The sequence below is a fragment of the Polypterus senegalus genome, chromosome 14 (genome assembly GCF_016835505.1).
Source record: "Polypterus senegalus isolate Bchr_013 chromosome 14, ASM1683550v1, whole genome shotgun sequence".
NCBI classification, from domain to species: domain Eukaryota; kingdom Metazoa; phylum Chordata; class Cladistia; order Polypteriformes; family Polypteridae; genus Polypterus; species Polypterus senegalus.
In genome coordinates this window covers 133,325,938-133,470,116 of record NC_053167.1, presented here as the reverse complement: position 1 = coordinate 133,470,116, position 144,179 = coordinate 133,325,938, and the positions used below count along the sequence as shown (strand labels likewise).

General features: G+C 40.1%; 2 protein-coding genes across 4 annotated transcripts; one reads left to right on the top strand and one right to left on the bottom strand.

Moving 5' to 3' along the window:
• Positions 1 to 32,011: 32,011 nt before the first annotated feature.
• On the bottom strand, positions 32,012 to 48,492 carry LOC120514626 (doublesex- and mab-3-related transcription factor 2-like). Its single transcript, XM_039735121.1, has 3 exons — positions 47,883 to 48,492; positions 37,392 to 37,488; positions 32,012 to 32,998 (listed from the first exon to the last, which is right to left on the bottom strand). Exons 1-3 carry the CDS (start codon positions 48,234 to 48,236, stop codon positions 32,328 to 32,330), a joined length of 1,122 nt encoding a protein of 373 aa, XP_039591055.1. The 5' UTR covers positions 48,237 to 48,492; the 3' UTR covers positions 32,012 to 32,327.
• Positions 48,493 to 76,190: 27,698 nt separating this feature from the next.
• usp24 (ubiquitin specific peptidase 24) lies at positions 76,191 to 139,610 on the top strand. Of its 3 annotated transcripts, none has more exons than XM_039735105.1 (67): positions 76,191 to 76,609; positions 92,124 to 92,289; positions 92,373 to 92,440; positions 92,767 to 92,910; positions 93,198 to 93,320; positions 94,225 to 94,260; positions 94,370 to 94,435; positions 94,540 to 94,605; positions 94,767 to 94,841; positions 95,095 to 95,253; positions 95,480 to 95,594; positions 95,680 to 95,783; positions 95,898 to 96,005; positions 96,171 to 96,266; positions 104,693 to 104,854; positions 104,999 to 105,106; positions 105,885 to 106,034; positions 106,112 to 106,243; positions 106,324 to 106,435; positions 106,819 to 106,895; positions 107,269 to 107,409; positions 107,662 to 107,715; positions 107,867 to 107,982; positions 108,063 to 108,129; positions 108,210 to 108,320; positions 108,470 to 108,568; positions 108,689 to 108,871; positions 115,573 to 115,658; positions 115,752 to 115,860; positions 115,955 to 116,113; positions 116,450 to 116,547; positions 116,621 to 116,716; positions 116,936 to 117,164; positions 119,201 to 119,363; positions 119,490 to 119,645; positions 119,734 to 119,804; positions 119,879 to 120,039; positions 120,113 to 120,174; positions 120,256 to 120,447; positions 120,523 to 120,640; positions 121,502 to 121,646; positions 121,746 to 121,865; positions 121,957 to 122,082; positions 122,172 to 122,270; positions 122,637 to 122,719; positions 122,801 to 122,942; positions 123,023 to 123,142; positions 123,216 to 123,433; positions 127,612 to 127,736; positions 127,817 to 127,958; positions 128,062 to 128,212; positions 128,295 to 128,390; positions 128,819 to 128,922; positions 129,004 to 129,117; positions 129,360 to 129,456; positions 129,674 to 129,784; positions 134,844 to 134,933; positions 135,022 to 135,124; positions 135,227 to 135,348; positions 135,505 to 135,618; positions 135,725 to 135,790; positions 135,957 to 136,023; positions 136,106 to 136,184; positions 136,269 to 136,344; positions 136,437 to 136,523; positions 137,485 to 137,595; positions 137,704 to 139,610. In XM_039735105.1, the coding sequence occupies exons 1-67, from the start codon at positions 76,307 to 76,309 to the stop codon at positions 137,764 to 137,766; spliced, it is 7,812 nt and encodes a 2,603-aa protein (XP_039591039.1). In that variant the 5' UTR covers positions 76,191 to 76,306; the 3' UTR covers positions 137,767 to 139,610. The 3 variants fall into 3 exon arrangements, with proteins under 3 accessions (XP_039591039.1, XP_039591038.1, XP_039591040.1); XM_039735104.1 differs by having other exon boundaries at positions 92,121 to 92,289; XM_039735106.1 differs by lacking the exons at positions 76,191 to 76,609; positions 92,373 to 92,440 and having other exon boundaries at positions 92,194 to 92,289.
• The last annotated feature ends 4,569 nt before the right edge of the window (positions 139,611 to 144,179 follow it).

Below are 144,179 nucleotides of genomic sequence, written 5' to 3'. Positions count from 1 at the left end.
GTGCCAGGACTGTGTTATACTTGTTGGGAACAGGGAAGGTGTTTCCCACAAGGGAAAAAGAAAAATAAAACCTGTGTGGCGTGAACTTGTGTCCCACGTGTTCTGTGTCGGATTAAGCTGGTGGTGTCAGCCTGGTGGGCTACAACCTAATGAGGACAGACCAGTGACACTTACTTCTCACCTGGACTCACTGCAGTTTGCCTATTGGTCAAAGATTGGTGTGTAGGATTCAATTATCCATCTTCCTCACAAGGTTAGACAAAGCTGGCCATACTACGAGGTAATTTTTTGATTTCTCCAGCACTTTCAAAACCATCCAGTCATCCATGTTAAGATGTGTGAAGGTCGGCCGGCAGTTCAACCTGGCTGAAACCCCCAGGACGCTAGATGGCGACTGCCCTGCAGCTTAGCGTTGCCCTGGATTCCCCCAGGACACTATGGGAAATGGAGTTCGGCTTCACAGCCCTGCTGGGTACCGTGGGTGCCACCAGGAGACGCTGCAGGGAGACACGGACTCTTCTGTTTCCAATATAGCTCAGAAGTACTCATGGGGTCAGATGGACAGAATTACTTCCGGGCTGAAGAAAATGCAAGTCACCATCTGACCAGAAAGTGCTGGTGAATCACATGGACGGAAGAACAGAAGCACTTCCAGGTCAAGGACTATATAAAGGACTAAGTGGAGACCCAGCAGATAGCCAGAGTTGGGAGGAAGTGTGACGGAGCTGCTGGGAGGAAAGAAGGAGAGAATTGTATTGTTGTTATTGATTTATTGGTTATTGTGGTGGTTGTGGTGGCACAACATTGAGAAAAGAAGAAATTAAAACAACTTCTTGGTGATTTTACCCCGTGTTCTGCATACTGTCTGTTGGAGAAAAAGGTGGGCAACAGCGCCACCAAGCTTAGCCCTTAGTCCACTTTGTGACAGGGTTAAGCTCAAAAATATGCAAGTTGATAAGCTTGTGATGTCCTGTATGTTGGACTATCTGTCGGGCACACCACAGTTGGTGAAACTCAAGGACTATGTGTGCAACACTGGAGCACCACAAGGAACAGCCCTTTCTCCTCTTCTCTTCACTCCATACACCACAGAATATAAATATAACTACAGGCCATGTTACTTGCAGAAATTCTCAGATGATTCTGCACTTATGGGGTGTATTGATGAGGGGGATAAGACAGAGGAGAGAAGTCAGGGGAGAACTTTGAGAATTGTCTGCAACTTAACATCAGCAAAACCAAGAAACCATTAAAAACCTATTACTTTAACATGGCTTTCTCATAGCTTCGTTTAAGTGAAACCCTGATATTCTGTAAATTCTGTAAAAATTATCATTTTTTTCATGGCTCCAAAATCTGTACTAATCCTACTCTCTCTTCTGTTCTTTTTCTGGTTTTCTGTGGTGGCGATCTGCACTACCACCACCTGATCAAATCATCGTGCAATCCCGACATGAATTAAAGGCCAGAGGTCCACATGACCATCATCGTCTAATTCTTCCACGTGAAGCCTGAAAACCATGAGGACTGATTTAGACAATTTATGTTAGGTAGAATGCTCAGTGGGGGCTGGGTGGTCTCATGACCTTGGAACCCCTGCAGATTTTGTTTTTTTTTCTCCGGCCATCCAGCCATCAGACCTTACTTTATTCTTTGTTAATTAGTATTGCCTAATTTTTATATTTTTTCTTTTCCTTCCTTCATTTTGTAAAGCACTTTGAGCTACATCATTTGCATAAAAACTTGTTACAGAAATAAATGTTGTTGTTGTTGACTTTCACTGCACAAAAGAACCTCTATGTCCAATCACTATTCAAGTTGTGGATGTAGAGGAGGTCCACTCCTACACATACTTAGAGGAGTCCAAATTAATAGCAGGTTGGTCTGGTCTCAGAACATAGAGGATCTATAGAAGAAAGGGCAGAGCAGGCCGTTTTTCCTTTTCCTTTTTCCTTCATATCTTCTACATCTCTGTGATGGCCAGTGTGGTGTGCCGTGCTGGTAACATCACTTCAAGAGAGGCCCACCAAATCAACAATTAAAAGGGCAGGCTCAGTTATAGGACACACACAGGCACCCCTGGAGGTCATAGCAGAGGAATGAAAACAAAATCTTTACCCCAGCTCTGACCCATCTGTACGCAACATTTTGCAAAAACTGGGAAATGATGATACCCATAATCAAGTAGAGAAATGCAGTCAAACCAGCTAAATGACAACTCTCGCGTATAATAATTCATATCAGCAAGCCAGTATTATAATTGTTATGTTGGCATGACAAACATAATAAATCTCAGAAGTGATGAATATGATGCACAGACTCCATTTTTGTTCCCTTTTAAAAGGGCCATTGCTACATCTTTGCACTGAAGAGCTTTGTTGTTTCTTTGACAGTTTATATCGGCTATCTGTTGTCACGTCTAAGGATTAGAAACCAAAGAGCAGTAAAAGCACGGGCGTGATTCACTCACTGCATGCAGAAAGCTATAATTCTTATTCCATATACCTAATTCATATTCTAATGTTTTGACACAATATAATTTGAAGACTATGCATATGCATATATGAAGAGAACAAGCTTTTAGAGATCAGTCATTTTTGCCCATGGTGATGACAGGCTTATGAGACTTTTAAGAGTCATTCTGTTGGAATTATGTTCTAAGTTTACCTTGGCATTAGTAAGACAGACTCCCTGAAATTTAGCTTTACCTGTTCATTTCCAGGTTTTAGTAATGGTGGGCTTTCTGGAACAGGCACCTACCACAGAAAACTGGCCAGCAGGTTAAGAATATCTCAAACAAGCCTCAGTTCCATGATGCTGTCTGTGCTGGCAGCCATAAATGGATCACAAGGCACTACATTCATGTTTCCATATGTTTTTTTGTTTTTATGTGGCAGTATGAAAAACATATTTGCAGCAGTTTCCAGTTTTCCTAACGTAATTGTGGCAATTGACAGCACTCATTACAGTAGGAGAATTAGTGACAGTGTAGCTGCTTTTATTAAGCAGTTGCATTCCACTAACACAAAAGTCATCTGTGAGGTCAGGATTAGACTGACAAATGTCATGGCTCTGCGGCTGGAGTCAACCCGTGATTAATTTCCCTGACCCTGCATTTCAGTGACACGCATTATAAAACTCCTCAAATGCAATTGGCATTGGCTGGATATGTCAGGTGGGAGGCTGCTCTACCACCCAATAAAAGTCTGCAGAATCCTGATTGCTTATTTGCAAGGCTGATTAGCATAATCCATATATGGATGTTTCAAGGTGGGGCTTGAGATATGTTCTTGTATGCATATTTATAAGATGATTGTGATTAATTAAGGGTAAATTGTGTAGAAATGTGCCACATTTTATGAGTTGGATTTTTTTTGATGTATGCATATTTTCACACTTACAGTTAATCCACATAATGCTTTAGAAATAAGACCCCAGGTTACCTATTACTAAGGCAAATGCACACTAAATTAAGTAAGGATTAAACACCCGTGTTGCACATTATTTATGGGTGAGTACCAAGTATATTTCATCTATTATGTACACTGTATTTAAAAAAAAGAAAAAGAAAAAAGGATCACATCTCCCCCATTTTAGCCCCTATCCACTGGCTACCAGTGAGGTGACGCATTTATTTTAAAATCTTATTGTTTGTTTTTAAAGCTTTGCATGGTCTCACTCCAAAATATATCTATGACCTCCTTCACCCCTATGTGGCACCAAGAGCACTGAGGTCAATTGGACGACTTCTCCTTGTAGTCCCAAGATCTCGGCTGAAGTCGAGGGGAGACAGAGCTTTCTCAGTTGTTGCTTCTAGTCTTCGAAATAACTTGCCTTTTCACATCAGGTCTTCATCCTCTAACAAGGTTTTTAAAAGTTGACTTAAGACCTACTTGTTTACTTCCGCCATTCACTATGTATAATGAGACTGTGGTGGGTGTTATAATTGGTTGTCTTACTGATCTGCTTCTGCATGATTGGTTGCATTGTGTTTACTTTAATGCTTCTATGTACAACACTTTTGCGCAACTTCTGTTGTTTTAAATGTGTTTTTATAAATAAAATAATCTAATCTAATCTAAATATTGAATAGGTATTTACTGTTATTTGTTAATGTGTGCCAGTCTGGTGAAAGTGTTGGCTAGTTTACATTAAATATACTGTTAATAAAGAGTCATCACTGAATAAAAACTGATAAAACTGGGTCCTCAGGCCAAAAGGTTGAGAAGCACTTGTTAATGCTGTTATAATAATAATAATAATAATAATAATAATAATGCATTTTATTTATATAGCGCCTTTCCCATGCTCAAGGCGCTTCACAGAGTCTTAGAAAAAAAAACAGCAGGGTATATGTAACATTGGATATGTTTTCCTGAATAGAACATTGAAACAGATAAAAAAGCATTAAATAGAATAAAGAACAATAAACCAGAGTAAAACACTAAATTCAATGAACTATACATACAATAAAAAGAAAGTGAATAATTGCAAAAAGTTTAGGTTTAACGCGAATTTTGTTTTTTCTTATTAAACTTCAATTGTTTCTATACTTAAAGATGAATCATTTCGCTATGCTTTACTTCGCATTCAGTACATTCTAAACATACGGCTCTGCACATACAACTGAGCATGTTAAAGCATGATTTGACACCATGTGCCGTCCATGCCTTACCTACAGCAAGGTAGGTCACTAACTGAGACTAACCTATGGTCAGTGGGACAAGAAATAGTTAGAATATACCAATTCAACTTAGATTGTGGGGGTTATAAGAACCTCCCACAGACTATGCACTAATAAAAGGCAAAAGTCTACGTCTCATCATCATCATCAAGCCCTTCCGTGAGAACCCTAAATCCAAAGAGGACTGTTTCATTTATGTTAGGTAGAATGCCCAGAGGGGACTGGTCAGGTGGTCTCATGGTCTGGAATCCTACAGATTTTATTTTTCTCCAGCCGTCTGGAGTTTTTTTGTTTTTTCTGTCCCCCCTGGCCATTAAACCTTACTCTTATTCGATGTTAATGTTGATTTATTTTGTTTTATAATTGTGTCTTTCATTTTTCTATTCTTTAATATGTAAAGCACTTTGAGCTACTGTTTGTATGAAAATGTGCTATATAAATAAATGTTGTTGTTGTTATATAGGCAAACATTGAATATAACTTATAAAACTAGCAAATGCCTCTTACAGCTGTTACATGACAAAATGAGGCATACCCCCAGAATGTACAAAACTGCTTGTTCCTTTGAAATAAGTTTTTAAGAATGAAGACAATATCATTTTGTTGGTGCTTTTCTCCTCATTTTCCTTATTCAGCAGCATAGACACTGTAGTTTTAGAAATGCATGAGTGAGCCTTATCCTTGAATGTTATGGTTCCTATTCAAATAAAAAAAACAAAGCAGTTTATCTGCATTCCAAGATGTTCCAAGATGCCGGCACACAAAGGAGCAGCTTGTATACAATCAGCATTGTTGACGCCACACAAGAGCTCTAAAGACAATCTCATGGGCACATCACCTGAGCTGACAACTTGAGAAAAGCCCAGCATGTGATACGCATCGGCTGAGAGTTCAAACAAGCCACCGAGGCTCCAGAATGGGCCCCAAGACCACAAGTAAAGGTTACTAAAATGACGTGTTCTCTGTTATTTTACATTAGTTTAGGAGGGTATGAGAAGACTACTCTAAAGGAATGTGTTAGGTAAGGTGTGGTATAAAAATAATCTTAATTCTTTACATTATAATCGTGTACAGCTCCAGTTTAGGTAGCATTATTTTCTCTGAACTGTCAGACTGTAGCATCAGACGTGGAATTTCCAAATCAGAAACTTGTATTTCCCATCTGTCTGACAGCACGTGAAGGCAGCAAATGTATGCATCCAAAATTGATACCAACCTGATGTGAGGATAAAAATAAGTTAAAGAAAAAACTTGCTGAAAAGGATTCTAAAACATAAATAAAACTACAAACTTGTACCTGAATGTTAATAAAGAAACAAGGACATTCAGCATAAAGAAAGTGCAAAGTCCCTGTTAAGTCCAATGCTGTGCATTCTGGGGTTTGGAAGACCACCATAAAAGGCTTGTGTAGGTCTGAAGACATTAAGACCATGAATAAGTAGTATGCAAAAATAACATAAAACAATACAATTGGAAAATTTGGAGTTGGACAGTTGTATTGAGTACAAGTGTTCGTAAGTTAGTGTCTGTTATTCTTTTAATAAAGAACCGGCCCCAAATTTTGCCTCTCTTGTTGACCACCTTGTTTGTCTAAGGCTGCAGCTTTTCATCCCCACCTCAGGCTGCTCAACACATTTTCAAATCCCCCTTGTGGTAAATACCCAGATAAATGTGGTTTGAAATACTTGGGAGAGATTAAAACATTAAAACAATCTAGATGATTACCACCAGCTCATAAGTCCTATCCACTTAATTCTTCCATAATAACATCAACTTTAGTTTTGAACGGCCCTAAATTCTTACTGTCTACCACACTACGTGGTCACTTATTCCATGTGTATGAGGTTCTCTGTGTGAAGAAAACCCTTCTAATGTTTGTGCAAAATTTATTTTTAGCAAGTTTTCAACTGTGGCCCCTGTTCTTGATGAACTAATTTTTAAGTAACAGTCTTGTTCCACTAATTCCCTTCATAGTTTTAAACACATTTTAAACACTGCAATCATGTCTCCTCTTAATCTCCTTTTGCTTAAACTGAAGAGGCTAGTCACTGTTCTGTGAACTTTGTCTGTAGCCTGTTGACCAAAACTGCAAACAGAACTCCAGATGATGCCTCACCAGCATGTTATAAATATTGAGCAAAACCTCCTTGGACGTGTAGCCTACATATCATGATGCTATATAACCTGACATTTTGTTAGCCTTCTTTATAGCTTCTTAGGAAGTTGAGAGTATCAAGTCCACTATGACTCCTAAATCCTTCTCAGAAAGTTTTTTCGATTTTCAGACCTCTCATTGTGTATTCAAACCTAACAGTTTTATTCCTACATATTTTTCTTTACATTTACTGACATTAAATTTCGTCTGCCCTCAATCTACCCAAACTTGTCTGCTGTTGAAGTCCTTCTCTGATGAGTCAGTGGATTCAAGAATATCTGCTAAAACACCCAGCTTGGTATCATCTGCTAACTTAACCAGCTTATCTATACTAATAAAAGGCAAAGCCCTCACTGACTCACTGACTCACTGACTCACTGACTCACTCACTCACTCACTCACTCACTCACTCACTCACTCACTCACTCACTCACTCACTCACTCACTCACTCATCACTAATTCTCCAACTTCCCGTGTAGGTAGAAGGGTGAAACTTGGCAGGCTTATTGCTTACAGCTTACTTACAAAAGTTAAGCAGGTTTCATTTTGAAATTCTACACGTAACGGTCATAACAGTCGATAACGGTCAACAACGTCCGGCATGTTGAACTTTCTTATTTATGGCCCCATCTTCATGAAATTTGGTAGGCGGCTTCCCTGCTAACCGAAACCAATGTACATACTTATTTCAATGGTATGACGCCATTGTTGGCTGCCATATTGAACTTTCCAACGTCACTAATTTTCCAACTTCCCGTGTAGGTAGAAGGCTGACCCCATCTTCATGAAATTTGGTAGGTGGCTTCCCTGCGCTAACCAAAACCAATGTACGTACTTATTTCGGTGGTATGATGCCACTGTTGGCCGCCATATTGAACTTTCCAACGTCACTAATTCTCCAACTTCCCGTGTAGGTAGAAGGCTGGAATTTGGCAGGCTCATTCCTTACTGCTTACTTACAAAAGTTAAGCAGGTTTCATTTTGAAATTCTACACGTAACGGTCATAATGGTCAACAACGTTCGCCATGTTGAACTTTCTTATTCATGGCCCCATCTTCACGAAATTTGGTAGGCGGCTTCCCTGCGCTAACCGAAACCAATGTACGTACTTATTTTGGTGGTATGACGCCACTGTCAGCCGCCATATTGAACTTTCCAACGTCACTAATTCTCCAACTTCCCGTGTAGGTAGAAGGCTGAAATTTTTGGTATTTATTTTGGTGGTATGATGCCACTGTCGGCCGCCATATTAAACTTTTCAATGGTCTTTGTTACTTATGGGCCCATCTTCAAGAAATTTGGTACGCGGGTTCCCAACGCTAACTGAATCCTACTTACGTACATATATACGTCCATAGCTTGCAGCTCGGTCACCGTGTCAGGTGGCGTTGGGTCCCCCATCCCAACGCCTCCCACGTTGTTGGCTGCCTGCCTATATAAGGTCGTCCGTCGCCCGTCTCTACATTCCCTTCCTTGCTTCGCCACGGGATTCACATCTCCCTGCTGATAACTACAGCTTTTTTATTTAATCCACGGCTTCTCCGCTGTTTTATTGTTCATTTATTATGATTATAGTTATTGTGTAGGTATTTTAGACTTACTTTACATTGTTCAGGTACCCATTTCCTTTATCATTACAACCGTACCCCCATTAACATGTCTATCAAGGTGATCACCATCGATCAAAGAACTGTCACTTACCGAGTGGTTTCCATGCCCAGAGATGCCGCCTGCCTTTTCCATTCTCTTTGTTACATATTGCACGGCCATTTCAGGCTCACGCTTGATATCCGGAGGAATATTGTGTCTTATGTATTGAATGACTGGGACAGGTTCAAGGTGTGGACTGATGATGGTACAGGAGATAATTAGACTACACAGGAGCACTAGAAGAGTGAAATGCTTAAGCCCTTCACCTATGCATCTGCATGTGAGTTGATGGCTGCCGCTGAATTGTTCGGTTGTTGCTTTCAAAGGGGACCGAAATGGCCAAATATTTTACACCTTTCGACAACCGCCAATGCCTCTTAAACATCTTAGATTGACAGGTGACGATTTCAGTAGTGGACACTTTGATGTTTATGAATGTTTAAACTCTCAAAAGCTGGATGTGAAGTTATCGATGAAACCGGTTGTATACTTACAACACTTGACAGATGCCGAATGTCTCTTCAACACAAATCCTACAAATACTGTCGTCATTGAAACAAACCATGAAACTCAAACCGATTATGACAGCAGCAGTCCAAGCTGTGAGATTTGAGACAAGATTACTGTTCACATGGCCAACTGTACGTTACATGCTCAAGAGTAAGACCAGCGCACAGCTTGGTCATATTACAACCGGAGGGCCAAACTCACAATGTGTTATACAAAGAGATCCTTAACAGATACTTATTGGTATATTTTCCCTCAGTTTAAAAAGGTTTAATTTTCTTCTTAATATAAATTTTAAGGCAGTACTTCACTGCTGCGAAGCGCGGGTATTTTGCTATTATAATTACTTATATTTCTATCTACATCATTTATATATATACCAGTAACTGCATACTGCACGATAGCGTGCAGTGAATACACTTGTTTGAGCATTTATAGTTTTCATACTGTTTCTCTGTACGTTTAGCATTCGTTTGCTCAGAGGTTAATGTACTTGCTGCTTCCTGAGCAGCTCTTCTTATCTCCACCCTAGTGGGTGCTTCTTCTCTTCTCTCGTCAGCATCTTTTCGCATTAAAAATGATTAAGTCGTGTATGTATTGCAATTACTTAGTACGTTTTTCTTCATTTTTTACTTAATATTCACTTAAGTCTCCAATCTTCCTTAAGAATGATTTAAGATATGAAGAGGTAGGGGAAGTGACAACAAAGGTGGTAGGGATGAGAACAGCATCTGTACTCATGCGCCGAACAGCCGCCCTGCTACTTGCTGCCGAGAGCTGATTCTACAATAAAATAAAATAAAATAAAATAAAAATAAAAAGAGTAATAAAAATCATAATCCCGAAAGTTGACAGTAGAGGTCACATAGTATATGTGTACCAAATTTTAGGTCAATATGTGAAACGGTTTGCGAGCTACAAACAGCCACGGTAGCGTATTATGTAAGAAGAATATATATATGGGTATATAAATATAAATATGTATACAGTAAATATACATTAAAATTGCAGCGGCCCCAGCACAGACCCTTGGGGAACTCCAGACTTAACATCAGCCAATTCTGATAAGGTTCCTCATACCATTACCCACTGCTTCCTGTGTCCAAGCCAATTCTGCGCTCATTTCCACTCCACACACTGAACACCCACTTCTTTTATTTAGATACAAACCCATCATGTAGCACCTCATCAAATGCTTTCTTAAAGTCGAGATGAACAATATTATATGTTCCACTCTGATCATATCTTTTTGTTGCTTCCACTTAGATTTCCAGCATGTTAGTAAAACTTGACCTCCCTCATCTACAACCCCGATTCCAATGAAGTTGGGACGTTGTGTAAAACGTAAATAAAAATGGAATAGAATGATTTGCAAATTCTTTTCAACCTATATTCAATTAAATACACAATACAAGACAAGATATCTAATGTTCAAACTGATAAACTTTATTGTTGTTTTGCAAATCTTCACTCATTTTGAATGCCTGTAACACTTTCCAAAAAAGCTGGGACAGGGGCAGCAAAAAACTGGGAAAGTTGAGAAATGTTCAGAAAACACCTGTTTTGAACATTCCATAGGTGAACAGGTTAATTTGAAACAGGTGTTTGTCATGATTGGGTATAATAGTAGCATCCCCAAAAGGCTCAGTCGTTCACAAGCAAGGATGGGGCGAGGTTCACCACTTTGTGAATAATTGCGTAGGCAAATAGTCCAGCAATTTAAGAACAACGTTTCTCAATGTACAATTGCAAGGAATCTAGGGATTTCATCATCTACTGTCCATAATATCATCAAAAGATTCAGAGAATCTCTGCACGTAAGTGGCAAGGCTGAATACCAACACTGGATGCCCTTGACCTTCGATCCCTCAGGTGGCACTGCATTAAAAACCAAAATCATTCTGTAAAGGATACTACCACGTGGGCTCAGGAATACTTCAGAAAACCATTGTCAGTTAACACAGTTCGTCGCTACATCTACAAGTGCAAGTTAAAACTCAAAGCGAAAGCCATATATCAACAACACCCAGAAACGCCACTGGCTTCTCTGGGCCCGAGCTCTGGGCCCAAGATGGACTGACGCAGAGTGGAAAAGTTTTATGTGGTCTGACAAGTCCACATTTCAAATTGTATTTGTATATTATGGACGTTGTGTCCTCCGGGCCAAAGAAAAAAAGGACCATCTGGATTGTTATCAGCGCAAAGTTCAAAAGCCAGCATCAAAGATGGTATGGGGGTATGTTTGTAGCTTGCACATCTGTGAAGGCACTATTAATGCTGAAAGGTACATACAGGTTTTGGAGCATCCAAGCGACGTGTTTTTCAGGGACGTCCCTGCTTATTTCAGCAGGACAATGCAAAGCCACATTCTGCATGTGTTACAGCAGCGTGCCTTCGTAGTAAAAGAGTGTGTATACTAGACTGGCCTGCCTGAAGTCCAGACCTATCTCCCATTGAAATTGTGTGGTGCATTATGAAGCGCAAAATATGACAACGGAGACCCGGACTGTTGAGCAACTGAAGTTGTACATCAAGCAAGAATGGGAAAGAATTCCACCTACACACCATCAACAATTAGTGTCCTCAGTTCCCAAACGCTTATTGAGTGTTGTTAAAAGGAAGGTTGTGATATAACACAGTGGTAAACATGCCCCTGTCCCAGCTTTTTTGGAACATGTTGCAGGCATCAAATTCAAAATGAATGAAGATTTGCAAAACAACAATAAAGTTTATCAGTTTGAACATTCGATATCTTGTCTTTGTAGTGTATTCAATTGAATATAGGTTGAAAAGGATTTGCAAATCATTGTATTCTGCTTTTATTTACATTTTACACAACGTACCAACTTCATTGGAATTGGGGTTGTAAACCCATCTTGATGCGCCACCTCCACCTACTCAAAGCTTCATGATGCTCCAACAATGATGCATGGATTAAAAGGCAGAACTCTACGTGACCATCTTCATCAAGCTCTTCCGTGAGAACCCTAAATCCAAAGAGGACTGTTTCATTTATGTTAGGTAGAATGCCCAGAGCGGTCTGGGCGGTCTCATGGTCTGGAATCCCTACAGATTTTATTTTTTCTCCAGCCGCCTGGAGTTTTTTTGTTTTTCTGTCTCCCCTGGCCATTGAACCTTACTCTTATTCGATGTTAATTAATGTTGATTTATTTTGTTTTCTTATTGTGTCTTTTATTTTTCTATTTTTTATTATGTAAAGCACTTTGAGCTACTGTTTGTATGAAAATGTGCTATATAAATAAATGTTGTTGTTGTTGTTTAGTAAAACTTCTGATCCTGCCACATGTTGCTCAATCTTTTCCTAAATAATTACTCCACTTTCTAATCCACTTACAAAGTTAAGCTCATGTAATAAAAAAATCCTTTTTAAAAATACTTCATGAAAGGTACTATAGTAGTAGTAGTAGTAGTAGCAGTTTATTTATATAGCGCCCTTCACAGACAAAAGGTCACAGAGTGCTGAACAGCAAATACAGAACAAATGCAAACAGTTGAAACAAAAAAAATAACAAAACCAATAAAAACAATAAATAAACAAACTGGAACAATTCGGCACTGATTAAAAGCTTGCTTAAAAAGAAATGTTTTTAGTTGTTTTTTAAAAGAATCAACAGACTCGACTCCATGCAGACCACAAGGCAGGGTATTCCACAGTTTTGGTGCCACAGACTTAAAGGCACGATCCCCACGGGTTTTTAGCCGAGTGCATGGGAGAATGAGAAGACCCTGTTGCCCAGATCTTAGAGTCCGGCAAGCTGTATGGCATTGGAGCAGGCTGGTTAGGTACTCAGGAGCTTGTCCATGCAAAGCTCTGAAAGTAAGTACCAAAACTTTAAAATGAATTCTATAAAACACTGGGAGCCAGTGCAGTGTGTACAGAATGGGAGTGATATGATCATTCCGGCTAGCACGAGTTAGGAGCCTGGCAGCTGCATTTTGAACTAACTGAAAGTGTGAGAGAGAGGACTTGCTCAAACCTGTAAAGAGAGCATTACAGTAATCAAGCCGTGAGGAAATAACAGAATGAACAAGCATCTCCATTTCTGATTTTGAAACAACATTTCTTAGTTTTGAAAGATTTCTTAAATGAAAGAAACATGAGCGGCTGACTGACCTTACATATTCATCAAGTGTCAGGGACTGGTCAAAAATAACCCCAAGGTTACACAGACTCGACTTAATAACAGGAGAGACAGAAGATAATTTTAAACTGATCACAGAATGAAGAAAAGGAGGAGCAGCAATTAGTACCCCAGTTTTTTCTGAATTCAACTGCAGGTAATTACTACTGAGCCAGTCGTTAACCTGAGACAGACAATCAACTAAAGTGACTAAAGTATTAATTTGGTTAGGCTTAAATGAAAAATAAAGCTGTATATCATCTGCATATAGATGATATGAGATATCCTTGAAAGAGTTAAGAATCTGTGATAGGGGAAGAATATTTAAAGAGAAGAGTACAAGTCCAAGAACCGATCCCTGTGGCACTCCACATGTCAAAGGAGCAGAGTCAGATGAAAAGCCAGCCACACCGACTGAGAAGCTCCTATTTAGAGCACAATGTGAGCTACCACAGCTATGCTGATGACGCACAGCTGTACTTATCAATAGCACCTGATGACCCCGACTCTCTCGATTCACTAACACAATGTCTGACTTGTATCTAATAGAATAGTAACTTTCTCAAGTTAAATAAAGAGAAAACTGAAATCTTAGTGATTAGCAATAATGGATACAATGAGGCTATTAGAAATAAACTGGATACATTAGGATTAAAAGTCAAGACGGAGGTAAAAAGCTTAGGGGTAATTGTTGACTGTAATCTGAATTTTAAATCGCATATTAATTAGATCACTAGGACAGCATTTTTTCACCTAAGAAACATAGCTAAAGTTAGACCTCTTATATCACTGAAAGATGCTCAGAAATTAGTTCACGCGTTTGTTTTCAGTCGACTAGATTACTGTAACGCACTCCTCTCAGGACTACCCAAAAAAGACATCAATCGTTTGCAACTAGTGCAGAATGCAGCTGCTAGAATCCTAACTAGGAAAAGAAAATCCGAACACATTTCCCCAGTTTTAATGTCACTACACTGGTTACCTGTGTCATTCAGGATTGACATTAAAATTCTGCTTATGGTTTATAAAGCCTTAAATAATCTCGCCCCATCTTATATATCGGAATGTCTGACACCTTATATTCCAAATCGTAACCTCAGATCCTCAAATGAAGGTCTCCTTAGAATTCCAAGAACAAAGCTTAAAAGAAGTGGTGAGGCGGCCTTCTGCTGATACTCTGTATGTTCAATTTCCTTATAATAACTACTCATGGTGGCTCTAAAATCCGTACTGACCCCTACTCTCTCTTCTGTTTCTTTTTCCGGTTTCTTTGTGGTGGTGGCCTGCGCCACCTCCACCTACTCAAAGCTTCATGATGCTCCAACAATGATGGATGGATTTAAAGGCAGAAGTCTACGTGACCATCATCATCACCATCATCACCATCATCACCATCATCATCATCAAGTCCTTCCGTGAGAACCCTAAATCCAAAGAGGACTGTTTCATTTATGTTAGGTAGAATGCCCAGAGGGGACTGGGCGGTCTCATGGTCTGGAATCCCTACAGATTTTATTTTTCTCCAGCCGTCCTGGAGTTTTTTGTTTTTTCTGTCCCCCCTGGCCATTGAACCTTACTCTTATTCGATGTTAATTAATGTTGATTTATTTTGTTTTCTTATTGTGTCTTTTTTCTATTCTTTATTATGTAAAGCACTTTGAGCTACTGTTTGTATGAAAATGTGCTATATAAATAAATGTTGTTGTTATTTGACAAATAAGAGGAGAACCAGTCCAAAGCAGAGCCAGAGACACCTAACAGCTCTAATCTATTAATTAAGATCTGATGGTCCACCGTATCAAAAGCTGTGGTAAGATCTAACAGTACAAGCACAGAGCACCTGCCTGCATCAACAGCAATTAAAAGATCATTAAAAACTTTTAGAAGAGCTGTTTCTGTAAAATGTCGCCTCCGAAAACCAGATTGAAAAGAATCAAAGAACCCCTTCTTTTCTAAGAAGGCACAAAGTTGCTATTCAGCCACCTTTTCCAAAACTTTGGCAATAAAAGGCAGTTTTGAAATTGGCCTGTAATTACTCAAAATAGAGGGATCAGAATTAGAATTTTTCAACAATGGTTGAATTACAGCATGTTTAAAATATGATTGGACCACACCAGATCTCAAGGAGCAGTTTATGATATTCAAAAGGCACGGACCTATTAAACTCAAAGATTTTAACATTAATGATGTTGGCAACAGGTCAGTAGGACATGATGAAGGTTTCATCTTCCTGAGCAAGTCAGAAAGATCTGAAAGTGAAACTTCTGAGAACACAAAAGACTCAGAACATGAGTGAATGAGAGCACTAGGTAAGATAGCTGGAACAATATTAGCCCGAACAACATTAACCTTGTCAATAAAAAATCTAAGAAAATTATTACAATCACTATCAGAAAAAACCTGAATAACAGATTGAGATGGAGAAATAATATTGTGAATAGTATCAAATAGCACTTTGATATTACGCTTGTGAGTCGGAATAAATTTAGAAAAATAAGCTGTTCTAGCATCCCTAACCAAAGAATTAAAAGAAGCAAGTAAATCCTTTAAGTATGAATGATGAACTTCCAGATTAGTAGACTTTCATAGGCGTTTCCGCTTTTCGGCAGGAACGCCTAAGATTACGAATGGAGTCATTCATCCAAGGAACTGAGTGGGAAACAGAACGCTGCCTGATCTTAAGAGGAGCAATCTTATTCAAAATATCAGTACAATGGTCTTTAAAACATTGAACTGCTAACTCAACATTATCAATATTACTGCCGGCATCAGATGCCACAAATAAATCAACAAACTGTTGTACAAAATTAAAAGAGTCAGTGATACACAGAAATTCAGAAGCCACACTACATAAAGTATCATCCACATGGATGTTAAAGTCACCAAGCATTATTATTCTATCCAGCTTAATAATGGTGGATACAAAATCTTGAAAATCAGTAAGAAAAGGACTAATCGCACCAGGTGGATGATAAATTAAAATACAATATATTGGGGTTACACGCCCAACTTTAACAATCTGAAGTTCAAAAGTCTTATATGAAATGGTAGGAACAGAATGACATACAAATAACTTCTTAAAAACCATGGCGATCCCACCTCCATGGCCGGTGTGCCGCGGTATGCTAATGAAAGAGCAGTCCTCGGGACACAATTCTATCAGATTAGTAAAATCAGAATCACGCTGCCAGGTCTCTGTCAGGAACATGAAATCCAATTTATTACTAGTAAAAAAGTCATTCAAAATAATTGACTTGTTTGCGATAGAGCGTGCATTAATCGGTGCTACCTTAGCTGGTAGAGTCAAAATTAGCATTTAGAGTATTAGCATTTAGCATTAAGAGTCAAATTAGCATTTTCTGGAATACGAGGGATAGCACAGAGAAGTCCGGGATTACTCCCTCGGCGAACTCGGCGTCTCGGACGGGGAGCTGGAAGCAACACGTCAGGTAGGCCTAATCACGGCAGAACAGGTCTCAAGCACGTCAACCTTCTCAGATAATCCTTAGATAAAGATGGATGATCCAGATCAGAAACACAGCGCCATAGATGGCGAAACCTCGCATGCACACCTGCCCTTTTTCCATGTTTCCTCCGACGGGACCGCAGGTTGACTCGGGTGCCGTTAACCAACAGAGAGGAAAACCCGCTGAAAAACATAGTATTCACAAACGGCGGAGGAAAAAAGGTATAGTTGTAATGCTGAGAGAAATTTTCCATTGCTGATCTAATGTTGATCAATGAAATGTGATCGTACACTAACGCAGCTGGAAAACCGCGTATGACTAGTGTCACAAAATAAACAAAAAACACAAAAATATCCCACAATCTCAATGAGAAGGGCAAGACGAATGCAAAGGCATAGCCTAACAGAGGTGCCATTTTTTTCACTATAAATTTTATAACTAGTGTCATGCATGCACATGAAGGAGACATACTCAGGGCTTATGACAGGTAATCAATGCCACCGCTGTGACAAGAGGGGGTGCTTTTGATGATGCACCATCGTTTGTTTTTTTCATAGTCACTACTTGATCTGTGCTGTGTGCCTGATCTGCTTGGGGCAGTGACAGGGATGTCAGTCACACATCAAGTGACCTCACTTCCGGGCCCCTGTGAATATATGAGTATGTACCCACTCCTTTTAAAACTAAACAGAACCGAAAAAAGAGTCCATCATTCTTGGACTCAAATGCAACCGAGTCGGATTGCTCAAGATACTTTCTTTTTGCTTTTTCTGTGTTCTCTTTATTTTGAGATGGTTCCAGCTGCAGACCTCCGCAGGTCTGTGAGTCACTGGCTCCACTGGACAGCCAATTGGATTGCAGGTTTTTGTCACTTAGTTTACTTTACTTGAGTCAGATAAACTTCCCTCAACCCTAATCTTAACCATAGTGTAACCAGTGTCACAAGAATTACACAATGTCCCCTCAGGGGCTCCGTAAGAATCTGCTTCCTCATTTTAAATGCTTTTTCTAAGATGTTATTGATCAGATCCTGCCAGGTTTTGAAAAAGTTTCTTACAGATCCTCTAAGTGAGAATTGGATTTTTTCCACTTTCAAATAATATATAACATCAGTTACCCACTGTGGTATATGGCCGGCAGTTCAACCTGGCCAATACCCCCAAGCCTCCAGATGGAGCTCTCCCTGCGACATGGAGATGCCCCGAATTCCAGCAGGGCATCATGGCATCTGGTGTTTTAATGCACAGCCCTGCTTTATAATGTCGGGGCTGCCAGGGGACGCTGCAGGGAGGCCCAGAGACTTATATTTTCCATACAGCCCGGAAGTACGTCACAGTCACGAGGCTGGAAGAAATAAAGTACTTCCTTGCTGAAGAAAAAGAGGAGTTTTCACCTGATCCAGAAGTGCTGGGGAATCACATGGACTGAGGGATCAGAAGCACTTCAGGGTCAAGGACTATAAAGGATTATAGGAAACCCCAGCGTTCTGAGCTTAGTTGGGAGGACGGGTGACAACGCATCTGGGAGTGGAGGATTTGTTATTTTGGATTGGATTATTGTGATTATTTAGTATACTGTGGAGGTGGACGTGCTTTGTGCACATTATTATTGTAAAAATAAATTTATCTGGTGTCTGGCATCTGGTCTGAGGTTTCAAGGGGACGACAGCGCCCCCTATCTGTCACACCACTGACTTAGAATAGGTGAGTTAGGATTCTTCCAGTTTAGCAAGATAAGTCTACGTGCCAATAGTGTAGTAAAGGCAATCACAGTTTTATTTGTCCTTCTCCACTTTAAGCCCCTCTGTGAGCCCACCAAACACAGCTTTTAGTGGATTAGGAGGGACTGGGACACCAAGGCTGACTGAAAGGCATTTACAGATTTTCACCCAGAATGATGTTAATTTGGTGCAGGTTCAAAACATATGACCCAGAGAGGCTGGAGCTCGATTGCAGCGTTTGCAGGTTGGATCTTGCCCTGGAAACATTTTGGACAATTTTAAATGAAAGAGATGTGCTCGATATATAATTTTTAATTGAATAATTGTATGCTTTGCACATATAGAGCTCGAGTGAATTCTGTGCATTGCTACCTTTCATTCCTTTTCTGAGGTCTTGAGTGAGAGATCCTTTACTTGCTGTTCTCTATGATCTTTAAATAGAAGGGACAGTAAAATGTTTTTATATATTACAGAGATGCTGTCTGAGTCCTCAAGACTGAGCAATATTTTTTCTTGCATAGAGGTAGGTGGGAGGTGAGGAAAATTGGGCAAGTTTTGTTTAACAAAGTTTCTAATTTGAAGGTAGTGAAAGAAATGTGTTGCTGGAAAATTACATTTGGAGTGTAATTGTTCATAGAATGCAAAGATGTTGTCTATGTACAGATATCAGAGTGATTTAATCCCAAATGTTTTCCAGACATTAAAAACATTTGAGAGGGTGGAAAAAAGTGGTTCTCGTGCAGAGGTGCCACAGATAAAAGTTTCACTATCTTAAAATACCTCCTACATTGGTTCCAATTTCTGAGTGAGCGAAGCACAATTGAGTTATTAGTATACTGGCGATAACTTGCATTTATTGGGGTGCAAAGCAAGGAATTATTAAAAGACAGAGCAGCACTTGTTGTTAATGCTTTCTCGGTCACTTTGTGAATGAAGCTGTGCAAAATCAGCATTCTTTACTTTATAAAAAAACTTTATGATAGTTGTGACAATGAACAGCAATATAAAATATTGTAACAAGATCTGGGTCCGGACCTGAAAGGGACACTCTCCTCGGGTGGCAGTGGACTGTCTAAGGAGGGGTGGGAATACCTGGAGAAGCCGGCTATAAGGCAGCCTGTGGACAGCTGGAAATTTGGGGCACTGACACAGTACTTTGAAGACCACTTTTATAGGACACGTCACCGGCCTATTTGGTCCCTGGATTTGTGTCGGCTTGCATAGAGCTGGGGTAACATTGTGGCATATGAATTACCTCCGACCTGAGGTGAGGTGGAGCTGGGCAACATGCATGAATGGACAAAGGGACAAGCAGCTGGGAACATGTGGCACCACTGAACACCTGAGCGACAGGCAGAAACAGACCTAAAGATGGCAGCAGGCCTCTTTAGGCTCACTTACCCACAATCAGTTTTAACGGGTTTAATTCCATTTCTCTGTCTCTTGCACCTCCCAGTCAATAAAATGTAAAAGCCAAATGTCAACAACTGTTATAAATGCCGATAATATTAAGAATGTTTTGCAAAACTTTTATAGTGTTGATGTAAGCAGGAGATGAGGATGATGTAACCACATGGAAAAATGTTTTGTGATTGAAGCTGCTGTAAAAGGCATCCAGTCGTTTAAAGATTAGGTGCTTTCTGACAGTGCCTGCTTTATAAAATGAAAATTGATTCAGTGTATGAATCATTAAAGGTACTCCTTAGTTCAAAATGGATGGATTATTATGTAAAAGACTCACACAGCCTGGATGTGCCAGCACCCCAAAGGCTCTCCTCTCTGGTACTTTTTAGATGTGCTTTCTAAGGCCTGGTAACTCAGCTGTTATCACAGGGCTGGCAGTCCTAGATTTGATCCCCCAGACCACTCTTTGTGTGGAGTTTCGACTTAACTTCTGTCCTGGGTTGGATCCTGCTTTGTGACCAATGTAACCAAAGCATCCAACACCTTTTGACTTTATAGTAAGATTTCCATCCATCCATTTTCTAACCTGCTGAATCCGAATAGGGTCACGGGGGTCTGCTGGAGCCTATCCCAGCCAACACAGGGCACAAGGCAGGACACACACAAACACACCCACACACCAAGCACACACTAGGGCCAATTTAGAATCGCCAATCCACCTAATCTGCATGTCTTTGGATTGTGGGAGGAAACCGGAGCGCCCGGAGGAAACCCACGCAGACACGGGGAGAACATGCAAACTCCACGCAGGGAGGACCCGGGAAGCGAACCCAGGTCTCCTAACTGCGAGGCAGCAGTGCTACCACTGCGCCACCGTGCCGCCCATAGTAAGATTTAATAATTAAAAAAAAATAACGGTGTAAGTGAAGAAAATGTGATTGATTAAGGCATTAAGAAGTTTTAAAATACAGTACACTGCAATTCAGGAAAAACCTCATAAGAACATAAGTGATTTGGGAAACAAGTGGAGACCATTCGGTCCATTTGTCAGTCATATGTTTAGCTAAGCTGTCCCAAAGTCTCATCCAGATTCTTCTCAAAGGTTGTCAAGGTTTCTGCTTCAACACTGTATCTTGGAAGTTTGTTCCAAATTCCCACAACTCTTTGTGTAAAGAAGTGCTTCCTGGCTCCAGTCTTAAATGCACTTCCCCTTAATTTGCACTGGTGTTTTTGCATATGTGATTCACTGTTTAACATAACAAAAGCTTAATATTACTATCGCAAATAAAATTTTAAAGCACAACGTGTCCATTAATATCAAGAACTGGGTCCAAATTTGAACAGAACTTAATATGAGGCAGTCCCACCCTGGAGCTCCAAGTAGTTGACAGGACATGGCATTATTTTGATCAGATAACAACCCTGTCCTTAACCATAGTGTAAAATGGTGGAGCTCTGGAGGTCTACAGGTAAACTGTATTAGAGCCCATTGGCATCAACTCTATCTATTTGGGTTATGGGTTGCAGAGATATGTACTCGGTCTCTCTAGAACTTAAGCAATTCATTCTGAGACCGCTGATTTTAGACCATATGTCCTCTCTATTGGGCACCAGAGTTATATTGTGGGACCCTTGACCCCCACCCAACGTAGCTGCCGCTTTAGAGAATGTGCCTGTAATTTGCTGCACCTTTGGGACGTTTGGGTGTCTGCTTCTGGTGCATCTGTTACACCACCCTCTGGTGGCCACTGTGTCACTTGCACTTTGTTCCAGTATTATACATATCTAAAATACAGTCAGGCCTAGTAATCACGCAGGAGTTAGGGGTGTAGGATCCTAGTGAATGTGAAAGCAAAAGAAGATTAAGAGGTGACATGGTTGAAGTGTTACAATACAGGCTTGGGCAGATTTGTGGCAGATGAAATTTAATGTCAGTAAATGTAAAGTATTACACATAGGAAGTAAAAATGTGAGGTTTGAATATACAATATACAATACAAATCAAGAGTACACCTTATGAATAGGATTTAGAAGTCATAGTGGACTCTAAGCTATCAACTTCCAGACAGTTTAGCAATGAAGTAAGTTTACTTGCCGATGTTATGCTTTTGCCATAAAAAAAAAGGAAAGACAGAGTGACTTGCATTTTTTTTCAATCAACAATCCCAAATTTTTACATAAAACAGTTAATCAAGATGGAAGAAAGAAACTGATAAAAAAAAGTAAAAACTGAATAGTAGAAACTTAACGCTTGATTAAATTTAAGGTATCTAAAACCGTTGCAATAACTCCCTTAGAGAAAGTTAATATCGGTAGTGTACATAATATACTTTAAATACCATTTAATGTGTGTAAAAGTAAAGAATTACACATGGGAAGTAAAAGAGATTTAAATATATAATGGGAGGTCTGAAAATCGAAAGTACACCTTATGAGAAGGACATAACAATCATACTGGACTCGTTACTATCAACTGCCAGCCAGTGTTCATAAACCATTAAAAAGGCTAACAGAATGTCAGGTTATATAGCACCTTGATGTGTGGAGTACAAGTCACAGGAGGGTCTGCTCAAGTCTTTATAACACACTGGTGAGGCCTCATCTGGAGTACTGTGTGCAGTTTGGGTCTACAAAAAGGACAGAGCAGCACAAGAAAAGGTCCAGAGAAGAGCGATGAGGCTGATTCAGGGCTACAGGGGGTGAGTGATGAGGAAAGATTAAAAGAGCTGAGCTTTTACAGTTTAAGAAAAAGAAGATTAAGAGGTGACATGACTGAAGTGTTTAAAATTATGAAGGGAGTTAGTCGAGTGGATCGAGACTGTTATTTTAAAATGAGTTCATCAAGAACACGGGGACACAATTGGAAACTTGTTAAGAGTAAATTTTGCTGTAACACGAATGTACGTTTAATGTCACTGTGAATGTTTTAATAATCTAGGCTAACACCCACACAGAGAGAGCGAGAGATGCAATGCATATACTGCACGATTACTGCCAAAACAAAGATGCAAGGCATCCCCTAGACAAAGTGTGTAGTCCAGTCCTGGAGGACCACCGTGGCTGCAGGCTTTCATTCTAACCCTTTTTGTTAATGAGTGCCTTTTTTCTGCTGCTAATTAACTCCTTGTGAATTCATTTCAATTGAATTGCTTTTTCAAGATTTGTTCCCCTGAATTTCTTCATTGTTCCTCTCAATTACTTAATTTCTTTCTTTAAATGGCACCCAAACAGAAATGAAATGTGAAGTGAGTGAGCCAACAGAAGACCAACTAAGTCAGGGCCTCAAACTCCAACCAATTTCACTCCAACCATCTGAAATTGTGGATTTTCTCTTTCTAACAGCACTATTGAAATGTTTTGGGGACCTCGGCAGATCAACATTTCTGAGACCTTCATCTTTCTTTTTTTTCAGATATTGTTTGATGAACGGGCAGCATGGTGGTGCAGTGGTAGCGCTGCTGCCATGCAGTATTGAGACCTGGGTTTGGTTGGGTTTGCATGTTCTCCCCGGGTCTGCGTGGGTTTCCTCCCATAGTCCAAAGACATGCAATTTAGGTGTATTGGCGATCCTAAATTGTCCCTAGTGTGGTTAGTGTGTGGGGCTTGGTGTGTGGGTGTTTGTGTGCCCTGCGGTGGGCTGGCACCCTGCCCAGGATTTATTCCTCCCTTGTGCCCTGTGTTGGCTGGGATTGGCTCCAGCAGACCCCCATGACCCTGTGTTAAGATATAGCAGGTTGGATAATGGATGGATGGATGTTTGATGGACACCAGTTGTTTTGGCTCATTTTGTATCTCATTATTGTTTGGCTGCTAATTAAGGAAAAAGAAACAATTAAGTGGCCTGAGTCTTCAAGATCAAGTCAAATAAAAATAGTTCAAAAGAAGTTAATTAGCAGCAAAAACAGGTCACTCATTAAGAAAGGGTTAGAATGAAAAACTGCAGCCATGGTGGTCCTCCAGGACCGAAGCTGGTGACCCTGCTTTAGAGAACTGTAACTTTATACAAATTTTAACTCATTATAATAAATTTTGTATGTATATTTATGGTAGTAAACGATACATATATTTAATAAAAATAATAAATGGAATTACAACTCAATAGACCTTAATAAACCTTTTCAGGTTTTTTGTTTTTTTTTCATTACATTTTTAGCTATCTGCAGCTTTCCACAGCAGGTTGCAAAACTCACAAAATGATTTTCCTGTAATCATTGATGTCAAACCTGTGAATTGCCAGATACACGAATCGTGAACCCACAAAATAACAAGTGTCAACTGCACTCTTTTTATTTTTGTTTTGTTTTGTCTCAAGTGTGTGCATTGGAGCACAAATCCCATCTTCAGATCATTGGGGATCTTCATTAAATTCAGCCTACAACTCCAAAACCAACTACGTGTTAATTGTGCATTTTCTTATCAGGAGATAAAGACGTCAAGAACGCAACAAAATCTGAAAAGCACTCCATATATTTGCATAAAATTAAATACAAAGTTACAAAGCAAGGATAGCAGATATTACAAAAGAGAATATACATTGTATAAAAACATGAATGTACTTAATAAATAGCTTTAGGCAAAATCTTTGGCTGGCGTAGCAGTAAGAAAAGAAACCATACAATTACAAAAACTGATTCCTTTTGCCCACCACCTTTAAAGAATATTAATAAAAAGTAAAATTTGTATTTTAAATCACATCCTTTGAAATTTTATGGACTTTCTCATATTGCAATGTCCACTCTGGAGACAGTAAAGGCATCTCCATACTGAGGCCACAAAATGAACAAATGCATGGCTTCTAAGTACAAAACAAAGGGTGGGCAACATCTTCATCTTTTGAATGTTGTGAATTAGGTTGTGGGATGTGAAGTATGTGTTGTATGCCACGTAGTGCTGAAATAGTCAAAATGACAGCAGGATGTATAAATGAATCATTAAGCTTCAGGTACTGAGCTCTGAAATTAAAAAACAAGATTTTACCTTTCTGTTTTCTTGAGTCCAGTCAAGTCTTCAGTTTCATGTTCTCTAACCCTTTCTTTCAGGGTATGAAATAGGATGCTGCAACCCTAAAAGTTTAAAGTGCACAGACTACAGGAAACTGGAACAGGTTTATTGAAAGGAGACCTGTGGATGGAATCTTGTCAGAATTTTTGCCAGAGAGTTGTTTAAGAATCATGCCTGACCCTACAAAACTGCCTTGATGGCAAATAAATATCTGATGTTGTTTCTAGGGTATCTGATCCTCCCTGCACTGGTAAAGCAGGATGACATCCCACTGTTCAATGGTAGATTTATATTTAATTTTGCTATTAGTATTGACTCCATCCACCTTAAAAATATATTTGTTTGTGTATCTGTAGGGCGCAGTGGGTAGCGCTGCTGCCTCGCAGTTAGGAGACCCAGGTTCGCTTCTTGGGAGTTTGCATGTTCTCCCCGTGTCTGTGTGGGTTTCCTCCGGGTACTCTGGCTTCCTCCCACAGTCCAAAGACATGCAGGTTAGGTGCATTGGCGGTCCTAAATTGTCCCTCATGTGTGTGTGTGTGTGTGTGTGTGTGTGTGTGTGTGTGTGTGTGTGTGTGCCCTGCTCGGGGTTTAGTTCCTGCCTTGCGCCCTGTGTTGGCTGGGATTGGCTCCAGAAAAACCCCATGACCCTGCAGTTAGGATATAGCGGGTTGGATAATGGATGGATGGATGGATGTGTATCTGTATGTCTGTCTGGTTGATATATATCTGTCATTCCAACAGATGGTGCATCACAAAAATAAACACTACTTTTATGAATCCCATACCAAATCGCACATATGCATTGCACCATCTTTTGGAATGACAAGCAATGTATTTTTTTTCCACACACATTACAAAATACATTCCACTAGATGGTGCAATGTAGATGTTAATGCTGAGGTCTATGAAGATTACAACCTGTCTTAGATGGGTTACACAGCAAGTACTGGAATAAATCAGAAAGAATGAATGATAAAGTAAATGCTCATACTGCTTTTATTGTTTTCTTGTTTGCTTGTAAATTACCTTCTGATCAGCATGAAAGGTGCAATATGAAAGATGACATATTCAGTAATTATTCATCCATCCATCGATTATCCAACCCACTATATCCTAACTACAGGGTCACGGGGGTTTGCTGGAGCCAATCCTAGCCAACACAGGGTGCAAGGTAGGAAACAAACCCTGGGCAGGGCGCCAGCCCCCCGCAGATTCAATAATTAATAGTCTGACTTGCATTATTTTCCATTGTCTATGCAAGAGAAGCACTTTTTGATTAAAGATGCAAGGATGAGCTTCAGCCCCTTTCTCCTCAGACAGTAAATTTGTGAATTTCCCCTTGGGATTAATAAAGTATCTATCTATCTATCTATCTATCTATCTATCTATCTATCTATCTATCTATCTATCTATCTATCTATCTATCTATCTATTATATAGTGCCTTTCATATCTATCTATCTATCTTTTATATAGTGCCTTTCACATCTATCTATCTATCTATCTATCTATCTATCTATCTATCTATCTATCTATCTATCTATCTATCTAAATTGTTCTAACAAGTTTCAAAGCGAATGGATGGATGTTTGATGCTTTTTAGTAGTGATCATAGTGAAATAAACCAAAGAAAACATTAATATATTTAACTATTAATCCAAAACGGCATCATTTCTGTATTCTATATTGTTATCTGGGTTATTTTGCTTTGCAGCATTGCTTGTTTTGTGACAATTGTTATAGACTTCCAACACAATACAAGCATTTTCTACCTACGGACATTTTCAGATGACTCATCCTTCATAGCCTGAATTAATAATGGAGATGAGTAGAAGTACAGGGAAGTTGGAAGACTTTGTCTTGTGGCGCAGGGACAACAACCTCCAACTCAACATCAGCAAGACAAACGAGCTGGAGGTGGACTTCCAGCATGCCAAGGAGCTTCTGAAACCAGTCAGTATTCACAGGGGGGATGTGGAAGTGGTACAGAGCTACAAGTATCTGGGGATTCACATAAACATCAAAATGGACTGGTCTGACAACACAGTGATACTGTACAAGAAGGGCCAGAGCAGACTACATGATAAGAAAGCTCAGGTATTTTGATGTAAGTGGTAAGCTGCTGGAAATGTTCTACCAGTCCATAGTAGCCAGTTGGGTGCTCTATGTTGTTGTCTCCAGAGGAAGCAACTTGACTTTAAAAGAAACACAATGTCTGAACAAACTTATCAGGAAATTCCTGATCCATCACAGGGCAAACCCTGTACGCACTGGAAGCTGTTGTAAAAGAAGAACGATGGTCAAATTGGATGCCATCATGAAAAATCCCCTCCATCTTCTCCAGGAGTTACTGTCTTGGAGCTCTTTTCACCACAGGCTCATTCCACCACAGTATACTAAGAAGCACTCTTGGGGATAATTTCTGCCAACTTCTATCTGGCAATTCAATGCTTCCACTTGATATACTCATTTTATTTTTTATTTATTGATTGATTAATTGGCTGTATTATTTGTCCTGTAAGTCTGTATCCTTTTTTATGTTTCTGCTGCTGTATGCATTTGAATGGAAGCTCTGAAACGCACAATGAAAAAAATTATGGGATGACCCTTATCTCGTACATAAGTGAAAATATGTTGTACGTAGGGGATATGTTCACATACACATGAGATGTTTTCACTTATGTACGGGATATTTTCATGTATATATGAGATACTTTTACGTACATACAAGATGTTTTCATGTACATATGAGATACTATCACATACAGTACATATGAGATAAAGTCGGATAAAAAAAATTACTAAAGTGCATCGCATACATACGTAAAAGTATCCCATATGTACAGGATGGGGTTATCCCATAATTTTTTTTATTGTTCAGTTCAGAGCTTCCGTACCTTTGAATTTCCCCATGGAATTAATAAATCCAATAAATCTAATCTAATCTAATGAAAAGCACAATATAAAACAAAGGCTTGTTTATTGTATTATTTTGTATTCAACCTTGATATCTTACTTTATATTAAACATAATATAGTTTAAAAAAAAGGTACGTAAAAGCGAAGTTGTCCCGTCATCATTTTTTAAATGATATAAGGGTCTCTGCATCAGCTCCACAACAAGCTGCTTTCTTTCCCAATCCCACAACACTTTCTTGAGAAGCTGCTATGATTAATATAAAATGGCATTATCTTTAATTCTTTTCTGTCTTGTATTGAATAATTCATGTTTTGAGTTGTTTGTAAACAGACGTTTATTCTCCAGTTATTTTTTAAGTCATTTAGTTCTGCCATTTGTAATACCACAGTGGTTTAGAGTCCTTCTCTTGTTTGTTTCATCAATCTTGGATGTTCTCTGCTTTTAAGTCTCTTTATTGTGTGGATGCTACAAGACTGCGTTGGCTTTGAGTCTGGTTTTCTGATATTTATGAAGATTAAGATAAGTGCCTTTTTTCTGTATTTTTCTCAGTGATAATAACTTTAGTCCAGTATTGTAGGTTATGAAAAAATTAGAAATTTTATTAATATTCTTACCTTTGTTAGTCAATGGTGATAACTTAATAAAAGTATTAAGGATAATTTGGATATTGAACAAAACAGTAAACTTAATATATTTTTTTAGATAATTTGTCATTGTAGCATCATACCCAAGTTATAGAAATGTGGGTTGTCTGTTATACAGGTAATATCACTTTGTTATGGTTAGGCCAGTCACAATCTATACATATAAAGGAGAGTTGGGATCCGAGAGACTGTGTTTGTGTGTTTGTGGAGGGATGGAGAGTTAAGGCGGGTGGGGGAGTCACGTGATCATCTCCCCTCCCATTCACGTCATTTCATTCACTTCATTTCGCTCCGAGCTGAGCTCCGCAGCTGACGCGGTCTTGCCGTTCTTTTTCCTTAGTGTTTAGTCCTCTCTCCTTTACTGATTTATTGTTTACTAGACGCAGTACTTACTGATTTTTTCCTTTAGTGTTTCTACTTAGTGTTTCTTAGTGTTTAGTAGACGCGGTGTGCTGGTGTTCCCAGCGGTGTTGCGGTTTACTGTTACTTTCTACTTCGTTTTTGTACTTTAGTGTTTAGTAGACTTTTACTTTATCTCATTTACTGTTGTTCCCGGCGCTGTTGCCCTTTTTTACTTTTTCTCATTTAGTGTTTGGTAGACTTTTACTTTATCTCATTTACTGTTGTTCCCGATGGTGTTGCCGTTTTTCCTGTTTCTATGTTTTATGTAGCATGTTCACAAATTAGTCATAGAGAAAATTTATATATTTTGGCTCCAGGAGGACAAACCAAAAATGTTGTATATAAACAAGCTCTATAAGTCGCATGAAGATACATAACTATTCCAGCTACAGTGACTGCAGCGAAGCGCACATGGTCTGCTAGTCTTATATATAAAAATCTATGCAAGAAAGTGTCTGTGTTTGTCTGTCTGGCCCGAAACTGAGTGATGGAGTTGGGATAAGGGCTCCGCCTCTGAGGAAACAGAAAACTCAGTTCAGTGAGTTCAGCATGTCAGCAAAACGAAACCTCAGAAGAAAGACAAAGTCGCTTAGCCGCTAACATCGACAAAACGGTATCCTTAATGTACAAGCGACGCGAGCATATCGGCAAAACAACCTTGGAAAGAAATGCCCAGAGTAGTTCCTTTCAATTACCTGAGATCTCTACATTTCAATTTTTTTTCTGACGATTTCAATAGTTTCTAGGACCCCAGGCTTTTTACAGCATGGACTTACACAACTACTTATTACATAATTGCCTGATCATGATCATCATCATATCTTATCACGCCACTGCCGTATCCAGGTAAGAGCGGAGTCATTAGCATCCTTAAGATCTCCTTTGGTACATATAGGGCCTCGGGAACATTCATGAAGAATGTGGTCCATTGCTTGGGTGGGCTCACCACAGGAACATTCAACGCTTGTTGTGAGGCCCCATCTAAATAGGTTGTCCCTTGTTTTGCCCACCTTTGATCTAGCTCGGTTAAGCACAACCCAGTTTTTCCTAGAGAGGGATGTTCCATTGGGTAGATTCTCTTGAGGCGTTATTGGGAGGACTACAGTCAGCCTCTTGCCACCTCTCAAGCCTATGTTTTGTGGAATGCATTGAATTAAGGGGTTTCATTAAGTTGACCGTGATTATTTTGTTGCATAATTGTTTGAATTGCTTCCATTCATATGCATAAAAACAGGAGGATGAGTTTCCCAAAGTGGTGTATTTCAAGGTCGAGGCTGGTTACATGGGAGTCAGAATGATGATTGAAGGGCTGAATATGATGCAGTAGGTCATCACAGCATAAGAAAGACATGCAGAAATATGTTTTTGTGCATCTCTTCATCATATAAGTGATCTGATATTCACCCCACCTTTACTGCTTTTGGCTACTGCTGAGATGACATTCTCTTTTTCTTCCTAAAGCTAATAACTGACCAAACACTGTCACCTGCTGACTAGAAGAATATCAATATGCTTTTTGGCCACCACAAATATACAAGTATCTGGTCACTGGCCTCACGCAAGCCTCACTAGGCTTTACTGCAACAGCAGCAGGCAGCATCTTCACAAAATAAAAGGCAATATTCCTAAGAAATAAAATAGTCATCTTTTTTGGAGTGGTGGAAATAATCTTCCATTATAGTAACACAATAACGCATATTGGTATTAATTTTTTTTTTTTTGGAAGTAATGGAGGTATTTTTACTTTAAAAAAATAAATATGTTACTTGTTACTTTAAAAAGTAAGCAAGATTTGCTTTGATGGTGAACTTAAAAAGAAAATGAATGTGCAATAAGTACTGCCTCTGTGAGAATGTGCAGTATGGCTGGCAGCATTGAGACCCCAGTGAGATGTTGCCTTAAGACATATACAGTAAATATGTTACTGGTCCTAGCCTGAAATCTACTTAACCAGTGAGGAACATGATTGCCTGTGGTTATGAGTGACAGGGATATGGCCTGTTCTGGCCGTAGTACATAGTTTATGTCAATTATGGTACCTTGCTTATTGGAAATTGAGTGTTGTTTATGCAATTTATGTCATATCAGCCCCATAGAATTTAGTTAAATAAAGCCTAAACATAAATTCAATTTTTATTTATATGTTTTGGGGTTTTAATTATATTTCCAAAGCTTGTTCCATGTCTGTTGCCCTGTGATTACTAGGATAGGCTCCAGCAGACCCCCAGCTGGAAGAAACCTCAAACAGGACACAAGTTTAGCATCACCAATTCACCTAACCTGTTTGTATTTGGACTGTGGGAAGAAACCCACACCGACATGGGACGACCATGCAAACTCCATGCAGGGAGGACCCAGGAAGCGAACCCTGGTCTCCTTACTGCAAGGCAGCAGCACTACCACCGTAGTGATAAAAAATGAGCTGAAAAATACAAATAAATCATTATCCGCAGTCATTTGTGAAACAAATTAATTGTAACCTAAAATTTCATGATCACGAAAACCCTAATTTTTTTTAATTGTAATATTTGTCCTATTTGCAATGAGTAGCTATTCAGCTGTGCTAACCAATAGCCCTGAAGAAGGGAGGCGTGACATCCCAAAATGTGTCTTCTAATTGGTTTATTGCTAATTAGACTTCAGAATGGGTTAAGGAGGTCTACTTGGGGATTGCTGAATTGACTCTTCATTATGTATTGTCAAAAGGTCTATGACTTGCAGTACAGGGGCTCCTCGGGTTACAACGTCTCGACATATGGCGTTTCGAGTTTACAATGCTCACTCGCATAAAAACGTAAAAAATTGAGATGTAAGTGTTTCGGCATACGCCATTAGCGTCGTACTTACAGACTATGTGGGCCAACTAGTTTGGTTGCGCGTGCTGGAAGTACGCAGTGTTTGAGTGAGGGAGTTGGCGAAGTAGTTTGGTTGCACGCGGCACAAGTGTTCCATTTGTGTTGCTTTGTGTGGTGACTTTTTGGCCCTTATCATGGCTCCTAAATGAAGGTCAGAGTCTTCAGATGGTAGTACTTCGAAGAAGAGGAAAGCCATTACGGTGGAAGTGAAATTAGACATTGTAAAGAGATCAGAAGGAATAAAGGTAAGGAAATTTTTTTACACTAATTTTTTGTCATTTTTTCTCTTATTAACAGTAAGCCTTTTTCTGTGGCTTAATTGTGTTTTAATGTTCTAGATTATAATTTTACAAATGTGTTAGGATAGGTAAGTGACTGAGGCTAGGGTGTGTTTCGACTTACACCAAAATTTGGGTTACATAACTGTTGTAGGAACGGAACTGTGCCGTAACCCGAGGACCCCCTTTATATATTTGTTATTTTTTTTTTAATTAGGTGCAAGTATATATTACATTTTTGTTCTTTAAATATTGTTCTTCTGAAAAACCTGTTTTTTTGGTTAATTATTGATTGATACATTGCCAAGAACCACTACATGGTGAAAGGTGCTATATAAAAAAACAGAAATATTGAATTGTTTTATTCTATCTTTATATTTCTTTGTGTTGTCTTCCTGTTTACTTTGTAAGTCTCTCTTTGATGTCGATTATTTTAGAAAGGCCCTATATAAAATAAAGACTAAGCTGCTTATCTTTGTAGTATGTGTGTGTCCCTCGTTAACTTCTCAGCAAAGATTCAACAGAAAAGGGCAAGCTTCTGATGCCTGCACTGTCATTCCTGGATGGGTCTCTGCTCTTTGTTTCCATGTTCAGGCACATGGTGCCACTTTCAGGAGGACAGAGGCAGCCCAGGGTCACAGACGAGTTCAGGTGGGTGTCTTTGGCATTAGTGGCCGACGGTGCACATGAAAGGTCCCGTGTTGTGTAAAGAAGTGGGTTGTAGGCATCTTCATGTCCAGTAAGATGCAGTTCAGGGCATCTGACTTTTTCCTCACGGCCCTCAAGTTCTTCCCACAGTCTGATCTGAAGTGCTTCCATTGGTCTCCACTGCATTTGTTCGTAGCCACATTCGACCGAATTCGTCGGTGTCACTTCCCCAAAGTGATACCAGCAGAGACCACTTTCCATGTTTGATTTTGGTAAAGGAAAACAAAGTGCTTGATGAAACTGGGCTTGCTCTTCTGGATGACTGTAGTGAGGAGTGTTCACCCTAGAAAAGATGGGACTGAGCACTTTCAGAGCCGCCATTTCCTTCTGTCTGAATTCTCTTTCCAACATGACATCATTGAGCTCTTTGTCTGCAAATGCTCGTCTCTTCCTCATCCTTTCACTGAGTGCAGGAAATGGAGTAGTCCAGTAGGGGTCCTCTCTGAGGGGAGGCTTATACCCTAAAAAAAGAAATGCAGGAAAAATTGATTATTAACCAAATCTATTCTAGTAGCCTTTAAAGCAATACCTGTATTTTTTTTATAAATGTAACAAAATTGGTTTGTTTGTGGCATTCATGGCGATTAACATTGCTGCCTCACATCCAGCCTTCTTGGTTAGAACCCTACACAGGATTGTTGTTTTTTGTGCAGTGTGCAAGGTCTCCCCAAGTCTACGTGGAATTTTTTCACAGCCCCTAAGAGGTCCAAAAGTACTGAGTGTGAGTACACTAGAGTAATTGTGGGCAGTGCAGGTTGGGCGTTCAATGATAATTATATCTCAAAACTTTGTTATTAACATTGTCTGTTTGACATTGGAAATAAATGATTAATGGTGTTATCATTCCCTCAACTCCATTAAGTTTAATTATGACTTTGACCATCTTTGTAGCTTATATGCTTGATGTTTTGCTTAAATGGTGGTCATTTGTAAATTGGATTTCATGTGATAGACAGAGACATGAAACATGATAGATAGATAGATAGATAGTGCAGGAACCCACGGATTGAGAAACACCAACAACCACCCGGTGCAGTGTGATTTCTTCTTGCTTATGTCTCCCACGTACCTCCAACAAACAAGTGATGCAACATGATACTATGATATATACCTAGGCACCACTTAACATCCATTCAGCCACATATATGTCTGTAGTGCCATAAGGTTATATAGAGTTCAGAAATCCTGATTGGAGAATGAGATGTAATAAGAGATAGAACTTTACTTGTCCCCAGGGGGAAGTTTGGTTTTTAACAGAATATCTTTAAATAAATGTATACATAAATATGCAAATAAATAAATAATACACACAAACACAATGGTCTGAAAGACACCAGAATGTCTAAAAAGCAAGAAAATTACAAAGAAAGAAAACTTCTGACTTGGTTGTCACAGTCCCAGTGAGGTGCTGTACAGATGTACTGCTGTTGCTATAAAAGACCCCGTCATGTTTCTTTACACCAGCGTTTCTCAACCTTCATGTATTTGCGACCCGAGTTTTCATAACAGTTTTAATCTCGCCCCCTAACATTTTTTTGAAATGTAGTTGCATATTTTATTATACCTACTTAACTATTATTGACATTTATCTAACTCTATATTTATTGTTCTAGTATCAGAATGTAGTTTAAGTTAATTTGTTTTGGTTTCAACAGATGTTTTTTTCATATTTTTGATTCTTGTTTGCTTTTTTTTACTTCTTCGCTTCTTTTGTTACTTCGCGCCCCTAGGGCGGCCCGCCCCACAGGTTGAGAACTAATGCTTTACACACTTCTGCTGAATGATTCGTTGCCTGAAAGTCTTCAAGGTTGGTGTGTCAGACAGAGGATGTGCAGCATTGTTCATAATGGCACTCAGTTTTGTTTTAATTCACCCCTTTGCAAACACCTTTAGGTGGTCCTGAGTGTGTCCTAAAACTGAGCCTGCCCTTATAATCAGCTTGTTGATTTAGTGGGCCACTCTTGAAGTGATGTTGCCAGACCACCACACCACACCGTCACAGAGCTGTAAAATATGTGAAGGATGTTACTTGAACACAGTCTCCTAAGGAAGTAGAACCTGCTCTGCCCTTTCTTAGACAGTTCCTTTGTGTTCCAGGACCAGTCCAGCCTATCATTAATATGGACCCCCAACAAGTAGTTATAGGAGTGGACCACTTCTGCATCCACTCCCTGAATTGAGACCTGACATACAGGCTCTTTGGTGCAGCAAAAGTCAAAAACCATTTCCTTGGATTTCTGATGATAAAATGTAGATAATTCTCAATACAGTACACCAACATACAAAGTTCTCATTATGACTAATTAAGATTTAATTTGCACCTGTCTCAATAAAATATTTCAAAAAAAGCAAGTGAAGGTCTGAGAAATGTACAGTATACCTGCTATGTTCCAAACAGCACGTGGATGATGATCTCAGAAGAAAGCAGAATTTTTTGAAATGAAACGTTTGGTGGAAAGACAGCACTAACAAGCCATAGAATGAAATGGCTGGTTTCATCAAGTGCTAAATGTGTGAAAATGCTGGCCCTCCGGGACTGTGGGGGTCAGTTGCAGTGTGCAATCACCTATGGATGACCCAGTGCTGATCTGGTCATGGTACATAATAATGTTAATGAGACTAACTTTGTTTCCTCCAGGTGCACCGGTTTCCTCACACAGCCCAAAGACATGTAGGTCAGGTGCATTGGCGACTCTAAATTGCCCCTAGTGTGTGCTTGGTGTGTGTGTGTGTGTCCTGCGGTGGGCTGACGCCCTGCCAGGGGTTTGTTCCTGCCTTGTGCCCTGTGTTGGCTGGGATTGTCTCCAGCAGACCCCCACGACCCTGTGTTAGTATATAGCAGGTTGGATAATGGATGGATGGATACTAACTTTGGTGTTTAGCATGGTTGCAGTGTGCCCCAGTAACAGCAGAGCAAGTACAGTTGCAGAGTTGGAGATGGAGAAGAGGAACAAAGTTGCATACTAAGTTAGACAACATTTTGAGCAGATCTAATAGACTTGATGGGTATTTTTAGAAAATGAAATCCACACGTCTGTACAGGACATGAAAAGGCACAAATATGCCTTTAAAAAATACTGAAACTTCATTGTATGCTTTTATTTGGACGTATAGCATGATACTGAATACAATATATTTAACTCAATGCCATTGAAAAAGAGATGTGATGCATGGAAATTGTATATTGCACCTTCTGGACCCAATGGAAGCAGAAGTGGAGGAGAGAATAAAAGCAAAACTGATGGGCATTATGAGCAATGCTGCACATCCTGTAGGTGATACACCATTATTAAGGACTTTTAGACAAAGTTTGTAAAGAAATACAATATATGCTCCTTGACAAATATGGCAAAACACCTTTATAGTAACTCACTTAGACTGTTTAATTCAGATGTGCATGGGACAAATAAAGTGCTATCTATCTATCTATCTATCTATCTATCTATCTATCTATCTATCTATCTATCTATCTATCTATCTATCTATCTATCTATCTATCTATCTATCTATCTATCTATCTATCTATCTATCAGGGTTTGACTACTGTTTAAAGAAGAAAGGAAAGAATTAAAACAAAAGTTAATTAAAATCAGGGTAACACAATATGTTCCATTATTATTAGTATTTGGTTAATAATGGAGAAAGTGACTGGAATGAAAATCATCAGGTACTGCAGCCCTCCAGGTTATGATGTCTCTTAATGGTGGATAAGTGCTGTAAACTGTGTTGTGAGATTTTTCAGGTAAGAAAGACCTACGTTTCGAGGACGAGTTGTTCACTGTACTCTGTATTTGACAATAATGGTGTTATGGTGCATACAGTGCATATGCCATATATGGTACACAACAGTGCATACAGGCTTGGGCAAATTTTTGGTAGATGAAATTTAATATAAGAAATTGAAGAGTATTACAAGTAGAAGGTAAAAATGTTTGGTTTGAATACACAATGGGAGGTCTTAAAATTGAAAGTACACCTAATTTAGGAGTTGTAGTGGACTCTACACTATCATCTGCCTGCCAGCGTTCAGAAGCCATTAAGATGGCAAACAGAGTGTCAGGTTATATAGCACCCTGATGTGTGGAGTACAAGTCCAAGGAGGTTATGATGAAGCTTCATAACATACTAGTAAGGCCTCATCTGGAGTATTGTGTGCAGTGTTGGTCTCCATATTGCAAAAAGACATAGCAGCACTAGAAATCAGTCCATAGGAGAGTGACCAGGCTCATTTCAGTGCTACAAGTGATGAGTTATGAGGAATCATTAAAAGAGCTGAGCTTTTTCAGTTTAAGTGAAAGGAGAAGTGTTTAAAATTATGAAGGGAATTAGTCCAGTGGATCCAGACGGTGACTTTAAAGTGACGTCATCAAGAACATGGGGACACAGTTAGTGTAAAACGTTTTAAGGGTAAACTGCGCAAATAATAAGAAAGTTTTCTTCACACATAGACCTACTGCATAAACATATGGAATAAGTGACCAAGTGGTGTGATAGACAATAGGACTTTAGGGACCTTCAAAACTCAACTTGATGTTATTTTGGAAGAATTAAGTGAATAGAACTGGCGAACCATTTTAAATATGCCCAGTCTGATGTTTTCATACCAAACATTTAACTTTGTATGTGTTTTTAAAAGTAGAAGCCAATCTAAAAATCATCATGAGTTCATTCAAACTCCTACACCATAGCTGATTAGCTCAGTCTGAAGGTGAACCATCTGCTCCTTCACTCTCTTTTGAAGTAGACATGTTTTGTATTTTTTATTTCTAAACTCAATTTTTTCTTTCCTTATTACAGTATTAGCTCCTGAGTTTTAACCATCACCAGCATGTGTAAAGCACAAAATAATCTGACCTTCCAGGATCCTCTTTGCTAGCAGGCTGGGGGAGCGTGGATATCGTGGACACTGGACTCTCCTCTGGGCGGTGGACCCACTCGCATCTTTCTTCACCTTAACAGAAAGCAAAATAGGTGAGTTTATAAAAGGCTGCTGTTAAGTTGAGAAGTTTTAAGTCATATTTATAAATCAACATGAGATAATGTAAGACAATACAAATCACAGAAAAGCTAGTTGCTCCAAATCAGGTGGCTCAACACCTGTCCTGACTAAATGAACAAATGATGGAAAAGGAGCAATGGAAAATTAGCTTCAGATTACATGGAATTATGGGTAAAATGGTGATTGGTACAACAGTCACATCACCACAAATTTATGCTCTGTGCCCAGCTCAGGAGCTCTCCCTGCTCATTTGGCATGGTCTGCCTGTGCCCAACTGCGGTGTCCCAGAGCATTCAGAAAATCTGATTGGTGATTCTTTATTGGCTCACTGTATGCACAAGTATGTCCTATGATGAATTGCTTTATCATCCCTAGTTTGTATTGCCAGGATAGACACTGGCCTCCAATGACCCTGGGTTCAAATGTATGCATTCAGAAAATTCATGGATATGATGTTATTGGTATATGGTTACTTTAGTACATTTGTAATAAAAATATATGGTGACATGTGCTGCATGTGTATGAGAATTGAGCATATTTCATTTATTGACAGACTACATTTATATAGTGCTTTTTAATGTGTATGTCTGCCTGTCCATCTGTCTGTTTTATATATTGTGCCTATTTTCTATTTATATGCAGGATATACATGAACATTGCTCTTTAAAACTATCAATCCATGACTGTCTGGCTTTTTGTCTGTCCGTCTTCTGTTCATCTATCCTACATACAGTTGTGCTTGAAAGTTTGTGAACCCTTTAGATTTTCTATATTTCTGCATAAATATGACCTAAAACATCATCAGATTTTCACTCAAGTCCTAAAAGTAGATAAAGAGAAACCAGTTAAACAAACGAGACAAAAATATTATACTGGGTCATTTATTTATTGAGGAAAATGATTGAATATTACATATTTGTGAGTTAGCAGTATGTGAACCTCAGGATTAGCAGTTAGTTTGAAGGTGAAATTCGAGTCCGGTGTTTTCAATCAATGGGATGCCAATCAGGTGAGAGTGGGCACCCTGTGTTATTTAAAGAACAGGATCTATCAAAGTCTGCTCTTCACAGCACATGTTTGTGGAAGTGTATCATGGCACAAACAAAGGAGATTTCTGAGGACCTCACAAAAAGAGTTGTTGATGCTCATCAGGCTGGAAAAGGTTACAAAACCATCTCTAAAGAGTTTGGACTCCACCAATCCACAGTCAGACAGGTTGTGTACAAATGGAGGAAATTCAAGACCATTGTTACCCTCCCCAGGAGTGGTCGACCAACAAAGATCACTCTAAGAGCAAGGCATGTGATAGTCGGCGAGGTCACAAAGGACCCCAGGGTAACTTCTAAGAAACTGAAGGCCTCTCTCACATTGGCTAATGTTCGTGTTCATGAGTCCACCATCAGGAGAACACTGAACAACAATGGTGTGCATGGCAGGGTTGCAAGGAGAAAACCACTGCTCTCCAAAGAAAACATTGCTGATGTCTGCAGTTTGCTAAAGATCACGTGGACAAACCAGAAGGCTATTGGAAGAATGTTTTGTGGACGGATGAGACCAAAATAGAACTTTTTGGTTTAAATGAAAAGCGTTATGTTTGGAGAAAGGAAAACACTGCATTCCAGCATAAGAACCTTATCCCATCTGTGAAACATGGTGGTGGTAGTATCATGGTTTGGGCCTGTTTTGCTGCATCTGGGCCAGGATGGCTTGCCTTCATTGATGGGACAATGAATTCTGAATTATATCAGAGAATTCTAAAGGAAAATGTCAGGACATCTGTCCATGAACTGAATCTCAAGAGAAGGTGGGTCATGCAGCAAGACAACGACCCTAAGCACACAAGTCGTTCTACCAAAGAATGGTTAAAGGAGAATAAAGTTAATGTTTTGGAATGGCCAAGTCAAAGTCCTGACCTTCATCCAATGGAAATGTTGTGGAAGGTCCTGAAGGAGCAGTTCATGTGAGGAAACCCACCAACATCCCAGAGTTGAAGCTGTTCTGTACGGAGGAATGGGTGATAATTCCTCCAAGTCGGTGTGCAGGAATGATCAGAAGTTACCGGAAACATTTAGTTGCAGTTATTGGGGGGTCACAGCAGATACTGAAAGCAAAGGTTCACATACTTTTGCCACTCACAAATACAGTGTATTATGTAATATTCGATCATTTTCCTTAATAAATAAATGACCAAGTATAATATTTTTATCTCATTTGTTTAACTGGTTTCTCTTTATCTACCTTTAGGACTTGAGTGAAAATCTGATGATGTTTTAGGTCATATTTATGCAGAAATATAGAACATTCTAAAGGGTTCACAAACTTTCAAGCACAACTATAGTACATTTAATTTCTTTAAGTTTTATAAAGTGATTTTCATTTGTACCTATTCTTATACAGTATAGTAATACAGTTTATTCATTCCTATCCATATGTTTTATATAGAATTTTTCACGTCTATTTTTCTCTTTATTATAAAGTGCTTTAATTTTTCATTTTCTTATTCTACATAGTGCATTTTCTTCTAGTCACTAGAAGCAGTGTTAATATCTTTTTATCTATTCTTTTACATGTATTTAGCACCTCTTATTTCTATCTAAATGTTAATTTTATATAGCAATTGCCATCAATTTATATAGTGTTTTCCATTTTCCATCTAGCAATTTTATTTAGTGCCTTTCATTTCCTTATATTTGTTAAAATAACAGTGTACATGTTGTAGACTAAGCCCCGGACACAGACATGCAGACTTGTTGTAATCACCATCACACGTTTATTACCACTAATATTTACAGTTATTAAAGTGCACACAACCCTCCTCCCCCAAAGTCCAGGCCTTTCTCACACTGCCTTTTCTCCTTCGGACCGCCTCCACTCTCCTCTCCAAGCTCTCGTCCTCTCCTCACCCGACTCCAGCCTTGAATGAAGGGAGGTGGCCCCTTTTATATCCTCCCGGATGTGCCCCCAGTGTGGCAGAAGTGCCGGCTGTATCCCCGGAAGCACTCTGGGTGTCCCTGATCCTCTGCCCCCCAGCACTTCCTGGTGTGGCAGAAGTGTTGAGGTCCATGGCTCTCCAGGCATTGGGGAGCCCCCTGGTGGTGACCACGGGCCCCTACAGGGTTGAGCTTCAAAGCTCTGTGCCCGTAACCCCCAAAGCAACCAGGCAGTCCCCTCGTGGTCTTGAGGAGGCGCAAGCCCTCCTCCAGTCCTCCTGGGCATCCCGGCTGGGTACCACCTCCAGCCACGTGCCACAATGTCTATCTATTCTTAGAGTATATAGCATATAGCGCCTTTCACTTATCTCTAAATGTTAGTTATGTGCATCCAAGGACCATCTCTGGTGCTTTGTCGAGGTATGAGATGAGAAGGGGTGCTATCGCTAACTGACTTCTCTCCTTTTCTCCAAGCAGCAACAAGAAACTACCCAATGAGGGCACCTAGCTCCGCCCTTCCCATCTGCCAACTATTAAGACCCATTGCTCCCTTAAGGCAGAGTCATTTGGCTGATGGACTGCCAATGATACGGAGCTCCTAAAAGTATTGACTACAGCAATCTTTTGAGATTTACTTTTTGCTTCAGGCCTGATGCCAAAACATTCATAACTTTCATTTACTTCTCTTATATATTAAATGGGATGACCCGGTTGCCATCCCAAATATTCATCAAGCTATCTGTCATTCCTACAACCAGCCACAATATGCATATAGTATCTTTAATTTATCTCTAAATGTTAGTTTTATATAGTAGTTTTCATGTCTATTTTTCTTTTACATAGTGCCCCTAATTTTCCATGCTTCTACTTATTTTATACAGTCCCTTTCATTTATTTATATTAGTTTTGTAGAGCACTGCTTGTGTCTATCTATTATTATATATGTATATACTGCCTTAAATTGATCTCTAAATGTTAGTTTTATATAGCAACCTTCATGTCTGCATGTCTTTCTGTCTGTGTCTATATTTTATACAGTGCTTTTCATTTCTTTCTACATGTTAGGTTTATTTAAAAAGGTTCATGTCTATTATTATTATAAAGTACTAGCCGTGGTACTTGTCAAACATGGGTGATAGAATAATTTAAACATTTTTGCAACTTCCTGTCTGGTTTTAAACTTGCTGTCTTTGAAGGTGACTTTCTCATTGTGCCTCCCACGCCTTTACTCCTCATCAGGCATCTGTCACTCGCACTTCCTTCTTCGTCGTGTCACCAAAGCCAAACTCACCAGTCAGAGTGCTCTAAGGGACTAGACACACCGACTTTAGTGTTTTATTATGATAGATAGATAGATAGATAGATATGAAAGGCACTAAATGATAGATAGATAGATAGATCATTTCCCGAGCAGCACTTGACACTAACGCTGTTGGCACTTTTACAGCCAAAGTAATCCTCGAGTCTAACACTTACACGAGACGCATCTATACAGTTGACTGAGTGATGCTTGGGACTAACGCTTTTAGGAGTGTTTTTACAGCCCGAGTGGCTGTATTGCTAAGGAAGTTAACAGGCGCATTGGCAACTTCTACTGGACTGCATGCTAAAAATGAAGATAAGCAAAAATCTACATATAGTAATTGCACAGGATAGGGATTCACAAAATTGATATTGAATCGTAAAAAAGAAAACAATTAATTGGAAAATCTATATTTTTACCCAGGTATATTTATGTATCTTGCCACAGCATTAGTAAGATGCATTTTTGCATCACAGATAATTTGCACATTAGTACAGTGGAAATGCTTTCTATTAACATAAGCAAATTCATTCTCTTGAAGGTGTCTTTATAGCAATGTGTGCGTAGTCGATCACTCCTATCACATTTGGAAAAATGGACATTACTGTGAATTCTGATTTGAGGTTTGCCCATTCAAGCACAGTGTAAGAAAATATATATCTGGATAACAAACCAATAATACTTTCCCATAGAGCTGGCATGGTGCGACTCAATGATGACTGAGAAAGATAGATAGATTTTCTTATAAAGTGCCTTTCATTTCTATTAGTTTTATTTAGCGAGATGTCTCTTTCTATTATACAATGCATTTTGTAGTTATCTTCAATGTCTTTTATATCTATAGTGTATTTTATCTATATATCATAGATCACCTTACATTGATATCTGTAATGTATTTTATTCTTATACCAATGGTGCCTTTCTTATGTATATGTATAAGTATTAAAAATATTACCGACAAAATATTAAAAGCTAGGCATGCCTAATATCCCCTTGAGTTTTAGAAGATAATTAAAATATAATTCATTATGCAATTACATTAATCATTAAGGTCGGTGCCTACTGTAGCTGTGTAATTTGATCAATATAAAAAGATAAACTTTACAAAAAATCTGATTTTCTGAGTATCCTAATCCCAAAGGGCAAAGATTAAAAGATTCAAATCTCTCCATCAGCCATATGTGAATAACGATTAAAAATAAGTCATTTGAAGCAGTAACAGCCATTAGCAACACTAATAATGCATTGGCTGCATTTTAAAATCAGTTTAATTGTATCTTGATAAAAAGTATCAATTTCTATCAAAAATATGCAACTGCCTAGGTGTGTCCAAACGACACTGTAACTCAAAGTGTTTTACAAGATGCCAAAGAAATAGCTGCAAGAAAAGAAAAACAAATTGAATAATAATGAATAAGTAACAAAAAAATACTCATTTATATAAAAGAGATATATGATTAGTAGAAAAACTAAGCAAAAATGAAAAAAGCCAAAGTGAGTCTGTTGATACGGTCAGATGGCCCATTTAAATAAATGTATATTCATTATCTTATTAGTAATACGTAAAGTTTGTATGTCTATTTACCTGTGAACCTCTCATAGCGCTCTGAGCCTGAAATCAGTAAAGTGTGCCATACAAAAATAAACGGAATTAAACTGAATAATTGCCCCTTTTATTTATTAAATTTACTTTAAAAAAGAACCATTGTATTTCCTATACTAAAATAGTCAAACAGACTATGCACTAGGACACCATAACTGAGCTAAGTGAGTTTTTAGCACTAGACCAAGTGGTGATCCTCAGTGGACAAATTCAGATTAAAGCCAAACGCATGTGCCTTTTGCACTGAGCTGCCAACATGGCAGTCACTCCCGCTTGATGTTTTCAAAGCCTACATATTAAGCACACTCAAAAAAAAAATAATTCTTTGGGTTTGTAGCCATTACACAACTACAGTAACTTAAATTGCCTTTAATCAAAGTTTGTGCATGTTTAGGCCTTGCATATTCTTTTCTAGTACAATTGAATTAAATCCTCTGGGTGTCACAGTTAGATTAATGCAGAAACTGTGTAACTGAATTCCATTGCTTTAATTAACAGTACCAATCACAGAAATAATTTCTTACCATTACCCAGTTACCTTAGGTTGACTTAGCTTAGTATGTTTTCAAGCTTCATTCTCTATGGTTTTAAGCATAAATTCAAAAAACTTATAGAAGGTGAGAGGGAGTGAAATGGAGAGCTTTGTTGATTTTCTATATATATATAATTCAACATATATATGCACAATTTTTTTTACAACCAAAATATGGTAAACAAAAATACAGACCTTTTACTATCCATCCATCCATCATCCAGTCCATTATATCCTAACTACAGGGTCACAGGGGTCTGCTGGAGCCAATCCCAGCCAACACAGGGTGCAAGGCAGGAAACAAACCCCGGGCAGGGTGCCAACCCGCTGCAGGGCACACGCGCCCACACACCAAGCACAATTTAGGATCGCCAATGCACCTAACCTGCATGTCTTTGGACTGTGAGAGGAAACCCACGCAGACATGGGGAGAACATGCAAACTCCATGCAGGGAGGACCCAGGAAGCGAACCCACAGTCTCCTTACTGCAAGGCAGCAGTGCTACCACTGTCCCACCATGCCGCCTAGACCCTTTTACTAATTAACCCAAAATATAACAAAACAAGTGTAACCACCAGTGTGGAAATATACAAAAAATATAAAAGTACAATAAATTCTCCCAGCCTAAAATGCCAAATTGAGCACTGTAAAGTCTTAAAGCAAAATCCCCAAGTCGGGCTGTAATGTCTATTTAGTAAATAGATACCCACTTGAACAGACAGGCTGAGCAATCTGGCCGATGCAGTGGTTCTCAACCTGTGGGGCACGAAGTAACAAAAAGGGGGGCGTGAAGATGTGAAAAAAAGAAAACAAGAATCAAAAATAAGAAAAAAATATCTGTTGAAACCAAAACAAATGAACTTAAACTACATTCTGATACTAGAACAGTAAATAGAGTTAGATAAATGTTGATAAAAGTTAAGTAGGTATAATAAAATATGCATCTACATTTCAAAAAAATGTTGGGGGGGTGCGAATAAAACTGTTATGAAAACTCAGGTCGCAAATACTTAAAGGTTGAGAATGGCTGGGCTGATGTTTTTCGAGAAATCTTTCCATCTTCCTACCTTATCTATGAAAAGGGGAAGATTTCCAGAAACAGCCAGCCCGTTCAATCAGGTATTCATCTACTAAATGGACATTATGACCCGACTTGGGGATTTACTTTAAGATTTTAAGCACATGGTCATATTTTAGATCAAACTAACCTCTTATAGCGATAGTAAAAATGTGCATACGATTTTGAGTATAAAAAGGTGCTAATTTTGAATAAGATAAAATAAGTGAATATTAGTTACAGTCACTTAAACGGATTATACCTCTGTTTACAAGAAAATTTTCCGATGTATTAATTTCAATGTCGTTTATATGTTGTCATGTGATACTTAAGAGATGTGTGGCAATATAATTCAGAAAAACTAATTAACGGGGATGTTTAATTTAAGTTACTTTAACTTAAAAATAGTTCCGGCTTTGTTGGCATTACTTTCCTAGTTATCTTGACTAAAATTTCTTAGATGTCACGCTAATACAATTAACTTGCGTTGAAGCAAAGCAATCAGGATATTTTCATTTTAACCCGTCTCAAGTACTGCTCACTTCTTAATGTTATTCTTACTTACAATTTACACTTTTTGAATCTTCATAACATGGTATTCTTAATTTCCCTTTATACCATTGAATTACGTTGATTTACATTAAAATAATCAAGCTTTGTATACGTTAATATGCCATATTTTTTGCATAAAGTTTTTGCATAAAGCCACGCCCTTTTATTGACAACACGTTTCATAGGACCCCATCCCACACACACACACCTTATAGGGTTGGAAAGTTAAAGACTTTTAATAATTTAATTTTATTTTAGAGAGGAGTTATGATTACCATTCCCCCCAAACACACAAACATGCACGCTACATGCTGCCCACCCTTCATCAGAAAAGCACCGTTTTCTTTGTTTCCAATACAACATTACGTTAAGATTACACGAAACGTGTGATAAACCGCAACAGAACTTGAGGTAACGGGAGTGTCATAAGTGTTTTAAAGTATACAGAGGTGATGATGTGATAAGAAAAGCAGACTTAAAATTATCTTGGAAACCTTTTCATTATCAACGGAGTTAAATAAGTACAGTGAAAGGGGACCTGACTTGCAATACTGGGTCTCAAGTAACTGAATTTAGAGAAATGTCATACCGCACAATTTAATAAAATAAAACGGTATTGATATGTGAAATAAGTGATTAAGTTGGATTGATTGAAGAAGTATATATTTATATATATTCTCACCTAAAAAAAGTTTAATGAGCATATGTAATTTAAGTTTATTGAAAGGGTACAATTATGCACAAAAGACATTCATTTAAAACTACACAGATGAATTGTGTTAAACCACATGATTCAATTACATTTGTTTGACTTTTTTGAGTGAACAGCTACGAATTACCAGCAGACATGTTCATTCTAACTTAAATTATAAACATCCTCATTATTATTGTTTTCATTGTAGACGGTTACTCTTAAGGTTTATTTATTTTTCCACGTATCGTTTCCAATATGTCGCACGTCGAGTCCGTATAGATGAATATCTACAATCTGGACATTTCAGAGCTTGTGTTTGGGTAGTACGACTATGCAAGAAAGAAAGAAAGAAAGAAAGAAAGAAAAATAAATAAGTAAATTGCTGATTTTTGCACATTCGATCAACATGTTTGGCATAGATGATTTCAATTTTATCCAACAGTTTATATTTAATGAACTTGTGGGCAAGCGGGGTTAAATCGGCACACTTGTTTATATTAGAACTATAATTGATTTAAATAGAAATATGTGGCATGTTTTATTTTGTTGATTCAACAAATATTTTTTGAATGATAATGAAGGGCTTCGTTTCAATTAGAGCCTTTAGCGAATGGATATGATTGTGTATAATGTACAGCAATTTCATAACAACATGTACCGCGTGAAAGGCAGGAAACTGTCAACTGCAGCGGCCGCGAATGAATGGATGTATTTATTAAAATAAAAATAAAAAGCTCAGTGTTTTACATAACTTATCCTTATACGCCCTCCAAATTGGTGGGACATTGTGGTGGATCAGCGGGGACTGATCCACTGACTTTTTTGACAAGTTGTCGAGAATCGACGCCAGTGCAGCCATAGTCGCCACCGCCTATCAATTGCGGACCCCTTAAACAATCAAACCTGCACGTCTTTGTGCGATGCCGAAGAGAACCTGCGAAATTATGTTGGTTACATATAGGCTACTCCACTCCGAGTGATCAATCCGGGAACCCAAATCACTGGAATCGTATGGTAGTAGCATTATCCCTTCTTCATTTGAAACGTACTTATATTTTTGAACTGGCAATATTGAAACAATTAATAGACAGATATTGTTAGATTTTATTACTGTATATTAATCAGTTTCGAACTCCTTGGGTTTCCTGTCAGTTTAAACGGATCAGTGCCTTTAGTACTTTGTAATTGAATAAATCTGTGAACTTGTTACAGCGCTCTGAGCATCCGCTCGCTGAATGGCGCTATAAAAATAAACTGCACTGAGTTGAATTTAATATTTCTCAATCGACACCAGCCAGAACAGCCGGAGGCTGGCCGAATGGATTTGACAGCGTCAAAGAGCGGAGGTACTGTATAATAATCAATTAATCCACCAATGTATTGTACCACTTTAATTCTGCCTCATGTTTGCAAAGGTGAAGACAAACCCAGTGATACTGAACACATAACAGGAACCAGCCCCTGATGTGCGCTATATAGTTCATCGTCGATCTCACTCACACACACCTTCACCCGGGATTAATTTAAATCGCCAGTCAAACTAATGCATGTGTTTTGGGATGTGTGAAGACAACTTGTGGAAACTCCATTCGGTGAAAGTGTTGTAAAGCGCCCTATGGGAAGGAAACGACAAAAATAAGAAAACGGTTACCCATGGAATAAGAGGGGCCTCACCTCAGTTGCCTGTTGTCTCCTGAGGGCCACCTGAGCAGCCATCACACGCTGCCTCTCCACCACCAGCAAGCAGTTGGCACACTGACAGTCCCGCCAGCGGCAGAACCTCTTGTGTCCTTTGAGACAGGACACCACTCCGTGGTTCCGGCAGCGAGCACACTTTGGGCTGCGGCCCAGTCTACGCTGCTCGGGTTCGGGCTTGACACTGTCCTCTGAGGCTGAACCATCACCCTCACCTTCGCCCTCCCCGCTAGGCAGAATGCCATCCAGACTCTCCACGTCGATCTCCTCTTCATCTCCGAAAAGATTCGTGAGCGTCTCGAGATCGGGGCTCGCTTTGAGACTTGTGGACATCTATGATCGAGAGGTTTCCCCAAATGAGCATGGAACAGAAAAAAGAAAAGCGAAGATTCCCGAGCAAGCTGTATGTGGCAACCTGTCTCGCATGGGCATCATTTGCCGGGTCTCATACAGCACTTGACTTGTAACAGCACATCCAAAAAGTGAAAGAGAAGAGAAAGTCACTGAGGTGATCTTTAAAGTGTCACGCACCTCATCTTGCCTGGTTAACCGACTCCGGCAATCACTCCGTCAGATACCTGACGCTGCTAAATTTATCTCTCCTCTGCATCACCGCCGCTAATGAGTTCCCATTCCGGTTTGGGCTGCGGACTCGCACTCGTCACTCGCTCTGGAAGTAAGCTCGTAACCCTTTGAGCCCCGGAGCGACGCGTGCGCGTGCGTCAGTACAAGCTCTGTGTGCTTTACATTCCCAGTTTTTTTCTTTAGAAATCCACACGTCTAATAAATGTAAATCTCCATTTAATTTAATATCCAAAAAAAACATATTAAGATCTAAAAAGCAGTTGCGTAACGCATTTTAATGAAAACGTGCAGCATCACCTGCAGATCGAATACATTTTTGTGTATGCTTGAGAATTACTTACAAACGCTTTGAAATCACTTCAGTTCTTTCTTTTTTCATTTTTATTCATGTATTTATTTGTTAACCCATGTTTTCGGGGATCTGAAGCTTAAATTGTATGGGGGCCTCCAGGGCCGGATTTAGACTTGATAAGGCCCTAAGCTATTTGAGACGTGCGGCATTGGGACAAATAATGCTGTAGTATATTTAAGTATATATGACAATTGCTCACTCGGAAAATTTGTTTTGGGGGCCCCCAAGAAGGCGGGGGCCCTAAGCTACAGCTTGTGTAGCTTATACATAAATCCTGCACTGGGGGCCTCTTCACAACCAACGACGACGTCTGAGTAAGCACTGTTACCTACGTCAGTGGGGTTGTTCCACGATAGATTTATTTTTTAAATGTAACTATTTCATCTTAGGTATTGATTAAAATTGTTGTACTGGATTATCTGACATGTCAAAAGTCACTGGCACGAATAAAAAAATACCATACCATATAGTTTTCAAGTTATTGGAGAGGGGATGAAAATTAAAGTCGCTCATGGGACTCTTCCGGGATTAGGGGCGATGAAATTTAAGATTCGTTATAGTTTCATAGTACACTCTTAAAAACACTGGTTCTTTAATTGCTCGAGGTTCTTTACTGGGTTGTGAGGTCCCTCGGAGTAATATTGCGTTACAAAACACCATTTCATTCAAGGGTTCTCTGCACATTACATTGGTTCTTTGTGCTTTGAAAAACATTATAACAGAAGAAGAAAAAAATAGATTTTTTAATGTATGGTAGGCTAGCTAGAGGGTCGTAACAAATTAAGAATATCTGGTTTCAGCTCCTGCCGTTGTATGCAGTATACGAAACCCATTAAAATTAGGAGTTGGTATTTAACAAATCTGATCTTTTATGTATGAAGTATGTTACAGAAAACGTTGTATCTGGAACCTTCATGTAGATGGGTCTTTTAGGAACTAAATATGTTTCCCTTATATGGCATCGTTTCCTCCCACAGTCCAAAGACATGCCTGTTAGGTGCATTGGCGATCCTAAATTGTCCCTAGTGTGTGCTTGGTGTGGGTGTGTGTGTGTCCAGCAGTGGGCTGGCACCCTGCCTGGGATTTGTTCCTGCCTTGCTCCATGAGTTGGCCGTGATTGGCTCCAGCAGAACTCTGTGACCCTGTGTTAGGATATAGCGGGTTGGAAAATGACTGACTGACTATATGGCATTGCTCTGAAGAACCACTCTGGCACCTTTTATTGTGTAGATCTGCCCCTCCGTTGAGATTTTTAGTGTTCTAACATTTATTTGGCTCTCTAGACCAATCGCTCTTAAACCTTTTTTTTCTCGTTACCCATGCACTTTTATCTTTCTTAATGTCTTCGAGAAAGAGTACATAGCATGGTGTCAGTGTGGGGGCATTTGCCTGCGTTGGAGGGTTGCAGCTGACAGTCATAACACAGCAATGTCAATTATTTAAACTTAATCCTACCACAAGACACTTCACAAAATATAGGCAACCCCTTCCCATTAAATTTAAAGGTGAGGAACTAGCCTGCACGACCCGTTACTGGACCCCATTAGTTTAAGAAACTATACTCTGTAGACTCATAAACTATTATATTTAGACACAAATTATCGACTGTCTTTTTTGCAGATAATTACACACTTATGATAAACAGTAAACTAATAGGTATATCTTATTGGTAATATTAGTGTGTAGAGTGTCATTTTATGCCATTTTTGGTGATAAAGAACATTATAATATATTTTGATATTTGATTCTTTATTAGTTGTCCTAACATTCTAAGAACCACTCACAGAAATGGCAAATTTCAAACATAAGGACCTGGTGTAACATTTAACACTCTAAGGGCAGTGATTATGATGCTGTTTCTAATTTTTGATCCTTTACTAGGGATTTAGCTATGTGGATCACTATCAGAGGGTTAAAAAGCGCCTTGAGCATAGAAAAAGATGCTCCAACCCATATAACTTAGCTGGTGTCACTACCATCCTGTAGACCTTCCCTTTCACTCTTACTGATACACACCATGTCACAAATTACTCCTTACTCTCGTTTCTACCCAGTCCACCCTGCCTGCACTCTCTTCTTCAATTCTCCTCCACAATCCCCATTACTCTGTACTGTTGATCCCAAGTATTTAAACTCATCCACCTTTGCCAACTCTACTCCCTGCATCCTCATCATTCAACTGACCTCCCTCTCGTTTGCACACATGTATTCTGTCTTGTTCCTACTGACTTTTATTCCTCTCCTTTCTAGAGCATATCTCCACCTCTCCATGATCTCCTGAACCTGCTCCCTACTCTCGCTACAAGAGAGTCATTAGCAAACATCATAGTCCACAAGGACACCTGTCTAATATCGTCTGTCAACTTGTCCATCACCATTGCAAATAAGAAAGCGCTCAGAGCCAATCCCTGATGTACTCTCACCTTCACATTAAATGCATCTGTCACTCCTATCACAGACTCACCACTTTCATAATTCCCTCGTACATAACCTGTACCACTCTTACATACTTTTCTAGCACTCCCAACTTACTCATACAATATCACAACTCCTTTCAAGGCACCCTGTCATATGCTTTCTCCAGTTCCACAAAGATGCAATGCAGCTCCTTCTGGCCTTCTCCATACTTCTCCATCAACACCCTCAGAGCAAACATTGCATCTGTGGTGTTATTTCCTGGCATGAAACCACACTGCTGCTCAATAATCATCACTTCTCTTTTCCATAACTTCATGCTGTGGCTCATCAATTTTATCTCCCTGTAGTTACTACAGTCCTGCACATCCCCCTTATTCTTAAATATTGGCACCAGTACACTTCTTCTTCACTCCTCGGGCATCCTCTCACTTTCCAAGATCCCTTTAAACAATCTGGTTAAAAACTTCCACTGCCATCTCTCCTAAATACCTCCATGCATCCACAGGTATGTCATCTGGACCAACAGCCTTTCAATTCTTCATCAACCTTCATAACTGTCCTTACTTCCCCTTTGCTAATCAGTTGTACTTCTTGATTTACTATCACCACATCATCCCACCTTTTCTCTCTCTCATTCTTTTCATTCATCAGCTTTTCAAAGTACTCTTTCCATCTGCTCAACAATCTGCTCCTCGCTTGTGAGTACATTTCCATCTTTATCCTTTATCAACCTAACTTGCTGCACATCTTTTCCAGGTCGGTCCCTCTGTCTAGCCGTTCAGTACAGGCCATTTTCTACCTCATTTTTGTCCAACCTCTTATACAACTCATCATACACCTTTTCTTTAGCCTTTGCCACCTCTCTCTTCACCGTACACCTTAACTCCTTGTACTCTTGTCTACTTTCTGCATCTCTCTGACTATCTCACTTCTTCTTTGCCAACCTATTCCTCTCTATACTCTCCTGTACTTCCCCATTCTACCACCAGGTTTCCTTTTCCTCCTTCCTCTGTCCAGATGTTACACCAAGCACCCTTCTTGCTGTCACCCTTACTACTTCTGCTGTAGTTGCCCAACTATCTGGTAATTCTTCACTGCCATGCAGTGCCTGTCTTACCTCCTCCCTAAACTCAACCTGGCAATCTTCCTTTTTCAACTTCCACCATTTGATCCTTGGCTATGCCCTCATCATCCTACAGACCACCATCCTACAGACATACAGACCACCTGTGTGCATCTTCCTCCACTCTCGTATGTCAGCCTATGTTCCTCCCTCTTCTTAAAATACGTATTCACCACATCCATGTCTATCTTTTTCGCAAAATCTACTATCATCTGACTTTCTTCATTCCTCTCATTGACACCATATCTACCCATCACCTCCTCATCTCCTCTGTTCCCTTCACCAACATGTCCAATGAAATCCACTCCAATCACCACTTTCTTTCCCTTGAGTACACTGTCCATCACCTCATCCAACTCACTCCAGAAATTTTCTTTCTCATCCCTCGCACAGCCAACTTGTGACACATATGCACTAACAACATTCATCATCACACCACCAATTTCCAGCTTCATAATCATCACTCTGACACTCTTTTCTCTTCCAAAACACTCTTGACATACTCTTCCTTCAGAATAACTCCTACCCCATTTCTCCTCGCATCTACACCATGACAGAATAATTTGAATCCACCTCCGATCCACCTGGCCTTACTCCCCCCCCTTCTAGCCTCACCAACAGCTCTTACAGCAGCAACCCATGCTTTTCCTGGTTGCTTTCCCATCCAAGTATTGGCTGGACCCAAACATGCTCAGCTTCAGGTGGGTGACTTGTTCTGAAGTGCATGTGGTAATTGCTTCTGGCAAAAGTGAGCGTAGAAAGATGGCAAAGTCCACTGGGGCACAAACCCTGGATTATTTTATGCCAGGCAGCAACACTAGCTCTGTGCTACCACCAGTGGTGTAGATAGCTTACTGAGAGCCCCTGTGCAGTGCCCTGAGGTGGCTCCCTCCTGTCTAGCATAATGATTAGTAATTTATTCGCAACTAGATCCTAGGGGCTGGTTGGACAGTGGCATCTTTGACCGCACCACTATCAGATCACACACTGGTGACATACAAACCAGCTCTCTAAATTAAATTTGTAATAAGTTTTTAAATCACTTTATTACAGCTGCTGTAAGTTAGCAAAATAAATAAAATAAATTGTGGGAATGGAATGTGGGAGGTGTGAGTAGTACATACATCTATGTAAAATGTGAATATGCTAATTTTCCAAGACAACTTTGTGAAAGAAGATGATTAAAATATAACTTAAGCTAGAAAGTAGAAACTGTTCTGTGCTATGCAATGAAATAATTTCAATTTGTAAATAATTAAAATGACAACACTGGCTGGCAGGATACTACTACACAATCGACCTGTTTTACACATGTTCTGAGAAAATGGACATCATAAAGTGGTCACGCTCATAAATCCTCACAGTAGTGACAATAATGCACAGTAATCCATACTAAGGTACACAATAAAACAGATTACAGACAGGATGGATTGAAAACATGCATGAAATGACAACAATTGAGCGGAAGATGACGGTGAAATGTTGGTGCTGTAGCGTTCAACAAGAAGATCGGTGGCAGCAACATACAATTCGTTGTCAGCCTTTGAGGACAGAGTTGATGGTAACAAGACATTGAACGTTTGAAGCCACTGTATTAAGACTGTGAAACCTCTGTTTGAGTTTCTAAAAGTTTTTTTTTTTTAATCTATATGGCACTGAGTGGGCCATCCAAGCTCATAGACCCTTGTGCTTTGCACAATCTGCACAATTCATTGCTGCACCAGTGGCCACCACATTATAGATAGATAGATAGATAGATAGATACTTTATTAATCCCAAGGCGAAATTCACAATAAGGCAGCTATTATAGTGCTATTTCAAGTCTACTGCTTTGAACACAAGCTATCTTTTGCATCGTAACCTCACAAGTCAGATTTTCTTTCCACACTGATCAGCTTTTGAACAGCACACTATATATGAGAAACTAACACGAGCGTCACTTTAAGATTTCACTGTTCGAAAACAGGTTCGCTTTGTTATGACTGCTCATATCACTATGAAGAACATGCAACACCTGGGCTGCTGAAAAACATTTCTTACGAGAAGCCATTATAAGACTAGGAGAAGATGTGGCAGCACTGTTGCTTGGTAACACTCAGGCCAATCACTTATGCAAGACACACCTATATCATTTCCCGAGCAGCACTCGACACTAACGCTGTTGGCACTTTTACAGCCCAAGTAATCCTCAAGATGTGTCTATACAGTTGCCTGAGTGATGCTTGGGACTAACGCTTTTAGGAGTGTTTTTACAGCAGGTTAACAGGCGCATTGGCAACTTCTACTGGACTGCATGCTAAAAACAAAGATAAGCAAAAATCTATATATAGTAATTGCACAGGATAGGGATTCATAAAATCAATATCGAATCGATAGATAAAGTGAAATGCACTAGACTGAGAGGCAGATAAAAGGCAATACAAAGATAGACAGATTATTAAAGACTCTATGTAATAAAGATATAAAAAGCACAATTATGGATAGTGAGATAGATAAACAATAAAGGCACTACATAAACTAATAAGATTGCTTTGAATGGCATTATAATAGGTTAGATAAAAAAATTATTGCAGATTGATATAAAAGGCACTATAAAATTAAAGTCATCATAAGCAGACCGGTTTGTGAGACATAGAATGCGCTGTATAAATACATTAGATAAATGAAGGTCACTATAAACAGTTCTAGAAACTAGGAAGAAAGGTCATGGAAGATACACTGTTAGACAAATAGAAAGGACAGGCAGCAGACAGAGAGGTAGATAATAGGAAAGCCATTAAATAGATACTTCAACAATCATCAAGGATTAATAAAATATATCTAATCTAAAAAGCACTATGATTGATAAGAAAGGTACTATAAAAACAGCTGAGAATTTGACTACTCTGTCACTCTCACTGTCTGCCAGCTGCTGCTATTCTTTCACTTTTCTCGGCTAGCGTGAAGGGCTTTGCTCAGAGTTCACAGTGTGCAACTGGCGCCATCTACTGGTATAACTGAAGAGCTCCAGTCTTTCCTTGACAGCACCTCTTGGCAGTAGCCCTGTGGGCAGCTCTAGTCATCTCATATCTTCATCAATTAATGCTTAATAAAATCAAGTAACTGAGATACTACAACCAAGTGTACCAGGAAATGTCAAAAGAGTAGATGCTGCCATCTAAATATTGAAATGTTTAAAATATATTAAAGTACTTAATTTTCATTTAACTGTGTTGATCTCACCACAATTAAATCTCCCTGTTTGAAGTGACACTGAGAATGTGTCAACAACAACATCTAAACTATTATGAATTACAACCAATTAATTAAAAGTACGAAACCCTCAACCTCAAAAACTCCCACTAAAACTACAAATTTCTAAAGTATACTAAATAATTAGTAACGTATACTAAAAGTTTAGCATAAAACCAAATAATGACAGGTGAATTTAGGAGAATAGGATTAACAACCTTTGTTGGGCTTAGTTGCTTATTCTCGAAAGTTTTTTTTAACATTGTTATGAAAGGCACCAAATAAAATGATGTAGGATGGGAATAAAACATCAAAGTGCCCCTTTTTGCTACAGAATCGTGATGTCTTGCTGAGTGCTGCTCTTCATGAACTACGTTAGGAGCATACTTGTAACTGAAGGGAAGGCTGATTAGAGTTTATTTAATACAATGGAGTTATGTAATCTGAAAAGTTCTTGTCTATTAGAGAGTAGTTACATGTTCATTGGACATTTAAGGAAGAATGTCACTGAATTCTATGCCTGTCACAATACTGTGATGACAACCACTACTATTAGCCCTTACAAACTAACTATGAAATGCATGGTTTTCCCCTTCAATGACAAAAGTGCTATATAAGCAACAGGTAGACCTTCATTTCTATGGGTCATATGTAACTTGAATTGTCCTCACCTGGGTCCTCATGTATAACGCCTTGCGTAGAATTCACACTAAAACATGGCATATGGACAAAACTAGAAATGTGTGCACTCACAAAAAAATTCAGATGCATAAAACTGTATGTAAATGAAATTTCATGAAATTCCCCTTTATAAATCCCAAATAAAGGCAAATTTTAACACACATGCACAAGTCTACAGCTCCACCCCTATTCCTGCTAGGACTTTTCCTATTTGAATATGCAAATCAGTATAAATAGCCCCTTCCGTTCAGTGTTTTGTTAAAAGACAATGGCAAAAGCATATGTACAAAAGAAGAATTTCAGTGAATATGAAACAGAGACAAAGAAAAACATACTATTTGGTGGCTTAAGCAGTGGTATAAGTAACAAAAGGAAATTGATGGAGTGGCACAATATGGAGGAGGCACTCAAAAGTTCAAGCTCAAAAAGTTGCACAGCACCGGAAATAAAAAAGAAGTGGGCAGATGTCAACATCGATGTGAAAAGGTGAGTCACAGCCCACCGTCTGAATCTCAACACCACTAGAGGAGGTAGTGAAATTTGGAGCTCACAATGTTTAAGTATCGACTTGCTGCAATTATTGGCAAGACACTTTTAACCAATATTTTACCAGAAGGTTAGAGAGAGTTTTAATTTTGTTTCGCTTACCATTATCCATACTTGAGTAAATGATTTGCATGTTTAATAAGACAAACAACAGCCCTTAAGCTGCCCTATAATATGTTCTACCACTGCCAGAGCCTGAGAGTGAAGTTCATTATAACATCGCTCTTGTTCAGTCAGTGGGTTGGTGAGCGGGATGAGAAGCCATGTCAGTAGGTACCCACTGTCACCTATGTAAATGTGTTATATGGTTACATCATACAGATAACTTACAATTTTGACCAAAGGGGAAATATTAAATGTCGTATCTTACTGAGATGGCAGCCATTATACACAACACCATTTTGAAGTTTGTTCACAACACTACTATTTCTCAGAGTGAATGAATCATGCCACCACAATAATGAGATACATTTTTGCATCACAGATAATATGCACATTAATAGAGTAGAAATGTTTTCTATTTACAGAGGCAAATTCATTTTCTGAAGGTGCTTTCTTGGCAAAGTGTGTGCAGTCGACCTCTCTGATTACATTTAGAAAACCAGACGTTGCTGCGAATTGTGTTTTGATACTTGCACGTTTAACCACAGTGTAAGGAAAATCTTATATATCTGGATGAAAAAATTATAATATCATCCCATGGTATGGTGCGGCTCAGTGATGATTGAGAAATACTCGATCGTTCATCCAGTTCATGTCATGTTGGCTAAAAACCCAAGATTGGACAATACTTGTAAAGGAGCCAGTAAAAGCTCAATTCCTCAAAGTCTGCCTTTGTAAAGCCAGCCCCAGTTCAGCACACAGCTCCAAGAGGATAGCTGTTGAAAATCTAAATCGACTCAGAAGTCAGTCATCATCATGAGACAAGAAATCAGTATGATCTCTAAATATGTGCTCTCTTCTGATTCTTCCATTTGCAATGTCTTCTAACAATGCTAAAACAGCCATGGTAGTTTCAATAGTTTGGCCATTCCATGCACCATTATGTTGTTACAGATGGATTACAATCAACTGCCTTAAATTTGTAAACAATATACAATTAATTTCAATGTATAAAGCCTGTATCATGGATGCAAATCTCAAAAAGAAAGGAAAACCACACAGAAACAGTAGCGATACTTTGATGTTGGGTGCCGCCCATTTATAAAACCAAGCAGAAAAATGCATATACATGGTCTGAAGCCAAGTTTAATTTTTATACATCTCAATGTGAGCGTTGAAATAGGCATACACAACATTTCTGTATATTTTCATACCATTTATATATGAGGCCCTTGGTCTCTGGTTCCAAAATGTTGTAGAAGTCACAGTAGGCCTGAGGTCCTTCAGGGTTTGGAAGAAAAGATTCAGATAATCCTGCAAAAAACACAAAATAAGAATTCTTAACCATTTAAAGCCAGTGAAAGATGGCAGAGTGCCTCACAAAACTCAGGAGTGTGAAGCAGACAAAATCACAATGTTATAACCTCTGGAAAGGGTAGAAAGACCACAGGAGTTGTTTTATTTGGAAAAGGGAAGGAGCTAATTCAGGAAATCAAGGAAACAAAAAGGAGCAGACAAGTGTGTTCTCTTAAAATTCATCTTCTTTAGGCTGCTCCCATTACGGGTCGCCACAGTTGATCATCTTCTCCCATATCTTTCTGTCCTCTGCATCTTGTTCTGTTTCACCCATCACCTGCATGTCCTCTCTCACCACATCCATAAACCTTCTTTTAGACCTTCCTCCTTTCCTCTTGCCTGGCAGTTCTATCTTTAGTACCCTTCTCCTAATATACCCAGCATCTCTGCTCTGCACTTATCCAAACCAACGCAATCTCGCCTCCCTGACTTTGTCTCACAACCATCCAACTTGAGCTGACCCTCTAATGTCCTCATTTCTAATCCTATACTGTGTCACACACAATGCAAATCTTAGCATCTTTAACTCGGCTACCTCCAGCTCTGTCTCCTGCTTTCTGGCCAGTGCCACCATCTCCAACCCATATAACATAGCCGGTCACACAACCAATAAATAAGATAACCAAATAAATGTCAAAACAAAAACACTACATCAGAAATGATAGTCAAAATCATTCAAAGCAAAACTGTAAAACTTGTTTTACTTTCCCCTAAATAGCACTGAGCATTTTGCTGGTTTTCTTGCCAATCCAATTCAATGTGCAGCTGAAGTAATGGATTGTCTTTAATTTGCTTAGATGACATCACAACTGTGACTGGGAACTGTCATTGTAGTCATAAACAACACAGCTGTGCCCATCAGAAATAAATCCACCCAAAATGGCATTTAAATGAAAGCATTGCCAGAATAATAGAATGAATATTGGGAAAAATGTATAAAAATTCCAAAAATGAAATAAATCAGGTCTTGTGTTTTATGAATATCTGCACTGCCTTTGAACTTCAGAGGTGTACACGTATGGCACATAGTTTAAATGCATTCATTTAACTTCACATAATTATATTCTGACCAGTCAATATAGTACATTTTATGTGTTCTGCACATTATTTGGACTTCAAAGAATATGAAATCAATATATCAGCAATTTATTTTTCCTAATCAAAACCAAGAATAAAAGATAGTTACAGTCAATAGTGACTGCTCAGAATGCAAGTTAAGACATCATATCTGTAGTGTACTTCACTTACACAAGCATAAGATTCTTTAAAGCTTTATAAACCATTCTGAATGACACAGGTAACCAATGTAACAAAACAAAAACTGGTAAGATGCGCTCAAATGTTTTTTTCCTAGTTAAGATTCTGGCTGCTGCATTCTTCACTAATTGCAGCTAATTGATGTATTTTTTAGTCCTGTTAGTAGTGCATTACAGTAATCTAGCTGAATAAAAACAAAAGTGTGTACTAGTGTAATCCAATCCAAATCATATTATGTGATATCATCTACTGTTAAATTCTGCTCCATACTTGTAATTTTTTAATTTTTATACTGTATTTAGGATTTATTCTGTTTTATGTATTGTATTGCATTGACCCTCTTCTTTCTGACACCCACTGCACACCCAACCTATCTGGAAAGGGATCTCTTTTTGAACTGCCTTTCTCAAGGTTTCTTCTATTTTTTTTCCCTACAAGGAGTCTTTCCTTGTTTTCTTAGAGAGTCAAGACTGAGGGGCTTTATAGAGGTAGGGCCTGTTAAAGCCCATTGTGGCACTTCTTGCGTGATTTTGGGATCTATAAAAATAAATTGTATTATATTGCATTGTAGTGTTTCAACATCTTGTAAAGTTATAAGAGGTCTAACTTTTGCTATATTCCTTAAGTGAAAGAATGCAGACCTAGTAATTTGGTTAATGTGCGATGTAAAATTTAGGTTGGAAATAATAATTTCCCCTAATTTTTTTTTTACTTCCTTCTTGACTTTTAAACATAAGGGATCAAGTTAATTTCTAATACCTATGTCTGCTAATCACTAAGATTTCTATTTTCTCCTTATTTAGTATAAGAAAGTTATTATTCATCCTTTTGGAAATGCAAGTAAGTCATTGGATCAGAGAGCCAGAGTCATCAGGTGCTATCATCAATCAAGCTGTGTGTCATCTGTATCTCTGTGGTAGCTCACCTTGTGCTTTGAGATAATCTGACCTATTGACAGCATGTATTGAAAAAAGCAGTGGACCCAACATCGATCCTTGTGGTACACCATAAAGAATATCTTGGGTCTCAGAAGTACAATCACCACAACTAACAACGGATTTTCTACCTGTGAAGTAAGGCTGAAACTAATTTAAGATGCTGCCAGAGAGTCCCTCCCACTGTCTAAGGTGATTTATAAGAATACCGTGGTCTATGGTGTCAAATGCTGCACTCAGGTCTAAGAGAACAAGACCAGATGCTTGTCCTTTTTCCACAACTGCAAATCACTTCTTTAACCAGTGCAGTTTCTGTACTATGATTTGAAATATATAAAATTATATTTTCATCATTCAAAATTTTTAACACTAGAATCCCAAAATCTACAAAAGAAAGTTGTAATGCCGGACCACCTTAAATTCCTTCGCACCTCTTCATCAGCATCTTTGTTTTGCAAATGTGTCAATCAGCACAAGCAGCAAGCAGTCTGCTATCCCGTACCTCATCGAAGCAGCTGAAGTTCTCCTAGCTCAAGTCTGTTTATCTGGGAGTGAGGTGCCTTGAGTTGTATAGGGTAAACAATATATTGTTATTTGGAAGGCATACATTTTATGTCTGTTCCATTTCTACAACAATCTGGATCAATGTTAGATGAAAGGAAATGTGAGGCAAGAAATGTTGAACACATAACTAAAAAAAAAAATCCATGTTATAATAATAATAATGACGTGAATCATATAATGTATGAAGACTTTTGTCCAAATATCAAATAAATACTTTCACAAAAGGTATAACAAAACAAGTGTGCTTTCATTCAGGATTAAAACCAAAGAAAAATAAATCATTCAGTTTACATGTTGCTGTCAATGAGTAAAAACCCAAGTCCAAAATTTCAAAGTTTTGAAATTCTAATTAAAGATAACTAAAATTTAAGATATCTATAATTATATTTTTCACTAGTCAAAATTCTAGAAAGATTTTAAATTATGTTTTCAAGTTTTTAAATTGTAAGTAGAAATATCAGACATTGCATCTTCTCCAAATGACAGATTCAGGTTTTTATTTATACTTTCAAAGTATTTAATTCAATATTTTAAAATGTCAAAATATAACTCCAGGTATCCATACAAAACTTCATAGATATCAATGGGAAACATCCTACTTGTTTAATTAACCAAAATGATAATTAGCCAACAGCTGAAATTTTGAATGAACGAGATACTACAGACATCTTAAATAGGAAATGACAGGAATTAAACAAGCATTGTTACAAGACATTAAGTGCTCATATGGCCCGCACTGTGATGACATTACAAATTATACCATAAAAATGTCAGAAAACTAAACATCAGACAAGGAGGATACGAAAGGGCTTGCTATACATATTTCCATCCCTACTTGCCAGGTAGGGCGGCTGTCCCATTTGTTTACATTTTAAAGACTTGTCAAATTGCTCCCTGTTACATTTCCCATCTCTGTCCCTCCTTCTCCCATTTTCTCTCTTTTCTCCAACCCCTGTTCATCTGCCAGTCTTCTGGTCATTCTTATTTTTGTTGCCAATTTTTTTCTCCGGGCAGAACACAGATATGAGAAAAGATTTGTTTATACAAAAAAAAGAAACATTCTGGAACCCTCACACCACTCCTTCATGCTACAGAAACCTGTGGCAGGCTGGTATGGAGATCAGTTTTACTTCTTTTTGGCTTCAGAAGCCCACATACTGATATCCTTAATGGCATTCATATGATCTTCCAATGTCCACATTCACTTATTTCAGGTCCTACCTCACCCATAGTTATGTCTGAATTGGTATGGTGTGGGGCTTGGACTAAAGTTCACATTCACTGATCCCATCACGGATTGAGCATTAATGAAAATAGGTGGATGTGTGAAAGCTTAACAATTGCAGACTAAAAGCATCAAGAACTGCTCTACTAAGTGAGGTCTCTCAGCTTCATGTCATCAAAGTAGGTGTAAGCAGCTTTCAGCATCAATCACAGGGCTTTCAGTATCATGCAGAGACTCAAGCTGATACCTATTGTCTGCAGAGAGAACAACAGGTACAGGTGTGTATCATCCATATAGCACTGATAAGAGAAACCATGGGATTAGATGATGGAGCCCAGAGAGGTGGTGTACAGAGAAAAGTAGAGGACCCAGCACCGAACCTTGCATGTCTTGTATGACCTTCATAACTCTCCTCGCCAGGACACACTGTAGGATCTGCCTGAGATGTAGGACTCAAAACCATCTGAGAGTATTGTTCATGTTGCCAAGGTCAAAGAGGATGGCAAGAAGGATGTTATGGATGACCATGTCAAAGGCAGAGGAGAGATCAAGAAGGATCAGTACTGATGACATGGTAGTAGCTTTAGCAAGTCGTAGCTGTCAGTTAGTTATGACATCTCAGTTGAGTGGTTCCTCTTGAAGCTGGTATGGTTGGTATCAAGCAATCCATTCTATATAAATTCTGTTTTCTCTTTCTGTTTTTGGGAAATTAGTTACAGCAGGGCCAGATTAAGACCTTCATCTGATGAGATGGCTTTTTTATAGACAGGACAAGAGCTTGGCAGTGGAGAAGCAGCACCCCCTTGTCGTTACACCAGATACTGAGAAGAGAAACATAACAGAGGATGGTTTGTGACAGTTTATACATATTCAATTACTTATACTTCTTTTTCTCTTAGGCCTTCCTCTTTTCCTCTTGCCTGGTATACCTAGCCGCTCTCCTCTGTACATGTTCAAACCAGCACAATCTTGCCTCTCTGACTTTGTCTCCCAACCTGAGCTGACCCTCTAATGTACTCATTCCTAATCCTGTCCATCCTCGTCACACCCAATGCAAATCTTAACGTCTTTAACTCTGCCACCTCCAGCTCTCATTCAATATTATGAATTATATCTCCACATTCTTCTTTGGTGGTTTTTTTTTGGCACTTTTTTATCAGTTCTGTTAAAACTTTATATGACAGCATCAATGATGCTAGTCCTTGGGATGTCACCCAGATTTAACATTAAGAGTCATTCAGCCTCCCATTTAATCTTTCTCTCAACTATCCCAATGTGCAGTCTGTGATTTATTTTTCATTGGTTTAAAAGATAACTTTTGTACTTTTCAAGTTCAAATTATTTCTTCACAATCATGGTAAATTGCTTGAAATCGTGCTCTAAAGAGAAGCATTTTTATACATACATTTTAAATATCCTTACCCTGGTCTTGGTTTTTATAATGGAGCATAAGAAAGCACTGGTCCAAACTTAAAAAGAAAAGCCTTAATACGGTCACTTTGAATCAGCGAGTTATTAAAATGGACCTTGCATGTTTCTGCTTGTGTCACGCATGTGCACCTAGAGATTGTCTTTCTGGTTCCATCCGCCCTAGTAGAAAGCGGGGTGCTATCACTAAGACTGGCTTCTTTTTCACCAGCATTTCTAAGAGGGAGCCCAAGGATGAAGCCTATGACCCCTGGCAGGATCTGCCTTTTTCTGGCCAGGACAAAATACAAATGGGCAGGTCCCCAGAGGATGGCAACTCAGTCTGGGACCAACAGGCAATAGAGATGGAGCTCCCGATAAATCACATTTACTTTGATTATTTACTTTGCAAATCAATCTGCCTAATCCTTGTGCCTAGCATACCAAACTACCTTTCATATTGTTTTTGTTCTTGGCACGACAGCTACAATTAATCAAGGTAGCCCAGCGGGTGCCCCAACTTTTTTCCTGGCTCCTGTCCACATTTTATTGCAGATTTTTAGTGCTGTTTTTCTTGATATGTTTCCTGTTTCCCATCATGGGCGCTGTTTTGACATTTCCACAAGTACGCCACTAATTGGCAGTTGTCATAAGCCTTGTTGTAGCTTCGGGCTCCATATTCTCCTTTGTTCATCTCTCCAATTCTGTTTCATAGAAGATTATGTTCTGCAATGGCATGTAACAAGTGATGTTCTGATGTGGCAGTAAAGTTGTCAGCTTTCTATGAAATCATCTGATTCGAGAACGTATCTCCTTGAAACAATTGTGATTGTGTGAGATTCAAAATGTGTGCCAGCACATGTAGATTTAAATAATATTTTTTTACTTATGACTTGTGTACTGAAATCATTGTTTTTTAATATAATCACTGGCACACACAATGAATTGCATAAAGACATCCAGACACAGTGGTTTGATGGCAAATGTTTACTCAAATATGATTTCTGTTGTTGCATTTCACTTGCAGTCCAGTTTCACTTTGCATCAGTCCTTCCAGCAACACCCTTGGTGCACTCTTGAATGTGTTAAGATTCTGAGTTTTTATTCATTTTGTGAGTTTTATAAACCTATTTCTGTGCCCACATTTAGAAATACATATAATTCCTTTGCATCTTTGTTTTCCAATTCTATGTTTTGTAATTGTAATCACAGCCTATGATTAATTGTGGGTGACAAGACTTTTGAGGATGTGGAGTTCATTCAGGTAGCCAACCACAGTGCACAGCACTTCCATGATATCTCAGTAAGGGTCCCGCCCCTCTCTATGGTTCATTGTCTTGTTTTATGTCTTTTTTGTTCTTTGTTTCTGTATGCCATTTCTAAATGTTAAAGTTACTTTTGCTAATTATCTCCTGTATTTTTTATGCCTGTGTTATGTTCTGTGTGTTTTGTGGATGGTTCTCCAAGAGGTTGGGCCACCTGCCATTTACACCAGGAACTGCCCTCCGCCCTATATATCCCTATGCATCCGGATAGTCTCTAAAAGATCCTGGTGGTTTATTGTGAATGTGCTGTTGAGTTGATAAGTTCATTGTTATTTTGCTGATCTTATGCATTTTGCTTTTTTTGCAATTTTAACCTTGATGCTCTGTCTTTGACTATGTTTTTGGATTACTGTTTTGGGATTTTGTTTGCATTAGTAATTCGGGGCAATTAATTTGCTAATTGTGCCCCATAGAGCTTCATTGTTATTGAAGAGTATTTTGTAAGAATAAACTTTGCAATGGATTGCATGGAGGAACTGGCTTCCCTGCCAAGGTGGACCCCTTCTCTTACCTGGCCAGAAGGCCCAGGTGGCAAATAGGAAAAAGTGTAGTAAGGTGTTCCCTAAAGAATTGTGCTGAGTTTGTAGCACTGTCAATGCTTTTTGTATTTGTGGAAATATCCCTTTTTATTATACCAAGACTTGTGTCCTGATGGTTGTGTCTGAGGTTTGGGGTGCTGCAACACCCCCTACATGGTCCCAACTTTTTAAAGATTCAATGCTTGCCCCTTATTAATAGCCACAGATTGACAGTGATATCCCCCTCTAGTGGGTATTATTGGATGTGTTTGGGATTGCATGCTTTAGAACTCTATAGTGCTTGAGACTCCCAGTCCACAACAAAAGTGTGTTTATGTTCTTCTGTGCACTTACCAGATTAAAACTGAAGTGGTTCAAGCCTCAAGAAGAGTCCCAATGCCATTTAAAGGTCGATTAAAGCATTAGTAGTCTTAAAGAAAGTAAAAGAGCAAACGGAATGGGGAAACACGATGGTGTGTTTTAAAAATGCAAATGGGGACTTACTTGTGTGCACAGATCTCAGAGGTTTATGTATAAATATAACAAGAGAAAAAATAGCAACAATGAAAGTAACAAGAAGTATAATGGCAGGCGCAATTTATTTATTTTTTTACAAAGCTAATGCATCTCAATGGCTTTTGCAGTCGGAATTGCATGAGAACAGCATCAAGCTATGAACATTTAATATACCTTTTGGTCAGTACTATTTCTTAACTGTGCCATTTGGTATTTCATTAATGCCTAAGACGTTTCATCACCCATTAGAATGCATATTTGAAGGCATTGATGGGGTTTGTGTTTACAGATATGATATTAAAATGATGGGGATCATCATAGGAGTAACACAATGTAAGGCTTACTAGAGTACTGCAGAGTATACAAAGGTATGGAGTGACACTGAATAAGGCTAAAATGCTAGTTTGGTGTTAAAGAAATTCAATTTCTGGGTGTTAAAGATTAAGTGCAACCTGAGATAAGTACAATAAAGGCCATTCTTGATATGCCCAGAGCTGCATATAAAAAAACAGAGTAGCGGGAATGATGCATTTTTTTGTAAAACTCATACCTGATTTGACTTCTAAAACATCATACATGAGGCATATAATAAAATTTAATTTAAATGGGTGGATAAAAATGAAAATGAGTGGCATAAGTTTAAGACTGCAGAATCCGTATTAATGTTCTTTGATCCTGCTAAGCGGGTGCATCTAAAGATGGTCCAGGCGCAAGTCCACTACAGGCTGATGGTGCAGTCTGGTAACCAGTCACACATGCCTTACACAAGCAAGAAGAGCTTGCAAGACTCTCACTGGCTTTCTCAAAGAGTGACACATGCAGTCATCCTTGACAATTGGTGGGTGTCATCTTCATCTCTAGAGGTAATGAGAAGCATTAGAATGGTTGAGTTTCTAATGGTTCTTATTGAGTCTGCAAACATGCTGTGTTTGTATGCATCACAAGTGTTCACACAGGAGACAGTTTAAGGGCTTTGGTGATGTTAATACTCTGCCGGTCCAAAGGTTGGTGCTGTGTGATAATGTTCTCTCTTTTCCTCCCTGTTAAGACTGGAAGATCGATAGCTCTCCTTCACCAACGTCACTTCTGGTGTCTATCCACCTAGACCCACTCCTTCCTGTCCAATTGTCATATGACCAGAAGAACCACCATCTTGAGCAGTGTGCCAAATGAGACTTGAGTCTGAGATGACTTTTTTGCGCTTACACACATTTCCTTTTTCTAAAAGAAGATCATACAGTTATACAGAGTTTTACAAAATATTTTACATGTAATACAGGACAGGTATATACCTAAGTTTGGAATTAAATGGAAATTTAGAAAAACTCCACGATGGGTTAATAAAGAATTTAAAAAACAGCTGCAAAGGAAAAAAAACAGCTGTATAAGACATATAAGACTAACGACTCCAAAGTGAATCATAGAGTGTATGAAAACATGAAGGCAACCATTAAGAAGGATATTAAGGAAGTTAAAAGACAGTTGGAGAGGAATATAGCAGATAAGGTGAAAGATGACCCAAAGAGATTCTTTCAGTATTTTAGTAGTAAAATAAACAGTCAAGGAGGAGGTGAAATACATCAGGAATAGTAAAAGGGAATTATAAGATACAAACAGTGAAATAAATAGTGGATGCTCTAACCTTACATTTTTCTGAGGTCTTCTCAAGTGATAACCTCCCATTGGTAAAAGGGACTGCCAAGGAGGTTCTGAGTGATTTAGAAATTGTAGAGGAAGAAGTACTGCTTAGATTAAATAGGCTAGCAAGTACAGATATAAACCCTTGACATTTTGATTTTTAGGAAGTCACTGCACACTGGGGAGATTACAAAGGACTGGAAAATGGCCAGTATTATCCCATTATATATAAAAAGGGTGACTGGATAGATCCAATCATCTATAGGCCAGTAAGGTTAATGGGCACCTGCTATAACCTAACTACAGGTTTATATATATATATATATATATATATATATATATATATATATATATATGTGTATATATATATATATATGTATATATATATATGTGTGTATATATATATATATATACATATATATGTGTGTGTATATATATATATATATATATATATATATATATATATATATATATATATATAAACCTGTAGTTAGGTTATAGCAGGTTGGATAATGGATGGATATATATACACAGCTGTTGCTTTTTCATAATAAATGAAAAGTTTTGTAAGCTATTAAACCAATTCAACAATTTTTCAAACATTTTATGTTTAAATGTTAAAATTATAAAATGCATAATCTTAATATGAAATTACCCAAAAATATGAATTTTAAAGCAATTGAAATTACATTGCAATCATTATTAGCATACAGTGGAGATTTTAATGCTAGGTGCCCAGAGATTTGACCATCGAAGGCAGAGACCCACAGATTGAAGTAGAGAGGCTCTCAAAAGACTTGTATGGCTCCTCATTAGAAACATGGTCACTCTGCTATACTGTAGAGTTATATAAGACTCTTTTCAATTTCAGATGGAGAATCAAGCCTCATAAAAGTAAAAAGGCTGTGCTAAAAAACTGAGTATCAGAAAAAGTACTTGATGTTCTTGACTATTTTACGCAAAACCTAACTATTAAAATTAACTGCATCAAAAGATTTCTTATAAATTCATCTAATAGGTGAAATGTCATAATCATTTTCATCTCATTTACAGCAAATATGTTGTTGATATGCCTATGGTGAATTAGTATACTATATGTAACAACTGTCCATCTTTCACAAAGACTCTTGACAAGTTGGCTGTTATTTTACAACTGTATAACAAAACTGACAGACCTTACAGTCATTTCTTTGAAACAATAAATTCATTATTCCTAACAGGAGATCAATGTTAGATAAATTATGGTTTCAATATAAATTCTGCTTCACTAGTTTGTTGATAAAAATCATCACATCATCAATGTGTGCCAAATTCAGAAATTTCTGTTTACATTAGTAAATAAAGCCCTGCTGTGGGCTGGCGCCCTGCCCGGGGATTGTTTCCTGCTTTGCACCCTGTGTTAGCTGGGATTGGTTCCAGCAGACCCCCATGACCCTGTAGTTAGGATATAGCGGGTTGGATAATGGATGGATGGATGGATTAGTAAATAAAACAATGATATCCCTATACCAGATTTTTTCTTCTTTCCTTTAATTTGGATTACTTTCACCAATGTGAGCTACACTTCATTAGATAACAGAATGAGGTTGACATATTAGACAAAGAGAGGAGTTAGGAGCATGCACTGATACAGTGCATTGCCGCACCCACCACATGACAAACCAACTCAGGATCCAGATTAGGACCTGAGTGCAGCCATGCAACGGGTGATACCTCAGCACCACACTAGTTCAGATGGAGTGGAACAGTGTGAGGGTTTTTTTATGGTGGCTGGAGTGCCAATTCTGCCACCAACCCCAAAGTTTGTCCCTGCAGGTTGGAGGGCCTACATGCAGGGACGGAAGCAGATTAACGTCCTACCCAGGACGGAGCAATTACAGGTTAAGAGCCTTGCTCAAGGGCCCAACAAAGCAGAGACCCTTTTGGCATTTTACAGGATTTGAACCGACAACCTTCCGATTGCCAGTGCACATCACAGCCACCACATATTAGACAAAAACGTACTAAAAATTTTGTAAGGCAATTATAAATTCACTAGCAAAATACCCGCGCTTTGCAGCGGCGAAGTACTGCCTTAAAATTTTTATTAAGAAGAAAATTAAACCTTTTTAAACTGAGGGAAAATATACCAATAATTATTTGTTAAGGATCTCTTTGTATACCACATTGTGAGTTCGGCCCTCCGGTTGTAATATGACCAAGCTGTGCGCTGAGCTTACTCTTGAGCATGCAACGTACAGTTGGCCATGTGAACAGTAATCTTGTTTTAAATCTCACAGCTTGGATTGCTGCTGTCATAATCGGTTTGAGTTTCATGGTTTGTTTCAATTACGACTGTATTTGTAGGACTTGTGTTGAAGAGACAGTCGGCATCTGTCAAGCGTTGTAAGTATACAACCGGTTTCATCGATAACTTCACATCCAGCTTTTGAGAGTTTAAACATTCATAAACATCAAAGTGTCCACTACTGAAATCGTCACCTGTCAATCTAAGATGTTTAAGAGGCATTGGCGGTTGTCGAAAGGTGTAAAATATTTGGCCATTTCGGTACACTTGAAAGCGACAACCGAACAATTCAGCGGCAGTCATCAACTCACATGCAGATGCATAGGTGAAGGGCTTAAGCATTTCACTCTTATAGTGCTCCTGTGTAGTATAATTATCTCCTGTACCGTCATCAGTCCACACCTTGAACCTGTCCCAGTCATTCAATACACAAGACACAATGTTCCTCCGGATATCAAGAGTGAGCCTGATATGGCCGTGCAATATGTAACAAAGAGAATGGAAAAGGTAGGTGCCATCTCCGGGCATGGAAACCACTCGGTAAGTGACAGTTCTTTGATCGATGGTGATCACCTCGATAGACATGTTAATGGGGGTACGGTTGGAATTATAAAGGAAATGGGTACCTGAACAATGTAAAGTAAGTCTAAAATACCTACACAATAACTATAATCGTAATAAATGAACAATAAAACAGAGGAGAAGCCGTGGATTAAATAAAAAGGCTGTAGTTATCAGCAGGGAGACGTGAATCCTGTGGCGAAGCAAGGAAGAGAATGTAGAGACTGGAACGACGGACAGCCTTATATAGGCAGGCAGCCAACAACGTGGGAGACGTTGGGATGGGGGACCCAACGCCACCTCACATGGTGACCGAGCTGCAGGCTATGGACATATATGTAAGTAAGTAGGATTCAGTTAGCGTTGGGAACCCGCATACCAAATTTCTTGAAGATGGGCCCATAAGTAACAAAGACCGTTGAAAAGTTCAATATGGCGGCTGACAGTGGCATCATACCACTGAAATAAATACCAAATTTCAGCCTTCTACCTACATGGGAAGTTGGAGAATTAGTGATGTTGGAAAGTTCAATATGACGGCTGACAGTGGCATCATACCACCGAAATAAGTACGTACATTGGTTTCGGTTAGCGCAGGGAAGCCGCCTACCAAATTTCGTGAAGATGGGGCCATGAATATGAAAGTTCAACATGGTGGACGTTGTTGACCGTTACGCGTAGAATTTCGAAATTAAACCTGCTTAACTTTTGTAAGTAAGCTGTAAGGAATGGGCCTGCCAAATTTCAGCCTTCTTACCTACATGGGAAGTTGGAGAATTAGTGACGTTGGAAAGTTCAATATGGCGGCTGACAGTGGCGTCATACCATCGAAATAAGTACGTACATCGGTTTCGGTTAGCGCAGGGAAGCCACCTACCAAATTTCGTGAAGATGGGGCCATAAATAAGAAAGTTCAACATGGCGGACGTTGTCGACCGTTATGTGTAGAATTTTGAAATGAAACCTGCTTAACTTTTGTAAGTAAGCTGTAAGGAATGGGCCTGCCAAATTTCAGCCTTCTACCTACACAGGAAGTTGGAGAATTAGTGATGAGTGAGTGAGTGCTTTGCCTTTTATTAGTATAGATGAAACTGTTCCTTCTGTGACGTTTCAATGGACAATTCTACAAAGGGAAAGCTGCCTTCATTCTCGTCTTTCTCCATGCAAGTATTTTCTAGTAATAAAATTATAGATTTACCATTTAAATATTAAATAAGACGGCAGATAATAATTTTAATTAAACATTATGAAAAGTTTTTGATGTAAGATGTCTGTGCTTTTGTGGAGGGATACAGAATTCTCTGTATTCTCTCTTCTTTTTTCATTGTGTATATATGTTAAATCTCTAAGAAAAAATCTTTTCCTTGACCTGAGGAGACAAAATGATTACTCTTGAAAATGATTACATACAGTTTTATATTGATAACACCTCTTTCAGCCCCAATAAACACTTTTCATTTCCTTAACTACAATAATAAATTAATCTTTATATATTATACGCTACCATTGCTGTTCGTTTATCTGTCCAGGATTTTAGATCACCTGTAGCTCACAAACCGTTAGACCTATTGACTTGAAATTTAGTACACATAGACTACGTGATGTCTACTATCTGCTTTCAGGGTGATGATTGACCTCCAAGGTTATTCCTCTTTTTATTTGTATTTAATTTTACTGTAGAATCAACTGTCGGCAGCGGCCAGCAGGGGTCATCCCTACCACCTTCGCCATCACTTCCCCTACCTCTTCATATCTTAAATCATACTTGAGGCAGATTGAAGACTTAAGCGCCAGCTTAAGAGAAAAATGAATAAGTAATTGCAACACAAACACTGACTTAATTAGTTTTAACACAAAAAGATGCCGACAAAAGAAGAGAAGAAGCAGACCGCTAGGGTGGAGAAAAGAAGAGCTGCTCAGGAACTAGCAAGCGCATCAACCTCTGAGCAAATGAATGGTAAATGTACAGAGAGAGAGTATGAAAACTATGAGTCAAGTCAACTGTATTCACTGAACGTTATTGTGCAATGGTGCCATTACTGGTTTTATATACTACACATAAGATGTTTTCCAGAAAGTTAACTTTATATATCCTTTGTACATGATGACCTATTAAATTACACAGCTACACTATTTCATAGTTAAAACAAAGTAAAAAATGTATTGCTCTGTTAAATGTTTTCACCTTTAGTTGTAATTGAAGCTTGCATTTTCCAAGACTATTTCTTTTTATAGTGGAATGGATAACACAGTTTTCATGAGAGTAGGTTCAGGAACTGAGAAATGTAGAGAACACTAATGACATACTCATAGATAGATAGATAGATAGTACTTACAGTATTTCTCCCAAGGGGGAATTTTACCTTTTTAGTTTTTAAGGAAGCTTAAAAAATATAACAGACAACAATAATAACCCTTCTCAAATACACACAACAATTACAAACAAAGAAAGAAACATCTATCTTGGATAACAGTCTGACTTGACAGCCGTCTCACTGAGGCACTATAAAGGTGTAAAGGTGCTTTACAATAATAGAATTAAAGAAAAATATACAATTAACATACATAGAAATAAAATAAATGAACATAAATAAAATAAATAATAAACAGAAGTAATGTTACATAATCACAATGAGGAAACCATCAGTATTACTGAAGGTCACGGAATGCAAATGAACAGAAATGAGTCTTTTATCTCATTTTGAACAGTTCAATTGTAGACGACTCCTTTATGTGATGAGGTTACAGAGTCCCACAGGTGAGGAGCAGCAGCTGTAAAAGCCCTGTCCCCCTTAGTTTTAAACTTGGTACAAGGGACAACAAGAGACAACTGACAAGAAGATCTAAGCACTCTGGTTGGCTGGTGTAAAACACACAATTTAGATAAATAGGCAGGAGCGAGCCCATGTAAAGATTTAAAAACTAGCAACAAGATTTTAAAATCAATTCGAAAACTGACAGGCAGCCAGTATAAAAAAGCTAATGTTGAAGGAACAGAGTCATACTTTCTTGCCCCAACCAGAAAGCGAGCGGCAGCATTTTGGACCAACTGTAACTTTCGTATCAGGGACTTGCTAATCCCAGAATTTAGCAAATTGCACTAATCAAAGCGAGAAAAGATAAAAGCATGAGTTGCTTTCTCAAGATCCCTAGAAGATAAAAAAGGCTTGATCTTACCTAATAGACGAAGCTGGAAAAAGCAACTTTTGACTACAGAATTAACCTGTTTCTCAAAAGAGAGGTTACTGTCAAAAATAACACCTAGATTGTGGACTTGAGGTTTGCAAAAGACAGAGAAAGAGCTGAGAAGTCCAAGACCAATTTAGCTGATGGACCCACTATAAGCACCTCTGTTTAATTTTGATTCAGATCAAGAACATTATAAGCCATCCAGGGTCTTAGTTAAGAAAAACAGTTGTGCAGTTGATTTATTGCAGAATTGCAGATCGGAATATAAACCTGTGTATCATCAGCATAGCAGTGAAAAGAAATGCTAAATTTCCTAAAAATAACTCCAATACGATGAAGGTATAGAGAATAAGATAGGACCCAAAATGGATCCCTGAGGAGCACCACATTTAAGAGAAGCAGTAGACGAAAAAGAGGAATTTAAAGTCACTGAAAAGTGTCTACTAGTTACTCAATTTCTGTTGAGTAATTCATAGACTAAATTTCCACAATGTTTGTGTGTTATAGAAAAGACATGCAGCATTGTTCATAATGACACTCCGTTTATTTTTCATTCTAGGCTCCACTAGTACAAGTAACCCTTGAAACTTGAAAGAACATCACATAATTGAGCCTGGCTTCTTCATTGACTTGTTGATTCAGTGGGCTTCCCTTCAAGTGATGTGACCTGCCCTGACCACTATGACCTGATGTGACCACTACAGTGCAGAAAATAACACTGGCTATTGAATCAAGTTGTATTTGTCACATGCTATTATAGACACATTACAAAATGTACTGAAATACTTAGTTGCTAAACCCCAAGACTGTTCATTAAATAAGAACATAAACAATCAACACTAAAAACCACACTACCAGACTTTATACAAATTATGAATAAAAATAGTTATTTTAAATACAGTAATAGTATGCATTACATTTAAACTATATAAATATGACATAAATAAATACTGTACATATAACTCTCATAAGTTATTTCTTTATTATTTAAAGAATATCACTACTCACATTAAAAGAATGTAGTCTACTACAGAGAAAAAGGGTCTCTTCTGGTTTTTCGTATATAGTTCCTCTGTGTTACAAGACCGGAAATACACCACCTCTACATCCACTCCCTGACCGGGCATAGAAGCTCCTTGGTGTGCCAGGTGTGTATAGCTAATTCCTTAGTTTTGCTAATGTTAAGCTTTAGACAATTCCCTTTGCATCGAGAAACAAAGTTCTTCACCTGACTCCTGTTCTCTTCCTTATCCCCCTTTAATTAATACAACCCATTAGTGCAGAATCATCTGCGAATTTCTGCAAGTGACATGACCTGGTGTTATATTTATAGACCAGGGTGTACAGGAACAACAGAGAAGGTGACTGGCCTGTTCATTGTTGTGCTCCAGTGCTACTCAGATCCTCAGTCCTTGAATCTCACAAACTAGGGTCTGACGCACAAATAGTCCATTATCCATGATACTGTTGGTTCATCTACCTGCATATTCTGAGCTTGCCACTTAAAAGGTATGGCAGGATGGCACTGGAGACACTGGAGAAATGAAAAAGCATAATCCCAAAGTGCTACCAGTTTTGTCCAGCCTTGTAGAGTGGACAAGTGGTTTCTTCTTTCCATCCAATGTTATTAAGTGTAATGATCATTTTAAACTACCACCTAAATAACCATGTAGAAGATTGTCAACTAACTGGTATTCAATATGTTTTTGTTTATGTCTTCTTTCTTTTGTTTTACCATTTTAAATTTTTCTGTCACCTTGTAAAACTGTTTGAACTCCTAGACTTCATGTGGTGTATATCTGTATCATACTGTATATTGCTATTACACAAAACATTTAACAAAAAGAATTAAAAAATAAGACAATTAGAAAAAATAATCCAAAAGGAACAACAATTAAATATAACCTCCAAACTATCCTGACGTGGGGTCGATCTCTCTCTTTTTTAATGTATATAGGCGTTTAGTTGAGTCACTCGTTCTTCACGTGTTTCGGGCCTATTCTAGCCGCATCAAGGGCAAAACTGAAACCAGAGAGAGAGACCGACACCTTTTTTTCTTTGTCTTCTGAGAAGTCTGCATCTGTACCACGTGTGATTTTATTCCACCATGTATTTGCTTCACATCATAATATTTCTTAACAATTACGTGGTAATTCATTAGTAGTTTAGGTCACCGTCTTTACCCTTCTGGCGCTGTAGGTGCTAGCACTTAAAGGCGGGGCTAAGGGCGGACACAGGGGCGTGTCTCAGTTGGGTACTCTTTTTTACTAGCGCTCTTTCTGTCGAGGTTATACACAGGGGCGTGTCTCACACATCTGGGCGGATCTGCATTCGAGCGGGATGTGCCTTCCCTCTGATTGGGCGGCAATGCCGAGTACAGGCGGGCCTCAAAGTTTCCTAGGGGAGCGCGAAGACGCCCTCACCGAGTTTGGTGGGCGTGGCATCACGTTCACTCCTGACAGCCTATCGCTACCGGCGGGCAGAAGGGGAAGCCGAACTGTAAACATGGCGGCGTGCAGAGGCAGGAGTCTCTGCGGCCAACTCCCACCATCTTAGAGGGCCGCGACGCGTAGATTAAGCGCTGACCATGGAGACTGAGGAGGAGCAGCAGCACATGACCACGCTGCTGTGCATGGGCTTCCCGGATCCGGTCGCCATCCGCAAAGCCTTGCGCCTTGCCAAGAACGACATTAATGAGGCGGTGGCCCTGCTCACCAACGAAAGCCCCGGGCTCGGCTACACATACGAGCCCATGGAGAGCGGTCCCGGGCAAGGCTTAGGGAGCGACGGGGACAGCGGCGGAGGAGGTGGCGGCGGGCGCGGCCGTGGGGGCAATGGGAGCGGCGGATTCGACCCGCCTCCAGCCTATCACGATGTCGTGGACGGAGAGGTGAGTCCAAGCAGAGGCGAGAAATAGAGCTGTCCGTGAAGCCTAAACTGAGGCCCATGGTAGTTGGAGCAGAGCCCCGGCGTTTTGGGGACTTTTGCAGAAATCAGGGCAGGAAGCAAGGGTGCAAGGACACTGTATGTAATGGACGCATAACATTGAGTTAAAGGGTAGAAAGGCACGAGGCGTACGGAGAGCAGCAAGAACAGTTAAGTACGGTCAGCCTGAGGGGAAGTCAGGACAGAAGGCGTGCGAATCACTGCACAGCGTGGTAGCAGTTGAGTCATCGAGGGTAAAACTGATCGATCACAGATTACTACAGAGGGCAAAGAAACAGACGAATCCGTTTGCTAAACGTGGAATACAGTAGTGTGGCGTGAAATTGAGTAAAACGGAAAAAACTGCGACAAGTCATACCGGGTATGTGATGGCACGGAATGTGAAAAATAAAGTGATCGGTGCAGTACACACAGCTAACAGAGAATACAAAATACATATTTATATATTGGTATTGGAGGGCAAGATAAGCGAAGCAGAGAGCATACTTGACAATTATAACAATTACTTTATAGTAATACCCTTTGAAGTTTTGTCACAGAAGTAGCATATCAAAGGCAAATGTAGTTGTTTGTGCTGAATAGGCAAAAAAAAAATGCAGTGAAAGAGTCTTTAGGGTCTACAATGACAGAGGGACACCACCATCCACCGATTTGTATTCAGAAGTACGGTTGATGTCAAGGCATATTGTTCTAGAACGTGTACTTAGCCTGAAATACCAAACCTGTTGTAAAGATCCTTTGGCTCTGTCACATGGTTGTAAAACACAACAACTAGTGTTTGCTAGGTGTACCATTTTAAGACAGATGGCTTCAGTTTTTCCTTTAAGTGGTAAAATACTGCCATCCTGAATGTAGTGATAAATATTTAGAGAATTTCATAGTGAATATTCATTAGAGATCTGTGATGTGTTTTTGACGGAGGGTCACTGCTTAGGCTGATTGTAAATATCTTATTAACACTATGTTCAATACAGAATTGTCAACCTCTGCCGACAAATAGCTCAATCCTCACCCCTCTGCTGTTATGTATCAACAGTACATGCTTCCCTTTGGCCACATTTATTTGTAGTTTTGGATTGGGCTATCATTTTTATGTGCATGATATTTGGATTTGTTTTGGTGTTAAATGTAAACCTTCATCAGAGCGTTTTCAGTGAAATTAAAACCTGGATGGAATATGACTCCTTAACATAAGCTGCAACAAAATCAAATTCCTGGTATTTGACACTAAAGCTCATCTTAATAAAATTAGCTCTTTTTTCAGCCACGTTTGGTGTTGATGTCATCAGACCACCACCTTCTGCTTTGGTGTCATTTTTGATTCCTCCCTTTCTTATTTTGCCCACATAGATCATATTGAGAAACTTTTTCTTCCACCTCTGTAATATATCCCATGTTTGCCCATTTCTTCACTTTTCTGATGCTGACAAATGTTTCCCTGCTTTTATTACATTCCACATTGACTCCCGTAACTCCGTACTGGCAGGTGCCACTTTTAATCTTTTATCACAGCTCCAGTTGGCTCATAGACTTAATTTAGCTATATAGTACCGAGACTTTGGAACAACCTCACTAAATTAATAAGATCAACTGACTCAATTTATTCTTTCAAAAAACATCTTAAACCTCATTTATGCAAGCAGGTATTTAACTTGACATTCTGTTTCCTTCTTCCAGTTGACATTTTCTCTTTGTCCAGATGCTCAGGATTATGTGTGTTTATATCACAAATTATTCTATTTTTTCAGAAATTTTTTGAGAGATTTGTGTTTTTGCACTTTATTCTGGTTTATTTTCTCTTATTCTGTTTCAAAGAGTTTCTGTTAAGTGCTTTAAGCACAGGAAATGTGCTATATATAAGAAATTATTATTATAAGTCAGAACAAAATGGGATGCTTTTACTTTAGTAACATATTTAGTATCTTTTTAAATATGATTTGTCCTTTTTGGAATTGTCCAGAATAAAGAACAATCATGAGTGATGTTTGTAAGGTGTTTATTATGTTGATGGCTAGCTGCCTATCTTACTGAATTTTAAGAACCTGTTTAAAAAATCAAGTAGACTAATGCATTAGGACAATTTGTTTTCTTTTGGTTAAAATAAAAGTTATTGTCGAAGCCTTTATTAGTTGGTGCATCATTATGCATTCCAATACAGCAGTAACAAGGTGGTAGAGTCTAAAATATAACATTATTTTCCAAGAAGTAGCTTTTTCACACAGCTCTTACCTAGGTAAGCAGATTAGAAAATTGATAAAAGGTAGTAGCATCATTGTAGTTAATGAATGGTCATTTGTAAAAGTTAACTTTGCAAGCTTTACACAGCACCCAGTGCACTGTGCCACTGATATCACAGTGTTAAGAATTTGATGAATGTGTGTGTTTGAGCTAGAATTATAAGAGGCAGTGTGCTGTTGACTAGCCAATGACAGTAACAATTTCACAGTACTATGTAAATGGGACAATAATGAACCCATACACCTATCTGAGCCATAGAACAAGGCACTTTTTAAAATGTAAATATCCAGAGAGGAACTGTAAAACAAGATTGGCACTAAACACCACATAGAAATTGCCAGGATTTCAGATTTAAGAGGGAATTAGTGGGAACAAGGGACATTTATGAAATTGTTTATTTTGAACATTTGAACATGACGATAAAAAAAACAATGACTTTTAGCACCCTGTTGCTGTGTATTTGTCGTGGTGTATAACGTCGGAGTGTTGTCTTGTTGGAGGTCATGGAGCTGTCCAGCCTTTGCTCCTTTGTCCAAACCAATCCACCTAGACACAGCTCCAGAGACATGACCTGAACTATAGAAATGAAAGATGCCATTGTTCATATTGTAACAGATTCTTGTTTGATAGCATTGGTGTGGTGCTTCACTAAGTTGGGTATTTTTTTTTCTTCCCAGAAGTCTAAGTGTTTACCTTCTTTCTTCCTTTCTGAGATCTGGGGATGTGTTATGGATAGCAAGATAAAAAAAAAAACATCTATTCCAGGCAGTTTCTGCCCCTGGAAAGATGCACACCTATGATGGGTAGACTGTGCTGGTCCAAAGTGTGCACCTCCTTATGTCTGTAAATTACTTTTGTATTTTATCAAATATTGTAACATACAACTACTCCTTCAATGAGAGCTGAATCCAGTAGGAGTTTATGCTGCTGTTTTTACACAACATTATATGGCATACGCTATTACTAATGATGATGCAACACCATACACAGTAATGCTCGGGAGACATGACTAATGACACTACAGTGTGATCACATTAAAAACATGCAAGTGGAGTGGACACTGGACCCAGTATATTTCATGCCACTGTAGGTGACAGATGTGGTGGAATGATAAACCTGTGTTTATTATTGTTATTTCACGTATGGCCTCCAATTACCCTGGAATTCCACTGGTCTGTATGATTGCTTTGTGATGTGACATTTGCCTTGCACTTCAGATATTGACCTAATAGAATTCTGAATCTTCCTGAAATTTCCTGAGCTCAGCAGCAGGTGAGGGTCCCTGCAACCACACTGTGATCCCACCAGAATACATATATATGAGGACAGTTGGGTTAGGAAATTCCATCTATTTTATCGTGGCATTTTTTTGCATGTATTTATTTATTAAATAAAAGAGTTGTGAGCTTTCAGCAAGTTCAATTTTGAAGTAACATTAATCCAGCAGTGGTTCCGCAGCCTTCTGTCACATGCCACCTGGTTTAGATGTCCCACTTGGTGTGTTGGGAGGATGACTGAAATATCTTAGTGTCTTTTGCCTTGCTTATTAAAACATTAGAAAAGTGAGGATGAGAACCGGTTATTCAGCCAAACAAGCTTGTTCATACTATTTACTGTGGATGTCCAAAATAACATCAGGTTGAGAGCTGAAGGTCACAAAAGTCCTACTCTCCACCTGGCTACTTGGTTATTTATTTCATGTGTTCTTTCCATTTAGGAAATTTTTTTTTTTTTTTTAATTATTGCCTGGTTTGCTGTTTTAAGTGGTCTCATAGAAAGGTGTCCTGATTCTTTCACTTGGGGGCTCTGATTGTAATCAGTCTGTAACAAAGTAATTTTGTATGGAATGGCCAAACTGTTCCAATTATCATGGGTACTTTAGCATTGTTAGAAGACCTCACAAATGGAAGCATTAGAAGAGAGTGCATATTTAGAGATCATACTCATTTTTTGTCACATGCTGATGATTGGCTTCTAAGTCAATTTAGATTTCCAACAGCTGTCCTTTTGGGGCTGTGAGCTGAACTGGGACCCAGCTTTACAAAGGCAGAATTTGAGGAATTATGCTGTTGGTGTTCCTTTGCAAGTTTTGTTCACCCTTGAGTTTTTAACCACAGGAGCTTTTCAACATGAACTGGCTTGACTGATTGGGTATTTCTCAGTCATCACTGAGTTGCGCCATGCCAGCTCTATGGGATAGTATTATTGGCTTGTTATCCAGATATATAAGATTTCCTTACACTGTGGTTGAATGGGCAAACCTCAAATCAGAATTTCCAGTAACGTCCATTTTTCCAAATGTGATAGGAGTGATCGACTACGCACACATTGCTATAAAGACACCTTCAGAGAATGAATTTGCTTATGTTAATAGAAAGCGTTTCCATTGTACTAATGTGCTAATTATCTGTGATGGAAAAAATGCGTCTTACTAATGTTGTGGCAAGATACATAAGTATACCTGGGTAAAAATATTGATTTTCCAATTAATTGTTTTTTTTTTGTTCATACGATTCGATATTGATTTTATGAATCCCTATCCTGTGCAATTACTATATATAGATTTTTGCTTATCTTTGTTTTTAGCATGCAGTCCAGTAGAAGTTGCCAATGCGCCTGTTAACCTGCTGTAAAAACACTCCTAAAAGCGTTAGTCCCAAGCATCACTCAGGCAACTGTATAGACACGTCTTGAGGATTACTTGGGCTGTAAAAGTGCCAACAGCGTTAGTGTCGAGTGCTGCTCGGGAAATGATATAGGTGTGTCTTGCATAAGTGATTGGCCTGAGTGTTACCAAGCAACAGTGCTGCCACATCTTCTCCTAGTCTTATAATGGCTTCTCGTAAGAAATGTTTTTCAGCAGCCCAGGTGTTGCATGTTCTTCATAGTGATATGAGCAGTCATAACAAAGCGAACCTGTTTTCGAACAGTGAAATCTTAAATTGACGCTCGTGTTAGTTGCTCATATATAGTGTGCTGTTCAAAAGCTGATCAGTGTGGAAAGAAAATCTGACTTGTGAGGTTACGATGCAAAAGATAGCTTGTGTTCAAAGCAGTAGACTTGAAATAGCACTGTAATAGCTGCCTTATTGTGAATTTCCCCTTGGGATTAATAAAGTATCTATCTATCTATCTATCTATCTATCTATCTATCTATCTATCTATCTATCTATCTATCTATCTATCTATCTATCTATCTATCTATCTATCTATCTATCTATCTATCTATCTATCTATCTATCTATCTATCTATCTATCTATCTATCTATCTATCTATCTATCTAGGTTCTTTTTCTTTTATGTTCCATTCATTCAATGTAGCTGTCAAGAAGCATTAGCTCTACATCCTCATTTTAAAATGCTTGTTTCTTGTCTGAGGACACATTTTTTCACACTGATTAATGCAACTGCTTCAAGTGAACAAATGGAGAATTATAGAAAAACAAGTCTTCCCGCAGTATCTTTAATTTGGACTAATTCAGGGTTATTTTAATTGTCCAATATGGAAATACTAGCCATATGCGCCCAACTACGTTGCACGTGTTAAAGTTGTCTGTGAAGGGCTCCCTGTTTAAACGCGGCTGCCTTTCGTGAACTGGGCCCTTCGTTGCACAGCATTATGATTTTTTATAAGGGAAACAAAATTACAAAAGAAAACCCTTGGATATTGATTTGATAGGAATGGCCTACTCGGAATCACTGTCCGAATCGTAATTATGTGGTGGTTTAGGAGCATTTCTGTCCGTTCACAGTCTGTCTCGTTTTCACGACGCTGTCGTTTCCTCTCACGATCTCTTCTCAACCTTTCTCCAATCTCGCAGGTTGCTTTGTGGCAATCCAAAGAGTAAGGCAATATACATGGAACAATGGTTGTAAAAAGTGGAAACATAGGTATCCAGGCTCTTTAAAGCATAAATAGGGATCACTTCACTGACATGTGAGCAAGCCACGGTGCAACTGTGAGATGCGCAGCATTCGCCGGCTACAACGTAACAATAATAATTTCCGGAACGTGCTGTTACGTTGTCATTCATTTTACTCACTGTCTTTCTTTCATTCATATGTTACGTAGGCACGTACCTTTTATCTTCGGCAATCTTATTCTCTAACCAGGCCTCGGGAGCTAACCAGCGTAACACTGTCCACCACCCCTTTCGTTACTACGTACTAACGTGCTAAACTAGAAGGTGGTCTACACATGCGTGGAATTTGCGGACAAACAAAGATCAAGATCTAGATGAAAATCTCTTTAGTTAATTTAAAGCACTTCAATTTGCTTATTTTGAATGTCTTTGTTTTGCGGTGTGACTGGAGTACTACAGTCTTCAGTAGTATAAGCCTGGAGAAGATTCTTAATGCAATGCCTATGTTTGAGCTGTCTTTCTACTGCCATCTAGTGCTTCTTCTTCTAATTCATTCGCGGACAAACAAAGATCAAGATCCAAATAAAGATTATATATAGAGATATTTGGCTAAGAGTTTAGTTGAAGGGTGTCTATAGGGAGATTCGTAACACATGAACAGGTTATTGAATAACAATTTATTACTTAAGAAGCAATATTTAATTATGTTAGTTAAATTGTGGTGAATTCTGAATGAGTGCAGTGCTGTTAGGTCAGGTCAGGTTGGTGAGCATGCATTGGTACAGCTTATTGTTGCACACGGCACACAATGAAAGACCTCGGGATATCTGATGGCAGCCCCCCCAGGCAGACAAGCGGCCCAGTCCCACCATCTTGAAATGACCATCTATCTGCTGCAGCCATGTGTTACATGGGCGACTACTTGGTCTGGTGTAGCTTCTCAGGTCCTCAGCATGACGGTCCTGCAAGCACGATCACCATTGGAGAATCGCGCCACATGGCCTTACTGCTGTAACTAATGCTCCCTCACAATTCAGTTAATGTGTCTCATTTGGGACTCCATGAGCAACTGCTCATTTGACACAAAGTCAAACCAACGGTACTCAAGGATTCTACGCAGAGACACAATACCAAAGTCCAGTCTTCGTCTCAGGTCACTGGATAGCTTCCATGTCTCACATTCACATTGCAAAAGGATGAAGGTCCAAGTCTTTATAGTCCTGGTGCTACCCATTTTGCTGAGTTACCGGGAGCGCCGCACACCCCTTTCCAGCGATCCCAAGGCCCCTGAGACATGAGTGTCACTGCTGATGTAAGTAAACATCTCGATGTGGTCAACACTCTCTCTGCAAACAGACACACTGCTGATGGCTGTTTCCAAAAGGTCATTAAGGCCTGGATCTTGGAGTGTCTGGGCTTGAAAGTGTCTCAGTCAAAAACCAACTCCTCATTCGGTCTCTCAGGATTCCCAATCAGAGCCTTCATTGACTCTGTGAAGATCACATCATCGTCAGCAAAGTCAAGTTCACTGAATCTCTATTCACCAACGGATGTCCCACAGCCGCTGGACCCCATGACCTTGCCCAGCACCCAAGCAAGCATTGAACAGAGTAGAAGCAAGAACACATCCCTGACGAAATCCAGAATCAACTGGGAAAAACTTGTCTTGTCTTTTCTCTCAGTGTATGCGTTTAGTGTTTGATGGGTGACCACGAGGTGACACTCCTCTGGTCATGGGTGACTTCAGTGCGACCACTGGCTGTGACACAGCTGTCTGTGAGGATTGCGTTGGTCTCCATAGGTCTCTCAACCATGGTTAGAGTGGATTTATATTCCTTGATTTTGCAAAAGGTAAAGGGCTGCGGATCATTGGGTCCTGGTTCCAGTCCCCTGAGCCTCAAGTCGTTGGACTTGGTACTCCATTGCTAGTGGTGCAGTGAAGGAGATCGATCTCAGTTTTCATGTGTAGACTCTGGAGGCGCCTACAAAGCTGCAGGGTCTACAGAAGTGCCCAGTTTGTGAATTCTGACAACAGACTTGTTGTTGCTACTCTGAAGGACCAGCTAAGGTCTAGTAGGCTACCACCTAGAAGAAGAATGAGGCTGGACCTGGCCAGACTCCAAGATCAGGCTGTTTCAAATGCATTTGCATGCAGTTTGTGTGAGGAACTTGCAGACTTCAGTACAACTGCCAATCCCAATGTGATGTGGGAGGCCTTCCATGATAAGATCCTGAAGGTTGTGTTTGTATTGCCAGTGTTCCAGAAGGAGGGATTTCATCTTGCAGGACACCCTGGAAATCATCAGGCGGAGTCACAGTGCTCAGCTTGATGGCAACTCCTGTCTGCACCGGGGACTGTGAAGGATGGCTGCAGGAACACTGAGGGCAGATAAGGAGGCATTTGTTAGACAAATATGTGAGCAAGTGATACGTCATATATGGTCTAGTAACCCACATCCTGCTTACAGAGGAACTGAAGCATTACGCACATTCAAATCTGTTCCTCGGAGAGTCTCAGTCAGGGTGGGTGATAGAACAGTCCTTATGGATGACATTGCAGTTGTGGCCCACTGTGTCTTTAAACCACTTTTTAAAACTGATCCTCCAGCTAGGATGTTGGACATCTCTGGGTCCATGGCTCTTGAGGCTGATCCTGTAATTAGTTGTGAAGCACCCGGTCTCATTGAGATTGCACAGGTGGTGAACCAGCTGAGGGTAGGAGAGCCTGCAGGATCAGTGGTATCCAGGGTGAACTTCTCTAAGGCTGGTGGTAAGGCTATTCTCCTGCCATTGCCAGCAATCTTTGCTTACATTTGGGAGACTGGCATCATCCCAACGGACTGAAAAAGGAGACTTGTCCCTCTGTGGAAAGGGAAGGGTGATCGCCCGGATTGTGGCAACTACAGGGTGATACCAGTGCTCTTAGTGCTTAGTATGGTCCTTGCAAGGATCATCCTCAATAGGATTTGTGATCACTTGCTTATCTACCAGTGACTGGAGCAGTTTGATTTTACACCTAAGAAATCTACCATCAACAGCATCTTGGACCCTCATCGTACACAAACGTGAATATCGGCAAAGTTTCTTTGCAGCCTTTGTTGATTTTCTTAAAATGTTTGACTCGGTTGATCAAACTGTCCTATGGGACATCCTGAGACTTAGCGGGATCCCCCTGAAGTTGCTGGACATAATGGCCGGCCTTTACACTGGTATTGTGCGTGCTGTGCAGAGATCTGTACTGCACAGATTAAGGCACTCTCTGCGCAGTGCTGTCAAAAAGATTAAAAAGAGCAATAATATTTTGTTTCGCATCTTCTAAATACTGATGTTAACTGTTCATTACTAATCAAGTATTTATTCTTAAATGCCATTCTATTCTTATGCATATGTTATGAAGTCACTATGTGAACACTCTTCAATTAAAGTGTTACTGAAATTTGTCACATTATATTAATGTTCTCTACGCATGGTTAAGTAATCTCTAAACAAATCAACACTTCAAATATATCAGTGCATAATAATTCAGTCAAGATAAAATCGATATTGAATTCGGGCATTGTGAATCGGAATCAAATTGAATCAGGACATCAGTGCTGATACCCAGCCCAATATATAAGCCCATCACCAACAACTGCAGCAGGTCGCTGCTCAAACTATGTGAGCCATGAAATTCCACTACTTCCTCCAGTGGTGTTGACACTTGGACAGTGGGCTGAAACTCACCTTTTCACACCGACTTTGATATCTGTCCACTTCTGTTTTTATTTCAGGCACTTTTTCAAGTTTCTGAACTTGAACTTTTAAGTACCTGTGCCACTGCATCAATTTCCTTTTGTTGCTTATACCACTACTTATGCCACCAGGTAGTACATTTTTCCTTGCCTCCAACTCTTTGAGTAGGAACCCCATTTCACTTTTGCTAAAATGTTTATTTTTTACACATGCTTTTGCCATTGTCTTTTAAGAAAACACTGAATGAAAGGGGCTATTTGTATTGATTTGCATATATGTGAAATTCTGGGAGGATTTGGGATGAGGCTGTAGGCTCGTGCATGAGTGTTAAAATTCATTTTAATTGGGTTTTATAAGGAGAAAGTGTGTAGAACTTTGCCTATGCACAGTTTTATGCATCTAAATTTTTTTGTGAGTACACACATTTCTAGTTTTGTCTGTATGCTGCATTTTTGTGTGAATTCTACACAAGGCTTTTTAAATGAGGCCCCAGGTGTCTCAGTTTTAAAACTTGCATGGATATGAGCATGAAAAAATACGTACACCAAAGAACATGAAAATGTCCAATAAAAAAAAATCTGGTTTATTAAACCTGGTGCACACACATAAAACGCAACATATCTTTATAAATCATGGTCATCTTGTAAATATATTTACGTTAATGTGCCTCAAACTCTGCCCAGTTGCCACCTTTAAACAGCTATATATGGACTATGTTAATCACTCTTTTCAATTGCTTCTTCATAGTGCTTAGACAATGGAAACATTGTCGCAACATAAACCCCTAAATCCTTTTCAGAGGTCTCTTCAAGCAGTTCACTGTCTGCCATTTTCTATTTTGCCCATGTGTAACACTTTGCACTTTTCTACATTAAGCTCCATTTCCCAAGTGTTCCCCCTGTTCATGACGCTTGTGCAAGTCTTTTTGAGTTCTTTTTACTGCCTCCACAGTCACCCGCTTTTTTTTTTTGAAGTTTAGTGTCATCTGCATATTTCATAAGTTTACTAATTATACTGGAATCAGTATCATAAATGTAACTCAGAAAAAGTAACTTACCATGCACAAGACCCCTGACAAAAGCCACAGTTGCCCCCACTTCATTCACCTCTTATCTGTACTGTTTGTCTCCTGCCAGATAGCCAACCTGAGATCCAGTTTTGTAGGTTACCTGAAATGCCCACAGGTCATAGTTTCAAAAAGCCTTTGACTCAGTCTGATACTGAAAATAAATTCTGAAAGTCTGATTCAATTCTTTTGTATGCTTTGCTTTTATCAACAATTGCAGTTGCCTGGTCAAAAAAATCTAAAAGACTGGTTTAGCAAGATTTTTTTCTCATAAACCTGGCTGTTACATAGTATATTATTATCATATAGATTCTTGTCTAGTTTGTTTCTGTTATAGGTTCCATATTTTTGCATAATATTGCTCATTGGAAGTCCACCTTAATAAAAGGATATATGTCTGTGTGTCCAACTGGTTGCTGTTACTCTATCATTCAAACACATGGCACACAACAAACATTTGTAGTAATAAAATGCATTGCATTTGTCATTCCAGCAATTGGAGAGTTACAAATGCTAACACTGCTTTAACAAATCCTGTATCAAATAGCACATAACAGAGACATATGCATTGCATTGATTACTTAAGCTGTGCTACCTGTCTAAGTCAGGTTACACATCTGTTGTTTGTATTTAATTACATTTAAGAATGCAAAATCGATAGAAAAGGTTAAATTATAAAGAAAATGGCAAAAATATCAACATTTAAAGCTAAGGTAAAGAGCACAAACATTTATGAATTTCAAAGAAATATTTGTAGGCCACATAGTTAAACAGTTAGATCAATGTAATGTTAGAATGGCATGCAGCTTGTCAAATTGGTTGGAATAAAAACCTGCAGTGATAGGTGTCACTAAGGACTGAACTTTAAAACCTCTGGTTTAGAACATTCGAAAAATGTAGAAAGTGGACATAATAATAATCCTTAATAGAAATGGCTAATAACAGACTCTATCAGATAATCCATCGTTCATTATCTAACCAGCCTAATCCACTTTAAGGTTGGGGGGACCAGAGGCCATCCTCTAGCATCGGGAACAAGAATGATACCAACACACCCTCGAGAGTCTATCATGGGCCCATTGATTCTCTCTCTCACACACACACACACACACACAATTATTCATAGGGCCAATTTATTATCCTTAATTTGCATTACAAAAACACTCACCTTGTCAGTTTTGGGTATAAGGACACAAGGTAATGCAAAGAAATATCAAAGTCTGATGCGGTACTAAAACTGGTTTTGAGGGAGTGCTTATTGCTCTCACTGACAGGCAAGGTTTTCCTTCAGTGGACCAATTGTTCCACTTTTTCCTGCATGAAAAACTTTATATCTGTGACAAAAGTTCTTGTTAAGTGTAGGCAATTGAGAGCTGTGGCTCATAACCTTTGTGGATAAGATACAGGTCTGGTATGCTGGATGCTTGAATCTCCAGTATGGATCCAGCTTAGTTGGATTTGCATCTCTGTAAGCATTTTTATTTCAGTACAAAGTAGCAAATATGTATTTTTAAGTCAGTAAGTTTGTTTTATTTGGCTTAAAACTATAAAATGGGCAGCTGTATTTTTTCTTTTTTGTTATCCCCCTTCCAACTGGGACAAAGTTAATAACTTTATCAGGCATGCTTTGTATGTTAACCTCAAAGTTTAACTTTTGCCACACATGCTTCTCTTAAGTTTTACCTCTATTGCAGTTTTTATCGCAACAGACTGCCTTCCTCAGTAAAATGTCTTTCTTTCTGTCTTTCTAAACAATACCAGACAGATGCAAGTGACTACTCGTCACTTTTGTTTTGAAATGCTGGTGGCTTGTTAGTAAATCAGCAGTGGGTTTATGTGATATGATGTGATTGATGGTGTTAACATTTAGTGGCACATTCCATCTGAATAATTTTATTGATTTAGTGTTACGAAAGTTCCTAGTGGTGTCTTGGAGAATATTAAGTTAAGTCTTGCTGTGAACATCTTGCCAAGTTCCAGCTTCCAGTTTCAGATGGTTCCATGGGATTCCTGCCAGAAAGTACACCATCTACTGTACATGTAGCAAAAAGTCTGAGATGAAGAAGTAAATAGCAATTGTCATAAGAAATTTTAAGATGAGACTTTCCTTTCAGGTACCTCAGCTGCCAATAAACAGATTAAATAAATAAACATTTCAATTACTTTGTTTTACTTTTGATATAAAATATTAATAGTTGACTGTGATTACTCACTGAATCATTTTCATCTCCAGTGACTGTATGCACGTCCGAGTTTCTCTTGACTTTTCATTTGCGCTTTCTAACATCATTGTAAGATGCCTAGTTCTCTGTAACTCTCTTGAGCAACAGTAGCTTTTGAATGGGAGAGGATTTCGTCAGAAGGTGTTCAACATTTCTCATGTGTTTTAGCCCTTACCCATAACCCCCTCCAGTTGGAGGGTTGGCAATAGTGGCCAAATCACTGCCCATCAGCTCCAGACCTCTAGGTCCTCTCCACCTTTTCATAGCCAGATTGAAACACCAGAATAAGTCTCTTTCAGCCAGTAAGCAGCTGTCTTTATTGATGAATCCAAGGCCATTACCATAATACCTTTTTTTTTCTTCTTTTTTTCCCCTTGAGAATCTTCTACATCCAGCCTCAACTGGGAATAGCTAGGCCTTCAAACATTTGACCCTTTGATGATTTTCTCTGTTCTCACCATCCTGTCTTTGTGATGTTAAACAACTGATGGGAACTGCAACTTCCTTGCCAGGTCCTCATCTCCCACCTTTACACCTTCTGAAGGATGTTGCTTGAGGCAGGCAATCTCTGCCCTGCTCTGATGATCTGGATTGAAGGTGTTACTGTCCCCAGAGTTTGCTGTTTCTTACTTAATTCCTGCTCCAAGATATTTGTTAGAGCAAGTAGCACTTTGTTATGCCTCCACCTGTATCTCTGTTTGGTGAGTGCAATATTATAAAATGACAGGATTTAGGCTGTGGTGCCTTTATTTCCTTGGCATTTTTACATAGTGTGTCTTCTCTCCACCCCTACATATCCATCCATCCATTATCCAACCCGCTATATCCTAACTACAGGGTCACAGGGGTCTGCTTGAGCCAATCCTAGCCAACACAGGGCGCAAGGCAGGAAACAAACCCAGGGCAGGGTGCCAGCCCACCACACCTACATACTTTATACAGGATTGCTGATAATGGCAGGATGCCTTGCACAGATTGGAGTAGGAAAGAAATCTTGTAGGGCACCAGCTTCCCAAGAGTACACTAGAAATGATGATTGAGATTGAAATTAATTTGTAAGTTTTGCATCTTGAAAATGTATGGGCCAATGGCAAATTTTATATCTCATCTATAGTCCTTTTCAAATGTGCAAAAGCATGGTGGTGATGGAAAGTTTTGTACCTACAAATAATTTGGAGCCACTCCCATTACTAATATCCATTGAGCTAGATATGTGGCTGCTGGCAAGCCTCCAGTGGGATCCTTGTTTAGATCTGCTTACTGAGTTGGAGAAGATAAGCACAGATGAAGTTACCTCTGACCACAAATGTGCAGTGAGGTGAAATTGGTGGTGTGAATTTGCAGGCAGATTAGCACATGGGAGCTGCATGGAAGGAGCTGTGGAAGATGGAGTCATTGTTGGCAGGCAGCCAAGGAAGGAGACGGCAGATTAACTCTTAAAAGTAATATTCATTATTTTCCACTCCAGAAAAGCATTAGAAAAAAACTCATTTTAATATGTTTTGCGTTTCATAGTTTTAAAATTGCATGCACAACAACTTTTAGAGATGCTTTCGCAAAATTTGATGCAGAACCAGTTTCTCCTGTTTCCACGTATTCATGAGAGATCAGGACTGAACTCTCATCATCCATACCACCTTCTGGCCATGATATCAATAAGCATACAAGAGCTGCTCTGATTTAACTGACAGAAAATAAAATTATTGATCTTCCATCACTTATCAGATACATGCTGCTAGCAGGCACTTGATGTCATCGCAAAACTACAGGGAAGTAGTGAGGCAGTTTTATTTGTTATTATTAGGGATATTCATGATCAGCCATTGCTCGATTTAACTTAGGAGTTTAAAGCGATGTGTATGGATTTAATCTGCCTGGCTATCTTCATTAATTTACTGACACATTATTGTAACATTCAGTAACTTTTGTTTGTTAGTGCAGTCCCAAAGTTAGTTGTGAGGTTGAGCCTATTGACTATGCCTAGATGGGTATACGGCTCTTCCATCTTTTCAGTATGTTGGTTTTCGATATAACTGCTAGCAGTGGTTAAAGGTTGGTTGAAGGTAATTGATTAGCTTTGCTACAACCCATGCTGATTGGTAGCCATCCTTGTTCTGTCATCACAGTCACTGTCTGTGTGATTTTTCCTCATTGTGTTTGGATGCTAATGCTGCCAGTATGGTAGGGTGCTGCAGTTTGACGTTATAAGTGTTTGTTTTGGATGTGCTAATGCACCTATGCTTCTTCACACACAAAATGTTTCAAGCTAGTCACATAGCTGAAAGCATTGCTGAATCTAATCTGTCTTGTGCTATGGTTTTTTTTTTTTTTCAGAAGAGCAATGATGAGAATGGCAATTGTTCAGGTGGCAACATAGAGTTCCCCACTACTAATCTGTATGAGCTGGAAAGCCGGGTGTTTACAGACCACTGGTCCATTCCTTATAAACGGGAGGAATCCTTGGGCAAGTGCCTGATAGCTTCCACGTGCCTGGCAAGACTTGGTAAGTGGGCACTATACCAGGCTCTCACCTGCCAACAGCAGGGCTACCTTCTCCTGTCACTGTGTTTTTGCAATTTTCTGCAGGTCTTGCAGATGCCGATGAAAATTGCAAAAGATTCATGGATAGATGTATGCCAGAAGCATTGAAGAAGGTATGGAGAAACAGGGCAGGTGGGACAGAGCAGAACTTGTGTTTCAGCTTTTTAATATCTTAAAGGTTACAATTTCTGGTTGTTGGGATACATTACAGTGGTAAAATGTGCTGCAAGAAGTTGTCAGCCTTCATTTGTACCATATTCGCTGGGGGAAACTTATGAGTTTGGCAAAACATAGGCCACCAGTATATGTGTCAACTCAGTATAATTAGTGAAAGCTCCATATGCTGCCAACCTTCCATAGTAAAACCATTAACAAACTGGCAGCTCCTCTGATTTCTTATATAATAAGACACGTTTTTAACATATGTCCTTGTTTGCAGTTGTTGACGTCAAGTGCCGTTCATAAATGGGGTACAGAAATCCATGAAGGCATCTACAACATGCTTATGTTATTGGTGGAATTGGTAGCCGAACGAGTGAAGCAGGACCCCATTCCTGTCGGATTAATGGCAGTGCTAACCATGGTAGGTGAAATTATCTGAGTAGAATTTTCTGAAATATCCTTTGGCTTTATTCTCTTGATGTGCAGTTTTGTGTCTTATCACTGATCACCCCTGGTCTTTTTGTTTTGTTGTAACAAAGCCTGCAAAGGAGCTGCATATTCTCATCTGGTCTTTTTCAATCCAGCGTTTTGTGTTTTTCAGTCCTAGCCTTATTTAGTAGCAGCATTTAAGACAAAGTATACTGTAGGGTTTCCCAAAAATGGATTGCCATAGGCATGCCATTTCAGTGTGCCTCTTTTTTATTTTAGGCATTCAATCCTGACAATGAATATCATTTCAAAAATCGTATGAAGTCCTGCCAGAGGAACTGGGCTGATGTGTTTGGGGAAGGCAGCATGTTTGCTGTGCCGCTCAACAGCTCATATCCAAAGGTGAGACCAGGAAAAGGGTTTTGTTTAATTTTAAAGCTTATGACCTATGACTATGCAAAATGAAGGAGCTGACTGGAGACTTACTGCTGTCTGGCCACCCACGCTGATCTCTACACAGATGGCTCTAATGCCTGTGTGTTCTTGAATCAGCTTGGTGTTCGAGTCTTAAGACTGAGTGGAACATTATACCAGCCAACCTCAAAGAAAGACTGGCTTAGCAGGTTGGGAGTTTAGTAGTACGTTCATAGGATCTTGACAGCCCTGCAACTTTCTAGGTGGTTAATGGAGGACAAAGGATCTTGGAGCTCACCTGTCCAAACCCCAGTTATGTATGGAGAAGAGAAGTATGCATAGCTGCTGGCCATGGGCCTGATTCCATTTATGTGGGAAAGTGCTGCAGAGTATGTTAAATAACATCTGAGCTGTAAAAGAAGTTTACTTGTAAAACTTGCATCTCCCACTTAACTTAACCAACTGTTTCCCTACTAATGCCCTTCAGAGGAGACCAGAAGGTCTAAGTAAAGTGATTCTCACATAAAAGTGTTGTCATAGTCAGTCATTCTAAACCCACCCCTAGTGACATCATATCCTGTAGTAGAGACTATACATCTCAACGTTTAAATGGTTTGTTTGTAGACATCTCAGCCAAGTCAGTATTTTTCCCTGCGAACACTCTACTCTCAATTTCAACATGCAGCCTTTAGTCCAACTACCAACATCCCTGTCCAAGTACTGCTCTTGAACCTGTCTTCTGGCTTACAGTATAAGTCCTTCCCTGTAGATCAACCTTAAAAAAGCATTTTTACCTTTGATGAGCAGATAAAATTTTGCTCTGAGACATGTAATCACTTTGCCAGTATTTAGTCCATTTTCTGAAAGGCTGTTTTTGTTTCTTTTTTGGCAGGAGCCCCATGGCTGGCTTGTTGACTTGGTCAATCGGGTTAGTGTCCTTTTTTGTTCTTTCCCAACTCTTTGTGACTCTGAGGCATGACTGCCACAATCGTAGCAAGTTTATTGCTAATCTTTTTTTTTTTTTGTTTGCTTCATAGTTTGGCGAGATGGGTGGTTTTGCTGCTATACAATCCAAGTTGCACTCTGAGGATATTGAAATTGCGGTGAGTGGAGTGAAGATGGCATCCTTTATAGATGGTCATTCTAAAGCTTGCACCTATTGCCTTTGTTGCTTTTTCACATTTGATGATCTTTCTCATTTTATCAGTCTGTCTCAGCCCTTGTCCAGCCTCTTGGTGCCTGTGCAGAATATCTGAACTCCAGCTTGGTACAGGTAAGTTCTTCATTCTTTTCTTTTTCATGTAAGTTTTTGGTTTTTTGTGCATCTTTGACAGTGTAGTCCCCCTTCGTACCCAGTCTGAGGATTGATGTGGTTTCAGAGATTTAGATAGTGGCTGAATGTACAGAGTTACATGTTTGTTTTGTGTTTTGTAGCCCATGCTGGATCCAGTCATCCATAAAATGATAACATATGTGCAAAATTTAGAGGAGAAAGATTTAAAGGATAAGGTAAGTGATTTCACAAATACAAGCTTACATGGCTTTTTTGCCTTTGGACTGATAGCAAGTGTCCTTCTCCCTCTGACTTCTGTGGCTCAATTGGCATGAAGCAATAGGGTGGCATTAGAAGCACCTGTAGATTGCACTCCCAACCCATTTGTACTGCTTATCTGTAGCCTATTTTTCACACTGTGAAAGATGCCACATTGCCAGTCTTCACTGGTGGTTCTGGTTTTGACTACTTTGCCTCTTTTTTTGCTAGCGGCTGGTCAGCATCCCAGAGCTCCTGTCTGCCATAAAGCTCTTATGCATGAGGTTTCAGCCAGACCTAGTGACTGTAGTGGATGACCTTCGCCTAGATATTCTGCTGCGTATGCTGAAAACACCACATTTTAGTGCCAAAATGAACTCCCTGAAGGAGGTAAGAGGAATATTTTTTTCTATCAATGAAAACTCCCTGTGCAATGCAACTCTCAGCTCACATGTCATTGTGTGTTTCTGTACTTGTGAATGGATACAAGAATAATGCTGAGTAACCACATTATTGAACTGTCAAAATGAGGTGTTTACATTTTGCTTTGGGTTTCTGTGATAATCTGAGATGGGGTGCCTGTGTGTTATGGTTGTGCTATGCTCTGTGTGGACAGGTAACCAAGCTGATTGAGGACAGTACGGTGACCAAATCTGTGAAGAATGCTATCGACTCAGACCGCCTGTTGGACTGGCTAGTGGAGAACTCTGTGCTGTCCATAGCTCTTGAAGGTGCTTCTCCCACGTCTTGTATTTATTTTGTTTGAGGGAGTGACCTGTGCCAAAATGTTTTTTCTTTGTTTTGTTTTTTTTTTAGGGAACATTGATCAGGCACAATACTGTGAGCGGATCAAGGGTATCATTGAGCTGCTTGGAAGCAAACTATCTTTAGATGAGCTTTCCAAGATCTGGAGAATCCAGGCAAGTGCTTTATCTGGCCCTTCTTGGGAATGTAGTGAATTTAGACTTCTTGCTGTCATGAGAAGAGTTCTTGTTGTAACTAAAATCAAGTGACTTTGTTCTTCCTGTGTGCAGTCTGGCCAGTCCTCCACGGTTATCGAAAATATTCACAGCATCATCGCAGCAGCAGCTGTGAAGTTCAGCTTTGAACAGCTTAGTCACCTGTTTGTCCTGATTCAGAAGGTTGGTGCTTGAGTCCCATAAAGGAGAGTGTGCATGCACAGGAGGCTAGCAACCAGCTGCTGTGTCACTCTGACCAAACTTGAGATGTACCAGAATTAATCTTCATGGCACGCAATCTGTTGGTGTCTTACTAATTGCCAACGCCTTTTTTTTTCCCCCCCTCAGAGCTGGGAAGTGGAAAGTGATAGAGTACGGCAGAAGCTTCTAAGCCTCATTGGACGAATTGGACGAGAAGCTCGTTCAGAGGCAACAACAGGCAAGGTATATGTTTGTGTTGCACCATTTCTACATGGTGCATTAGATTAAAAATGAACATGAATAGATCATTGAAAGGAATGTAACAGGAACTGAGTGTCCATAGCAGAAGAACAAATGAAGGCAGAGCAGTAGATCAAGAGGTGGTGACTTGAGGGCACAAAGAATGAGACTCGGGAGGCAATAGAGTTGAGCAATGATTGTGGCTGGATTTGATCCAAAACAGGCACAGGGCCACAGAATAACAGATGGTGTCTATTACAAAATTGAGAAATGCAACAACATTACTTTGTAACCTGTCACTGGTGCATAGATAAGCAGCAGAGCTGTATGTGAGTGGCAGGGTGCTGACTTTTTTTATATATATATCTATACTAATAAAAGGCAAAACCCTGACTGACTGACTCACTTATTCACTCATCACTAATTCTCCAACTTCCCGTGTAGGTAGATGGCTGAAATTTGGCAGGCTCATTCCTTACAGGTTACTAACAGAAGTTAAGCAGGTTTCATTTTGAAATGCTCCGTAATGGTCATAACTGAATCCTACTTACCTACATATATACGGCCGTAGCCTGCAGCTCAGTCGTCGTGTGAGGCGGAGTTGCCTTCCACGTAGTTGGCTGCCTGCCTATATTGCGTACTCCATCCCCACACCTCCCACGTAATTGACTGCCTGCCCATATGAGGCCATCCGTCAGCAGCAATCCAAGCTGTGAGGAAACAGTAAAAAGGAGGCGTGTCAGATGTCGTGGTACATTTTCTGATGCAGCTAGATGGAAACAACTTTTTGACACTCTCGCTAAATACTCGCAGAAAAATCCACAAGTTAATAGACACGCTGTCACTAAATACTCGCAGGCAAATCCACAACTTCATAGAGACGCTGCCGAAAACTAAAGAATGCACGAAAGCAGGAAAGAAAGAAAGCAAGGTAAAGAAACGGAAGTAAAAAGAAGGTGTGTCAGACGTCGTGGTACATTTTCTGATGCAGCTAGACGGAAACAACTTCGTGACACTGTCGCCAAATACTCGCAGAAAAATCCACAAGTTAATAGACACGCTGTCACTAAATACTCGCAGATAAATCCACAACTTCATAGAGACACTGCCGAAAACTAAAGAATGCACGAAAGCAGGAAAGAAAGAAAGCAAGGTAAAGAAACGGAAGTAAAAAGAAGGTGTGTCAGACGTCGTGGTACATTTTCTGATGCAGCTAGACGGAAACAACTTCGTGGCACTGTCGCCAAATACTCGCAGAAAAATCCACAAGTTAATAGACACGCTGTCACTAAATACTCGCAGGCAAATCCACAACTTCATAGAGAAGCTGCCTAAGACAAAACAATGAAAGAAAGGTAAAGAAACTTAAAGAATATCTTATTTATAAACGGCGCAAATATATTCACATGTACTTAACCTATATTACAACTATATACACATCCAGACACACACAATCCCCACACGTTCCCCAGTCCTTTATCTGAACTTTCTTTTAAAAGTTTATAATCACACGGCCTGGGAAGTCTACAGTCAATCCAGCGACCAAACCTCATGTGCGCCGCGGACACCTTAACTTAATTTACATGTAAAGAAGCGATCTCACCGGCTCAGCGACAGTTCTTTTATTGAAGAATGAAGTCCGTCTCACCCGGGTGACTTGCCGTTAGCATCCATCCATGGCTGACATCCGCTCCACAACAGACAAGTAAAGCCGTGAGCTCCGAATATCCCTTTTAGGTTAGCACCCAACCATCCTTATTACGGAGTCTTCCTTGCTTTACTGCTGGTTATTTTATTTTTAAAATGTTTCCTTTTCTTTTTCATAACTTCTTTAACACACTACTTCTCCGCTGCGAAGCGTGGGTATTTTGCTAGTATAATATATATAAAAGAGAGAATGTTGGTGGTGGGTCAGTATCATGCATAGCAAATACTAGGCAGATTGAGAACTGGTTCCATGTTTACCCCACTGCTGGTATTATTTGTGTCAGGACTTGGGGTGTTGGTGGGCATGTGTTCATTTCAGACTATGAGTCCTAATGCAAAACACAAAGGCCAAGCGGCCTGTTTGGGGTTACATGTAAGACATGGCTTACTGTATTTGAGTCATTTTGAAGCAGTGGGTTTTGGAAAGGAACAGAAAGACAGAACTGAGGAACTAGCTGAGTGATTTCTTATCAGATCATTAGAGACTGAGGGTCCTGAAACAAACGGGAATAAATTGCTGTTACATGTGTACATGTCCCACACATGTAGTGTGTTTGATGTGGGGTTGTTTTTTTTTCCAAACTCTTCTGCGATTTTTCCAAAAAGTCCAGTTTATTTAGGTAGATATGAACATGCCAATCGCACTCTGGTGAGGGTGAAAACAACTGGACCAAGACCTGTTGGAAAGAATGGTCTCAGTGTGGTACCAAGGGAATCCTGGAGCAGTTCATATGAGGAATGAATGTGGTCCAAAACAAGACCAATCTAACTACAGGAAATACTGTGCATTATGGGTGAATCTGTTCATTCTGTGGTAGTCCCGCTAAGTGTTTGCTCTCAGTAATTAGAGAATCTCATTCACAGCATAATGAGTCAAGGGTTAACAGGGAGCCTTAAAAAAGTAGAAAGATCAAATTAAAATAGTACATAGACACAAATGACTCCCGCAATTAGCAGTCAATTAGAGCAAGCCTAGCACCTGATTTTAGCACCTAATACATGCATCTCACACACGTGATTGTATGGCAGTGGAAAAAGAAAAGTAAAAAGTGTTAAGCTGTATTCAGACCATTCCAACACATACAGAGGTGGCGAGAAATGATTAGCAATGTTCTGTGAGACCGAACCGCAAGACCCCAATTGCTTACACAGTGAAAGTGATGCGTGCAGGTGGGGCTTCACCTCAGTGTGACTGCTTTCATGGTTTGATGTGGATAAGGCAACACACTAACTGTGACATACGTAGTACATGTTGAACAAATATTCCAAAATGAACATCATTAATAAATATTCACAAGCGTTAAGACAGTTAATCATATGATTTGAGATAAAGTACTTGGTGGCTACGGAAAACTAAAATATGCATCATCATACAGTTAATCTCGCCTATTAAAAACGTCTGTCATTAAAGTGAAGCACATCACTGTTTGCCCTCAACAGAGCTTGCCTTCATTTGTACACTCGCCTGTCTAAAATGCGTCCTTTTTGTACCATGTATGATGTGTAATTTTCAATTAGCCTTCCAGTTATTAAATAATAGGTATTTCGCTCACAGGGCTGTTTGGTAAATTAGAAAAGAAATAATTATGGAAGCGCAGCGGTGCACAAACACAACTTTTGTAGTCCCTGCGTGATACTTTTTCACAGAAAAAAAAAAAAATTTCTCCTAGTGAAAGAAATCCACAACATGGCTATGGGATGTTTGTTGATATGTTTAGTTTGCTTGAAAGTTGAAGTGTGAAATGCAACCAAAAAACTGAAAGTAAAACAAAACAACAATCATCCCCTGATTCTGAACAAAGCAAACACTATAATTGTGAAAACACCTCTAGTCATTCTCCTCGGAACTGCTTCAAGTGCTGCAAAGTCTCTTTGTAAGCATAATGACCTGAACTATGATTTATATTCAACAGTTTTTACAATATGACCTAACATGTTATTTGTCTTATTATTGCTTCTGTGCATTCTCTAGACAATGAGAACGTTGTGGCTGCGTAAACCCCTTAGATCTTTTGCAAAGGTTGCTTCCTGTAACATTGTGCCACCAGCCTTGAATGTATTTATAATTAATGTGTAATTAACACTTTTTTTTAATTTTACGTTAAACTGTATATTCCGACTGTTTGCGTAGGTGACTTTGCATTGTTTTTACTGCCTTCCCAGTATTTTTCCAGTTTTAATTTTATTTGGATAAATAGATAATTTATTGACACCAAGAGAAATTTAAGAACCAGTATCCAAGAACTATACCAAGTTAAATACAAACATTTAAGTACACACTGTACAAATTAGGGAAGTCACAAGCTGTTGCATACAGTAATGCCAGTGCAATGGGAATTGTGCAAATAATACTATACTACCAAGGTGACAGGTGGCACATAATATTAAAGTGACATTGATATTAAAGTAAAATAAAATCAAGTGACATGGCTTAAGCTGACAGGGTAACATGTTTAAAATGACACGTTCTGAAAAGGTTATACAGTAGTGACCAAGAAGTGAGAGATCAGAAATAGTGTATAGCTAATACAGCTTAATGTAGTTTATGAGCAGAGCAGAAGCAGAGGCCTGTAACTCAAACACCATTAGCCCCCAACCCCCACCTCAGTTGGGAAGTTGTTAAAGAGTCGAATGGCTCTGGGAACCAACGATCTTTTGTATCTGTCCGTATTGCAGTTCTGTGATAGCAGCCTACCATTAAACAAACTCCTCTGCCTAATTAAGGTGGTGTATAGTGGGTGATGTTCATTACCTGTAATAGATGGCAGCTTGCATAGTGTGTAACTGTCACCAGAGTCCGTTTTTATACCAACCTCAGATCCTGCTCGCCTAACTAGATATGTGTGCAAGTGGGGTAATACATAACATTAGCCAAAATTTAAGCCCAAAGCTGGAATCTGCCCAATGTACTGCTTGTTCACACTCACACTGTCAATTTAGAGTCAACAGTTAACTTTTAGGTTTTAGGATGTGCAATGAAAATTCACATAGACATTGGGAGAGCCTGCACTTAAAATGACAGAGTACTGGATTCCATCTTGGAATGCCGGATTCATAAGGTAGTATTGCTTACGTATTGAGTCAGTAGTGAGGCAATATTGCACCAAGTCAAGTCAAGTTGGGGAGCATGCATTGGTACAGTGCGTTGCCGCACCCACTACACGATGAAACAACTCGGGATCCCGGTTGGCAACACCCCAGGCAGATACACGGTCCAGTCCCACCTTCCAGAAATGACCCTCTATCTGACGCAGAAGCGTTACGTGGGCAACTCTTTGGCCTGGACCAGCCACTCGGGTCCTCAACAATGAGGATCTTACAAGCTGGATCACCCTCTGGGAAACGCGCCGCATGGCCGTAGTGCCATAACTGATGCTCCCTGAAAGTGCAGGTAATGTGCTTTATTCGGGACTCCATGAGCAACCGCTCATTCGACACAAAGTCAAACCTACGGTACCCAAGGATTTTCCGGAGAGACACAGTACCAAAGGAGTCCAGTCTTTCTCTCAGGTCACTGGATAGCGTTCATGTCTTGCAACCATATAGTTAGACAGGAAGCACCAAGACTCTAAAGACTTGGACCTTCGTCGTTTTGCATAGATATGGGGAGCGCCACACACCCCTTTCCAACGACCTCATGACCCCCCCCATGCTCTCCCAATCCGTCTACTGACTGACATAGAAAGAGTCACCAGAGACATGAATGTCACTGCCAAGATAAGTAAACCTCTCAACAAGGTCGACACTCTCTCCGTAAACAGACACACTGCTGATGGCTGTGCCTAAGAGGTCATTAAAGGCCTGGTATTATTATATTAGGTGTTGCACCAAAAATGATATATTAGAATTCTTTAATAAAATAATGCTAACTTATGTAAGATCAAAGTACTTGTAATGGCATAACAAAAAATAAGAATATTAAAATAATTACATGTAATTGTTGACCTTAAACATACACCAAAATAGCATTTGTTAATATGTGAAATGCTAAAAACCCAAGTGAAACAGCTTAATAGAATGAATTTTGTGAAAATATATACCTGATGATTTATTTTCATCCATCCATCCATTCTCTTCCGCTTATCCGAGATCGGGTCACGGGGTCAGCAGCTTCAGCAGAGAGGCCCAGACTTCCCACTCCCCGGCCACTTCTAGCTCTTCCACGGGAATCCTGAAGTGTTTCTAGGCCAGCTGGGAGACATAGTCCCTCCAGCATGTCCTGGGTCTTCCCTGGGGCCTCCTTCCGGTTGGACGTGCCCAGAACACCGTCCAGGAGGCATCCTGATCAGATGCCCGAGCCACCTCATCTGACTCCTCTCAATGCGGAGGAGCAGCAGCTCTACTCTGAGCCCCTCCCAGATGACTGAGCTTCTCACCCTATCTTTAAGGGAAAGCCCAGACACCCTGCGGAGGAAACTCATTTCAGCCGCTTGTATTCGCGATCTCGTTCTTTCGGTCACTACCCATAGCTCATGACCATAGGTGAGGATAGGAACATAGATCGACTGGTAAATTGAGAGCTTTGCCTTACGGCTCAGCTCCTTTTTCACCACGACAGACCAATGCAGAGCCCGCATCACTGCGGACGCCGCACCGATCCGCCTGTCGATCTCACGCTCCATTCTTCCCTCACTTGTGAACAAGACCCGAGATACTTAAACTCCTCCACTTGGGGCAGGATCTCGCTCATAACCCTGAGAGGGCTCCATCCTTTTCCGGCTGAGGACCGTGGTCTTGGATTTGGAGTTGCTGATTCCCATCTCAGCTGCTTCACACTCAGCTGCGAACCAATCCAGAGAGAGCTGAAGATCACGGCCTGATAAAGCAAACGGGACATCATCTGCAAAAAGCAGTGACCCAATCCTGAGTCCACCAAACCGGACCCCCTCAACATCCTGGCTGCACCTAGAAATTTTGTCCATAAAAGTTTTAAACAGAATCGGTGACAAAGGGCAGACCTTTTTAATTCTGTGCCAGTGCCTGACAGCTTCCGGACATTAGAGCAGTTGTAACAAGAACAGGCCAATAAGCTTGTCCATCCTTTTCACCTTGATTGTTCACAATAATATCAAATCAGGTTTTGAAGGTCCCTAAAGTCCTACTCTCCACCACACTCCTTGGTACTTCATTCTGTGAGTCTGTGCTTATTTTCATGAAAAAACATTTTCTAACATTTGTGCAAACTTTACCTTTAACAAGTTCCCATCAGTGTCCCTGCATTCTTGCTGAAGTATTTTGAAGTAGCAGCTGAGAACTATACTGTACTATTTCCCTTCGTAATTTTAGAAACTCCAGTCAGCTTAAGCTTTCTTACATTTTATATGCTTGGCAGACACTTTTATCTAAAGCGACTTACAAAAGAGGTAAGCATAAGTTTGTTCAGCAAGTGTAGTTGGATAGGAACCAAAGTTGATTGCCACAAGTGAAAAGATGTTGTTAACTGATAAATATACAATCATAGATGACAATTTATAAAGCAATTAAACTTACTCTAACAACAAATTAACCAACAATATAACATATCACAGTGCAAAAGTTTGTTTTATCTTTTTTTTTTTTCTCCCAATTTTGCTAAAATGCTCCTTGTGTTCATGTTAAGAACAGCACAGTTGCACAGTGGTAATGCTTCTGCCTCGCAGTAAGGAGACCATGGTTTACATCCCAGGTCCTCGCTGCATATAGTTTGCATTTTCTCCCCGTGTCTGTGTGGGTTTCTTCACATAGTCCAAAGACATGCAGGTTAGATAAATTGGCAATCCTAAATTAGTCCTAGTTTGTGATTGTGTGTGTTTACCCTGTTATGGACTCTGGTGCCCTGTGTGAGGGGTTTGTTTCCTACTTTGCACTCTATGCTAGCTGGGAAAGGCTCCATCAGACCCCTGTGACCCTGTTTAGGAGAAAGTGGGTCAGATGATGACTGACTAATAATGATTGTTCACCTTAGGCTTCTTGTGTTGCAAAACCAAAAATGAGGGATTACCTGCTGTTTTTTTTAAAAATCGAGTTTGTGGGACCCAGGAACAGACTAATCCAGTTTCTATTTTTTAAAGAGGAGAAATTGTCTTGGAACTCAAATGATTCAGAACTTGAACGGGGTTCTGGAACGAATTAAGTTTGCACTCCAATGTATCACTGTACTTCAAAGTGAGTGCATTGACGTTACGTTAAAATAAGAAATGCTCTCTGTGCACTTTGATGACATACCATTCATTTGACATTTGACTTGTATCACAACCTTTTTTTTTTTTTTTGCATAATGGAAACTGGCTTAAGGATGCTAGGGATAACTCCAGTACTGAAATTGTTGTGAACTGGTGGTCTGGAGACTGCTGGGGTGTTTAATGTAAGAAGGCATGCATTTCAGTAAAAGGGCAGATGTTATGCTAGCAGATGCGGTTAACACATAAATGAGGATATTTTTGCCCATAGTGTTTTGCACCTCCTGAAGTCCTTACAGTTTTGTGTGTCTTCACAGACACTTTACTGCTTTAAATCATAACTTGATTGTGGAATTCAAAGTTCAGCTGGTTGTCTGCCCATTGGAATTATGCCAGAGTCCCTTTTTTCCTTTTGTTCATACCTTAGATGAAAATGTTGTTAAAGCAAGATGGCTGGTACCATCAAGAGGATTTCAAAAGCAATAGGTAGAGTGAGCAGTGTTTTCAGAGAAAATCGGTCACTCCTAGTGTGTGATGGCACGCACTTGTCTTCTTGTTTTTCAGGTACTGGAGGTCCTCTGGGAACTGGCCCATCTGCCTACATTGCCCACTGGCCTAGTTCAGCAGGCATTAGAGGAGCATTTAACCATCCTGAGCGACGCCTGTTCTGTGAAGGAGGGGGTGAAAAGGAATTATATTATCAAGTGTATTGAGGACATTAAGAAAGTGAGTATGAGCTTAGCAGGAGCACATCAGTTGCTGCTTTTCTCCTCAGTTGTGAGAAGCAAGCAGCCATTGAGACTGGTACAACTGCTTAAGGTTATTGGTCTTTTCACTGAGTACTCATGATTTAACCCACTTGTTTTTCAGTTATCCCAACAGAGCAACCCTCAAACCATGTGGGTAGTGCCAGCACTTCGACAGCTTCATGAGATCACGCGCTCTTTCATCAAGCAAACTTATCAGAAGCAAGACAAGGTATGGTGGAAACCATGTCACCATTCTCAGATGACTGGGCACAAAAGGCGAGGTCACAGAGCTGTATTTTAGTCTTTATGTAGCTCCATTAAGTATATGTTCATTTGTAAACTGGAAAATTTTTCATTATGCAAATGATGTCCTACATTAAATTCAACATAACTAAAACCATACTCAGCATTGGAAGTTAATACGAAAAGCATGAATGCATACATAGTAAAGTTGAACAGAAAGTGTTAAAAGGAGCTTATCATAATACAAACATAAAATTTAAAACAACAATGAAGGTTACTTTGAAAAATTTAAATTAACAATACAGCATAAACTGGTAAATTGTATGTAGTGCTTGCAAAGCAGGCAGACCCACATTAGAACAGAGTATAGTATGGAAGAATCAGTACTGATTCGCAGAATTGCAGGGAATGGAAAATCTCCTAAATGAAGGGCCAGAAGGTTAAAACACCAGTGAGAAAAGGGTGTCTTGGACTGGAGTTGAGCATCAAGACAAATAGATCCTCACAAACTGATTAAAGATTCAGAGAGTGTGAGCTCCAAAGCTTGAAGGAGCTTTTTCTGACAGTTTGATAATATGATATTTGGAACAGTGATAGGGCCAGTGTCAGGTGACTACTAACTTTCAGATTTATATGGTACAGTATAAGCAGCACAGGCAACTGTTTCTTTTTGTTCCTTGCTTGGGTGAGCTTCTATGGGCAGCTATATTAAACTTTAGAATTGTAGCTGCAAATTGTTATCCCTTCCTTTCATTTTTCAACAGAGTATCATTCAAGACTTGAAGAAGAACTTTGAGATTGTCAAGCTTATCACAAGCAGCCTTGTTTCTTGCCATAGACTGGCTGTGTCCATTGCTGGACCTTCTGGTCTTTCTGGCTGCACACTTGTGGATGGCAGATACACTTACCAGGAGGTAGGGGCACCCGTAAAAGGGCATTCAAATCATAATAGTACCACAGTACCCAATAATGTCTTCCTTTTTTCTTATAGTACCTGGAAAGTCACCTCAAGTTCTTGGCATTTTTCCTCCAAGAAGCTAGTCTCTACCTCGTGTGGAACCGTGCCAAGGAGTTATGGGAATGCCTAGTGTCAGGTCTAGATGTGTGTGAACTTGACCGTGAGGTAGGTTTTTCACTACTTCAGGTGTAGCTTTTTTAGAAATATTCAGTTTTCATCTAATCTTTATTTCTATTGACGTCCAGATGTGCTTTGAATGGTTCACAAAAGGACAGCATGATCTAGAGAGTGACGTCCAGCAGCAGCTCTTCAAGGAAAAAGTTCTTAAATTAGAGCCATACGAAATAACCATGAATGGTGAGTCCTGAGGTGGGCCCATTAAAGTCCTGGTTTGCTTATGCTACAGGGAGCAATTTTAGTGTCTCATGGGCTTGCTTCTCTTAACTGAGTCATTCCAAACACGGATAGTTTAAGAAAACGAAATGGGCTGTGTCCTGCTCTGCCAGTTTCTATTTACAAATGCCCGATGGCTGACAGCCTGCAAATCCCAGCTAGAGCAGGAAGTTGTGGCATTTATTCTCATTCATCCATTCATCCTCTTCGGAAGCACTGAGGAACAAGAGTGCTCCAATTCACATCCGATGTCTGCCTTAGGCCAACGAGTACTCTCAAAGCCTCATTCACAGCTGCTCGGAAGTGCTATTTCAATTAACAGGCTGCCTCTGTCTTTCTGCATTCAGGCTTTAATCTATTCAAGACCTTCTTTGAAAATGTCAACCTCTGTGATCATCGCCTCAAGAGACAGGGAGCACACCTGGTAAGTGAAGGAGTTTGTTGGGTAAGGAGAAGAAGAGGAATTACCAGGTGACAGTAGCTGCTAATGTTTCAGGTGATTAGTAGGGCACTTGGATGTTTCAAGTAATCAGTGAGTCACTTGTTTCAGTGGTAAATCTGTTGGCCAACTCACCTCCAGTAGCCAGACTGGAGCCCCATTCTCCTTATATTTTGGCAAACAATTGTGCAATCATTAGTTACAAGCCTACAGTTTCCTTATGCATTCAGTAGGTGACACTGTTGCACTGGACAGATTCAGAAAGACCCAAAGCTTTCAGCTGGTCCTTCTTTCTCTGGCCAGAACACAGTGTTGGTCAGGACTTGCGCTCACTTTCTTCTCCTGTTGATTGTGTCAGTTTGTGGAGAGACTGGACCTGACGGGCATGGACTTCATCTGGAGGATAGCTATGGAGTCGCCTGATGAAGAGATAGCTAATGAAGCCATACAGCTGATCATCACATACAGCTACATCAACCTCAACCCCAAAATGAAGAAGGTAATCCAGCATTCTATAAAGCCATGATGATTAGGTTGTCTCTTGACATTCTCACCAGAGCAACAGTCATGAGACAGTTCTAAGGGGTCTTTGAGCATTGATTTGTAAGAGATATCAATTAAGGGTTCTTTGGGATGTTAGTTTATTAGTGCAAAGTTATATTATTGCTTAAGATAATATGAAATGCTGTATATATTTTTGGTTTATAGCATGAATTTCTGGGCAATTTTAAAATATCATCTGTTTTACTAGGATTCTGTTTCCTTGCACAAGAAGTTCATAGCTGACTGTTACAAACGTCTGGAGGTAAGATCTGGAACCTTCATATCTGAATTTTTTAATAACCTGGAATTACAGATTGTATGAGATGGCAGAGAATTTCCTCAAAGGATATGTATGGCACTTGCCTTTTAGTCTGCCCTTAAGAAGAGTTTCAGTTCTGATTTTGTGTTTTCAGGCTGCCAGCTCGTCACTGGGTGGACCGACTCTCACACATGCTGTGACCAGAGCCACCAAGATGCTGACAGCTACAGCTATGCCCACTGTGGCCACATCAGTCCAGTCTCCTTCCAGGTAGTGTATGAGGGTTAATGATCAGAATCTAAGACAGTACCTATATCTCCTACTGACAGACTGCTTTATATGTGTTACAGGTCAACAAAGTTGGTGATAATTGAGCGACTGCTGCTGCTTGCTGAAAGATACGTCATCACGATTGAGGTATGGGCTTGGGAGCCGCCTTCTTACCGTTCTGTCTATTTTTGAATGCTTTTCATACTTACAGTATTGTGTCCCTGCAGGATCTTTACTCGGTTCCACGGACAATTCTACCTCATGGCGCTTCCTTCCATGGACACCCTGTGACACTGAACGTCATGTGCGAGTCCACCAAAGACACCTTTACACTGGAAGTGAGGCCATTTCCAAGCAGGGTCCAGGGGTCTTTAGACCAAAAGCTACCCACTGTTTAATACTGCTGAGGGTTTCCTCATTAACAATTGTTTATGGAAATAAGCCGATATGACCACTGGGGTTAATTGTTTACTTCTACATTTCTTAGGCACACAGCAATGAAACTATTGGCAGCATCCGATGGAAGATAGCAGAGCAACTTAACTGTCCTGTGGACAATGTGCAGATCTTTGCCAATGACAGCGTGGTGAGTAGCAGAGCTGGTACCTTCCTATGTACATATAACAAGTGACACCTTGCTAGCTGTGTACAATGGGTTTTCCTTGGGGAGGGAAAAAAAAAACTCATTCTGACTTCCTTTTCATAGCTCACAATGAATAAAGATCAGAAGCTCCTCAACCAGCTGGGTTTTTCAGATGAGCAAAACCTGACTGTAAAGACTTCAGGAACAGGAACACCCTCAGGGAGCTCTGCTGACTCGTCAGCCAGTGCTAGTAGTAGCAGCAGCAGTAGCAGTAGTGTCTTCAATTCTGCATATGCCCTAGAACAGGTGAGTGGATTGGGCTTAGAAGGGGTCGTCTTTTGTCTCTGCCTTGGCCTTTTGTATCCTGAATGCTTTAGGAATGGGAAACCAGACTAAAAAATAGCTAGCAGAAAGAGGCCTTAAACAGCATTCGCTTCCTATGGAACAAACTGGTAATTAAAATCCAAAATATAATCTAATGTGACATTTGACCTCATTTTAGTATAGAAAATGAAAAATAACTACCAGCTAAGCCAGAAAGGGCAATTACTCTGCATTTGAAGTGACACAGTTCATGTTTATTGTGCTTCATTTTCAAAAAAATGCTTTTTGTGTGACTCAAGCATAGAAACAAAAGTGTTCTCGTATTTCTTTCAAAACTCTTTCTGGAAATTCAAGTGAATGTAACAAAGTTGAAGTATTGCACAGTTTGGTACCCCCAGACATTCCAGTAGCACATGACAGTGCCATTGTATATCCTCTTTGTATCAAAGTGAGAAAGTGAGGTTTCATGTAGCTTTTGGCCTTTGGATATGGTCAGTGTGAGAACATAAAAATGTGAGGTAAAAAATCACCTCACTTTGGCCAATAAGAATAACTTGCATCATAAGAAAATTAATGAGAGCAATTTGGAAATCAAATGTGTAGATCATCTATTTAGTATAATTGTGAGAGCTGACATTTGGTATTAAACTTATTTTGTTTTCATGTAGTGCTTTTCACAGAATGTATGCTTGGACTGTGGTTTGTTATGTAGGGTCCAATGTTAACCCTATTTTCCCTTTATATTTCCTTATTGTGTAGAACTTAAAATATCTTAAATCCCATACACTTAGTACTCTGTAATCTGGTACTTTAGGACCTTCTACATCTATAAGCTCAGGTAATTAAGTTCCACATTTAATTATGTATTATTGGTAATATGCTCAAAAACATTAAGGAAGCAGAATGCCCTGAATATTGGCAAACCATATCTTTACAGCCTAAGTAGCAGTGCATCTTGCACCCTTAGCTGCTCTCAGCTTATCTTCAGTCTAGTTTGCTTTGCTACCGTATCCCTTTGAATTGAGTATTGATACAGGCCACATACAGTACCTGTCTTACTATGGCTGCCAATACAGAGGTGTCTTTTTCACAGCACTGGCCATGAAATGAAGCCCATGATAGAGACGTAGAGGCAAGGTGATCAACTCTATACCATTCTTACCACAAAACATGAATTAGTGGAGAATAGTGGTATAGAATGGCCTCAAATTCAAAACCAATCATAAATAGCCATAATTCAGACCAGTAGAGTTAATCTACCTTTTCCCTTCCTGGGACAGTTACCAATGCAAATGCTTGGGTACAACTCATCCCCAAGTTTCTTTGTTTAGGCAGTTTATGGTCTTCCTATTGAGGACAGCTGATAGGCTCTGTCCAAAAACAGTCACCCTTGCCAAGGTAGTTTGATACCTTAATAATAATACATTTTATTTATATTGTTCCTTTCCCATGCTTAAGGCACCAATTTTACACCCAAACACACATCCCCCCCTTCAATAATTGGTTAATTAAACATCCAAGCACACACTTAACTTTACTACATTTGCTTTGTCTAGGTTACAAATAAAAACAATAGAAAATATTTATCAACTTATGTTCTAGGTATCACTCCATCACAGACTGTTTACACTTATTTATATTTATGGTACAGATCTAGATAATTGTAAACTTTTTGACTAGTTTACGCTAGTATTATAAGGTATCAGTTAAAGTAAATCTTTATAGTAGACCATGCTATTGCAATTTAAACACCTTGAACTTTTTTGTTGTGGGCCTGGACCTCATTAGAAATTAAAACATCAAACTGCACAATCACAGTTGGCTTCTACACAGGTAACAGCATGCTGTGGTGCAAGTAACCTTATTTCTAACTAACTAATTAACAGTGAGGATATTCAGAGATCACTAGTGAAGCCACTAACATTTTTAATTTATTGAATAGCTTTGCATTAGGTTGTTAATAATATTAAATTAGTTTATTTGTGAATGTCATTCAGTTAACAGAATCTCTTCCAATAAGGCTTGGACAATATTCAGATATAGATTTAAAAATGGGGCAAATTTAGTTTAAGGTAAATATAAAATACAGAATAGTCAAAACCTGGGGGCATTCAGCTTGAAAGTCTGACATATGAAAAAGACTGAGGGGGTAATTATAGACACATCTCTGTTACCAAATAGTGTTCTAGTTAGATTAAAGAAAAATACCAAATTTAATTTAATCTTGTATGATGCTCTTTATTGAGTGCAGGCTTAGAGCACTTATACATTTATTATAATACTTTTAAAGTAAATTACTGAACCAAATAACATCTACATATATAATCACACAGTAAAACAAATGAATCTGAATGATTAATGTAAACAAATATGACCACATAATGTTCTAGTAACAGAATAATTGACCTGTGGCAAGGTAATGCTGTGGAGTCACACCACAAGACAGCCACATTCACATATTTGCACTGTGGTAAACTGACAGCCATTAACCCACAACGTCTGGCTCAGAAGCAGTCTCCTTATTGTGTGAGCTTATAGGAGTTCTCCTGATTTCTGGGTTTTACAGTGTATATGTGCCAACTGATTTACATTGTGGTGTAAATCCAGTGCAGTACCCTTGGCAATAAGGCTGGGATTTGCATTTTGGACAGATTGGAGTGTTGTTGCAGCATTGCACAGAAAGGCTGAGGGGAAGAGAGCTCAGCTATCATGAGAATACAATACAATATGTTTTGTGGTGTAATAGTGTCAAGGAAAAGCACCTTAAATCGTTGTATATTGGAAGAGAAGTTAATACTGGAAATGTTTTAACTGTTTTCCGTTGATTTACACACATGTCCTGCAAAACATATCTTACCAGGGGGCTCATGAGGTGTCCTTGCCAGGATTATCTTACATGTTGACCAGTCTTCAGATTGCTTCACTTAAAGGGCTACACTTCAGAATATCCTAGCAAAAACCAGGATCCACTATTCCTGTCGGAATTTCATATCCCAATGGCTACCTTTTGAAAGGAATACACATTCTAACAAAAGCCAAGGGTTAATCGCTATTCCTAACAGTACATAACTTAAATCAGCACAATCTGTTTCATTAACAATCGTCAGTCACTGCTAAATGTCAGTAAGCAACAGGGCACTTCAGCAAAGCAATACTCAGAGCTATTTTAATAATCAATTATGCTCATTTGAAGGAGAAACTAGGAGTAAATGTTAGATATTAAAATATATGACCTGAGCAATTCAAATCGGGGTCACACGGCAAGCTTTGTATCAGGTTGCTATAGCTTTGGTTGTTGCAGACATTGTTTTCTTGAACAAGATGTGATGCTTGGGAGTGCAGGGCAGTCTGTAGGTGGCAAAGTCTGACCAAGTTGTTTTTTGTTTGGCAGTTGTTTCTCTTTATGTATCTTCACCTAATGCTTATTTTTAAATCATTTGAATTTATAGTGACTTGCTGACTGTCTTTTGTGTTATGTAAGATATTGCATTAGTCAAAACATTTTTTCAGAGAACTGATAAATTCCCATCGTCTGGTTGATGTTAATTAAGTTACTTTTGGCTTGATATGGTACATGTTAATCTTAAAATCCCAAGCATTAATTTCACATATTCTTACAAGCATATACACACTGGTTGCTTTTTCTAAGCTTAAACATATACAGTGCATCTGGAAAGTATTCGCAGCGCATCATTTTTTCCACATTTTGTTATGTTACAGCCTTATTCCAAAATGGATTAAATTCATTTTTTTCCTCAGAATTCTACACACAACACCCCATAATGACAACGTGATAAAAGTTTACTTGAGGTTTTTGCAAATTTACTAAAAATAAAATAACTGAGAAATCACATGTACATAAGTATTCACAGCCTTTGCTCAATACTTTGTTGATGCACCTTTGGCAGCAAATACAACCTCAAATTTTTTGAATATGATGCCACAAGCTTGGCACACCTATCCTTGGCCAGTTTCGCCCATTCCTCTTTGCAGCACCTCTCAAGCTCCATCAGGTTGGATGGGAAGTGTCGGTGCACAGCCATTTAAAGATCTCTCCAGAGATGTTCAATCGGATTCAAGTCTGGGCTCTGGCTGGGCCACTCCAAGACATTCACAGAGATGTCCTGAAGCCACTCCTTTGATATCTTGGCTGTGTGCATAGGGTTGTTATCCTGCTGAAAGATGAACCGTCACCCCAGTCTGAGGTCAAGAGCGCTGTGGTACAGGTTTTCATCCAGGATGTCTCTGTACATTGCTGCAGTCATCTTTTTCTTTATCCTGACTAGTCTCCCAGTTCCTGCCGCTGAAAAACATCCCCACAGCGTGATGCTGCCACCACCATGCTTCACTATCATGTAGGGATGGTATTGGCCTGGTGATGAGCGGTGCCTGGTTTTCTCCAAACGTGATGCCTGGCATTCACACCAAAGAGTTCAATCTTTGTCTCATCAGACCAGAGAATTTTGTTTCTCATGGTCTGAGAGTCCTTCAGGTGCCTTTTGCCAAACTCCAGATGGGCTGCCATGTGCCTTTTACTAAGGAGTGGCTTCCGTCTGGCCACTGTACCATACAGGCCTGATTGGTGGATTGCTGCAGAGATGGTTGTCCATCTGGAAGGTTCTCCTCTCTCCACAGAGGACCTCTGGAGCTCTGACAGAGAGTGACCATCGGGTTCTTGGTCACCTCCCAGACTAAAACCCTTCTCCCCCGATCACTCAGTTTAGATGGCCGGCCAGCTTCATGCTTGGTTTGTGCTCTGACGTGAACTGTCAACTGTGGGACCTTATATAGACAGGTGTGTGCCTTTCCAAATCATGTCCAAACAACTGAATTTACCACAAGTGGACTCCAATTAAGCTGCAGAAACATCTCAAGGATGATCAGGGGAAACAGGATGCACCTGAGCTCAATTTTGAGCTTCATGGCAAAAGCTGTGAATACTTATGTACATGTGCTTTCTCCATTTTTTATTTTTTAATAAATTTGCAAAAATCTCAAGTAAACTTTTTTTCATGATGTCATTATGTGTGGGGTTGTGTGTAGAATTCTGAGGAAAAAAAATTAATTTAATCCATTTTGAAATAAGGCTGTAACATAATAAAATGTGGAAAAAGTGATGCGCTGTGAATACTTTCCGGATGCACTGTACATTCTAATAAACAATGCCACTCTTAACAATTATATCTCATTTCCCCAGAATTCCTGTCTGTCTATTTCACTTACATCCCAGAATTATATCTAATCCCAAATGTGACAGACTTGGAAAGTACCTCATGAATATTAATGCTGTAACAATGTCATTTGTACCTGCCAGCTATAACAGTTACAGAACATTTCCCAAATAAGCTCAAAGCCCATAAGTTAAGTCATTATCTAGGTAATTCTAAAATGAAAACTGACTAAAACATAGGACACAAAATAAATGTTACAAGTCAGATGTAGCACACTGTAAAAACAAAATTTCCTAAAAGCATTACACAGTACAACTTATCTTTTTTATACTGCTCTTCACTGAGTGCTGGCACAGAGCGCTATTAACATTTCTTTGTTAAAAATAAAGTACAGATGATACTGATTTCTAAAATTCGAACTGGCACTCATAGAAATGCAGACTTGCTAAAACATACAGAGAACAAGGAAAAAGACGATTAACCAGAAATGGAAAACAACAATATGTGTTCAATAATTAATTGGTGAACTTTGGCCCATTGATAAAGAAGGAAATTAAATGGCAGAAGGACATAACAGCACTAGAAGTAGTCCAGGAAAGTGCTACTAAACCGATTCCTGGACTTTGTGGTTTGAGAAGGTACATGAATATTAAAGGGGATGAATCTTTTTATTTCAAATTAATGGAGGTTAAAAGGGGACTTGGCAAAGCAGATGCCATCCGTTGTAGCCAACAGAAAGGGATGCAAATATAAGCTTGCTAAGTCTGATTTTGTACAAATGTTAGGAAAGTATTTATAAGACAGAGTACTGTAGGTGTTGTGAGATAAGCCCGGACACCACCAGACTGAGACCACATCTTTATAAAAAGCACATGTTTTATTAACACAGTTTTTGTAGAACACACAGTGCTTCCAGCACTAACCACCTCTAACACGGACCTCTTCCCCAATGTCCTTGGACTGCCTTTCCTCTCTCCACGGGAGTTTTGCCCTGCTCCCACTCCCAACTCTAGCTCTCCGACTGTAGGAAGGCGGCCCCTTTTATGTTCACCTGAACGTGCTCCAGGTGCTCGATGACACTCTTCTGGCAGCACTTCCTGATGTGGCGGAAGTGCTGCTCCGGAAGCACTCCAAGCGTCCCTGGAAGAATCTTCCTCCATCTTCCCGGGTGTGGTGGAAATGGATGTTTCCCGGGCTCCATGAGGCTCAGGGCGCCCCCTGGCGGTGGCCACAGGCCCCAACGGGCTTAAGTCTCCTGGCTTCTCTCCCATAGTCCTCTCCAGATCCAGGGCGGTTGCCCCCTCATGGCCTCAAGGACGTATATTCCAACTTCCAGGCATCCCGGCTGGGTCTGTCCCCCCGCCTCCTGTGACAGTGTATTAAACAAGATAACAAATAGTGAAGTTAGAAGAGTACCGGGAGACTTTCTAATCTTGACTTTATAGACATAATTTAGTGGAACTCCTCTTTGTGTCCTTTGTGAGTTATATTTTTTATTGTGATTTTATACAGGAGAAGTCCTTGCCTGGTGTGGTTATGGCTTTGGTGTGCAATGTATTCGAAATGTTGTACCAACTTGCTAATCTGGATGAGCCTAGGTAGGTCTCTTGCAGTTCTCAAAGTTGATGCTTACACATTAGTTCTCTATACTCCAGTTGTGCCGCAGTGCTATTTGTTCTTTCACCATGTAGGATTACCCTTCGAGTTCGAAAGCTGCTCCTGCTTATTCCCACTGATCCTGAAGTCCAGGATGCTCTTGATAACTTTGTTCCTAAAGAGTCAAGTGTCTGGAGCCACCAGGTGAATATCTTGTGAGTGACTCAGAGTCTCCCAGTGTTTTTCTAACAGTTTTCTTTAGTTCATTTTTTTTCTTTTTTTTTTTTTTTTTTTTTAGAAAACACTTTTCACTGTGGCTTCAGGGTCCCAAGCTTCCAAGTCTCCTTCCCTGAGCTCCAAGCAACAGCACCAGCAGTCTGCCACATCTATCCTGGAGAGCCTTTTCCGTTCCTCTGCTCCTGGCATGTCCACATTTCGTGTGCTCTACAATTTGGAGGTATCTACACTTGTATCTTCTCTGATCAAGAGTTTCTGCTTTGCTTCAGACCACATCTACATGTCATTCAGAGGTGCTACAGGTCTTACTCAATTTATATAGATTCTGTGAGGAAGGACAGTTGTTTGAGATGTATCCTGAATAGTGAAACTGCAGTGAGTGGAAGCTCATTCTTGAGATGATTCTCAATTCTTAGCTATTGGGGTCTGGGAGGCAGCTTCATGCACTTCCTATGACACCATTAGGTGGATACCAGTTGTTCCTAGTAGTAATTTCTGTTTGGCTCTCCACCTTGACCTTCATTTTGATTAAGATTTTATCTGTGCTATACATCAGGTCCTCAGCTCCAAATTAATGCCAACTTCTGATGACGAAATGGCAAAGACCAGTGTGAAGTCATTCTGTGAGAATTTTCTGAAGGCTGGAGGTTTAAGGTAAGATTACCCCTAACTAACCTCACTCCTTTACCTTTGTGCAGCTTATGTTAGAGATGTTTTATCTTTTCAGTCTTGTAGTAAATGTAATGCAGCGGGATTCCATTCCTTCAGAAGTTGACTACGAGACACGCCAGGGAGTCTACTCTATCTGTCTGCAGCTGGCCAGGTATGCATATGCTTATTTTAGGTTGGCATCATTGCTTTGCTGAGATACTTATGTCAGATCTGTTGATTTCACTGGTTCTACCTATGTGTTTTGAGTTCAGTTTTGCCGGAATCCTCCTTCATTTTTCAGAAGACATTTAGCCAATTGCTTGACAGGCAGCTTGTCTGCTCCCTTCTTAGCTATTGACACTATACTGTTTACTTTGACACCCTTGTGCAGGTTCCTCTTAGTTGGACAATCAATGCCCAGCACACTGGATGAGGAAATGACAAAAGAAGGCTTAGATACACTGTCCTCCCGGCCTTTCCGCAATGTAAGCCGCCAAGCTAGCAGGCAATTGTCCCTTTGTGGCACCCCAGAGAAGTCATCCTACAGGCAAATGTCATTGTCGGACCGTTCATCTATTAGGGTTGAGGAAATCATCCCTGCTGCCAGAGTGGCTATTCAGGTGCGTACACTAGAGGCAAAGTGGACAGTGATGTCAAGGTGTTGTGCTTCCTGTCTGTGAGGATAGGCTCATGAAATGATGTTGCATGTAAACAATAGAGTATGCCATCCAGGGTGACTTGTTTGTAGTAGCTGTGGGACTGTCATCTGAACTATTAATTGAGATTGAAAGGTTACATACATGTTTCTTCAAATGTGGCTTAAAAATTTAGTATCTTCTCTTATGATTTCCATGACCCTTACATCTCATTGGATGAAAGATTTCTCTTTTCTTCAATAACAATAAAAAGTATCCGATCCCAGAAGTGATAAGTCATTGATTTGAAAATTCTTTTAAAGTATTGTCCATGGACTTGATGTTGATTTGTGACAATAGAAATGTTCAATTTAGTTAGAACTGTTCAAACTATAATGCATATTCAAATATATATGGAATTTGAAAAGGAATGTGCAACAGCTGTAGTCTATGGTGACTGTTTACTTGTGGTGACCTGCTTGCCCTAATTGGTCTGCAGTGCCAGAGGAAACTCCCTCATCTTTGCAGGTATGTGGTTTGGTTTGGTTTGGTTTTTTGTTTTTCTAACTCAGTGATTTACAAACTGGAGCTTCACCCAATGTGATTGTTGTTCTTTTTTTTGGGGTTGTTTCAGAGCATTGCACTTAAAAGACAAAAAACTGTATGTCTCAGGTGAAGTTGCTTAACAGTCCTCCCACTGCTCCAAACTGTTTTCTTCTGCATAGTGGCACTTTTGTTTTTAATGTTAGTCCGTACAGGAAGAAAAAAAAATTGCCTGTTTCATTATTGAATTACATGTCTTACATACAATATTTTTCCATTGGATAAATAATGATATATTTGCATTGTATTTTCATATCATTGCTTTAGGTTATTATAGCTAATGATTTTTAAACAATAGTTTGAAATATGATTTATGACTGGCTTCTGTGGTCCAGTTAATTCCTTGACCATAAGCCAAAAAGTTAAACAGTAAATACTTACAGCTGAAAGCAATTATATTTCTTCTGTCAGGGTCATGGAAGGACTCGCAACCATATGAAATCTGCAGTAAACTTTTTATACTATCAGTTTATAAACACGTGTCTGTAGTGCAGTTTGTTTAAAAAAGCCTTTTGTTTTTATATACTGGGAAGAAAATCTAATAGTCTCTTGAGGAATAAATATTCTTTTCAATTAGTAATTTTATATTGCACCTTGTAAAACAATCTAGAACTTTTCATTTAGATGATTTTTACAAATCACACGGTAATACAAACTATTTTTATCAAAAAATAAAGTGCACATAATTAATAGTACCCAAAATCAGCTGAATCATTTGGACAACATAGTTAATAGTCATTGTAAAGATAATATGAGAGGATACCCTTTGAAAGATTAGGCAATAACAAAAAATGCCTGTAATTAAATTTCACAATGAAAATGCCCCATTTCCTGTTCTGGATAATAAAAAGAGAACAATTCTATACAAGAAAATCATTTGCTGTGACAGTTCTTGTCTAAATGTAAGTACATACGCCATAAATTTAGTAACAAAATGAAGGACTTGGATATTTCCAAACTAAGTAATTTTTAAACAAGGTACAAAAGCCATCTTAAATATCACAATGTAATGGCTAATGTTGAGTCAAGTCTAAAAATAAATAATACAAATAAACATGTGGACCTCTGGTCCTCAAATAAAGAGGGCTCGTGTAGAGAAGCTGAAGCAGTTCAAAGCATCATTTGAAGCTGGTCCTAAACTTACTACTTGAGATAAAATACTTAAAATGAAATGAGTCGAGACAGGAGCAGTCTCTAATTATTTACTGATAAAGATGTCATCCTACTCAGCTGCATGAACAGGTTCCTGCTCCAGTGGTGGTAACCCTAGCTCTAACAATAGTCACTACAAATCTCTAAACTTTGCTTTTCCCTGCTAACAGGCTAGTTGTCTCGTTCATGTTCAGTCATGTCTGCTACTGCTCTGAAGAGGTCATTTAGGATAGGATTAACCTATTGCCATCCTTGTGTTTTACTAGACTATGGAAGTTACTGACTTCACCTCCACAGTTGCCTGCTTCATGCGGCTCACTTGGGCTGCTGCAGCTGGCCGTTTAGATCTAGTAGGAAGCAGTCAGCCTATTCGGGAGAGCACCAACACTCTGTTCCCTGGGGGAATCCGCAGCCGTTTGAGTAGTACTGGTAAGTGACAATGATCTTGTCCTTCTGCTCTCTCCAGTCTGAGGCTTACTCAAGTCTGACTAAAACCGTGGTCTTTTAATGCTTTTTTTTGCATGTCTTAATCTGTACTCTTGTTTGTATCTACAGGAAGTAATTGCAGCTCAGGTAGTGAAGGGGAGTCGACAACACTGCATGCAGGAATCTGTGTTAAGCAGAACTCTGTCTCCATCAAGGATACCATCATTGCCCGGGAGGCCTTATCCCTGTTGGTTACCTGTTTGCAATTGCGATGCCAACAGTTAGGTGTGTAACTAGTATCAAATTGACAAAGTCTTGCTTAGTGTTGACTTGTCCTCTTTATTGATAGCTCCTCTTCCTTTGCCTGTCTCAGGGTCCTTCTATAACTTGCCTTGCGTTAGTGACTTCATCATTGACATTCTCTTAGGCTCCCCCAGTGAGGAGGTAAGACTTTCTAAATGCAGAGGCAAGGCTGTGGTTTGCAGCTCCTCTTCTTTTACGTGTGCATTGCATTTTAGATCCGTCGTGTGGCCTGTGACCAGCTGTACACTCTGAGTCAGACAGACACCTCTGGATTCTCAGACCTGCAAAAACCCAACCTCTTTCTCCTGAGGCTCATCCTCACAGCACAGCTGCCATTATGGTCACCAACAAGTATCATGAGAGGGGTAAACCAAAGGTGTGTCCCATCATAAATCAGTCACTAATTGTTCCCTTTTACCACCCTAATCTGTCCTTTTTCACTTTGGCAGGTTGCTGTCCCAGTGCACTGAGTACTTTGACTTGCGTTGCCAGCTGCTTGATGACCTGACGTGTGAGTCTTGCCACAATTCAGCTCACTCACCTTCTTTGTTCATTGTTCCCCTAAAACCATTGCTCTCTTCTTTAAATATAGCTTCTGAGATGGAACAACTGCATGTAAGCCCTGCCACCATGCTTGAAGATGAAATCAGCTGGCTTGATAACTTTGAGCCAACATGGACGGCAGAGCTGGAGACCAGTGAGGCAGATAATATCCTGCTGGCAGGCCACCTGCGACTCATCAAAACTCTTCTATCACTGTGCGGGACAGAGAAGGAACAGCTGGGTGAGTGGTAGGTTGTGGAATAGTGGTCTAAAGGATTGACTTCACCTAATGTTTCCTGTGTTATCTCTCTTTCAGGCCCATCACTGATCCAGCAGCTGCTTGATGACTTCCTATTCCGTGCCTCCAGGATCATACTGAATAGCAACAGCTCAGCCAGCAGTGTAGCCATCAGTCAGCAAGACTTCCACCCAAAGTAAGTGCATGGTGCCTTTTGTTAATCCATATAGCACTAGCGCTTCAAATTCTTACCTGTATTCTCATGTGATGTGAGAGAAAAATCACACGATTGCACAAATGCACACAATCGTATATAAACGTCCAATGGGCACATACACATCTTAATGTACATTAATTTGTGATACACATATTCACTAACTCTAGTCGCCAAACACAGCAGTGCATGTGTCCTCTAAGTCACTAAAACATTTTCATTCGTGGATATTTAGTATCTATCCTCATACTGAATTGTCATGGACTGGTACCACAGAGGCAGAAGCGGTTTCCTTTCAGTGTGAGCTAATAGGAGACTATCCATTAGTCACCTGTGTAGAGGCCATCTCTGAGCTCTGCAAGCAGAGCGCTTTCTGGTGACATCAACTGATCTCTCTCTCTGTGTCATCCTGCACCTTTTCTGTGCAGCATTACCACCACACTCCAAACCATCCACAATGCAAATCCCATCCTTGTCAATAAGTGAATTGCCAACTTAAACAATGAAGCATCTTAGTTTGAAGATTTGCGCTGTGGTCACTACCAGTGGTCAGTTTCAAACCCACAACATCTGGTTGAGAAGCGATACCTTGCAGCATGAGCCAAAGTAGTTAAATCCATTAGCCATGTCAGACCATGTCCCAAACACTGCAAACGGAGTGCTTTCCTGGTAGCTTTAGCTGATACCTCTCTGTATCAACTCCCACCTTTCCTGTGCAGCATCACCATTAAATGCACACATTCCTGTAGGTAATGACAGCACACACTGTATCTCATGACAGTCACAGTCTCTGTCTCTACGAAAATGCAATTATGATCTTCTAACCAGTGTCTTTCTGTGCAGGTGCAGCACAGTAAATAGCCGCTTGGCTGCCTATGAGGTGCTGGTCATGCTGGCAGACAGCTCCCTGGGAAACTTGCAGCTAATTACCCAAGAACTACTGTCAATGCACCACCAGGCAGACCCTGCCCTTACTAAAGAGTTTGATGTAAGCTTTGTGGCTCTTGGGATGTTCAGCATACTCGTTACATTCATACTTTTTCTTATTTCCAGCACTTAACCATGGTTCTTGAACTTTAACTTCCAGTATCTACCTCCAGTGGAGAGTCGGTGCAGCTCTGGCTTTGTGGGACTGAAGAATGGTGGTGCCACCTGTTACATGAATGCTGTATTCCAGCAATTGTACATGCAGCCAGGTCTCGCTGAGGTTTGTCCCAGGAGGAACTATTACCCTCGCATTGTAAGAGTTTTTTTTGCCATTCAAGACTTTGTTGTCACAACTCGTGTGTCAATTTCAGGCATTCCTATCTATTGATGATGAGACAGAAAACCCAGAAGAGAGTGTTTTTTATCAGGTTCAGTCACTGTTTGGGCACTTGATGGAGAGCAAGCTGCAGTACTATGTCCCAGAGAATTTCTGGAAGGTATATACGTAAAATCTTGCATGGTGGATAGTGGGGGTTTGCGAAGCAGCATGAGATGACCTACTAAATGGCGCTCTCCTCTTTTATAGATATTTAAGATGTGGAATAAGGAGTTATATGTGCGGGAGCAGCAAGATGCTTATGAGTTTTTCACCAGCCTAGTTGATCAGCTAGATGAACACCTTAAGGTACAAGTAAAGTGTATTATTCCTATGGCTTGCCCAAGTTTCCAAAGTAGGACACATAGTTTTCTGAGTTCCAGAATGTGTCTGGAGCCCCCTATATCTCATTCTTGTGTACTGTTTTAAACTGATGTATCTGAACCTCACTGCCTAATTGAACTTACAAATACCACCAATAGATAGATAATGGGGGCATATTTAAAATGTCTGGCACGTCTTATATAGAATGGGTAGATGATCTACAAGGCTGGCATACACACCAAATAGATCTGGATAATCTTATTCAAAATTTTAGCTGGCCAGCTGCTACATCCTTGGTATCTGGCACTGCATTTGATATGTCTTAATTAACTGACACTTCCTCCTTTGCAGAAAATTGGCAGAGAGCAGATCTTCAAGAACACATTTCAGGGAATTTTCTCAGATCAGAAAATCTGTAAGGATTGCCCACACAGGTGAGTGACACACACTCCAGAATTTCCATGTGACCAACCAGATGCCCTTGATAACCTCATCCGTTGTATTTCTAAATGCAGATATGAGCGTGAAGAAACCTTCATGGCATTGAATTTAGGGGTGACGTCCTGCCAGAGCCTGGAGATATCACTGGACCAGTTTGTCAGAGGAGAGGTGCTAGAAGGCAGCAATGCATACTACTGTGAGAAATGCAAAGAGAAGGTAGGCACTGTCCTACTGTGTTCTGTCTGCCCACATACCTTTGATAAGAGACCACTATCCACATTTTCTTCCATCTGCAGCGAACCACTGTCAAGCGCACCTGCATCAAATCTCTGCCAAGCGTCTTGGTGATCCACCTCATGAGGTTTGGCTTTGACTGGGAGAGTGGTCGCTCCATCAAGTATGATGAGCAGATCCGGGTAAAGGCTTACACTCCAGCTCCACTATCCTACATGACTTTCCACCCGGTGCTAATTTTCTTTCATGTTTTAGTTTCCCTGGGTCCTCAACATGGAGCCTTACACAGTGTCAGGAATGGCGCGCCAGGACTCTAGTTCAGAGCATGGAGATAATGGTCGAGGAGAGCCAGGGTCAGGTGGCTCCCCTAGGAAGAAAGTGACCATTTCTGAAAACTACGAGCTGGTGGGCGTAGTTGTCCACAGTGGCCAGGCCCATGCAGGACACTACTATTCATTCATCAAGGACAGACGGTGAGTGAGAGGCATATCAGGTTTGGCACATTAGAGAGTTCAAAGGTGGGTGGTGGGTTGCCAGAAACTTCTTGGAGGCAGCCATAGGATAAAAGTGTTTGTTTCCACAAGAGTGATTTACTGAGGGATTGAAAGATGCATATTTGTTCTTGTTCCACAACATGACCTTGATGATTTGTAGACTTATGTGTAGTGGTTCCACTTCAAAATTAAGTACATACCCAGTACCACACCTAAGGATATATATTTTGGCTGGGTGGTAAATAACAATAAGCGAGTACTCAAATAAAATCTCATTGCAAAAATAGCCACATTAGAGGAGAAGATCAGTCTTTTTCCAATCCGCTACCTTTTACCTTCAATGCTAAATCTAAAGGAAAGTGATGATGCTTCTCTAATAAAGTTAGGAAAAAATGTCTGCAGTGATTATTACTGCATTTTAAAAATCATTGTGTTTTCAGAAATGTGTCATAATTTTATGCATAAATTAAAACATTTTGTAGTGAGCAGCCTTTGTTATCAGAAATATCTGCAGTGACAAATTCTGTATGTTAGTAATTGCTAGTATTAGTTATCATTAAAAAGGCCAACTCATTTTATGTTATGACTAAGAAATTAATAATAATAATAATAATTCATTACATTTATATAGCGTGTGGGGAACAGCCCAGACACAGACAGGTAGACATGCTGGTTTCAACACACACACGTTTATTTACAAGTATTATTTACAGTAAAGTGCACGAACCCAGTGCCTCAGCACCAATCACCCCTTTCAGTCCTGGCCGCACAACAATGCCTTTCAATCTTCAGACCGGCTCCTCTCCACTCCTCCGAGCTCCGTCCACTTCCACCCGACTCTCGCCCTCGAATGGATGGAGGCGGCCCCTTTTATGCACCGCCGGATGGGCTCCAGGTGCTTCCTGAGGAGCCTCCGCCGTCACACCCCCGTGTGGCGGAAGCACCAGCAGTGTAGCCGGAAGCCCTCCGGGTGTCCCTGCTCTTCTTCCACCACACCAGGAAGTGCTGGGGAGTGCTGAGGTCCAGGGCTCCCAAGGCATTGGGGCGCCCCCTGGCGGTGACCATGGGCCCCTACAGGGTTGGGCTTCCAAGCCCTCTTCCCGTGGCCCCCAACACAACCAGGGCGGTCGCCCCCTCGTGGTCTGGAGGAGGCACAAGCCCTCCTCCGGTCCTCCTGGGCGTCCCGGCTGGGTATCACCCCCAGCCACGTGCCACAAGCGCTTTTCTCACTACTCAAAGCACTCAGCAATTGCAGGTTAAGGGCCTTGCTTAAGGGCCCAACAGAGCAGAGTCCCTTTTGGCATTTATGGGATTCGAACCAGTAACCTTCCGATTGCCAGTGCAGATCCCTAGCCTCAGAGCCACCACTCCACAATTAAGTAAAATAATTTCTATTTCATAAAAACATAACCTATTTTTGAATTGACTTGTAATTTTGTATCATGCTTAAAAAAATAAGGCACTGTGATAACAATAGAGAAATCCCTTGTGAATCGCAGGAGTTAAGGGCACAGGACCACTGTAAATGTCAAAATCCATGAATATGTCTTCAGGCCCATGATTACTTTATAATGTAAGTTTATTGCTCTACATAAGATATAAAAAGATTTAAAAAAAACGCGAGACAGAACAATCACTTCTCAATTAAATCACATATGTACGACTGACAAAGATGTATGGCGTACCCCAGACAAAGAGTATAGTTCAGCAGTTCCTTAGTCAACTGTAACTTTTTATATTAATTTTTAAATTAATAATTTTGTGTGTACATTAATGGCAATTACCATCAAAAATGAGTAATATTACAGAGACAAAAGAACAAAACACTAAGCACAAGACAATAAACACAACACTGTCCTTTTTTGAAGATGCAAATGATGATAGTGTAGTTATGAAATAAACCCCCGTGTGAACAGCCCAAAAAAGAACAATGCAAAGTTTTGTTCTGCCGTAATGTGAAAATTTGTAGAAATTGGAAGGACTCCCAAATGGCGATGCTTTCCATCGCAGATGAAGTCACATGAACAAGTGGGCACAGTACAAGAACATCAGTCCAGATAAAACTGTAATCCAAAGGGATTAGTTGTAGTCTAATTGTACACAAAAAGACGCCACCAGTTGTGATCCTGACGGCTTTTTAAAGCTCACTTTTAAAACTAGTTCCCCTTATCTCTTACCCAACAGCCCTCCCAGCAACTGCCAAAGCTGTCCAATGACGCAGTACTCTCCCAGCATTGTTGGGATTTGCAGTTTATTAAAGTAGCAGGGCTACAGCATCTGTGTTTTTTCGCAATAGTTTGCAAAACTCGCATGATCATTTTGATTTAATTATTGATGCCAAACCTACAAATAAGAGGATCTATGAATTGTAAACTCGCGAATCTCAAGGGCTGACCTATAGTGTGATTTTTTTTTAATAAATACAAGTTCAAAAACATATAGCAAGAGTACAAGAAGGTAAGTATCATGTAGTAGGGCCTTCACATATTCTCTTGGTTCACCAAGGGACCATAAAGGAATAAAGATTGAGAGCCACTGAGCTTGGCAACCTTGATTATACGTATGGCCTGATATTTTTGCTGCATGCACAATAACAAATACAAGACCAGACCTTGTAGTTAAGTAAATTTGTGCAGGGTTTCCGAAAGTGATGTGTTCACATGCAACTTAAGTTTTCAGAGCTCCAACTTTTGATGTTTGTTGTCAGTGCATTCATGTGAATTTCTGATTAGATTTTTGTTTTACAAAAGAAGCATTTAAAGATAAAAAGAAAAAAATGTATTAAAGTAAAGCAATAACTAATGTATTGGAGGTTTATCGTGCTGTTTCAAAGGTATCTTGACCATAAAAATATCGTTTTTGATTGACCAGGTTGTATTTTTTACTTTTATAAAGTTGGCAATGGTGAAAGGTTAGCGTTGCGTCACAACTTTGAGAATTCGGGTAACTTTTTTCTCGGAATTGTCTGACTTGGAGTTCCGACTTCATAGGGCTTTCATGTGAAATGTTCAACTGAGAAACTCAGATTTCCCATCTGTCTGATAGCATATAAGCGCAGCATTAGTTAGAATTCACTTGTCCTAGAATGAGTTGGTTTACAAGAAATCAGAGTTGTTAATACCTTGGGGGTATGTTGGACAGGATGGGTGGAACAAAAGGAGATGATAAAATTAGGTTCGGAAAAGCCAGAGCAACCTCCCATCAGCTCAAAAATAAATGGATTACAAAAATGTTAGTAAAACTATGAAGTTAGTATTGGAAGGCCTCTGTTGCTCCCCTACATTCCAAAGAGGTATAACTGGCAGAAGTAGTATTAATACTAAGATACTGTAGGTATATTCAGTTCAAATTGTCAAAGTAGTTCTGTTACATGGAATGGAGTCCAGCACATTTCTCATCAGCTCAGCACAGAAACAAAATTGGGGGAAAAAATGGCAATGGCTAGAACACCCACTCGGTAAAAAATGTCCCAAGATAGTCTTTGACATGGAACCTATGAGGACAGTTGAGAGAGACCAAGAAGTTCATAGGGAAAGGAACTTGAGGTAGATCTTAAAAAAAAAACGAAAAAACAAATAAAAAAAAGAATACGAATGACATGGAAACCACTAGAAAATGTGAGACAATAAAAAAAATCGATGGCTAGATTGAAGTGGGGTAAAACAGAGGGTGGGAGACTGTTCATGCGCCTTAGACAGACAAAATCTTTTAAGAACATAATTTCCCTTGGGAAATTAATGTATGCCATGACTGTGGAAAAATACTGAACTTCCCCTTCAATAAACAGATGATAGTTTTTTTTCTTTTCAGACTGACCAACAACTTAGGTAACAGTACTACTACTCCATACACAAACTCAACACAACCACCATCCTTGGTACTCCCATCCTATTGTTTGCCATAGTGGAATTGGAGAGTTATAAAATAATGGCAATACATGTGAAAATTAAATTTAATATACAAGCATAACTCCACCTTGAATGGAAATGGAGATGTTCTAGAGTGGCAGATGGTAGGGTGGCAGGTGTACTAACACACAACTGTGAATTGAATTTCACCAGTGTGAAGTTTGGCAGACTGAAACTATCAGTTACTTGAGGGTCTGTTTCTGTATGTTCCTGTTTTGTGCATCACTTCTTGTGCTTCCTTTTGTGTAGGGCGGGCTCCAAAGGCAAGTGGTACAAGTTCAACGACAATGTGGTGGAGGAGTTTGACATGAATGATGAGACACTGGAGTATGAGTGTTTTGGTGGAGAGTATAGGCCAAAGGTCTATGATCAGTGTAAGTTGCATGTCTCTTGCTTCAGGTCGGGGTGTGAGAAAGTACAGTATATGAGAATAATCAATTAACTTTTTATGCAGCCAATCCATACCCTGATGTACGTAGGCGCTACTGGAATGCGTACATGCTCTTCTACCAAAGGATTTCTGAGCAAAATTCGCCTCTGTTGCCTAAGAAGAGCCGTGTAAGCGTCATGCGCCAGGAAGCAGAAGACTTGTCTCTGTGAGTCATCTGGGCCAGCTCTAACAGGGCCATCTCTGAGGATCGGTGAACTGCTTTGTAATAATTGGCCTCACTGCTCACCAAGACCTTTTCTTTATTGTAGGTCAGCACCTTCTTCACCTGAAATCTCTCCTCAGTCTTCCCCCCGGCCTCCTAGAGCAAACAATGATCGGCTCTCACTGCTGACTAAACTAGTAAGAAAAGGAGAGAAGAAGGGCCTCTTTGTCGAAAAAATGCCTGCAAGAATCTATCAGGTGAGAAGCTGCAGCCATGATGAGAACTTTGACCTTTAAGGTGAAATCCATATCAACTATTTAAAAACATCTATCTTGACAGATGGTCCGAGATGAGAACTTGAAGTTCATGCGCAACCGGGACATCTACAACAGTGACTACTTCAACTTTATCCTCTCTCTGTCTTCCGTCAATGCGGTAAGGCGGGCAGAAGCCTTTGTGCATCGATGGTACTCCCAGTGTGTCCCTGACTTGTTTTCACTTCCTCACCTCATCTACTGTACCTGTGTAAATGTTTCCTGGGAATGAATTCTTAGTACTAGTTACTCTTTGTTAATCTAAAAATGCTACAGAGACCCCCATAGAGTAAAGAAAATGAGAAACCAGTAAGTTATCCTTTAAACCCTCTAGAACCATAGTAATTACATCAGTGTCCCTGATTTACACTATTATGTCAGACACCTGCTAGTTTAATAATTGTTTCCATTGCAGATGACTTGAAGCCTCTCACACTTGCAGTGTGTGCCTCCTTTCTCAGTATGGTGTCATTTGTAAAGCTTTACAGGGTGTGTTGATGTTTTCTGTCTTCCATGGGTATCCTTAAGCTCTATGTGCTTCCATTGCAGACAAAGCTAAAACATTTGTCCTACCAGGCAATGGCAAAGGTGAGCCTAGAACTGGCCATCCAGTTTCTCTTCCACACATACCTCCGAACCAAGAAGAAGCTTAGGTGGGAAAGAGAAGTCACACTCTTCACAGCATTCAGACGGCCCTCAGCACTGTGATTAATGCTGCATTTTCTTTTCTGCAGGGTGGACACGGAGGAGTGGATTGCAACAATTGAGAACTTGCTATCCAAAAGCAGTCAGGCTTGCCAGTGGCTGATTGAATACTTAGTCAGCTGTGAAGGACGGGAGCTCATCAAGTGAGTGTTATAGAATCATTTCACCACCTATACTGGTGCAGGACAAATCCTTTCATACCAGTGTTTTGATAACAGGGCTGTGGTTATTCAGTTTTATCTGTAGCCATGATGACTTGTAAGTGTTTTGTTAGCCCAACATTCCTGAAGACTCTAGTTGAGCTGCATGTTATGTATTTTTTATTTCTGTGCCCAAATTCCACTACTGTCACCCTGATGGTTTCATACTTCTGCTTTCTACACAGGATTTGTTTGCTTGAGTCCAGTGTGCGTGAAGTGCGAGGTGTTGTGGCAACTATCTTAGAGAAGACACTGGAAAATGGACTGCGTTACCAGGATAAGGTAAGCAAATTCTGATTGTGTTTCATGATGGTGAAATGGAGTAGCTGTACCCTCACACTCACAGCCTTGAGCATCTTACTGATTCTAAAGTCTTGATGGACAAATACTCACAAAATCGGGGATCCCATTCATCTGGCACTCATATTTGAGATTCATATTTGCCATACTCAAATTTGCTTCTACATCAGCTCTGACAACTGTTTTTCTCTGAATACAGGGTCTTGACCAGTTACTGGAAGTGCTTCTGTTCCTTCTGGAGAAGGATGTCCCGGAGAACTGCAAGAACTGCTCGCAGTACTTTTCTTTGTTTAGCAGTTTCCTGCAAAAGGTAGGCAGAGGTTTAATGTCTCCCACTAAACCTTGGCCATCAGGGCTGTCAGATCGAATATCGCTATTTGAATACAACTCGAACCTATATGAAAAAATTCTTGTCATGTCAATGTCTAACCCGCTTTAACCAGACCAACCAGGGTTGGGGTGGGGTGCTGGAGCCTTTCCCACGTGGTTTTGGGCACAAGGCAGGAACAAACTCCAGACAGGACGCCAGTCCATCACAGGGCGACCACACAATAGGGCCAATTTAACATTGCCAATTCACCTAACCTGCAGGTCTTCGGACTATAGGAGGAAACCCATGCCTACACAGGGAGAATATACAAGCTCCATGCAGAGAGGACCCAGGACATGAACCCCTGTCTCCTTACGACTAGGCAGTGACACTACCACTGTGCCACCCCAAAAACAATTCTTGTTTCAATCAATTAATTTTATTATGCAAAATCACCATACACCATAGTCCCAATGCACTATACAAATTAGTAGAATACTTGGGACAAGACATAAAATAAGCAAATAAAAGCAGAAATTAAAATAAAACAATGTTGAAGGAATTAATAACACTGAAATAAAATGACATTAAAATGTTAAAATTTAAGGTATGTCAACAAGGGAATAATGTAATAAGAATTATTTCCAGAATGATTGACCTGACTGAATTCAAAGCACGTTGCAATGAAGGTAGTAAAGGAAGGTTTTTAGTCTTGATTTAAAAGTGCTTCTCTTATATATAATGGCAGGCCATTCTAAAGATAAGGTGTACAGTAGGCAAATGCTCTTTGGCCAACTGATTTTTTTCTTAACTGAGAGAATGAACAAAAGACTTGCATTACGAGAGCAAATAGGACATATCGTAATGTATGTTTATAATTAGCTCAGCTAAGTAAGGTGATGAAAGTCCATGCAATGCCTTATAAAAGAAGAACTTTAAAATCAGCTCTTGATTGAACTGATAACCAGTGAAGAGAAGCTAGAATGGGTGTTGCATGCTCAGTTTCTTTGTTTTTGTCAAGATTCTAGCTGCAGTATTCTGAACAAGCTGAAGACTTCTAGTAGCACAACTAGGAAGACTGAAGAAAAGGGCATAACAATAATCAAGTCTAGAAAAACCAAATGTATTAATGATTCTGCATCACGCAGAGACAATGTATCAGATTCTTGCAGTATTACTAAGGTGAAAAAATGCTGTCTTGGTAATAGCTTTGATGTTAGGCTGGAGTGTGAGACGATTATCAAAAATTACTCCAAGATCTTTAGTCACTGAACTTTCACAGATAGAACAGCCATCAATATTAGCACTCAAGTTCTCACACAAATGTACATATTTGGATGGTCCAACAACCAATAATTCTGTTTTATCAGCTAAGAGCAGAAAGTTCATACTCTTATTTTTTTTTTTTTTTTAATTTCTCACAGACATGCCTGTAAATTTAGCGGTTGGGAAAAGGGCATTTGACTTTACAAGTATACAGTGCATCCGGAAAGTATTCACAGCACATACATTTTTCCACATTTTGTTATGTTACAGTTTTATCCCAAAATGGATTAAATTCATTTTTTTCCTCAGAATTCTACACACAACACCCCATAATAACAACGTGAAAAAAGTTTACTTGAGACTTTTGCAAATTTATTACAAATAAAAAAATTGAGAAAGCACATGTACATAAGTATTCACAGCCTTTGCCATGAAGCTCAAAATTGAGCTCAGGTGCATCCTGTTTCCACTGATCATCCTTGAGATGTTTCTGCAGCTTAATTGGAGTCCACCTGTGGTAAATTCATTTGCATTGGACATGATTTGGAAAGGCACACACCTGTCTATATAAGGTCCCACAGTTGACAGTTCATGTCAGAGCATAAACCAAGCATGAAGTCAAAGGAATTGTCTGTAGACCTCCGAGACAGAATTGTCTCGAGGCACAAATCTGGGGAAGGTTACAGAAACATTTCTGCTGCTTTGAAGGTCCCAATTTTTACAGTGGCCTCCATCATCCGGAAGTGGAAGTAGTTTGAAACCACCAGGACGCTTCCTAGAGCTAGCCGGCCATCTAAACTGAGCGATCGGGGGAGAAGGGCCTTACTCAGGGAGGTGACCAAGAACCTGATGTTCACTCTGTCAGAGCTTCAGAGGTCCTCTGTGGAGAGAGGAGAACCTTCCAGAAGGACAACCATCTCTGCAGCAATCCACCAATCAGGCCTGTATGGTAGAGTGGCCAGACGGAAGATACTCCTTAGTAAAAGGCACATGGCAGCCTGCCTGGAGTTTGCCAAAAGGCACCTGAAGGACTTTCGGACCATGATAAACAAAATTCTCTGGTCTGAAGAGACAAAGATTGAACTCTTTGGTGTGAATGCCAGGCGTCACGTTTGGAGGAAACCAGGCACCGCTCAACACCAGGCCAATACCATCCCTACAGTGGCAGCATCATGCCATGGGGATGTTTTTCAGCGGCTGAAACTGGGAGACTAGTCAGGATAAAGGGAAAGATGACTGCAGCAATGTACAGAGACATCCTGGATGAAAACCTGCTCCAGAACGCTGTTGACCTCAGACTGGGGCGACAGATCTTCTTTCAGCAGGGCAACGACCCTACGCACACAGCCAAGATATCAAAGGAGTGGCTTCAGGATAACTCTGTGAATGTCCTTGAGTGGCCCAGCCAGAGCCCAGACTTGAATCCGATTGAACATCTCTGGAAAGATCTTAAAATGGCTGTGCACCGACGCTTCTCATCCAACCTGATGGAGCTTGAGAGGTGCTGCAAAGAGAAATGGGCGAAACTGGCCAAGAATAGGTGTGCCAAGCTTGTAGATTCATATTCAAAAAGACTTGAGGCTGTAATTGCTGCCAAAGGTGCATCGACAAAATATTGAGCAAAGGCTATGAATACTTATGTACATGGGATTTCTCAGTTTTTTTTATTTTTAATAAATTTGCCTTATTACTGTAGGTCACTGGAGCTGCTTAGTCTTGAGCATTCCTGCCATGTATCGTTCTTTCTTTTCCTAGAGACTGACTTTACAAAACATAGTTTTACAAGAAACTTAATTTTTTTGAACTGAAACTGGTTATCACACTATGCTTGCTGGGATAACCTCCAGCTTCCCCGCAACCATGCTCATGATAAAGTAAGTTTAGAAAATGGATGAATTATTATTATTAATATTATTATTAATATCAACATCATAGTGATTTTCATTTGTTTAGATCTTTCACTCAAGTATTACTTTTCATATTTTTCGACATTTGTATGTTCTGTGAGTTTTTTTTTTTGGGTATAGCCAGACAATAAAGTTGTATTTCACTTTAATTTATTACAAAAAGCAATGACATTTACAGGTTGCATGTTTAATTGGCCTGTGCAACAAATTAAATGCCTAGAGGATGCTTGATAGGAACTTTATGGCATAAAACACAAAAAAAAAACACTTTGTTTTTGTTACAGTCAAGTCAGTAAATGTTTGTATATCGTGCATTAGACCAAATGTCAACATAGGTTGTATGTATTGTCAAGACCAGAGGAAGAAAACTATTTATCATTTATTGACTATTAACAGCAAATGGTGTACTTGTTTCAGTACACAGTACACGCATTTTGGTATTTGGTGTATGTTCTTTAAAGAAAGAATTAATTCACAAACTGCACCTTACAGGTCACAGTACCAGTTTTCTTCTATATGTGCAGTCTGTGTAGGTGCTAGAATTTCTGGTACCCTAGATGAAGATGTAAATATCGTGCCCTTACATGGGAGTAGTGACGATGGTGTTCAGTGGGTGCAAGACTGTGTGGGGGACAGAATCCATGCATTATTTAATAATAAATCAACCTGGGAGGGGTTTGGGTGTAGCTGGGTTCTCAATTTGTGTAACACGTGTGCAATGGCCTCACCTATGTCACCTAATGGGTTGACCAGTACTGTGTACAGTGTCCATCTCCAGTTTCTTCTGAACCATGCAAGTGCCTTCAGTCACAGCTAATTGTCTTGGGCATAAGGAATCTAACTCTGTCCGTATTTCTCTCTCCTTTCCTGGCACCTGGACTTGAGGTGCATAGCACACCTCAAGTGTGCAAGTACGTCTTACTGCACCTTCAGTCCACACATCACTCCATCTGTTTATCCTTGTCACATTACCTCTACTTATTCACTCACGCCACGTTATTGGCAAGGTTACACTGGTTGTGTTCAACTGACAGACACAGATGTCTGCGCCGAGTGGAAAAAAGGCAGGCTGCGTTCAAATTGTCCACTTTCTATATCATTATAATTGACAAATATTGACAAAAACATGTCTCGGCAAAATTATTTTTCCTATGGTGTCATCAAATTTCAATCTAATTAGTCAAAGCGTTTTTGAGATTTTGGGGTTATTAGTTTTTCCTATTATAGGGTTTTTTACCACTATATATTGATGTATCAATATGTCCTTTCTTAGCAGATATCTTGATAGCCCTTTTTTTTTATTTGCTCAGAATAAAAGTGTTAGCCAAATAAAAAACCTAGTGATGAGGACAGGTTATTACAGTGCAATGTTTAGTGTATTCACCATTTCCATTTGTGAAACATGAATAGATTCACCATGCCTCAGCTTATATAAAATAAGCATAGATGGGCACGGACATCATGTTTTTTGCAACAAAGGACCAGAAAGGCACATAGCAGAACAGAGGATTTTAAGGAGAGGGCACAGTGTGGGACAAAAGTGAGTAGTGCATTTAATGTATTTAAGTAATCATGAATAATTTTGTTTGGGTTTCATGTGTGCATTGACTGTGAAATGTCCAGGTCCCATAAAAAAATACATTTTTACGAAGGGCCAGATATTCCAATAGAAGGCTGCAAAAATATTAATAATAGTGAAGCATTCAAAGGCAGGTCAACTGCAAACATACATGCACTAGCATTTAAACCTTTTAGTCTATGTTCATATATATTTGGATCCCAGTTGCTTATTTTGAATACAAGTATTCAAACCCTAAATTTTATATAATTTGACAGACCTTTTGATCAGCACACTTCTTTTCTCACCCACACCATCTGTCCCATAGGGTCTGCAGCCCTGTCAACTCCTCCTCAAGCACTTGGCCTTCAAGCGAATGTTGATCTTCCTGCTTGGACCTGTTCGACAGAGCAATACAGTAAGTTGACAGATGATCACAAAGATTTAAGGAGCTTGGCACCTTCACAGCATGGTCATGGTCTTATGTTTGTCTTTGTGTCCCCCAGAGCCGACGCTGGAGCTCCACACAGGCTAGAGAGTTCCTGCACCTACACAACTCCCTCTGCATCATGGTTCTGCACTCTGACCTGTCCAGCCAAAGGAGTGTGGGTAAGTGTTACCATTTGATGGTGGAGGTTGCAGAGGTTTGGGGTGTTTTTGACCTTAAGCAACCTGCCAGTGTCTTGGCCTTACACCTGCTTCTTTTTGCAGCACCTGGCTTATTTAAACAGACCTATCCACTGAACATCACCTCAAACAGCAGTCTCCTTCCCCTTCACCATGATATTGAAGTGGCACTTTTCAAGGCTGAGGGACAACCCTACTTAATGGAGGTACAGGTTTCATGTTCTGCTGGACTGGCTTGTTTGGATCAAGATGTTGCACAGAGATAAATGACATGAGAGTTGCCATTTGATCTCTGGGAGTTGGCAGTTTATATTTTTGGAAAGTGATCAGTCATGGTGCATTAACTTTTGGACTCTTCCTAGGTGATGTCAGCCCTGCGAGAGCTATCCGGCCCACTTCCATACCTGCTGGAAATGGTTACGTGGTCCTGCTTTTGTAATGAACGTTTTTCCATAAGTATACTACAGCACATCAAGGTGTGCACAAAACTCTAATTTCATGTTTCTTTGTTTTTGTAGGCAAGTTAGCTGCCTGTCTGTATTCCATGCAGTTTGCTCATCTCATTTTATTTTTTTTATGCAGATTCAGCTGGAGACTGCACCACCACATGAACTCAAGAACATCTTTCAGATGCTGCTGGAGATTATGGTGAGATGCCTGGCAGGGAAGGTGTTAGGTCTGCTTTCTGTGGTTGCTACAATGGGAGACTAGAAACTCTTTAATTGTGCTGAAGATCCTTACTGGTGACTGCCTTGTGGCACTATGTAGTGCAGCCTACTCAACTGCCTGCTATGCCTTTGTTTGTTTATTGCAGATGGTGGAGGACTCTTTACAACCTCAACGTCTAAAGTATGCATTTGAATCTGATAAAGGACTGCTAGGTGAGTACACTACCAGGCGTGGGCACTGACCTAGTCAACATGTAATGTCGCTTGGCTTAGTTTGTGTTCTCTTTGTCTGCAGCTCTCATGCACCAGAGCAACAATGTGGACAGCAGTCGCTGCTACCAGTGCATCAAGTTTCTGGTCACCCTGGCCCAGAAGTAAGTGGCAGCAGGTGCCACCTTTATTTGACAACTAGTTGAGAACTGTATTGCATCTTACGTTTCCCTATGGTTTTCTCCCAGGTGCTTACCTGCCAAGGACTACTTCAAGGAACACTCTGGCCACTGGAGCTGGGCAGTGCAGTGGCTTCAGAAAAAGGTGCCCCTTTTTAGGACTTCAAGGGAGGACAGGAGGGTTGAGTGGGTGCTGTTTGGCAACCTTCTGACATCTTTTGTCTGTTCTCTTCACAGATGTCTGAGCACTACTGGACTCCTCAGAGCAATGTGTCTAATGAGACCTCCACGGCTAAAACCTTCCAACGCACCATTTCAGCTCAGGTATCCACCGCAACCTTCTGGGTGTCTGCCTCTCATTTACAACATTGTGTTGCTCATATAAAACAGAAGTGTCCGCTTCTGCATTTGGATCCACAGCCCTCCCCTCTTGTGATGTCATCTCCTGCCTTTCCTTCCCCTCATTACCTAACTCATAAAACTTTATGCTTTTGTGTTCATAAAAATTACTTTAGTTATGTTTTTTATCTGCTGCCCTCTGACTCATTGGTATGAGAAAGTCCCCACATACGGTATTCCATTTGACTTGTCTAGATGTCTAGTCACGTGTGACTGACTGAGGTTTATTGGGTTCCCCCTGACGTTTTGCCCTTTAGACCTGAAAAACCCTAATTTTTGGACCATATTTTGTGCAGAAATTTCACTCCAAAAGAGTAAACCAATAAATATCTTCAGTAAAAATGATTAGAAGGTCTTGGAAGTTGTGTATGCCACATTTGCCAACCCCAGGGTTTTACTCTTTAATGGAATACGAGGGGCCAAAATTACTGTTTAACAAAAGTTTGAAAAAAAAATGGGCATTGGATTGTTCTTTTATTCTATTTTGAGGCTGCTGATCATAAATACGATCATATTTTTAAAATTTGATTCTTTACTGGTGGTTGTAGCCATCTTAAAGATACTCCCAGAAGGTTAAAAGTGACAAATTCCAAACATAAGCAAACTGAACTGTTTCAGCGTCACTGATTACAAATATGATGTCATTTCTGATACTTTACTAGCCCTCTATGGGACAAATGACACATATCTATTACAATCAAGAGTATTTAGACTTTAAACTTCAATCGAAGCATACATTTTAATATTGCAGATGCTTGACTCAGCTATTCTTGTTTATTATGTACTTCTGCCTCTTGAAGTAAATCTTTACATTTCTTATGAACACCCAAATTATGCTTATGCTAACTTGGACTTTTGTTTTTTGTTTCCCCACCACCCCTTCCAGGACACTTTGGCCTATGCTACGGCTCTTCTGAATGAAAAAGAGCAATCAGGGAGCAGCAACGGTTCAGAGGGTAGCCCCGCCAATGAGAATTCGGACAGGAGCCTGCGTCAGGTAGCAAGTGTATCCACACTCTTTTGGGAGCCCATGAGAGGCTCCCCGAACTGTCCCACCCTGCTTGGCTATCACAATAACTCCTTTATCTTGGCTTTTTCCTCCAAGGGCTCGGAGTCACCAATGATGCTGGGTGATCCCAAAAGTGACCTTGATGATGTGGACTCTTAGGAGACAACGCACAGGTCAAATGAAAAGTGTAGCGGAAACAATCATGGCTTCATGCAGCCAGGCAACCAGCAGATGGGGTGCCAATGGAATGACTCGGCACACCCCAAACTGCTACTCCTTTGGTGGCCATCAGTAGGGCCAAGCTGTGTGCAATCGAGAGGGGCCACGTGCTCTTCCAAGTGGCCGCAGCAAGACAAGGGAGGAGCAGCAGAGTTTACTTTTTATATGAATCAAGAGGACGGGCGATTTTAAGTTTTTGCTGGTGTAATTAAATAGATGATTTAATGTGTAAAGATTTGTTCCGTAGATCAAAACAGTGGCTTTAAGATATTTTTAAGCAGGGGTGGGGGGTGGGAATGACCTGTGCAGCCCAGCAACAAAAAAAAAAAAAGTTTCACACAAGCACTTTAAAGTCTAATAGGGATGGGGTGGGGCAGGGGTTAAATGTCTCCATGGAGATGGGTACCTGGCATAGGCACTTGGCATCCCTAAATGTGGAATCGACCCAGCCGCTAGAGTCAGGGCAGTGTTTTTGCCAGACACTTGACCTCTGAGGCGGCACAGCTTGGCCCGGTGCACTCGTGCCTCGGCAATGACCGCTCTTTGCATGCTCATTTTGTTTTTCTTAACACATTTGCCTTGTTTTTTTTTTGTTTTGTTTTTTTTTTCCCCTCTGCCTTCACTCATGTCCACCCACATGCCACGCCCAAAGGCACAGCTAACCACAAGTGCCTTCAGATTCTCTTGACTGTTCACTTTATCTTCTTGACATCTATGACAGTATGCTGTCCATTTCAGTTTGGGTGTCAAAGCGCATGAGAATTTGAACTAGAGTCTTTACTGACACCTCTACAAAGTCAGACTTTTTATTTGATGTGCTTTTTTTGTTTTATCAGGTATGCAGTCTTGAGCGGTTGGTTTCCTGTGCTGCAGTGCAGCAGCCCTTTAGATAGGGTAGCGAGGTGCTTGTGCTGCACTGGGAGCACTGGGTTTGAGGAAGATGAGCTTCCTGGAGCCGCCAAGAGGGTCAGCAGTGCCTGACGTGTGCCCGGGTTTTTATGTGCAGGGAGCACCGCTACCACCCTGGGTGCCCCTCCGAACTATACTATGCCTTTTTGAGGCTCTCGAGATTCTAAAGTGAAGATTGCTGGTGTCTCAAGATCTCATTCTACTTATGAGGTGAGAGATTTTTAGGGATCCTGAAGATCCGGACCTTGCTATTAAAACCAGCGAGACTCTGCATTAGCTAGTTCAGGATGAGGAATTCTCACAATGCTCTTATTCTTTGTTACAAGAATTGCTTTTCTGGGGTTTTCCGCTTGGATCTGTCAGACTTTCCCATGTGATGTCTAGGGATCACAATGGCCTTAGTTCATTCATGTGGGATCTCATTTGTTGGTTCGGTCCAATGATGACATTTCATCCTTTGCATAGTTCGGTCCAAGCCAGAGAGAAATGGCAAGAGTTTTGAGGATTGACTTCTAGGGGACAGGATGCCCCATTTGTAGTCCGATTCCCATGTGCGATCCCTGGAATCACATGACCTTTTCCTTTTTTTTTTTTTTAATTTTATATGCGTGATTTGAGAGCCTGCACTGGCGGCTCTTTTTCCGAGTGCCACACAGTTGACCATTTCTTTTCTAGCGTGGCAGGGGTTGGGAGTGGACGAGGATCGATACGGGTTTTTAATTCAGTATGTGTCTTTTCTGCTTTGAATGTTCTTCTGGCTGAAAGCAGTGGTGATGTGAGAATTGTGTGCTGCATGTGGACAGCGAGTTTTCATTTGTACAGCTGATACAGTTTGATAAGCAGACTTTTTCCTAAATAAACTGGAATGCACAGTCTGTGCACTGCTGCCAGCTTCTTTCTTTCGCGCGTGCACGCACACGCACACATTTCTTAAAAAAAATACAATTTATTATAAGATATTATAAGAACTGCAGAAATAAACAGGAGTCTGTAGCAGATGTCACAAGGTGTGTTTGGGCAGCATCCCAATTTCACTTGTGGTTGTTTGTGGAGGTGCTGAGCTTTGATTGGCTGTCATGGCAGCAGATTGTGACATCTACCACTCCCTTCCAGCCACTGGAGCTCTGTACCACGCAGGTGCTGTCCAGGGCATAGGCATGTCAGAGCCCCAGGAGAAAATTTTTCACCTGCATCTCAATGAAGAGGCAAAACCAAGGGTCATCCCTGTCCTGTATGTGGTGATACAAAGACCTCCCAGCTGCTGGATAGCCATTACTGTACTTTCTCTATGAATCCTACTAAGTCAGTCTCTATCACTTTACATTCTATGCTGGGCACATGGCAGCAGGTGGCACGTATGTCAGTGTCCTCTCAGCCAGAGCACTCCCAGGGCTTGTCCCTTTGGGCACGCTGGGGCTTCATGTTGTTCAACAGCCATCCCATAGTAGACTGGAAGATGCAGAGAGAGCAAACAGTGACACCTTCAGGCTTTTCCACCACTCACAACCTGTGAGTTGCTTAGCTGTCGGCATGTGGTCCTCCTTCTGGCAGCCCAGTGCCCTCTTGTTTATTTTTGGTGCACACACTGCTGTGGGTGAGACGTGGCCTTCTGCCAGGTACATCACCTGTCCACTGTGTACACTCCTAGTCCTCCAAAAGCATTATGGTCAAAGCATTCCTTCTGTCCCTCATGGTTCTGCACAGAGATGGCAGGTGTTTGGAAAAGTAACAAATGGAAAGGGAGCAGATATAACCACGAGTGAAACCTGTACACCTGCATGTGAGCACCTTGTCGGTGTCCATTTGTGGAGAAGCTGAAACAGCTGAATATCTCTTCGCCTCCCCTGCAGTGTGCAACCAATGTGGCCAAATGGTAAAATCCGGACTTCTCAGACCACAAGGAGCAACAGAGCAGCTACTCTCCTGGGGGTGAGAAACAGAAGTGAGTGGGGCCAAGGATGGCTGGGTGGGGACTCATTTTTAGTTCATTCTAAAATGTGACTGGACTAACATCCATGTTCTAACGGCATGGTATGAGTGAAGTGGGGGCCAGGGGATGAACTTGACAACAGAGTTGGAGGCATGTCCTGAACTCACTAAAACTGGGGTGGAACCTGAGCTCTCTCAGTCTTAGTGGTGGGACTTGAACTCTTCTTCTTATAATTTATTGTAGAGTGTCCCTGTGTTCTAAGGTATGGCCTGAGCGAAGTATGCCTTGTTGGAGCTCATTTTGATTTCAAAATTGTGGTTGCTGCATTTCACAATATTCTCAGTTTAATGCTGTCATGAGTCACTCTGAGACTGTTCTTGAGCGTGGGTTGATCCTGAGAGCACAGTGTTTTACTGGCAGCTATTTAACTCTTTGTTCTGTGATGGAGCCAGTGCTGGTTCAGCCTAGTAACTGTGTGTTTCAGGGGCAGCGTGTGACTGGACCAGAGCCTGTGGTCTGTAGGTGAATTTGGGCACAGTCTATTCTAGGGTTGGGTCTTGAGCACATCCCATAGTTCTAATTCACACCAGATTATTGTGGACTGGTGCCTGTGCTCTGTGTAGTTTGTTTAGAGTTGGTTGCATTTCACAATGTGGGATTTGAGAACCGAGAAGAACTTTGCTATCTAAAAGTGTGACTATAGCACCATCCTCTCTAGGGTTTGGGCTAACTCCCCATAAAGGTGGGGTGGGTCCTGAACTCACTACTTATTCTGCTACAGCCTGTGGTCTCATTTTGGAGCCTGGGCACACTCAGTCCTAATTTGTAATTCATTAATTTTATTGCAGAACTTGGGTTTCAGTTCTAAGGTATGGACTGAGTGACGTCAGCCTCGGGGGTAGGTGCTGGATTTGTTTGCAGTGGTCAAGTAGAACTACTTTTGGCAGCATGCGAACATTCTGTAGGTGGAGCCTGACAGCAGTGTGTTGTAGGGGCCTTGAACTCATCGTTTGTTATACAGTGTGACTGGCTACTGTGTTCTGGAGGTAAAGCCTGAGTGTAGTCAGGACCAGTCTGTGGGGGTGCAGCCTGAGTATAGTGAGCTTTAATTGGGTGGTCTTGAACACATTATGACTGGACTGGTTCCTGGAACCTGAGTTTGATTAGTGCTGGTCTGTGTTAAGGTGGGGCCTGATGCCTGTGTGTTTAGGGTTACGTCTTGAAGTCATCACTTATTGTACAGTGTCTGGACTGGATCTTGTATTCTTGGCTGGAGCCTGTGCTTTGTGGGTGGAGTTTTAGGGGCAAGTCTTGAACTCCTCACTAATGGTACAGTGTGACTGCACTGGATCCTTATACTTTGGGTGGAGCCTCATTGTAGCTGGTCCTGGTCTGTGAAGGTGGAGCCTGCTCACAGTCCACACTAGTGTTTGTGGGTGTGGCCTGACAGCAGTTTGTTTTGAACCATTCCTGTTCTTAAAGTTCGTTCTAGAAGGTTGACGCCATCGGCTGTGTTCTGGGACTGGGGCTTCAGTTTAGTGTGATCCTCTAAAGGGACTTGAATCTACTGTAGAGTGTGACAGCGTTCTGTGTGGGGCTGTCATATTCCTAGTGCAGTCCCCTGCTTGCACCCATACTGTTTGCATGTGTTCAGTTTACCTGCTGTGAGCTCCATGGTAGGTGAGCCACCACGTTGGGAATGACCATTCAATACTCCTTTGGGAGCTCTATCTCATTGATGCCCACCCTTGGCCAAGTAGAGTAGGCAACGCAGATGCTGTGAGATTTGGATTGGCATTGAGAACAACAGTAGCAATCACAGAAAGCCAGTAAAGAAGAAGCATGTCAGGTGAGCAGTGTCCACATGTCACCCGTATCGCAGCAGCTTTGGACATGCCACTCTTTATCTATGAAACAGGTGATGCAGTCACTGGATGTGCTCACTATGTTGTCTCCTGATACGAAATTGATAGTGTGGTGGCCAAAGTAGACCCTGAGTTGCTCATGTTCTTCAGTTGGTCTTGATAGTTTGTTGCCCCCACTGTTGCGACCTGCGGGAGATGAACTCTGAGTGACCAGGACATCCTAAAGCTTTACCCCAACCCCCACCACCACTGGTGGGGATGCCCATAACTCTGGCTCTGATGCAGGCTACTAGAGGCAGGCATTGTCTCTGTAGTTCCCAGCAGCAAGGATGAACACCACACCAGTTTGGACCATCAGGCTGTAGACGCCATTGAGAGTTTGGCTGTAACCTCTTAGAAAGGGCAGAAGAAGAGTGACTATGAAGCTTTAGTGCTGCAGATGAACACGAGAGCTGCAAAAGAGACCAAGTAATGGTTGGTTGGTTGGTGAATACTAGGTGTCCACAAATAAGGAGGTGGACATTTTGAAGTGCAGACTGAGATGCATTATAGCTAATCAGCAGATTTAATTTGAGGAAGAATACGCCAGACATCTCCTTCCATGGAATGTCCAAAAATGCATTAAAATGGCAGGACTATTGGGATGGTGTCAACTAAGGAGTATGTTACTGCTTGGGCCAGGTGCTCAATGGAATTGAAGTATTTGACTTTAGCTCTGACATGCCAGCTTGCCACTCACCATCCCTTTGCCCTGGCAGTTCAGCAACCTCAGGCTTCACATAGAACTTCCCTTTGCCACTCCAGAGTGCCCCCTCAATGCTAGCTGTGTGAATGCCATAACTGCCACACTTGCCAGCCTGTGAAGGAAAGAAATATTGGGAGATTTGTATGGACCTGATCATTAGGGTTGCTTGAACAGCTGCCAAGGAGTGATGAGCTCACCTGTCGATTTTTCCAAGTACTGTCATCTTGTGGGACACAGTCAAAGTCTGACCAATTGTCAATCTCACAGTGGACATTCTGAATGCTGGTATCAAGCATCAAGTAGACTTCCACCTGCTCTCCATCATTTGATTAAAAGAAGGTGCCGTAAACTTTGTCATGGTGGTACCCTGCTGGGCACACCTGACATTACTTATTTGGAGGACTGGACTTGCCATGCCCATGCAGCATCTGCACAGTCCTGCACAGGTTCTAGGTGATGCTCTGCGCTAACATAAGTGAGTCTTCCTTGATATAGTGGACATGAAGCACCTTGAGAGGCTGTGAGAGAAGGATGTGGGTTGTTGAGTGATATTCCGGCCTACCCTGCACAGGGTGCTGCCATCAGGTACAAGCCACTCTCCTGCCAGTACTGTTGTTGGTCATCTTACCAGGTAGAAAATGTCACTGTTCATCTTGACAATGAAGCCTTTGAATGTGTGGACAAACGTGGACCACCTTCACCTGGTGTCCCCTCCTGTCAGCCTTTGCCTAAAGCTGCTGGATTGTCTGTTCCACACATGACTTGTGCATCTCATCCTTCAGCATCACCACATAGTGGCTGGGCAGCCGCTTGCCTTCCTGTGAGGGTGAAGAAGAAACTTAAGGTAGTGGTCAGTCAGGGTGGACCTGCACTAATGACCCCAATTAAACATGAAGCAGCTGAG

Coding starts and splice junctions, on each gene's coding strand:
- LOC120514626 (XM_039735121.1), bottom strand. CDS start 48,236: ATGTCCACAAGTCTCAAAGCGAGCCCCGATCTCGAGACGCTCACGAAT. Junction 37,489..47,882: donor GGAGACAACAGGCAACTGAG/GTGAGGCCCCTC, acceptor CTTTCTGTTAAG/GTGAAGAAAGATGCGAGTGG. Junction 32,999..37,391: donor AGCAAAGAGGATCCTGGAAG/GTCAGATTATTT, acceptor TTCTTTTTTTAG/GGTATAAGCCTCCCCTCAGA.
- usp24 (XM_039735104.1), top strand. CDS start 76,307: ATGGAGACTGAGGAGGAGCAGCAGCACATGACCACGCTGCTGTGCATG. Junction 95,254..95,479: donor AAATGAACTCCCTGAAGGAG/GTAAGAGGAATA, acceptor CTGTGTGGACAG/GTAACCAAGCTGATTGAGGA. Junction 129,118..129,359: donor GAAGGACGGGAGCTCATCAA/GTGAGTGTTATA, acceptor CTTTCTACACAG/GATTTGTTTGCTTGAGTCCA.